At 44.1% G+C, this 144,179-nt stretch overlaps 3 protein-coding genes across 10 annotated transcripts; all 3 read left to right on the top strand.

Annotated features, from left to right (window-relative positions):
• Positions 1-7,387: 7,387 nt before the first annotated feature.
• MFSD5 (major facilitator superfamily domain containing 5) lies at positions 7,388-15,411 on the top strand. Its single transcript, XM_056560422.1, has 2 exons — positions 7,388-7,514; positions 12,150-15,411. The coding sequence occupies exon 2, from the start codon at positions 12,185-12,187 to the stop codon at positions 13,541-13,543; it is 1,359 nt and encodes a 452-aa protein (XP_056416397.1). The 5' UTR covers positions 7,388-7,514; positions 12,150-12,184; the 3' UTR covers positions 13,544-15,411.
• Positions 15,412-43,053: 27,642 nt separating this feature from the next.
• ESPL1 (extra spindle pole bodies like 1, separase) lies at positions 43,054-103,849 on the top strand. 8 transcript variants are annotated; one of them, XM_056555284.1, is made up of 31 exons: positions 43,054-43,311; positions 44,496-44,595; positions 48,189-49,268; positions 49,700-49,804; positions 51,238-51,358; positions 51,482-51,618; positions 55,833-56,026; positions 57,146-57,388; positions 59,491-59,635; positions 60,299-60,452; positions 60,548-60,687; positions 61,013-61,147; positions 71,424-71,543; positions 71,684-71,855; positions 72,827-72,955; positions 73,075-73,231; positions 73,733-73,842; positions 73,988-74,973; positions 75,113-75,491; positions 76,296-76,466; positions 76,694-76,907; positions 77,881-78,056; positions 78,131-78,258; positions 85,180-85,302; positions 85,567-85,722; positions 86,832-87,002; positions 90,035-90,139; positions 90,415-90,530; positions 96,320-96,403; positions 96,493-96,657; positions 103,075-103,849. In XM_056555284.1, the coding sequence occupies exons 2-31, from the start codon at positions 44,515-44,517 to the stop codon at positions 103,274-103,276; spliced, it is 6,399 nt and encodes a 2,132-aa protein (XP_056411259.1). In that variant the 5' UTR covers positions 43,054-43,311; positions 44,496-44,514; the 3' UTR covers positions 103,277-103,849. The 8 variants fall into 8 exon arrangements, with proteins under 8 accessions (XP_056411259.1, XP_056411265.1, XP_056411260.1 ...); XM_056555285.1 differs by lacking the exon at positions 43,054-43,311 and adding an exon at positions 43,343-43,410; XM_056555288.1 differs by lacking the exon at positions 43,054-43,311 and adding an exon at positions 43,381-43,403.
• Positions 103,850-124,307: 20,458 nt separating this feature from the next.
• On the top strand, positions 124,308-139,939 carry PFDN5 (prefoldin subunit 5). Its single transcript, XM_056555294.1, has 6 exons — positions 124,308-124,465; positions 131,930-132,032; positions 132,123-132,154; positions 133,288-133,362; positions 134,768-134,873; positions 139,615-139,939. Exons 1-6 carry the CDS (start codon positions 124,394-124,396, stop codon positions 139,683-139,685), a joined length of 459 nt encoding a protein of 152 aa, XP_056411269.1. The 5' UTR covers positions 124,308-124,393; the 3' UTR covers positions 139,686-139,939.
• The last annotated feature ends 4,240 nt before the right edge of the window (positions 139,940-144,179 follow it).

Here is a 144,179-nt window from a genome sequence, read left to right as displayed (position 1 = left end):
TGCACTGCAAGTAAATGTGTACTACATGCTTAAATGAGCATAGAGAATACATGAAATGCTTTATGAAAACATACTACTGCAGTGAATAACTAAAGCATTGCACAAGAAGAGGCTCCTCTGAAACTATTATTCATTTCACAATCTATAATGCTCGCTCACCTTAAATATACAGGTTACATACAAGTTATCCAATAGACCTGTCAGACTCTTAGTACCCAGTAATACGGTGCTATAGGTTTAGAACACCCCCATATGACCCTGACAGCTGATGTGTCAATCACATCAACACTATATCTGTATTGAGTTCAAAAAGAATGTTGACCCATTAGTGTACATACCCAGATGTTTCAATGATTTCACTTAACTGGTATCTGAATAAGACAAAAGAAGTGTCAAAAAGCTCACTTTAGCCTGAAAACTAAACAAGTAATCCCATACATAAGGGCTGTCACTCATCCATGACTCCCAGATTAAAAGAACAGAAGTGTGTTGATCTTTTGGGGTATCAGTATAATAGAGGCAGCTTTAATACTTGCCTCGGGGACTCAAGGATGGGGTACAGCAGCTGTTCTGGTCTCAGCTCCTGGAGCAGTGTTTCCCAACTAGGGTGCCTCCAGCTATTGCAAAACTACAACTCCTAGCATGCCCGGACAGCCAAAGGCTGTCCGGGCATGCTGGGAGTTGTAGTTTTGCAACAGCTGGAGGCACCCTGGTTGGGAAACACTGGCCTGGAGAGACAAAAAGACTATGATCACATAATCACTGGATCAACAGAGATCAAAACTAAAACAGTGTGATGTATTAAAGGGGTATTCCAGGATTAGTATTTTTTTTTATTTGACTATGCTACTGTACAGGGGCTGTAAAGTTAGTGTAGTTCATAATATAGTGTCTGTACCTGTGTGTGACGGTTTTCTCACAATTCTTCTGTGATTTTCACTCCAATATTTATTCTTACCAGCATACAAAATGAGCGTTGACTCGGATTTTTCCCAGGTTGCAATGCGGCCGAGACGTGACATCACTAGTCAGCTGATGACAGGAAGCCTGTCTGCTTCAATGGGTGGAGCGATCGCTTGGTGGGAGAGAGATCAATCTGCAACTAATGCAACAGCTGTAGGCACCCTGATTGAAAACCACAGGTCTTTTGAATGGATGCAGCTCATTTACGTTTCAATGGGTGCGGTGGCTGATGTGTGGGAGGGAGGAAAATGGAATTATGGGATTTGTAGTAAAAAAAAGAAAGAAAAAAAAAGGAAACTGAAACAGGAAATACCAGTTCACAAAAAGCTAGCCACAGTGTTATGGTAATCTCACAACATAGTCATTTACACCCAAGACAAGCGCAGATCCTTCCTAAGCATGTCCATTACTGCCTGTCAGGTACGTACTAAAATCACCTTATGGTGGAGAAATTTAAATGGGTAAATTGACTTTGTAAGTTTTTATGGCCATAGTTTTGTCTCTCCTCTACTAATTCATGATGAGTGGCATAACTACAGGAGGGTACACTCCCAAAACACCTTCTGATGCAATGTGTAATCTTACATTGTGTGTCACCTGTTAGCATAACACTCTTTTTGCTATGCACACCCTTGAGCTTATTCAGATGCTTCCTGGCACATTCAAACTTAATAGCCTAGCAGACTTCCTTATGGGTCATTTAATAAGGAAATTTCAATTGATAGGAAAGCATGTAACCCTACTTTTTAGATTGTGTCTTTAAAGGGGTACTTTACTGCTGCCAGAAAGTTAAACAGATTTGTAAATCACTTATATAAAAAAAATCTTAATCCTTCCAGTACTTTTTAGGGGTTGTATACTAAAGAGAAAACCAAAAAAGAAATGCATTTCCTCTGATGTCATAACCACAGTGCTCTCTGCTGACCTCTGCTGTCCATTTTAGGAACTGTCCAGAGCAGCATATGTTTGCTATGGGGATTTTCCCCTACTCTGGACAGTTCCTAAAATGGACAGCAGAGGTCAGCAGAGAGCACTGTGGTCATGACATCAGAGGAAATGCATTTCTTTTTTGGATTTCTCTTTAGTATACAGCCCCTAAAAAGTACTGGAAGGATTAAGATTTTATAATAGAAGTGATTTACAAATCTATTTAACTTTCTGGCACCAGTTGATTTAAAAAAAAAAATTTCCACTGGAGTACCCCTTTAAACACAGTTACCTCTGCACTGCCCTGATAATGTTGATGCCTTCCATTTGCTCAAAAGCATAAACTTTGGTCTCTTGCTGGACTGGCAGGAGACCAAACTCAGGAAGTGCGGTCTGGCCATAGGCAGTGAATAGCACTTGCTCTCTCCCTGCGTATGAAACGGAGCGCTTTTATCTGCCACTACTAAACACATACATTCACAAAATGATCCTCTGTCAAAAACATTTATCGCTCATGATCACTAGGATGGGGGACCCTGGTCCCCCCAGCAGCAAGAAGGAGTATGAAAGGAGTAGCAGAACACTATGAGTACCATGTGCTATATGAACTTTATAGAAGTGGTGGAAACAGCTGATCTCTGAAGGGCTCCAGTACTAAACTAACGCTGGGGCCCCTCACCATAGGGATCATCAGAGGTCCCAGAAGTTTAAATCATATCAGGTCTATGGGTCTTCTGTCAATTCTGTATATCGCTTGCTTTATTGTGCAGACAATAAATATACACAAATGACAGTACAATGTTTATCAAGGAAAGGTAAGTAAAATCCCAAAAATCTATACAAATTATGCCATGATGAAATATTTTCTTTTTTAACTAAATAAATTTGAAGGGGTTTCTCTGGGCTAATATGACCTATCCTCAAAAAAAAAAAAACATTTAAATGGAAATAAAAAAACAAACTAAAACATACTTATTATATGCTTCCACACTTAGGCTTCTTTCACACTGCCGCTAGCACATGGAAGTGTGACGGCCGTTGGGGGAGCCTGGGGGAATAGAGGGAGAAAAATTACTACTTGCGCTGTCTTTTTCTCCTGCTATTCCCGTCAAAAAACAACAGCGCCCTACAGCCCCCATAATAGTAAATGGGAGCCATCGGCACCCGTTGTTGCCCGTTGCTCCCTGTCACTAGATCGAACGTTAAAGTCACACAAAAAAAGGATACTAACGGTCGTTCTCGACAGGGAGCAACGGGAGTGTGAAAGGGGCCTTATCTTCACCCGTAAAGCTATTAATCCTATTGGTAGTTAATTGTTTGCTAGCAGCGGGGCCCAGCAAAGAATAAGCAGCAGTGACATTATGAAGCTTCGACAATGCTCCAAGTCAGCTGGAAACGGAAGATACCGAAGAAAATAGCGGGAGAAACAGAGGATGGAATGGGATCAGGTAAGTATCAGTATCACTTAGGTGGGTCTTGTAGTCTGCCTCCCTCCTCCCATAGGCTGTGAGTCGGCCTAATGCTGCCGAAATTGCCCACTGGCCCTGTTTTGATTATCATGCACAGGTAGGTTTAGTGTTAGGTCCCGCGCCACTTGAGAAACCTTGGCGTTGGTGTGCGGGCTCTGGTATGTCCTTCATATAAGGATATGTTGGCGAATGTCTCAATGTTAACATCAGTGTTGAGGGATAGCCAATGTATTGTTTACATCTACCACAGTAGTGCACCTAAATTTCTGTATTATTCTAATTGTTACACATCCACACCGTCTATCTGGTGTAGGATTCTATTGTAGCACTTGTAGTCCACTGCAGGCATCCTCCATTGTATGCATTTTATGTTGGGGATTGTGCCTATAGCAACAGACTACAAGGGCAGGATCTGCTCCCCCAGTATAAATGCACAATTGTACAACTGCATTTGGGGTTGAGCACCTCCAGCCATTTGAGACCACGTTTTCAGTGTTGCTTTAAGTATCAGTGTCACCTGCACTACCTGTCTGTACGGACAGGTTAGTGCAGGTGAAACTGATGACAGATTTCCTTTGAAAAAAAAAAAAGGCCCGCCAGATTATTTAAATGTGCTGAATGTTCGCTTGTGTTTTTTTTTGTTCGGACATTCCGAACATTTTCAGCCGTGTGAAAACACCCTTGGACTAGGTTCAAACTGCGGAATCTCCAGGCAGAATATTTCCGCCCGGAGATTCCAAGTGCAGCATACTGCAATCTTCAATAGACTGCAATGTGTTCTGTGAGTATTTCCTCCTGAAGAATGAGCAACGCTATTTTTCAGGCAGAAATTTTCAAGCAGATTTTCCATTCACAAATTCCACTTAACAATTTCAGAAGTGTTAATTTGTGAATGGAAACTATTCACTATACTGTACATTTTAGTAAGCGGAATTTCTGCCTGCAATTTCAAAGCAGAATTGCAGGCGGAAATTCCGTAGTGTGAACCTAGCCTAAGGCTTATGTAAGCATTGTGGTCAACCAAGATCATCCCTTTGTTGCAGCTGTTCACTCTATGGCAGGACACCTTCAGCAGAGCAATGGACCATGCCAGAAGGATTGTACAGACATAGATTGGTTCCAGGAGCATTTTTCTTGCTTTCCCGCCCTTCACTGTCCACAGATCTTAACAACATTTCTTTTTTGCATTTTTATTTTCCCGTTCTCTGCGTTTTTATCTCCTCACAAGCTGAGCACACTTCATACACCTCGACTGCAACCAGGGCGCATCTGTACGCAGTCCATGTGTATGAAAAGTGCTCAGCTTGTGAGAAGGGAAAAAAGCAGAGGAAGGGAAAAAGAAAGGAAAAATGTAAAAAAAAAAATAAATCAGGGTCATTAAGGAGTTAATGGAGTAATCCAGCATTCGAAAAACATGGTTTCTGGAAGAAGGCAACAATAAAAAACAGTGTGAACTTGTCTTCAAAAACGATTATATTTCCCCCATAAAAAAAAAGCCCCAACCATATACATATACAGTAAAACATCTCCAAAATAACACCTCTTTAAGTAGACCACCCCTTGATCCCAACCGGGTGTCATGTGATGGATTTTCAGTCCACTATACATTACGCATAGTGATCCATTTCTTTAAGACCAAAACCATAGAAGACCTCTTTTCAATGCTGTATTGGGTGGTCTTCTCAAAGAGGTTTCATGGTAATTATTTATAGCGGAGAGGATGAGGTCATTCTAGATTATGTATGTGGATTATATGTGGGGACCACTGGCCCCATCAAGGTCTACATCAGTTTAAGGCCCCTTTCACACTATAAATTCATCTGTTTAAAAGACCCGTTATAATGTTCCCTTATGAAAACCCTTAACGACGCAGGACGTATATTTACGTCCTGCGCCGGCTCCCGCGATATGCCGCGGTGTCCCCGTGTCATATCGGATCGGTCCCGGCGGCCATCAATGGCCGGGACCCGCGGCTAATATAGGACATCACCGATCGCGGTGACCCTGTATTAACCCTTCAGATGTGTAAATCAAAGCTGACCGCCGCATCTGAAGTGAAAGTATCAGAGCTGCTCAGTCGGGCTGTTCGGGACCGCCGCGGTGAAATCGTGGCGTCTCGATCAACTTACAGGACACCGGGAGGGCCCTTACCTGCCTCCTCGGTGTCCGATCGACGAATGACTGCTCCATGCTTGAGATCCAGGCAGGAGCAGTCAAGCGTCGATAACACTGATCACAGGCGTGTTAATACACGCCTGTGATCTGTGTAAAAGATCAGTGTAAAAAAGTATGTGTTAAAAAGTAAAAAAAAAAAGTGTTAATAAAGGTCATTTAATAAAAGTTTGAATCACCCCCCTTTTCCCATGAAAAAAATAAAACAGTGTAAAAAAAATAAATAAACATATGTGGTATCGACGCGTGCTTAAATGTCCGAACTATAAAAATATATAATTAATTAAACCACACGGTCAATGGCGTACGCGCAAAAAAAAATCCCAAAAAGCGTATTTTTGGTCACTTTTTATACCATTAAAAAATGAATAAAAAGTGATCAAAAAGTCCGATCAAAACAAAAATGGTACCGATAAAAACTTCAGATCACGGCGCAAAAAATGAGCCCTCATACCGCCCTGTACGTGGAAAAATAAAAAAGTTATAGGGGTCAGAAGATGACATTTTTAAACGCATACATTTTCCTGCATGCAGTTATGATTTTTTCCAGAAGTCCGACAAAATCAAACCTATATAAGTAGGGTATCATTTTAATTGTATGGACCTACAGAATAATGATAAGGTGTCATTTTTACCAAAATATGCACTGCGTAGAAACAGAAGCCCCCAAAAGTTACAAAATGGCGTTTTTTCTTCGATTTTGTCACACAATGATTTCTTTTTCCATTTCGCCGTGAATTTTTGGGTAAAATGACTAATGTCACTGGAAAGTAGAATTGGCGACGCAAAAAATAAGCCATAATATGGATATTTAGGTGGAAAATTGAAAGGGTTATGATTTTTAAAAGGTAAGGAGGAAAAAACAAAAGTGCAAAAACTGAAAAACCCTGGTCCTTAAGGGGTTAAAATCGTCTGTTACAGAATCCCATACGTCCGTTACAAAATCCCATTATAGTCTATGGGATTTTTACATTATCCGTTTTAACCCGTCATAGCCCATTATTAATAACGGATGTTATTTTGTGACAGGAGAAAGAACAGAAGAAATAGTCACAAAGTAACGTCCGTTATTAATAATGGGCTATGACGGGTTAAAACGGGTAATGTAAAAATCCCATAGACTATTATGGGATTTTGTAACGGCCGATTAATGGACGTTTTTAATGGTTTTATTAATGGGTCATTAAAACAGATCTTTAAAACTGACATTTCTAAAGTGTGAAAGCGGCCTAAGAATAGTGATGGTGACAGAAACATCCCCCAGAGGAGACAGGAGGCTTTCCCGCTAATTTACCATTTTTCGACACTGGGAAGCTGGTCACATGACTTCCAGCTATGAGGTCCCTGTACACTGAGAGAAAGTTCAAAGTTCGTGCTCCCACAAGGATTGTCACCTACTGTTCCAAACAGCTGAAGGATTAATATGGCAGTGGTTAGAGCAGTGTTTCCCAACCAGTGTGCCTCCAGCTGTTGCAAAACCCACTAAAGCCCGGACTTTTCTTCATTACACCCGGCATGCTGGGAGTTATGGTTTTGCAGCACATGGCCAGGAGATACATTACACTCTAACCCGGTGTTTCCCAGCCAGTGTGCCTCCAGCTGTTGCAAAACTACAACTCACAGCATGCCCGGACAGCCGTTGCATGTTGGGAGTTGTAGTTTTGCAACAGCTGGAGGCACACTGATTGGAAGCCACTTCTCTTACCGCTGCCATATAAGCCCCTTAGCTGTTTGGGGCAGGAGGTGACAATCTTAACGGGAGCTTTGAATCTTCGCTCACTCATACAGGGACCGTATAAGTCATGTGACCATCTTCCGTGCCGTGTGACGTCTCTGACGTGAAGCATCACGTGACGGCAGGGCGCTGCTCCCCTGGAGTCCGTATCCTCCCGGAAGCGGAAGTGCGGCTTCCGGCAGCGATGAGTGTGACGGACGGCGCAGAAGGGGACCACCGGCGACGGAGGCGGTAGTGGCGGACGGAGGGTCGGTATCTCTGAATGAAAGAGTCCGGCCATACGTTTCTAGCCCTTTTATGTATTGTCCCGTGTACTGGCTGTGGACCTTGGTTTGTCCCTCAGACGTGTGGTCCCTTGTAGTATGTGGACCCCTCCTGGGTTGGGAAATGATATTACATATCCGGGTACAGCTGGGGTCAAATCTGTTGTTGTGCTCTGCCAGTGGACAAACCAGCGCTGGAGGGGATGGGGCACTGAACTGTGGATCCCATTGACTTTATTAAAGGGGTACTCCAGAGTTTAAAAACAAGTGTTTTTCTTTGGGCGTGGGGATCCCATTGACTTAATTATAAGGGCACACCAGGGTTTAGAAACGTAAGGGTCTGATCATGGGGATCTCCATGATGTCCAGAACATGCTCCATGCATTTTCTGTGCCCCTATACACAGTGCAGTAGAAGATTGGGGGCCCCTTACTGAAGATCCCAGGGGGATACATTTTTAAATGTTAGAATACCCCTTAAATGGGCACTGTCAGATACAAAAACTTTTTATATGTTGTACATCTTGGAAAAACATAAACCTTTCTAACTTCATAACAAAATTTTATTTCCTTTTTATAGAAATCATGGTTTATAAAATAATGGCTTTGCCTAAGCTGAAGCACAGGCATGGACAAAGTCCAGTAAGTGAGGGTGGGCTTGCACTCCTCTGTACTCTCTCCTGTCTGATAGGACTCCTCTGTGCTCTCTCCTGTCTGATAGCACTCCTCTGTGCTCTCTCCTGTCAGCACTCATCTGTGCTCTCTCCTGTCAGCACTCCTCTGTGCTCTCTCCTGTCTGATAGCACTCCTCTGTGCTCTCTCCTGTCTGATAGCACTCCTCTGTGCTCTCTCCTGTCTGATAGCACTCCTCTGTGCTCTCTCCTGTCTGATAGCACTCCTCTGTGCTCTCTCCTGTCTGATAGCACTCCTCTGTGCTCTCTCCTGTCTGATAGCACTCCTCTGTGCTCTCTCCTGTCTGATAGCACTCCTCTGTGCTCTCTCCTGTCTGATAGCACTCATCTGTGCTCTCTCCTGTCTGATAGTACTCATCTGTGCTCTCTCCTGTGTTAGTACTCCTCTGTCCTCTCTCCTGTCTGATAGCACTCCTCTGTGCTCTCTCCTGTCTGATAGCACTCATCTATGTTCTCTCCTGTCTGATAGCACTCCTCTGTGCTCTCTCCTGTCTGATAGCACTCATCTGTGTTCTCTCCTGTCTGATAGCACTCCTCTGTGCTCTCTCCTGTCTGATAGCACTCCTCTGTGCTCTCTCCTGTCTGATAGCACTCCTCTGTGCTCTCTCCTGTCTGATAGCACTCCTCTGTGCTCTCTCCTGTCTGATAGCACTCCTCTGTGCTCTCTCCTGTCTGATAGCACTCCTCTGTGCTCTCTCCTGTCTGATAGCACTCCTCTGTGCTCTCTCCTGTCTGATAGCACTCCTCTGTGCTCTCTCCTGTCTGATAGCACTCCTCTGTGCTCTCTCCTGTCTGATAGCACTCCTCTGTGCTCTCTCCTGTCTGATCAGACAACACAGAGGGCTAGCCCACCCTCACTTACTGGACTTTGTCCATGCCTGTGCTTCAGCTTGGACAAAGCCATGATTTTATTAAACCATGATTTCTATAAAAAGAAAATACAATGTTCTTATGAAGTATGTTAAAAAGGTTAATGTTTTGTCAAGATGTACAACATATAAAAAGTTTTTGTATCTGACAGTGCCCATTTAAGGTCCTTTGGGTTTCCAACATGGTGTGTGGCGTTTCATCGGACAAAAAAGTGCAGCATGCTGTTCTAGTTTGTTAGGTAATTTGAACGGAACCTGTAACAGTTGCAGCAGACAAATGTGTGAACATGACCTAAGACTGGGCACTAATCATTGGCTGTTCACATTAGACTTTGTCAGTGTATTGTGCTGCAGTCCTGGTAGCTTTATTTTTTTTTTAGAGAAGTATCATGTTAAATAAAATCCCCTAATATCTGAAAGGTTCAACCTCTACGGGCCGCATGTATCAGGTGCTCAGTAAGCTGAAAACAGTCAAGCTGACCCTCTTACAGTTTGTGTAATTCCGTCTGATGTTACCAGGGCTTTTGTAATATGTGTAGGACCACAAGCTATTTTCTGCTCATAACTCCCAAGTTATAGAAACAGTATAGCTTGCAGTGTTAGGCTGGATTCACACTACGTTTTTGCCATACTGTTTTCAATCCGTTTTTTTAAAGAAAACCGTATGGCAAAAAAACGGATGGAACAGTATGGAAAAAAGTAAACCGTATGCATTTTTAAACAGTATAGTGTTTTTAAAAGTGCATACAGTTCCGTCAGTTTTTATAAAAAAAAAAAAAAAAACATACGTTTTTGAAAATTTTGTCCATTTTTAATGGGAGGGGTCTTGGGTGGGGACTTTAGGATTCAAATGCGCATGTGCAAATTAAAAACGTATACGTTTTTCCCGTATGGAACCGTATACAGGTGCGTTTCCCATTGACGTCCATGTTAAAAAAAAAAACGTATGCGGTTGCAGTACGGTTTTTAAACCGGAGTCAAAACCGTGGTTGACCACGATTTTGTCTTCGGTTTAAAAACCGTACTGCAACCGCATACGTTTTTTTTAACATGGACGTCAAAGGATAACGCACATGTATATGGTTCCATACGGGAAAAACGTATACGTTTTTACTTTGCACATGCGCATTTGAATCCTAAAGTCCCCACCCAAGACCCCTCCCATTAAAAATGGACAAAATTTTCAAAAACGTATATATATTTTTTTTTTTATAAAAACTGACGGAACTGTATGCACTTTTAAAAACACTATACTGTTTAAAAATGCATACGGTTTACTTTTTTCCATACTGTTCTATCCGTTTTTTTGCCATACGGTTTTCTTTAGAAAAACGGATTGAAAACAGTATGGCAAAAACGTAGTGTGAACCCAGCCTTATGCGGTTTACACAGCTCCCATTAGATTTGGTGGAAGTTACATAAATGCTGTTCAAAATAAAGCTGCCTAAACAGTTTGTCCCACTACAAGTAGGCTGAAGGGTCTTCATTCTTGAGAAACATGCAGATTGCGTCTCTAGGACCCACTTCTCACATATTTATGCCATACCCCAAGGCTTGACGTGGTGACTAAGAATATCATGGTGGCGCCAAGGGTTTTGTCAGCCGACTACATTTCTGCACTGATCCTCGCTTTCTGCCTTCGGTCGGCACTTCAGTGTTCCAGGAGCAGCGGACGTCAGGTGACTGTCACAGCTAATCAGCGGTCTCCGTGGTGGCACTCCCTACTCAGGAGTACAGAGTGTTACAGTGGGACTGTTGATTGGCTGCTGCTATCACATGACGCTGGTGTGCTATCTAAAGACATCTGATGCTGAACAAGGCAGAATGGGGGATCAGGTATGGAACGGAGGTAAGTAAACCAGGTGTTTTTTGTTTGTTTTTTCATGAGACATCTGACTGTTTAACACATGTTGGACCTATGGATGGAGGGTTTAACATTAATTTTATATACAATTGATCACCAAGCTGATCACTAGAATCCTAAGCTTACAATCCAATATGTGCAAAACAAAATAAAACGTAACTTTTATTAAAATGCCTCTAGCAGATGAAAAACCTCAAACTCTGGTCTCTTTGGTATGTTTGAAAACATTGGTATGTGTCCGAATGTGCATCCTGCATGCACTAATATTACCTATCTTGGAGCAGTGTGGTGGCATCCACACTTACTCTATTGCACACTTTGCCCAAAGGAATGTTAATTAAAATCCTAAATCATAACCCTACCCCCAGGATGCATGTCTTGACACATACCAATGAGACCAATGGGCTGAGGTTTTTTATTTGCAAGAGGCACTTTGATAAGTTAGGTTTTATTTTCCACATAATGGATGGTAAATTTAGGGTTCTTATGATCACCTAAATCAATTGTTTATAAAACTTATGATTGTGACAGACATGGGGGAGATGAGGAAACACTATTAACTGACACAGAGATGATGGGACAATAATGACTGTGACATGGGAAGAGATGAGGGGGACACTAATGACTGATCATATGTCACATTGTATGACCTGCAATAGCCTCGCTCCTAACATTTTTTTGTTGGCTCCTAGATTCTTATCTAATTTGTCAAGCCCTGTCATACCGTGTGGACATTTTTTAGGGTTACCACTTCTCAGGGTATCAGTGAGGAGATCCAAGCTCACTTATCATTGGGACCTTACTGCCCCACAATCTAGAGATTGGGCCTCTGAATTTAGCAGCAATGCGCATACTCAACCACTTCTCCATTCATTTCCTATGGGAACCCTGAAGATAGCAAAGAGATATATCTTCTGCGCTTCCCTAGACAATGAATGGAGTGTAAGTTCAGTCTGTGTAGTTCTGCTTCATTCAGTGGTCTGTTTGGGAAGCCTGTTCTCAGGATTGCAGAGGGGTCCCAAGAGTCAGAACCCCTTCAGTCAGAACTGAACCTTTTAACCTCTTTACCCATGTCCACCACTTTTAGTCATAATCCTGTATTTTATTGATTAACTGTAAATAGCAAACAGTGTCTCACATTTTATTCATGCCAAGTATAAATCTGTTTAATAAGTTGCTCTTTTCTCTTTCTTTAGCTTCTTCTCTCAGAATGCCATTTCGATGATACAGTATGTTGGTCACAGCGTATTTGGTCCTCGTTGGCCTTTTGGCTCTGTGGGCAGTGTTGGAGTTCTCAGCTTGCCATTCAAAGCCTTCACCCACCAGCAACGCGTTGGGCAACCCTGCTTTTCGACTCTTTCAACATAGCTTTTTCAGAGCTTATTTCCCAGTGTTGGCTGCAGACTGGCTGCAAGGTCCCTATCTGTACAAACTGTACCAGCATTACCATTTTCTAGAGGGACAGATTGCTATTATATATGTGTTTGGGTTTGGAGCAACTGTGCTATCAGGTCTGGTGAGCGCTCCCCTGACTGGACGTCTTGGTCGACGGAAATCATGTATACTTTTTTCCCTCCTCCTCGCAGGATGTTACCTGTGCAAACTGTCACAAGACTACTTTGTGCTCCTCACCGGGCGTGTTCTGGGTGGATTCTCAAGCTCCTTGCTATTTTCCTCCTTTGAATCTTGGTATGCTCACGAACATGCTGAACATCATGATTTCCCTGCAGAATGGCTCCCTCACACCTTCTCTCAAGTTGCTACCTGGAATGGTGCCATTGCGATTGTTGCAGGAATTACTGCAAATGCCTGTGCAGAGTGGCTAGGATTGGGACCAGCTTCACCCTCTGTGCTAGCTGTGCCACTGCTTGGTCTGTCTTTAGCCCTAGTGACACGGGACTGGGACGAGAATCGTGGACAGAGCAGCAGCATTACCCGAAGTTGTGGTGATGGTCTGAGATGTCTTCTGAGAGACCGCCGTGTATTGCTTTTAGGTGCCATACAGGCATTATTTGAGAGTGTGGTTTACATCTTCATCTTCCTCTGGACTCCTGTACTAGATCCTCATAATACTCCACTTGGAATTGCATTCTCTGGCTTTATGGCAGCAAGTGCAACAGGTTCATCTCTTTACCGACTTGCAACTTCAAAGAAGTATCACCTGCAACCCATGCACATTCTCTGCCTGTCTGTGCTCATGGTTTTCTTCTCCCTCTTTATGCTTACCTTCTCTACAGTGCCAGGCCAGGAGCGACCAACTGAGTCTTTCCTTGCCTTTCTCCTCATCGAACTAGCGTGTGGGCTCTATTTCCCGGCAATGAATTTTCTGAGACGTCGACTGATTCCAGAAAAGGAACAAACTGGGGTAATGAACTGGTTCAGAGTTCCTCTGAACCTCATTGCAGGACTGGGGCTTCTTGTGCTTCATGACAGTGACTATCAGAGTGGTACTAGAAATATGTTCAGTTTGTGTGCTGTCACAATGCTGCTCGCACTTCTCAGTGTCGTTGGCCTTTTCTCAATGGTGAGGAACGACTCTGATTTACGGATGCCAAGTTCTGAGACTGAGCCCAGTGGATCTGAGCTTTAAATTTGCTGTGAGTTTAGACTGTGCTCTAGAACGCAACCAAGGCTGAAAAGGGTGCAAAATCTGAATTTAGACTTCTATATAGATTGGGGCACATTAAACCAGTTCTATAATGGTGGACATTTTTCAGCTGTCAGGAGCAGAAGGTTTGTTACTTAGGATGGGTTCCAGGCAGTGACACTGCAGTATCATAGACTTTTGTTACAAGATACATTAAAATCTGTGCTGAGAGCAACAATTGTAATGTGTCAGCAGCTCTTGCTCTGTCTCTTTTACATAAAATGTAAATGCTGTACATTTGGGTTTCGGGGGTGATCTTAATATCAATGTATTGATAGAGATGTTTAAAGAAAGGGCATAACACTCATATTGTGCATATTTTATTGCAGATCTTCTTTTCCTGTCATTAATAAATGAGACATATTTTTTAGGGAGAGAGACAAAGCGCTGCATTACTTTACTGTTTTCTAGGTAAATAGTTACTTTCCCAATATAATGCATAATATGTTACAATATAGTGCAACCTAGGGGACATTTTGGGAGATCTACCAAAACCTGTGCAGAGAAAAAAGTGGTGCAGTTACCCATAGCAACAAATCCGATTGTTTCCTTTTTTTCAGATGCATTTTTTTTATAAATAAAACTCTCACTGGTTGCTATGTGCAACTGCTCCACTTTTTGTGTGGGTGCTTAAAAGTTTTTGTTCCAAGGGTTTAATAAATGAAACTATCAGCAGGGAGGGAATAATAGTTATTTGCAGGTTACGTAAACAGTCATCATTTACCTGTTAAATTCCACTATGCTAAGTTTTACCGTCTCCCTCCAGTCTTAAAGTGTTAATGTCACTTGTAAAATGTCAAAAGTTTAGATTACAGTGGTCTTAAAACCTGTCTTGAGAATAATAGCTGAGTTAAGTGTGTGCACATTACTCCCTGGCTATTAATCGACTTTCTCACTACATAAGTCAGAGGAGTAAAAAAGTCGAATTGGGCATCTGGCCAGGTACAGAGGTCTCAGTACTCAAACCTGATGGGATCTAAGCTTTTGACCTGACTAGACAACATGTCAGTAGTTTTTACAATTGACACAAATACTTTAAAGGAATTCTGTAGTGCAAATTAACATCCCCCTATTCAAAGGATACCTGGGTGGGGGGAGGGGACAGGGCGGCTGCCACATCATGCTGGGGACGGACACGCCCCCCTTCCTGCCGACTGCTGGGGACCTGTACAGGAGATTTCGGGGGTCACAGTGGTCAGACCCCCTGCTATCTATAACTTATTAGGGGCCAAGTTATTCTGCACTACAGTATTCCTTTAATGCAAGGGTGGGCCATGTACTTACATTCATGACAAGTAGAGATGAGCGAACTTACAGTAATTCGATTCGTCACAAACTTCTCGGCTCGGCAGTTGCTGACTTTAGCCTGCATAAATTAGTTCAGCTTTCAGGTGCTCCGGTGGCTGGAAAAGGTGGATACAGTCCGAGCAGAGAGTCTGCAGCCCTCCGGAGCACCTGAAAGCTGAACTAATTCATGCAGGATAAAGTCAGCAACTGCCAAGTTCGTGACAAATTGAATCACTGTAAGTTCGCTCATTTCTAATGACAAGCATCCCCTTTAGATAACTCAAAGAGGATCTGGAACTACCTAAAAATGACCATGAAATTACACTTCTGGATTATTTTGTCCACTTGGTATTGCCGTTCTTGTCAGCGGCATGTCTGCATTGGTTGCATTTTGTTAGGACCACCCCCGAAATGAAATAACCTGGATGTCAATGTATTAATAAATATCTAGGAGAAAAAACATGGCAGCTAATGTAGAGGTTTAAAGGGGTACTCCGGTGGGGGAAAAAAACATTTCAAATCAACTGGCTCCAGAAAGTTAAACATATTTGTAAATTACTTTTATTTAAAAATCTTAATCCTTCCAGTACTTATCAGCTGCTGTATACTACAGAGAAATTTGTGAAGTTCTTTCCAGTCTGACCACAGTGCTCTCTGCTGACACCTTTGCTTCTAATCTGGACAGTTCCTGACATGGACAGAGGTGTCAGCAGAGAGCACTGTGGTCAGATTGGAAAGAAATGCACAATTTTCTCTGTAGTATACAGCAGCTAATAAGTACTGGAAGGGTTAAGATTTTTTAAATAAAAGTAATTTACAAATCTGTATAACTTTCTGGCACCAATTGATTTGAAAACATTTGTTTCCACTTGTTTTCACCGGAGGTCCCCTTTAAAGGAAATCTGTCATCAGTATCACCCGCACTAACCTGTCATACAGGCTTGTAGTGCAGGTGATACTGATCAAAATGATACTTACAATGTCCTGAATGGCTCAGCCGTTGCGCCGTTATCGCTGTTTTTCTTTTCATGGAAATGAGGTCCCTCAGGCATGGGCCGTGCTAGGACCGGAGCTCCGCGCACCCCACATGATCTGCCGGGTCGGCGCTCTTCCCGGCTCGTCAATATAAACAGCCTTCCTCCCTGCTCTTGCGGCAGGTTTTTGCTACGTTACATGCGCAGCTTCCATAGTACACCTGAAAGCGGCGTCAGTTTCAGGCTGAAACTGATGCCGCTTCTGGGTGTACTGTGAAAACCGTGGCAAAACCTGCCGCGAGAGCAGGGAAGGGAGGCTGTGCATATAGATGAGCCGGGAAGAGCGCCCGCCCGGCAGAAGATCATGTGGGGTCCCCGGAGCGCCGGTCCTAGCTCCACCCATGCCCCAGGGACCTCATTTACATAAAAAGATAAGTGATAACGGCTGAGCCATTCAGGACATTAAGTATCATTTTGATCGGTATCACCTGCACTACAAGCCTGTATGACAGGTTAGTGCAGGTGATACTGATGACAGATTTACCTTAAAAAAAAAAAAGATGCTCTAGAATAAATTCATAGGGAATAAAATTGTTTACGAACATGGACATGTCAAGTCGTCTTTAACCTCTTAATGACCAAGACCATTTTCACCTTAAGGACCAGGCCAATTTTATTTTTGCGTTTTCGTTTTTTCCTCCTCGCCTTCTAAAATCCATAACTTTTATTTTTCCATCTACAGACCCATATTAGGGCTTGTTTTTTGCGTGACCAATTGTACTCTCATTTTACCATAAAATGTACGGCAAACCCAAAAAATAAAAGAATTTAGGGAGGAAATATAAATGAAAACCAAAATTTTGCACATTTTGGAGTTTTTTTTTCACACTGTACACTTTACGGTAAAAATGACGTGTGTTCTTTATTCTGTGGGTCAATACGATTAAAATGATACCCATGGCTAGATACTTTTATATTTTTGTACCGCTTAAAAAAAATCTAAAACTTTTTGTACAAAATCAGTAATCTAAAATCGCCCTATTTTGACCACCTATTACTTTTTCATTTTTCCGTATATAGGGCGGTATGAGGGCTCATTTTTTGCGCCGTCATCTGTACTTTTTTTTTTTTTTAGATACCACATTTGCATATATAAAACTTAGATCATTTTAAATTTTTTTTTTTTTAATGTGACAAAAAGCAGCATTTTTGGACTTTTTAAATTTTTTACGTTTACGCCATTCACCGTACGGGATCGTTAACATTATATTTTGATTGTTCGGACATTTACGCACGCGGCGATACCAAATATGTTTTATTTAAAAAAATGTTTACGCTTTTTGGGGGTAAAATGGGAAAAACTGACAATTTTTATTGGGGGAGGGGATTTTTAACTTTTTTTTTACTTTTACATTTTTCAACTTTTTTTTTTTTACACTTTTTATGTCCCCATAGAGGACTATCTATAGCAATCCTTTGATTGCTAATACTGTGCAGTGCTATGTATAGGACACAGCACTGCTCAGTATTATCGGTGATCTTCTGCTCTGGTCTGCTCGATCGCAGACCAGAGCAGAAGAACCCGGGAGACGGCCGGAGCTAGGTGAGGGGACCTCCGGCTGTCATGCTGGATGATCGGATCCCCACGGCAGCGCTGCGGGCGATCCGATCATCCAATCAAAATGCCGCAGATGCCATGCCGTAATTGAGTAAATGTGAGCATGACAGATTGGCAACAAAGGTGAAACTCAACCTTTCTGACATATCCTGTGGATATGTTATAATATTTAAGATGTGAAACCCCTTTAAGGCAAGGATTCCACTGATGTTTTTGCGCTGCGTTTTTTTAGACTTAAAAATGCCAGGATGCAGTAGGGAAGGAAAACAATTTAACTACATTTTTATAAATTTTTAATAAAATGTGTGTGTTCTCTATTTTTTACATTTTTTTTAGGTAGTACTAGTTCCAGCATGGAACACACTGTTCCATGATGGGAGTAGTAGTACCTTTACAGATGGCCCCGGATGTTACTCCTGACACCCGACGCGATCTTCCATAATATAGAAGATGTGGAGCAGCTCTATACAGCTCTCGCATCTCTGCTTTGTACTCCGGCCAGTGATATGAATAGAACATCACTCATTCATATTTTCCGCCCAGAGTGGGGATTGGCCGGATGGTTGCAGCCAATCACAGTTCTCAGAGGGAAATATGAATGAGTGATGTTCTATTCACTTCACCGGCCGGAATACAGTGCAGAGTTGCGCGGAGCACAGGAGAAAATCGCTCCGCATCTCTGCAATAGATAGGACGATCGCATCGGGTGTCAGGAGTGACACCTGCTGTGATCTGTCCTTAACTGCAGGTACTACTCCTCCCAACATAGAGCACACTCTGCCCCTTGCTGGGAGTTGTAGTACCTGCATTAATAGGCAGATTGCAGAGAGTGTAACTCCTCCTGTATAATGCTGCTCTTCTATGGTCCCCTGCACTGATGTATAAATACACCTATTCATATTTCCCACAGAGTGCTGTGATTGGCTGGAACCATCTGGCCAATCACAGCTCTCTGCAGGAAATATGAATAGGTGTATTTTATACGTCAGTGCAGGGGACCATAGAAGAGCGGCCGCTGCATCTATACATTATACAGGAGGATCGCAACAGGCTTGGGTGATCTGTCAATTAGTACAGGTACTGCTACTCCCATCATGGAACAGTGTGTTCCATGCTGTGAGTAGTACTACCTAAAAAAAAATAAAAAAATAAAAAAAAAGTGAAACGCACACACCCTACATTTTTATTATTGTTGGCTACATTTTTAGGTCCCTGCCCGCACACACAAATTGGTCCCTGTTTAAAAATTAATAAAAATGTTGTCATAAAAAATATACATTTTGTTCAATACTTTTTTTTTCCATCACTACTGTATCTTTTTTATTTTATTTTTAATGGTACCCTACGAAATTTTAATAAAAATGGTATCGCCATCACTTTTTTTGATCGCTGAAGTCCAAAAAAGAATAAAAACCGCCGGCAAAAACGCCAAAGTTAAAACCAACACAGCGTTTTTCTTTGCGTTTTTGCTCTCCCATAGACTTCTATGGGAGGAAAACATCACGATTTCTGTGCAAAAACGCTATACTAGGTTTTGTTGGGCGTTTTGAAAAACCAGCCCAAAATTGCTGAAAAACGCCAAAAGGATAAAAAATAAAAATAAATGAAAAACTCCAAGTGGATCTGGTGTTTTGCAGTTTACTTTTGACTGGCAGCTTTTCGCTGAAAAAACGCAGTGCAGCAAAATGGGCGTTTTTGCTAAAAAAAAAAATCCTCAGTGGTATTCCAGCCTAATAAATGCTAAAGCTGTCGGTATAATCCTTTTCTATGATCAAGCATTGATAGTCCAGCACACAACTTCTGAATATGTAGAATTTTGAAGACCAGGAGTAGTAGGCTCTTAGGGTACATTCTAGGGATCGACCGATGATCGGTGGAGGTTAGGGCCGATAACTTATATTCCGATATTCCAGTATAAGTTATCGGCTATTTATCCCCCCCAGAACACCGCTGCAGATCATTGATTTAAAGCGGGCGCTTTAAATCAATGCACTGCAGTGGCTTTTGCGGTGCCATAGACCGCCACCTACTACTCTCCCCCTGCCTGTCCGGGGGTCCTGAGTCCTGCCACCGCTCCCCCCACCACCGCACCACTCCGCGCCCCCTTCCGCCGCGTCGCACCCCCCACTCTACATCTGGCTTCCTCCTGAGCTGTCACTGTGCGCACTGACGGTGACGTCGCGCACGTCACTCGTCATTGCGCACAGTGTAACGCAGGACGCAGCAGGAGCCAGAAGTAGCATGGGCCCGGGAACAGGTAATAATAAAACCGGGGGGGGGGGGGGGTTGGGGCATTGTCGGCTTATCGGCAAGGTAATTGCCAATACCGATAATGCCTAAAATCGTCATTATTGCCCGATAATATCGGCCAAACCGATCTGTCGATCCCTAGTACATTCACACATACATAATCTGTGATGTGAAGCACAGCAAGAAATCCGCCCCATAAAAATGCAGCGTGAAATCCGCAGCATGTTCATGTGAATGTACCCTTAAGTATAATAAAATATAAAGTTTCTTTAAGGCTGTTGACATACACAACTAATCCACTGTTGTATGTTATGTTTCTAAATGAATGGTTTGATGCTTGTTTGTTAAAGGGGTTATTCAGAATGTCTGGTCATGTGATGAATTCTGGGATCAGGCGCTGATGTCTGCTGCATAAACTGGGTGTAGCCAGAAGAACACATGTTGCAGTCTATGAGCAGAATGCCATTCATCACTGTTTGCACTGTAATCAGCAGCACATCTGACTGCAGGATAAAGAGTATCACACTAAAAGGCTGTTATTTTATTGGGTTAAGCAATATCCTGGATATGCCTCTGTTTGCAGAAAGAGTCTTTTTCTTATTTCCTCCATCTGTTTGTCCGTTTAACCCCTTAACGACCATGGACGTGTATCGAGCCCACGCCATGTCGGCCGGCCCCCAGCTGACTCTTGTAGCTGAGGGCCGGCGTTAATAGCCAACATGCGGCGACAGTGGCGTCTGAAGATACTTATAACTTCTCTCTGGTTGTCCGGTGGGGTGGATCACAGAGCACACAGATCAATGTGAACCACTTTGATCTGTATTAGGAATCTAATGATTCCTCCTAAAAGATCCCTAAGGGGACTAAAAGTGTAAAAATAAAGAAATAAATAAATAAAATAAAAAAAAGTTTACAAACACACATTAACCCCTTCCTTATTAAAAGTTCAAATTACCCTCCTTTTCCCAAATTCCATATAAAAATATATAAACATACTAAAAATAAACATGTGGTATCGCCACGTGCGTAAATGTCCAAAATATAAAAATATAAGGTTAATTAAACTGCACGGTCAATGGCGTACATGTAAAAAAAAATTCCAAAGTCTGAAATTGCATATTTTTGGTCACTTTGCATACCCTAAAAAATGTCATAAAAAGTGATCAAAAAGTCAGATAAAAACAATCATTGTACCGATAAAAACTTCAGATCGTTGCGCAAAAAATCATACCACCCTGTAAACCAAAAAATAAAAAAGTTATAGGGGTCAGAGGAGGACAATTTTAAACATACTAATTTTGGTGCATGTTGTTATAATTTTTTTAAAGTAGTAAAATAAAGGAAAACCTATATAAATTGGGTATCCTTGTAACTACATGGACCTACAGAATAAATATATGGTGTCATTTTTACTGAAAAGTGCACTATGTAGAATCAGAAGCTCCCAAAAGTTACAAAATGGCATTTTTTTTCCAATTTTGCCTCACAAATATTTTTTTTCTGGGGTTTGCCGTAAATTTTATGGTGAAATGATTGATGTCATTACAAAGTACAACTGGTGGCACAAAAAATAAGCCCTCATATGAGTTTGTAGGTGCCAAATTAAAAACATTATGATTTTTAGAAGCTAATGAGGAAAAAATTTTTGTGGAAAAACCCGTGGTCCTTAATGGGTTAAAGACTAGGCACTAGAGAATTGTACTCTACTTAATTGAGTATATACTCTATACTCAGTAGAGTGTAATTGCTTTTTAGGTAAGGAAGGTAAAGTGATGTTGGTTGTTCAAAGTTACTCTCCCCTGGAGCAGCGCATCACGACCTATGCCAGAAGCAGGGGTCACCATGCCCTCATCATATATCTCCTCTATAGTAGAGCCCAAGAGGAACAGCCGTCCCATAGAGATATATGGCAGGGAGTCGTGATACGCCGATCCAGGGGCCGGAGCTCCATACAGGAGGTAGCGGAGATACATTTTTTTTTTAATGACATATCTCCTTTACCCCTTTAAGGACCCTGGGAATACCTGTATGCCCGTGGGAATTCCGGTCAGACAGGGACCGAGATTCCAGCTGAAATCATTCTGCAGGCACCTCGTACAAACCCCTGGGGGGTCCTGAGGCTCAATTCAGATCGGCGATTTGCGGTGATTCCAGGTCAAGCGGTGATTCCGGGTCAATCGGTGACCCGGAAAAAAAGGGTGATAAGTGCCATCCGAGACGGCACCTATCACCCTTTAGCAGCAGTGAGGTGGCGACGAATCAGGACTCCTGCTATGGGGGTGTCCCTAATGACACCCGCTCCGCCCCTATTCCGGAGGGTGAGAGTGGATGCCGGGAGTCCTCACCTAGACCTGGGGCCCCTGATCCCTGGCAGCGGGATCGGGGCCCCAGGAGCGGAGACAGTGGAAGCGTCAGGCAGGATCCGGCAGAGCAGCAGAAGGAGGTAAGGTCGTGGCGTAAAGTCGTGCCTCCTGCTGTTTCCTAGCAACAGCTCCCAGCATGCACAAAAGGGCATGCTGGGAGTTGTTATGCAACAGCAGAAGGCACAACTACAACTCCCAGCATGCCCTTTGGTAGTTTGTGCATGCTTGGAGTTGTAGTTATGCAAGTGTGCCTCTGACAGCCAAAGGGCATGCTGGAAGTTGTAGTAGCTGTGGCATAACTACATGTCCCAGCATGCACTTTGGCTGTCACTACAAGCTGAGAGCTGTAGTTTTTGCAACAGCTTAAGGCACACTAGTTGCGAAACACTGAGTTTGTTACCTAACTCACTGTTTTGCAACCAGTGTGCCTCCAGCTGTTGCATAACTACAACCCCCAGCATGCACGAACAGCCAAAGGGCACGCTGAAAGTTGTAGTTTTGCAACAGCTAAAGGTTTGCCCCCCCCCCCCCCTCCAAAGTGAATGTACAGGGTACATTCACACTGGCAGGGATTTACAGTGAGTTTCTCGCTGCAAGTTTGTGATGCAGCCAATTTTCCACTGACGCTCAAACTCTCAGCAGGAAACTCGCTGTGAACCCCCGCCTGTGTGAATGTACCCTAAAAACACTACACTACACAAAATAAAATGTAAAACACTACATATACCCCTACACAGTCCCATTCCACCAACTCCCCAATAAAATGAAAAACATCTGGTACAGCACTTTCCAAAATGGAGCCTCCAGCTGTTGAAAAACAACAACTCCCAGTATTGTCGGACAGCCATTGACTGTCCTGGCTTGCTGGTGAGTTTTGTAACAGCTGGAGGCACCCCGTTTGGGAAACACTGCCGTAGGGTAGTTTTAGCATCGGAGGCAAGTGTCATTCCGGGTCCGTCCCTATGCAAATCCCTAATTTAGGCCTCAAATGCACATGGTGGAGCCCTTTCGTATTTCAAGGCAACAGTTTTGGGCCACATATGGGGTATCTCCATACTCTGGAGAAATTGCCTAACAAATTTTTGTGGGCTTTTTCTCATTTTACCCATTATGAAAAGGTAAAGTTGGGGGTCTACTCCAGCATGTTATTGGAAAAAATTCAATTTTTTACACTAACATGCTGATGTTGCCCATACTTTTCATTTTCACAAGAGGTAAAAGGAAAATTTGTAACACAATTTATGTGGACGTAAAATGCTCTGTGGACGCACAACAAGGCTCAGGAGTGACAGCGCACCATGTACATTTGAGGTGATTTGCAAAGGGGTGGTTGATTGTTACAGCAGTTCTGACATAAAAACACCCACATGTGACTCCATTTTGTAAACTACACCCCTCATGGTATGTAACAAAGGGGTATATTGAGCCTTAACACCGCACAGACGTTTGAAGAATTTTCGTTAAAGTTGGACGTGAAAATGAAATTTTTTTTTTTTTTACATTAAAATGCTGGTGTTATCCCAATTTTTTTATTTTCACAAGGGCTAATAGAAAAATAAAACCCCCAAAATTTGTAACACCATTTCTTCTGAGTATATAAATACCCCATGTGTGGACGTAAAGTGCTCTGCTGGCGCACTACAGGGCTTTTGGAGAGAGAATTTGGCTGGAATTGTAGGCCATGTGCGTTTACAAAGCCCCTATGGTGCCAGAACACTGGACCCCCCCCCCCCACACACACACACACACACACGTGACCCCATTTTGGAAACTAAAACCCTCAAGGAATGTAATAAGGGGTGCAGTGAGCATTTACGCCCTACTGGTGTCTGACAGATTTTTTGAGCAGTAGTCCATGAAAATGAAAAATTACATTTTTCATTTGCACAGCCCACTGTTCCAAAAGTATGTAAAACGCCAGTGTGGTGTAAATGTTCACTGCACCCCTTATTACATTCCGTGAGGGGTGTAGTTTCCGAAATAGGGTCATATGTGGGGGGTTCCACTGTTCTGGCACCATGGGGGCTTTGTAAATGCACATGGCCCCAGACCTCCATTCCAAACAAATTCTCTCTCTAAAAGCCCAATGGTGCGCCTTCTCTTCTGAGCATTGTAGTGTGCCCACAGAGCATTTAACATCCACATATGGGGTATTTCCATACTCAGAAGAAATGGGGTTACAAATTTCGGGGGGCATTTTCTCCTATTACCTCTTGTAAAAATGGTACATTTGGGGGGAAAAAATGCATTTTAGTGAAAAAACATTTTTTCAATTTACAGATCCGGATTAACGCAAAGTTGTCAAACACCTGTGGGGGTGTTAAGGCTCACTGTACCCCTTGTTACGTGCCTTGAGGGGTGTAGTTTCCAAAATAGTTTGCTGTGTGGGATTTTTTTGCTGTTATGGCACCAAAGGGGCTTCCTAAATGTGACATGCCCCCAAAAATCATTTCAACAAAATTCACTCTCCAAAATCCCATTGTCGCTTCTGAGCCCTCTAGTGCACCCACAGAGCACTTTACGTTCACATATGAGGTATGTCCTCACTCGATAGAAATTGGGTTACACATTTTCGTGGGCTTTTCCACCTTTTACCCCTAGGTCTACAAGAACATGTTAGTGTAAAAAATGGAGAATTAGAATTTTCTCCTTCACTTTGCTGCTATTCCTGTGAAACACCTAAAGGGTTAACAAACTTTCTGAATGTCATTTTGTATACTTTAAAGGGGGGCAGTTTTTATAATGGGGTCATTTATGGGGTATTTCTAATATGAAGTCCCTTCAAATCCGCTTCAAAACTGAACTGGCCCTGAAAAATTCCAATTTAGAAAATTCTGTGAAAAATTGGAAAATTGCTTCTGAACTTTGAAGCCCTCTGATGTCTTCCAGAAGTAAAAACTTGTCAACTTTATGATGCAAACGTAAAGTAGACATATTGTATATGTGAATCAATATAACATTTATTTGGTATGTCCATTTTTCTTATAAGCAGAGAGTTTCAAAGTTTAAAAAATGCAACATTTTCAAATTTTTCATCAAATGATGCAAGAATCAACAAAAATTTTCCACTAACATAAAGTAGAATGTGTCATGAAAAAACGATCTCTGGATCAGAATGAAAAGTAAAGACATCCCAGAGTTATTAATGCTTAAAATGGCAGTGGTCAGAAATGCAAAAAAATGCTCTGGACCTTAAGGTGAAAATGGTCTGGGTCCTTAAGGGGTTAAAGAGTACTTGTCACTAAATAAAACTCTTAAAATAGTGTTCCTTGCGTAATTAGCAGACATTTTCCCATTGCTTTTCCTTGCTTTTAAAATTATCAACATAAATGTTTAAAATTTAATAGAAAAAACGGCCACTAGGTGGCTCTGTTCTGTTCCCTGCCACAATTAATACAGTGAGTTTGGTCTCCTCCTGGCTTGGCAGGAGTCCAAACTCAGGAAATGCTTCTCTGCATAGAGCCTCACTAAAAGCTGCACAGAGCCTCACTGAAAGCTGCAAAGAGCCTCCCTGAAACATGCACAAAGCCTCACTGAAAGCTGCACATAGCCTGAGGTTTTCTATTCATCACAGCACTGTAACGATGTGAGGGCGGAAGTGGTCCCCCAGCAGGCTTCAGTGATGTCATGCCTGCTGGGAAATGCCCACTTACTCCTGCTGGGAGATTGCACTATGTGAGCAAGAATAAAGGTATGATACAGAGCTTTTTTTTTATTTTTTATTTTTTTTCTTCTCTCAAGTTCGTTATTATAAAATTTTTCACAAGTGAGCCAGGCATTCCCTGTACATACAGTCAATGAACAATTATAAGTAAACAACATAGGTGAATAACCTACTAAACAAACAGAAAAGAAAGTCTGTCCTCAGCCATATCTCAAAGATAAGTACATTATGTAAGTATAACAATAAAGCACAATGGTGATTAAAATTTCTTGCCTATGGCTATACGTAAATAGCATCAAAAAATATAAATGAAGCCAGAGTATGTGTGCGAAGCTAGTAGGGGGGGGGGGGGGTGGAGTTGATACACTTAAGGAGTGATATTTATCAAGGTACGTTGGAGTACTGCAATGTAGTGCTGGACGATATGACCAAAAATGAGTATCACGGTATTTCACAGTATTTTTTTTTTTTTTTACATTGAGACTTGCATTGAGGTGGCGTAGCGGAACTAAATGGGCTTTTGGAACTAAATGATCTGAACACTGGGGCAGTGGAGTACCCTTTTAAATTGATGTAGCAAACAACCCTACAGCCTCCAGCTGTTGCAAAACTACAACTCCCAGCATGTTGGACTTTATAGTAGTGTTTAGTATAGGTCAGTGTTTCCCAACTAGGGGTGCCTCCAGCTGTTGCAAAACTACTACTCCCAGCATGCCCGGACAGCCGTTGGCTGTCCGGGCATGCTGGGAGTTGTAGTTTTGCAACAGCTGGAGGGCCTACTGTAGGTATAGTATATTATACAGACCCCTGTCCATCCCAAAACCCTGACTCACCTTCCCAGTTGCTGCAGGGACCATCCGGGGAGGGTGGTCCGGGCCATCCATCCTTCCTGTAGTGTCCGGCGGCATTCCGGGTGGAGAGTGAACTGGTCCGGGCTGTCCTTCTTCTCTGGGGGTCCTCTTCTCCACTACGGGCAGGCTCCAGCCTAGTAACGCTGCACCTGACGTAACAGCGTAGCGGCGTCTATGCAGCGTACTAGGCCGGAGCCTGCCCCTACAGGAAGCATGGATGGGCCGGACCACCCCCATTACGGGTAAGTTACATTTTTTTTATTGACTCGGATGGTGGGGGGAGGGGCCCGACCGGTATAGCGGTATGGGCAAAAATCCATACCGTGGGAGAAAAAAAAAACGGTATCCGGTTCATACCGGTATTCCGCCCAGCACTACTGCGATGTCAACCATGGAGTCCACTTGTTCAAGAAAGTCTGGTGAGTGGCATTACCGAGGAAAATTACTTTTTCATAGGAGCAAGTGAGATTTATAGCAGCCATTACTTCTAGAACATCTGGGATGTTAGGGGATTTCCAATGTCTCAACAAAATTGTTTTCGCTGTTGCACAGATAATGCAGATCAGGCCTCTAAATTTCAGTGGGAGTTGGTCTATGCCTATAAAGAGAAGTACAAAATGTGTGGTCCAATCGAGAAAGCAGGGTAAAATGTTCATAAGGAGTCTTCTACATTTAGCTTGGTAGTCATGTATCAAAGGGCAATTCCAGAGTATGTGAAGTACAGTACCCCTGCACCCACATCTTCGCCAGCAACGATTGGATATTGAGGGGCATATAAGGGCCAATCTATCTGGTGTGTAGTACCACCTCAATGTGGTCTTCACTACTGCCTCAACGTGGGAAGTGCATTTTAGATATCGATAGGACATTTTGAAAGCGGTTGTCCATTCGTCTGTAGTAAAAGTCTTCTCAAGGTCTGCCTCCCAACTACGTAGGGAGTGGAATTTGTGAAAATGTGCTTTGTGTTGGAGTTTATTGTATAATACTTTTAAACCCTTGTTCACGCTAGATACATGCAGTAGAGCTACTTGATCCCTAATTGGAGATCTTTATAGAAGTCAGATGACGTCAGAATGGCGTGCGTGTCGCAAATAGTTTGGAATGGCTTAAAACCACTAGAATCTAGAAGGTCCTCTATTTTGGAAACACCCTGGGCTATCCAGTAGCTAAAGTCAGTGTTAGGAAGCAGTGCTTGCATAAGGTTAATTGCATCTGCAATTTGGTGGAATCTAGATCATGCAGTCAAGGAGGCTGACACTACAGGGCCCATGTCCTTAGGTGTAGTTAAGTTCCAAAATGGCAATTGTAATAAGTCTTGCAGGAAAAATGGCCTTGTCATAGTCCCTTCTAAATGAATCCAAGGAGTAGAGTCATCTAGTCGAAACTAACCCTTCAGAGCCGACACCAAAGTCGATAAGTAGTAAAATTTTAAGTCAGGCAAGGCTAGTCCTCCCACTTTTCTGTCTCTAGTAAGGCTGAAACGGGCAATTCTAGGTCTGCCACTAGCCCAAATAAAGTTGGTAAGCATGCTTTTGGCTTGAGTGAAAAATTTGTCTGGGAGCCATATTGGCAGGATGCGAAATAGGTATAAGAACTTGGGTAATAAAAGCATTTTAAACGTAAATATTCTCCCTGTCCAAGATATGTTGTGTTTTGTTAGGCGAGCCATTTCCGTCTGTATATTAGATAGAACGGGAATGTAGTTCAATTTGTACAGGTGAGTATGGGACTGGGTCAGGGTCGTACATAGATATTTAATACTCTGTGTTTGCCAATCAAAAGGATAAGTGCTTTTAAGGTGGAGACTATTTGGACTGGGATGTTTATGGGGAGGGCTTGAGTTTTAGAAGAGTTTAGATGGTAATATGAAAGTGTACTGAATTGTGTGATAAGTTCCATCACCGCTCTTAACGAGCATTCCGGATTTGTGAGTGACAAAAACACATCATCCGCATATAGAGATATGGTATATGGTTTGCCCCACCGATTTCTACACCTGTGATTCGACAGTCTTCTCTCACAGCTTGAGCAAGGGGCTCCATAGCAAGGATAAATCTGAGAGGAGACGGGCACCCCTGTCTCATGCCATTGGTGAGGGCGAATTCAGGAGAGAGCCTCTCCCTATTTCCCAGGGTTTTTAGGTGGAAATAGAGAGAGTTTCCTGCATGGGGCAGCCCTTTTTAGGGTGAGTAACACTTGCCAAGAAGGGAATTAATAGGGCAAGAGTAGGGCCTTACAGGGGAAGTTTTTTCCCCCACCTGCTACAATGGACAATAGGTTGTTCCCTTGTACCTTTTCAAGGAAAGTGTTACTCGTCTAAAAAAGGGTGGCCCCAAACAGGAACCAATCCCCATTTCCACCTAAAAACCTTGGGAAATGGCAGTGTTTGTAGGTGGAAATAGGGATTGGTTCCTGTGTCGGGCCGCCCTTTTTAAGACAAGTAACACTTTCCTTGAAAAGGTGGAAGGGAACAACGTATTGTCCATTGTAACAGGTGGGGGTAAAAACTTCCCCTGTAAGGCCCTACTCTTGCCCTATTAATTCCCTTCTTGGCAAGTGTTACTCATCCTAAAAAGGGCTTCTCCATGCAGGAAACTCTCTCTATTTCCACCTAAAAACCCTGGGAAATGGCAGTGTTTTTTTAGGTGGAAATAGGGAGAGGTTCCTGTGTGGGGCCACCCTTTTTAGGGTGAGTAACACTTGCCAAGAAGGGAATTAAAGGGGTATTCCAGGCAAAAACTTTTTTTTATATATCAACTGGCTCCGGAAAGTTAAACAGATTTGTAAATTACTTATTATTACTATTATTATTACTTAATCCTTCCAATAGTTATTAGCTTCTGAAGTTTTCTGTCTACCTGCTCAATGATGATGTCACATCCCGGGAGCTGTGCATGATGGGAAAATATCCCCATAGGAGCTGCACAGCTCCTGGGATGTGAGTCATCAGAAAGCAGTTAGACAGAAAACAGCAACTCAACTTCAGAAGCTAATAACTATTGGAAGGATTAAGATTTTTTAATAGAAGTAATTTACAAATCTGTTTAACTTTCCGGAGCCAGATGATATATAAAAAAAAGTTTTTGCCTGGAATACCCCTTTAATAATGCGAGAGTAGGGCCTTACAGGGGAAGTTTTTACCCCCATCAGTTACAATGGACCATACGTTGTTCCCTTCCACCTTTTAGAGGTCTTTGCATCACATCAATACTTGGTGTAGCACATGGTGTTTTTTGCACACCTTTCCTTTTGTTTGATAAAAAAAAAAATTTGGGTACATATACTTTATTTTTATCCTAAGAATATTATTAAAAGTTACGTTTTACGTAATGCATATGCTCAATACTTATTTGTGGTCTGATGCGGAGGAATGTCTGTAACTGGGGAGCAGCACCTTAAATATGTTTAGCACTATCCATATTTGTGAAGGGTTGGTGTGGCACCATAGTTAATCTACTCTGATGCATCTGTCATTGGTGGCTGGAAATTCTGGCTGATCCATGCCTGATTGATCTTCACAAAGGTCAGTCTCTCCACATTTTTCATGGACAGACAAGTTCTCCTTGGGGTTACTATGGCCCTGCCGCACCAAACACCCGCTCTGATGGCACACTACTGGCCGGGCAGGACAGCTTTTCCAGGGAAAACTCTGCTAGTTGCGCCCACAAATCAAGTTTGGCTGCCCAGAAATCCAGCGGATCTTCAATGTTTGTTGGCATGGTCATGTCAAGGTATGCCACCACCTGCTGGTTCAGGTCCTGCTCCAGGTCTACCTGCTGATGACGAGTTGCTTCACTTTATGGGTGAAGAAAGCTACTCATCAGCGACTGTAGACTCAGGTTGCTGCTGATGGAGCTGGTAATGCTCCTGCCACCCCACCCCTCCCCAGCAGCCATGGCAGTGGAAGGTGAGCACAGAGGTCCCCCCGAGTCAGACCTGCGAGAGGATGGCAGTGGAAGGTGAGCGCAGAGGGCCCCCCCGAGTCAGACCTGCGAGAGGATGGACGATGGCGTAAATAGGCATCTGCCAAATGACTACGTAGGAGGTCTCTGTAGTAGGTCAGTTTGTCCTCCCTCTCAGTGGGTGTAAAAAATGCCCCCATTTTGTGCTGGTAGAGAGGGTCCAATAAGGTGGAGAGCCAGAAGTCATCCCGCTGCCAAATGGTGACAATTTGGTGGTCACTACGCAAGCAAGTGAGCATGCATCGTGCCATTTGTGCAAGTGACTCGGAGGGACTCCCTGCCTCTGTCTCCTCTGCATACTGCCACAGTGTGTCTGGGGCCTCTGTCTCGCCTTCCTTATAACCCTCTAGCTACTCCTGTCAGATGATTAGAAAAACCGCCCATGTCGCGAAACCTAAACTGTGCTCCAAAGCCCTTAAGACTTTAACAGGAACAAAATGGTACACCACTTAGATGTATGCAAGTGTCACACTTAATAGAGGACAATATGCTTTTAGTGCTCTGCTCACCCTAACTGGCTGGCTACTAGTAGCTTTTCAGTTGTTGTACACACCATTGATGCAGCACACAGTCGCTGTGTACTACACCCAAAATTGCACTTTCTCTCTCAATCTCACTCCCTTCCCTATCAGTGCATCTAGGCTGGATTTGGGCTTGAGGTGAATCACTGCTGTAAAAAAGCTTTTTTGTGCAACACACTGCTCTCAGTCCCTCTCTGCAATAGAATGCTGATGTGACTGGGAGGTGAATCGCTGCTGTAATAATGCTTTTCTGTGCAACACACACTGCTGTCTGTCCCTCTCTCTCTCTGCAATTAAAGGCTGAAGTGACTGACCGCAAGATGGCTGCCGATTGTATAGGGCTGTGACATCACAGGGGTCATCATCCTGCCGACCCTGGTTCCCACCTTCCCAGGATTCCTTGCCCCATGTCCTCACACATGGATTCGCCACTTTAGATGCCCTGGAGCTTGGACCGCACTAAATGGAGTTTATTGAAGTGATTTGCTCGATTGAATCACGGCGATATTCGCAATCATTGTGAATCGAGTTGTTCTTGAAATTTTTAACAAATTTGGATTCGTCAGATTCGATTCGCTCATCCCTAGCTGTGACTGCTGAAGTTTAGTCTGTGCACAGACACAGAAGTGCAGGATTCCCCCCTCTGTGTGCATTGTATGGTAAACACCATAGACATTAGGCTCTGAGAGAACTTAAAATTATAGATGAAGCCTACAGAGCAGAAATCTGCAAAAATATCATATAAAAGTTATATAATGGCCAGAAATAGTGCTGCTGCTGCTCATGTAAACACAGAGCTACTTATTCAGAAAAGTCAGCTGACACAACAGGTACACTTTAAAGGAAAACGGTCACCGGTTCACCCTCACTATAACCCGATACACCGGGTTATAGTGCGGGTAAACAGGAGACCGATGCGTGGTCTCGGACTGCTATACCTACCTGCAGTCCGGAACCCCGATCCTCCAAAGGTCCCCCTTCTTCCTGCGCTCACTTTCGCACTGAGGCGGTCCCGCCGGCTAGATTTAAATATTCATAAGCATCGGCGCATCACTGGTCACGTGAGCGCTCAGTAGGCACGATAAAGTAATGTATTGCAATGATTGCAACTGTTTCTCTAGTTCATCATCCGAGGCTTTATTGGTTATATCTGGTTCCAAGAGAGAGAGAGAGAGGAGCCACATACCGTCTCACAATGTTTCTCTTATTGTTTTTTATTTGACGCAAACTTGGACAAATTATGATTAAAGACATATCTGATGACAATATTTTAGACAAACGGACGTCCTCCTGCCCCCTCACTACAGACTGGACAGAGATGGTTTTTAGCTAGATCAGAACTCAAGTAACCTAAAGTGAAGAGATGAAGAGAGATATGAGCCCCAGGTGAAATATGACAACCACTTAGTCTCATTGCTCTTACACTGTAATTGCCATATCGGCCACATGGTACACAATTGCAACATGTACAAATGCTCATGCACACTACGGTATCAAGTCAGCACTAGGATGGCTGGGAAAAGCGCCATCTTAATAGATTGCCATGCATTTCAAAGCTAATTCCGCCAAAAGAATGAACATGTTCATTCTATCTGTGGAGTCTGAGGGTCCAGAATGTCTGCCCTGGAAATTCCGTAGTGTGGATGGTGCAGTAAAATCCCTTTGAGAAAGAGGCTGCACCGTACTTTCCAAGCATAATTCCACTCAGAAAATATACACATATAAGAAAAAGGATGGAGTCATTTACAAAAGGTATATTCACATATATAAATCTTTATTAAATACTTAATTCAAAAATGGGAAGGATTCCACCCAGAGGGGGGGAGAAAACAATAGGTGTCACTCAGGCTGCAATAATAAGTCTATGCAAAAATCATATTAACACAAGTAGATTGCTAAGTATACTGTAAGGCTAATTCACAATGTTGTGAGGGCGCATTGCAAACAAAATTGACAGTATAAGGCAACAGACATAACACATTACCACAGAGTAACAAGACAGGCACCGGAGCAGCACCACCCCAACACCGACGTTTCAGCAAATGCCTTTGTCACCCCTCAACAAAGGCATTTGCCGAAACGCCTTATTTATTGGGTGATAACAAAGTAGTCGTACCTTTACTTGACAGTTTATACATATAGGGGGAGATTTATCAAAACCTGTGCAGAGGAAAAGCTGCCCAGTTGCCCATAGCAACCAATCAGATCGCTTCTTTCAATTTTCACAGGCCTTCCTAAAAATGAAAGAAGTGATCTGATAGGTTGCTATGGGCAACTGGGCAGCTTTTCCTCTGCACTGGTTTTGATAAATCTCCCCCATACACCCTAAACATCTGAAATATATTTTATAGTGTGAATGTGTAGCAACTCCAAGTTGTATAGAGCGATATAAGGGCACAATAGAGGTATATGTGGGGTCCTGCTTCTTATGCCCTGTTCATACTACAGAGATTTCACTTGCAGCATAAGTGCTGGTTCCAGACCATTTCAGAACAGCCACGAGGAGCCACGGAGGGAATTCTTTGCCTAATTTCCTCAATGTGAACGTACCCTTATAGAGAAAATTCTCAGATTTAGTGAGGAGCCCACAAAAAAAATATCACATTCTCCATTAGAGTCTGTATTTTGAATGGATATATATTATAGTAATAGTCTAAGGTTTTAACCACTTAAGGACCCAGGGCGTACCTGTACGTCCTGAGTCCGCTCCCGTTCTATATAACGCGGGGCCAACGGTCGGGACCCCTGGCTAATAGTGCGCGGCACTGATCGCGGTGCCGCACGCTATTAACCCTTCAGACGTGGCGTTCAGAGTTGATCGCTGGGTCTAAAGTCAAACTAAACTAATACCGGTTAGCTCAGGGGGCTGTTCGGGACCGCCGCGGTGAAATCATGGAATCCCGAACAGCTGTAGGACACGAGGAGGGTCCCCTTACCTGCTTCCTGGTGTCCGATCGCCGAATGACTGCTCAGTGCCTGAGATCCAGGCATGAGCAGTCAAGCGGCAGAATCATCGATCAATGGTTACCTATGAGAAACCCCTATGGGAGCTATAACATTGCAAAAAAAAAAAAAGTTAAGAAGATCATTTAACCCCTTCCCTAATAAAAGTTTGAATCACCCCCCTTTTCCCATAAAAAAAAAAAAAAATGTAAATAAAAATAAACATGTGGTATCGTCGTGTGCGGAAATGTCCGAATTATAAAAATATATAGTTAATTAAACCCTCTGGAGGAGGGTGATATCTAGTAACTAGAGTGGAGCGGGAGATTCATTTCTTCCCCACCAAAAAATGTTGGAGGAGGAAGAGGCGTTGGGAGAGCCACCAAGAAATGTGTGTTAATACAACCTTAGGGTAGGGTCACATGTGCCGTATGTTTCTGCATATTTTCTGCAGCTTATTTTGCTATCCATTGACTTGGGTAGGAAAATATGCAGCAGCAAATTATGGCACGTGTCAACCTACCCTCGAGAATTGTCTGGGCCAGTGTTTTTTTGGAAAATGTTGAAGTTTTCATGGCACTTAATTGTTAAATTTTTTGAGCCAAAGGCAAAAGTGGAATAATAAAAAATGATAAAAATACAGAAGGACTTACACTTTTTCTGGGTTTAATTCTGCAGTGTTAGTCTTAGTTTTTATTTATTTAAAAAAAAAATGTATTTAAGCCCTCCCCCTTAACCTCTTCAGGACATAGGGCGTATGGATACGCCCTGCATCCCGAGTCCTTAAGGACCGAGGGCGTATCCATACGCCCGTGGGAATTCCGGCCCCCACCGCTAGCCAGTTGGGGACCGGAGCCGGATGCCTGCTGAAATCATTCAGCAGGCATCCCGGCATATCGCCCAGGGGGGTCATTATGCCCCCCCATGTCGGCGATCGCCGCAGATCGCTGGACAATTCAGTCCAGCGATCTGCGGCGATTCCGGGTCAATCGGGTCTCCAGTGACCTGATGACCCGGAATTACTGGCTGTTCGGGGCCGTCTCTGACGGCCCCGAACAGCCAGAGCCTGCAGGGGTGAGGTGGCACTGGTGCCACCTCACGATCGCCCTGATTCGTCGGCCGGATTACCGGCCGACCAATCAGGGCGCCTGCTGCGGGTGTCACTCCTGCACCCGCTCCGCCCCTCTTCTGGAGGACGTGAGCGGGTGCGGGACGTGCACCCCGGGTGCTGGGGACCCCGATCCCCGGCGTTAATGTTGGGATCGGGGCCCCAGGAGCAGCGGCGGCGGCGAGACTGACCTGCAGCGTCTGGATCGTTGGAGGTGAGTGACAGCCTCCTGCTGTTGCTTAGCAACAGCTCCCAGCATGCAAAAAGGGCATGCTGGGAGCTGTAGTTATGCAACAGCAGGAGGCAGACCACCACAACTCCCAGCATTCCCTTATGGGCATGCTGGGACTTATGGTTTTGCAACAGCTGGAGGCACATTCTTTCTATGGAAAAGTGTACCTTCAGCTGTTGTATAACTACAACTCCCAGCTTGCACAAACAGCTAAAGTGCATGCTGGGAGTTGTAGTGGTGCATCTGCTGGTTGCATAACTACAACTCCCAGCATGCCCGTTGGCTGTCGGTGACTGCTGAGAGTTGTAGTTTTGCAACAGCTGAAGGCACACTGGTTGTGAAACTCAGAGTTTTTTTTTACCTAACTCAGTGTTTCACGACCGGTGTGCCTCCAGCTGTTGCAAACTACAACTCTCAGCAGTCACCGTACACCATGCACCGTACATGCTGGGAGTTGTAGTTTTGCAACAGCTGGAGGCACACTGGTTGTGAAACACTGAGTTAGGTCACAAACTCATTGATACATAACCAGTGTGCCTACAGTTGTTGCAAAACTGCAACTCTCAGCAGTCACCGACAGCCAACGGGCATGCTGGGAGTTGTAGTTATGCAACAGCTGGATGTCCGCCCCCCCCAATGTGAACGTACAGGGTACACTCACATGGGCGGAGGATTACAGTAAGTATCTGGCTGCAAATTTGAGCTGCCGCAAACTTTCTGCTGCAGCTCAAATTGCCAGCGAGAAACTACTGAGAACCCCCGCCCGTGCGACTGTACCCTAAAAACACTACACTACACTAACAAAAAATAAAATTAAAATTAAAAAACACTACATATACACATACCCCTACACAGCCCCCCCCTCCCCTCCCCAATAAAAATGAAAAACGTCTGGTACGCCACTGTTTCCAGAACGGAGCCTCCAGCTGTTGCAAAACAACTCCCAGTATTGTCGGACAGCCGTTGACTGTCCAGGCATGCTGGGAGTTTTGCAACAGCTGGAGGCACCCTGTTTGGGAATCACTGGCGTAGAATACCCCTATGTCCACCCCTATGAAAGTCCCTAATTTAGGCCTCAAATGCGCATGGCGCTCTCACTTTGGAGCCCTGTCGTATTTCAAGGCAACAGTTTAGGGTCACATATGGGGTATCGCCGTACTCGGGAGAAATTGTGTTACAAATTTGGGGGGTATTTTCTGCTTTTACCCTTTTTAAAAATGTAAAATTTTTGGGAAAACAAGCATTTTAGGTAAAAAAAAAAATTTTTTTTTACATATGCAAAAGTCGTGAAACACGTGTGGGGTATAAAGGTTCACTTAACCCCTTGTTACGTTCCCCGAGGGGTCTAGTTTCCAAAATGGTATGCCATGTGTTTTTTTTTTTTTGCTGTCCTGGCACCATAGGGGCTTCCTAAATGCGGCATGCCCACAGAGCAAAATTTGCTTTCAAAAAGCCAAATGTGACTCCTTCTCTTCCGAGACCTGTAGTGCGCCAGCAGAGCACCTTTCACCCCCATATGGGGTGTTTTCTGAATCGGGAGAAATTGGGCTTCAAATTTTTAGGGGTATTTTCTGCTATTACCCTTTTTAAAAATAAAAAAAATTTGGGAAAACAAGCATTTTAGGTAAAAATTTTTATTTTTTTTTTAACATTTGCAAAAGTCGTGAAACACCTGTGGGGTATTAAGGTTCACTCTATCCCATGTTACATTCCCCGAGGGGTCTAGTTTCCAAAATGGTATGCCATGTGGGGTTTTTTTTTGCTGTTCTGGCACCATAAGGGCTTCCTAAAGGTAACATGCCCCCCAAAAACCATTTCAGAAAAACGTACTCTCCAAAATCCCCTTGTCGCTCCTTCCCTTCTGAGCCCTCTACTGCGCCCGCCGAACACTTTACATAGACATATGAGGTATGTGCTTACTCGAGAGAAATTGGGCTACAAACACAAGTAAAAATTTTGTCCTTTTACCCCTTGTAAAAATTCTAAAATTGGGTCTACAAGAACATGTAAGTGTAAAAAATGAAGATTGTGAATTTTCTCCTTCACTTTGCTGCTATTCGTGTGAAACACCTAAAGGGTTAAAATGCTGACTGAATGTCATTTTGAATACTTTGGGGGGGGTGTAGTTTTTATAATGGGGTCATTTATGGGGTATTTCTAATATGAAGACCCTTCAAATTCACTTCAAACCTGAACTGGTCCCTGAAAAATACTGAGTTTGAAAATTTTGTGAAAAATCGGAAAATTGCTGCTGACCTTTGAAGCCCTCTGGTGTCTTCCAAAAGTAAAAACACGTCAATTTTATGATGCAAACATAAAGTAGACATATTGTATATGTGAACCAAAAAAAATGTATTCGTAATATCCATTTTCCTTACAAGCAGAGAGCTTCAAAGTTAGAAAAATGCAAAATTTTTCATCAAATTTACGGATTTTTCACCAAGAAAGGATGCAAGTATCGACAAAAATTTACCACTATGTTAAAGTAGAATATGTCACGAAAAAACAATCTCGGAATCAGAATGATAACTAAAAGCATTTCAGAGTTATTAATGTTTAAAGTGACAGTGGTCAGATGTGCAAAAAACGCTCCGGTCCTTAAGGCCAAAATTGGCTCCGTCCTGAAGGGGTTAAAGGGAACCTCTAAAGCCATTGCCTAATTTAACTAACCATAGCAGAGAGGGTTGAACAACATAGATAATCATACCTTGATTTGAAACAAGGTGTCCATCAACAGATGAATACACTTATGTAAAGCCTTCATTCCTTTTCAGTCCTTTGATTTCATTGACAGACCATTTTAGCGCAAACATGGGTGATGCTGGTCAGCAAAGGGGCTGTCAAGGAGGTGCAGGGCTAAGATAGTGGAGGATAGAGATGGCACTTGCCATGTAAAACCTTTAGAGCAGCCACTAAAAAAAAAAATTGTGCCTAATCTTAAATCCAGATATACATCTATAAATATACTTAAAAACTGTATATTCTTTACAAGTAGCAGCAACAACTCTTATTTCACAAAAGACAGGAGTACACCCTTGTCCAGAACGTCTTGATTTGTAATGAGATAGGAGCCAGATCCTCCATGGAATGTACATAGCACTCTATTGGCAGCCTGTCAACCAGTAGTCTAACCACTAGGAAACGATTTAATAACAGTCATAATTTATTCCAAATAATTGGATTATCCACAAAATAACTTTGATCCTTGTCCAGATTTGGAAAAGCAATTGTGGATGTGGAATTTGAGATACATAGGTTAGATGAGTAATCCACAAAGATCGAATTAATATTGAAAGGGACCACTTATAACCTTGAATGATACCAGCGAGAACATGAAAAGGCAATTCAATAACTTTTTTATTTGTCTAGGAATTTCTTATTTTTATTTCCATACCCAACGTCTACCATGTTCAGAAATAAACCTATTTAAATGATTTATACAAATGTAATTTCAGGTTGTACCACTTTATTAAAAATGCCTTTGTTATTAAACTAGAAGTCACAGAAAACAACAAAAAGTGGAACTGGATAAGTGCAATAAACTATTAGGGGTATTGTATACTTTTGGCTGCCTCTGCCCTAAGGGTTTTCATTTTACCTTTTATATTGTAAAACTAAAGTCTTGTTCTAGACAAGGGGTGGGGAAGTTTCAGGATGTAGCATCATTTGGTCTGGCCCACCCGTGGTGCTGCAGAACACACAAGTTGGCATTTCAGTGGGGAAGATGTTGACAAAATGGGTTAGGACGCCTGTGGCTTAGGATGTGAAGTCTCTAGGACTTCCAGTGGCCACTAGAGATAGGCAGCATCTCTTTCTCTAGGACAAGCACAATGAGTGCTGTCATTACGCTTATCCTGGCCTCTAGTGGCTACCTAAAAGCAGGATACGATTGTGATGGCTGCAGGGGTGTTACGCCGAGCGCTCCGGGTCCCCGCTCCTCCCTGGAGTGCTCGCAGCTTCCTCGCATTTGCAGCGCCCCGGTCAGACCTGCTGACCGGGTGCGCTGCAATATCCCTCTCAGCCGGGATGCGATTTGCGATGCGGGAGGCGCCCGCTCGCGATGCGCATCCCGGCTCCCGTACCTGACTCGTTCCCCGTCTGTCTTGTCCCGGCGCGCGCGGCCCCGCTCCTTAGGGCGCGCGCGCGCCGGGTCTCTGCAATTTAAAGGGCCACTGCGCCACTGATTGGCGCAGCAGGCTTAATCAGTGTGTTCACCTGTGCACTCCCTACTTATACCTCACTTCCCCTGCACTCCCTCGCCGGATCTTGTTGCCATTGTGCCAGTGAAAGCGTTTCCTTGTGTGTTCCTAGCCTGTGTTCCAGACCTCCTGCCGTTGCCCCTGACTACGATCCTTGCTGCCTGGCCTGACCTTCTGCTACGTCCGACCTTGCTCTTGTTTACTCCCTTGTACCGTGCCTATCTTCAGCAGTCAGAGAGGTTGAGCCGTTGCTGGTGGATACGACCTGGTTGCTACCGCCGCTGCAAGACCATCCCGCTTTGCGGCGGGCTCTGGTGAATACCAGTAGCAACTTAGAACCGGTCCACCAACACGGTCCACGCCAATCCCTCTCTGGCACAGAGGATCCACCTCCTGCCAGCCGAATCGTGACAAGGAGGAGCCCAGAAGGTAAGTATGTTTTTGTAGTTTCTTAAGGGGGTCCTGCATACTGGGGCACATTACCTTCAAAGGGTCCTATACAGGGAGAGGAGTCAACTTCCTAGAGGGGCAAGTTTCCTCCAGGTGTCTGACCGACTCAAACCTGGAAAAGCAGCATTATGAATCCCAACTAACATCACACACCTCACCAAAGAGAAGCAGCTCCAGTCATGACATTACAGGGAGTTAATTGAATATATGACCAAATCTAGTAGGTTCATTTTTAAGTTGAAAATTTTATATGGCCCATGAATACTCCAATGAATATCCAAATGCCCTACTGCAGAAAAAAGATTCCCCACATCTGGTATAGACCACTCTTTGTTAGAGATGTATAATGTGAAAGCTTGTAAAGATCCACACAATAAGGTGCTGGCTGCATCGTCAGAAGTTGCAGTAAAGTCACAGGATTACCCAAACAGGACCGCGGTAGTTTTTTATTTTGCTATGGTCCCAACTTGATTGGAAGACTTGAAGTGGATTTCTGACTTTTAACATGACAAGTCAACAGACAAACCAGCAGAAAGGGAAATTATGATTCCGCTGTATAGCACCACGTCTGTAATACTGGCTCAGATTTACAATTCACAATTCACAATAAATATTTCTGCCAAAAACTATCTTACTTGACTTGCATCACATTTATTATGAGTTTTAGACATTTGTGGCCTTAATGTGCCAAAAGATTGGCACACAAATGGATGGTCTAAACTTAGACTAGACAGTCTTCATAAATGTCAGATTTATCAATCAGCCTTGTGCAAAAAGTTGTGTTGCACTTGCCAAATTTACAACAATTTTTGCTAGCAAGCCTTTTTTTAACCCCTTCCCGCTATAGGACGTATGCATATGTCCCAGCACCCAACACGTTCGCGCGATGGGACATTTGCATACGTCATAACGATCTCCGGCACTGCCGCGGGCAGCGCAGGAGATTGGAGGTGGGACCCGGCTGTCAATCACAGCCGGAGTCCCGCCGGAGCTGCGATTGCGCCGGTCCCGGCAGCATTAACCCCGTAGATGCTGTGATCAATCCTGATCACGGCATCAATGGTGTTGACAGAGGGAGCGCTCTCCCCCTGTTCACCAATGGCGGCGCACAAATACAATCGCGGGTCGCCGTTGGTTGCTATGGCAGCAGGAGGTCAGGTCATGACCTCCTGTCTGCCTGCTACGGAAGCCTGTGAGATCCAGCCACAGGCTGGATCGCACAGGCTGTGCTGTGTGCAGCTGATCGGGTCATACTGTGCTGCAGTACAAATGTATTGCAGCTTAGTATAACCTGTGAAAAGTGTAAAAAATTAAATAAAAAGTTCTTCAATAAAAGTATGAAGTGTAAAAAAATTTTATAAAAATGCCCATTTCCCAATAAAGGCCCTATATTATCACCAAAAAGATCAAAAACATAAATCATATACATAATTGGTATTGCCACGTCTCTTAATGACATGTACTATAAAACTATAATGTAAATTATCCCGCACAGTGAACGCCGTAAAAAAAAACATAAAAAAGCGCAAAATTCGCCAATTTTGGTACAAATAGCGGAATAAAAATGTTCAAAGGGTAGCACATTTAAAAAAAAAAATGATACCAATAAAAAGTACAGCTCATCCTGCCAAAAATAAGCCCTTAATGCCGTCGGAAGAAAAATAAAAAAGTTAAGGCTGTTGGAAAATGAATGGCAGAAAAATAATTTTGCTCAGAAAAGAAAAAAGAACATAGAAAGCTATATAAAATGGGTATCGCCATAATCATACTGACCCACATAATAAATATAACATCACTTTTACCGCACAGTGTACACCATAAAAATAAAAAAAACGCCACAAAATTTCCAGTTTTTCACAAAAAAATGCTGCATGTATCAACAAAAATGCACCACTTATATAAAGTACAATATGTCACGAAAAAACAATCTCAGAATCGCTCTGCTCTGAAAAAGCGCTCTAAAGTTATTACCATTTAAAGAGATACATGTCAAAAATAAAAGAGCCTGGACATTCAGGTAAAGATTGGGTCCGTCCTTAAGGGGTTAAGGACAGTTCCTGTGGTCAATTTCTTTAAAATCACAAAACAAACCCCACTCAGGATGTGTTCACACATTAAGGCTCATAGACGCAGCTTTTGAATCCAAAACCAAGAATTTGTTTAAAAAAAAAAATAATCTAAAGGGCTGGTTGACACTGTGGACATTACGCTGCGGAATTCCACTTGCAGCAGTTGTCTTCAATAAGACTCTGCTGCTCTGTGCACACTGTTGAATTTCCACAGTGGAATTCCGGAATTGACATCTGCCTATGAACGTGTTCTTTCTTTGGGCAGAATTCCGCTGGACTACAGTGCGGTCTATAAGACGGCACTCGTGCCCAGAATCCTATTGCCAATGATTTGGAGGATCCTGCTGAAAACGTGATGCCACGGGCTGAATGTTTTGCAGTGTAAATGAGCCCATAATAGTCTTTTCTTTATGCCTGCGCTTTCATTTACAATTTATTCCCGGCTTTGACTTCAGAAATTGCATGAAACAATCTGATAGCCTTTGACATGTCAGGGTCTGAGTGCTGAGACCCCCACAATTTCTAGATATCTGTAGCTAAACCCTAACCCAGTGTTTCCCAACCAGGGCACCTCCAGCTGTTGCAAAACTACAACTCCCAGCATGCCCAGACAGGTGAAGGTTGTAGTTTTGCAACAGCTGGAGGCACCCTGGTTGGGAAACACTGCCCTGACCATTTCAAACGTGAGATGACAGTAATGCTTGAAATCATAATAAGGTGGCAGCCACCATTGTATGACTGGCGGGGTACCAACTAGTGGGCGCCCCTGGGGTCAATTTGGGGGAGATTTATCAAAACCTGTCCAGAGAAAAAGTTGCTGAGTTGCCCATAGCAACCAGATCACTTCTTTCATTTTTTTAAAAGGCCTCTGAAAAATGAAGGAAGCGATCTGATTGGTTGCTATGGACAACTAAGTAACTTATCCTCTGGACAGGTTTTGATAAATCTCCCCCACTGTACTCGAAGCAAAGTCCACAGCATAGTGCACAAGTGCTATGACACCTCCTCATATCCAAGAGCAGTACACTGGCTACGGGCAAAGTCCTACGTTCTCAGACTACAACTCCCGGCATGCCCCGGGGTGGGTCGCACAAGATGACGCGCAGCCCAGGAGTCCCGCTGGTTGGCTGTGGAGGGAGATTTGAAAATACTGCAGGCGGGACCCGGGGACGGAAATCAACACAGACTAGAGTGGAGCGGAGCCTGCGGACCGGAGACCGGTATGGATGTAGTCAGGCTGGACACGGGTGTAGTCGCCATGTTGTGCGGTTAATAGCAGCCGCTGCTCGGTGTGATCGCTGTGTAACTGTCGGTGCGGGGTGTGTGATGTATAGACATGGGGTGTATGATGGAGTCTACCCACTGACAGGGAGCCCCGGAACTATAGGGGATATTATATGGCCGCCTCTAGTGTGGGGGACACGTGCAGTTATGTTACCCAGCAACCAGATATCTTCGGGGGTCTAAGACTGCATGGAGTTCAGCTTGAACAGTATGACATTCTGCCATGTGAAAAAAATGTGGTGTCATTTACAAAAAACCCTGCTCCCATTGAATTCAGTGGGGAACAAGGAACCATGCCAAAATGTGCCCAGCAGTCAGACCCCACTACTTGACCACTGACCCTCTTGCCACCAATTGGCTTGTTGCTGTCCTTCATCCACTGATCAGCTTGTTGTCACACACCCCCACCCAGCAATCCAACAATCAGCTGATTTTGTTTTTGTGGCTGTCCTTCATCGCCGCCGCCCCCCCTTCCTGTCCTTCATGTTCCTTCATCCACCAATCAGTTTGTTGTCATGCACCCCCCCCCCTCTAATCCAACAATCAGCTGGATTGCTGCTATCCTTTGTCTCCTCCTCCATCCACTATCAGCTTGTTGTTGTCTGTTGTCCCCAATCCGACAATCAACCCCCCCCTCCCCAAGCCCAATCCACCGATAAGCTTGTTGCTGTCTGTCCTTGCCCCATCCACCAATTGGCTTGTTGCTGTCCATCGATCATCTTATTGTCTATCACCCCCCCACCCCCCCCAATCCAACAATCGGCTTGTTGAGATCTGTGCCCTCCACCAATCGGCTTGTTGCTGTCTGTCATTGCCCCATCCACCCATTGGCTTGTTGCTGTCCTTCATTGCCCCATCCACCCATTGGCTTGTTGCTGTCCGTCATTGCCCCATCCATCCATTGGCTTGTTGCTCTCCTCGTCCCCTCCCCATCAATCGGTATGTGGCTGTCCTTCATCCCACCATCAATAGCCTTGTTGCTGTCAGTCTTCCCCCACCTCCATAGATCAACTTGTTTTCCACCTTCCTGTGTTGTGTGTGTGTGTGTGTGTTGTGTGTGTGTGTGTGTGTGTGTGTGTGTGTTTTCTCTTTAACCTGCTTTGCTTCCTTCCCCCTACAGATACATACTCTGAGGATAGATGAAGGCCTTTAAAGCAGCAGACTTTATAAAGCTGACCTCATCACTAGAGGGGGCGGTAAAACTGCAAACAGAACTACAGGTAAAGATTCAGGAGACTTAGTGGAATGTCTTCTATCCTACTAAGCCAAGTGTTCTCAAGCTGTGAGGGTCCCCCAGTTGGTGGTAAGTGCGGCTGGCACGGTGGTTATGACAGAAGTGGTCATGTAATGCCACAGACTATTTTAATTCCTATCCTGTATCTATTGGTCACACCTTTCTCACCATCATCTTCTACTTGGTAAGGGGCCACTGGAGAAGAATATTGTAGAGTCCTGGCTGTTACTGAACTACAAGAAAACTGCACAGAAAGCATTAAAGAGGGGTTTCCAAGCTATCCCCTATTCACAGGATAGATGGCTGGGACCACCAAGGATCATGAGAAAGAGGTCCCCTCAGTGAATGGAGAAGCAGCATGCATATGTGTCTTCTGCACTATTCTCTCCATGGGACTTCCGAAAATAGCCATGTTCAGCGCTAAGTAATGTTTGGAACTTGCATAGAGACTGGGGGAGATTCATTAAAACCTGTCCAGAGGAAAATTGGCCGAGTTGTCCATAGCAACCAATCAGATCGCTTCTTTCATTTTTAACAAGACCTCTGCAAAATGAAAGAAACAATCTGATTGGTTGCTATGGGAAACTCAGCATCTTTTCTTCTGGACAGGTTTTGATAAATCTCCCCCAATGAATGTTCCCATCCTGCAGGTAGGGCATAACTTTTATTCTTGGCCCAACTTCTTAAAAGTTACCTTTTAACTTTTATACAACTTCTGACATGTCTGTAGACTGTGTGTTTGCCTTTAAAAGCAAAGCTGGGCAGAAGCAAAGGAACACATTGCTCAGCCGAGGGCTTCTATCCTTTCATTCTTACAATTGGTGGGAGTGTGCCTCAGCAGATTAACTCTTAAGATCACAGCTTCTGACATATCCCTGACAAAATGTTTAGGTACACTTTAAAAGCTGGCAATATGTGCCAAAACTTCCTCTATGTACATCAGATTGTTGGTGCATGTAGACGTTTGCTACTGCTGGGCTGGATTACTTTTTTATTTTCTTACCTATGTTCTTATTGTCAGTCACTTAACCCCTTAACGACACAGGATGTAAATGTATGTCCTGGTGAGGTGGTACATAATACACCTGGACGTACATTTACGTTCTGTCCATGACCGCGAGCATTGGATTGATGCTCGGGTCATGCGCGGCAGGTATCAGCAGCCAGGGACCCGCCGGTAACGGCGCACATCAGCGATTGCGCTGATGTGTCCCATTAACCCCTCAGATGCCGTGATCAATAAAGATCACGGCTGTGCTGTCACTAAAATGAATGATCGGATCACCAGCAGCGCTGCCGCGGGGATCCAATCATCCAGCATGGCGGCCGGTGGTCCCCTCACCTGCCTCCGGCTGTCTCCAGGGGTCTTCTGCTCTGGTCTGAGATCGAGTAGAGCAGAGCAGAAGATAGCCGATAATACTGATCAGTGCTATGCCCTATGCATAGCACTGTTCAGTATCTGCAATCAAGTGATTGCTGTAGATTGTCCCCCTATGGGGATTATTAAAGGGGTATTCCGGGCAAAAACATTTTATCCCCTATCCAAAGAGTAGGGGATAAGATGTCTGATCGCGGGGGGCCCACCACTGGGACTCCCCACGATCTCCCTGCAGCACCCGCATTCTATGCGAGAGCTGCGTCTCAAGTTTCCGCCCCCCCCTCCATTCATGTCTATGGGAGGGGGTGTGATGGCCGTCATGCCCCCTTCCATAGACATGAATGGAGGGGGCGTGGTATGACGTCATATCCCAGAAACCCGGAGGTTTCCGAAACTGGAGACGCAGCACCGCATAGAAAGCGGGTGCTGCAGGGAGATCGCGGGGAGTCCCAGCGGCTGGCCTCCCGTGATCAGGCATCTTATCCCCTATCCTTTGGATAGGGGCTAAAATGTTTTTGCCCGGAATACCCCTTTAAAGTGTAAAAATAAAAGTAAAAAGTTTTTTTTTTTTTTTAATCCCCTCCAATAAAAATGTAAATTGTCCCGTTTTTCCCATTTTACCCCCCAAAAGTAAAAAAATAAAACAAAACAAAAAAAAATTCAAAAAGTCTAAAAAAGGAACAACAAAATTCATGAACATATTTGGTATCGCCGCGTGCGTAAATATCCAATCTATTAAAATATAATGTTAATGATCCGGTATGGTGAACGGCCTGAACGTTAAAAAAAAAAAAAAAAAAAAAAAGGCCAAAAGTGCTGCTTGTTTGTAACATTTTATTTGAAAAAAATTGATTAAAAAACTTATTAAAAGTTTTATATATGCAAATGTTGTATCAATAATAAGTACACATCACGGCGGAAAAAATGAGCCATCATACCGCCGCTTATACGGAAAAATGAAAAATGTATACGTCAGCAAAATAGAGGGATTTTAAACATACCAATTTTTTTTTTTAAAGTGGTACAATAATAAAGTATGTAATCATGGATATCAATTTAATCGTATTGACCAACAGAATAAAGAAAACTTAATTTTTACCGTAAATTGTACAGCGAGAAAACGAAACTGTCCAAAATTTGCCACATTGCGGTTTTCTTTTGAATTTCCCCACACATAGTATTTTTTTTGGTTGCGCCATACATTTTATGCTAAAATGGATGATGTCATTACAAAAGACAACTGGTCACACAAAAAACAAGCCTTCATAGTCATTTGTGGATGAAAATATAAGAATTAAGATTTTTTGAAGGCAAGGAGAAAAAAACTAAAACGTAAAAATAAAATTTGCTGAGTCCTTAAAGGGGTACTCCGCCCCTGGCATCTTATCCCCTATCCAAAGGATAGGGGATAAGATGTCAGATCGCCGCAGTCCCGCTGCTGGGGACCCCGGGGATCGCCGCTGCGGCACCCCGCCATCATTACTGCGCAGAGCGAGTTCGCTCTGTGCGTAATGTCGGGCGATACAGGGGCCAGAGCAGCGTGATATCATGGCTCCGCCCCTCATGACATCACTGCCCGTCCCCTTAATGCAAGTCTATGGCAGGGGGCGTGACAACCTCCACGCCCCTCCCATAGACTTGTATTGACGGGGGCGGGCCGTGACATCACAAGGGGCGGAGCCATTACATAACTATGCTCCGGCCCCTGTATTGCCCGTCATTACGTGCAGAGCGATCTCGCTCTGCGCAGTAATGATGGCGGGGTGCTGCAGCGGCGATTCCCGGGGTCCCCAGCAGCGGGACCCCGGCGATCTGACATCTTATCCCCTATCCTTTGGATAGGGGATAAGATGTCTAGGGGCGGAGTACCCCTTTAAGGCCAAAGTGGGCTGAAACCTTAAGGGGTTAAAAATGATAACTTGCCACTTTTATCCACTAGGCTTGATCGTAAGGGTTAATACACCAAGATTTTGAAATGTCTGTGAGTGAACATCACTTGTACTCATCTGGATGGAGCTTTCTGCTTAAACAACCCAGCTCAGATACAATGGATTTTCTCGGTTGGAGACTACTACCGCTTGATTCTTCTGCTTGTGCTCCTCTCACTTATATTACTGTTATACATCCTATTTCTTTTCTATCTTGGCCCCTCTTCTTTATATGTAGACTGTGATACTGATATAAAATGTTTTGCCTTTCAGTCATGTATGACAGATGTTCCCTGCGAGCCCTCACGTCCAGACCAGCTATCAGATCAGCGCTTTGTCTGTGATCGTCTGTTGCGGGCCTGTAACCACTGGGCTGCAGATTCCACCTGCAATGGAACGCATCTACAAAGCTTGGTGCCCTTGGTGGAGTTGGCCAGTCAGGGCTTCTGCGTGTCAAGCCCCCAGCGAACACCTTTCTATTTGGAGAAGATATTATTTCACCTTCTGAAAAATGTCTCTGTTCATGAAGCTTCGTATCAGGCCTGCAGTCAGCTCTCAGATCTCCTTTATTCCTACCTCAACCAGAGCCCTTCAGAGCAACAAAATGGCGGTGACTTTGTAGCACTATGTAAAAGTAGCTTTCAGTGTTTGTGGAAGGTGGCAGGAGAGCGTGAGCCAAAGCAGAGCGCCAGCCCTTCTAACCGAGAGACTCTATGTCTTAGGTTATATGCGCTGCGGTTCCTCATGTTGGTGGAAATGTCTAGTTCACATGCGGACTCTCCCATTACAATATCTCGGCATGCCAAATATGCAACGTTGGTCTTTGAAGCCTCAGGAAAACCTTGCAGCCAAAATGACGCCTGTTTCCTTAGTGAACGTTTTGAGGATCTGTTGATTAAATCTTTAAAGAAACAAGAAAAATTAACCCATCCGTGGGCTTGTTCACTGGTGGATTTGACATTAGAGAGGATTCGTGTGCTTTGTAAAAGTAGCTGCTTCCAGCAGGCCAAGGAGGTCATCCAGCAAGCAGTTACACGCCTGAATGAGTCTGATGGGTGCTGCCGGTCTGCTCTAACGCTTTTAAGCTTTGTCATAGACATTCATGAGTGGAAGAAGTCATTAGAGATTAAGAAGTGTTTGATGCAGATGGCAGAGACTGTTGATGGGGTCTCCTCCCATGGTGATGGATGGCAGTGCCAGGCCCTCAGTGACTGCTGTCAGTTCACAGTTTCATGTTTGGATGGCCGACTCAAGCAGGCTTCAGATACTGTTAATAAGGGAGCAGATGTCGTTCTCAGTCTGGCCAAGTTTCTTGAGGCACATTTCAAACTTTTGGAGAAACAAATTTCTTTGGTATGTACTTTAATCCCGGTGAGGGTAGTGAGCCAATAGGCTTATACTGACTATATATGCAACTTAATCAGAGGACCATAGTTTGTTTCCAGGGTAACTCTTTGTAGTCTGATCTGCAGTTGAACTACCTTCCTTTCTGTGTTTGGTAGGTTAATAGGGGACAGATAAAGTATGACTTAGATTAAACTACACAGATTCTTCTTATAGTCAGTACCTTGAAGCCTTTAAATGGATCAAACTCTGGGATCCCAACAGATCACACAAGACATCCCATGTGTAAAATGGTAGAAAAATTCTATTTGAAAATGAAATTCCTAAGTTTCCAATAACATGCTGTCCATCAATTTGAGTAGATCACCTGCATTCTCAGTACCACGATAGAGATAGAGATATTATTATGGATGTTTTTTATTGTATATATTTTCCTCCAGGTTCCTAAAGATGGGTCGCGCCAACTTCGATCCTTAAAACAGCAGCAGTTTTCTGGCCTCCAGCAATTCACCAATGTTGTCTGCTCATTTCTCCAAAACTCCAAGGTACCAGAAGGGAGGTTGATATTGGATATAACTTTTATGCTGAGGATTGTATTTTGGTGCAAGCTATTGTGTGCCCTGCCATGTGATACACAGGAGTTTGTTGGTGCTATTAATGGAAATTACAGTTTAGTTTGTTACACTTGCACATAGTAGAGTTCTGCATGGACTATATATTTCATTGGGAGCTGTTCTCTTCCTGAATGACAGCCTATATAAGAGCAGGCAAGATAAGTTGGTGCAGTTTGGAGCATAAGCTTATGGTGTAATGGTAGAATTCTGAAACTAATTGAATTATAGAATCCTAATATAAATTCAGGAGAACCCCCATGGTCTGTTTTTGGTCTGTAATACGAATGCCCAGAAGTGCCCTTTTCATGGCTCTTCGAAACTGGCCTTAAGGGGTTGACCTATCAGTGACAACACAGGTTAAAGTGTGGCACAGGGAGAACAGCTGAGCACCCTTAGGCAGTCATTTAGCAGCAACCGCTGTTTTAGCTGAGGGAGGCAGTGACCAGGCACTTTCCTGGCAGTGGCTACTGCAGGAGAAATGTAAGATTACATGGCAGCCTTTGGGGGATATTTATCAAAACCTGTCCAAAGGAAAAGTTGCTGAGTTGCCCATAGCAACCAATCAGATCACTTCTTTCAATTATGAAAAGGCCTCTGAAAAATGAAAGAAGCAATCTGATTGGCTGTTATGGGCAACTCAGCAACTTTTCCTCTGGACAGGTTTTGATAAATCTCCCCCACTGAGCTGAATTGTCAACGTTAAGGATGGCTGTAATCCACCAGAATGGGAACTCTGCACGGCTTTGTTCTGGCTCATATAGTCCCAAGCAGGACCATGTACTCTATTAAAGGGGTTGTCCAGGAATAGGGGAAAAATAAGTAATAATCACCTTCCCTAATCCTACACAACTACCCTTCCAACAGCTACTACTCCTCACTCTTTAGCCCTTTTTCCTAGTTCTTGTTATACGTTGTCCCTGCAGGAGCGGCCTGGTTTAGCCGATCACAGGTCAACAGCGTGTCACTCCTCCATGAGTGATTGAATAAGTGGGCACGTCTTGTGTGGTCAACATGTCACTGGAACCAGGAAGAAGCAGAATATGATCAGACAGGGGCACCAGCCAATGTTTCATTTTAAACAATGGGATTTAATTGTTATTATTCACATGTATGTTTTGAGGCCATGGAGTTCCGCCTTTAAAAGCAGTTCTGTGAATATTCCTGTGCTGTTTCAGGTTCGTGTGTTTTTACCTATATACAGTTTTGTTTTTGCTTTGATAATGCAGCGTTTCTACTAGTACGTGTGAACCGATCTGGTATTTTGAGGGATGCTTTAGACTAAATTATGGAAGGTCTATCTATACTGAGATATGTAATAGAACCGGAAACCTGAACCTTACGTGATGAAGTTGTTTTCTTTGAAGGATATGAAAAATGAAGAATTGCAGTCACTGCTAGGAGCCTGCAAAGCTGCAGTGTCCAGAATGCTGATCTCTATGCAGGGTCTTTCTGCTCCAGATTCCACTGAATTCTTAAATATAGCTGGTATGTTGCTAACTTTCTTTTTTCCAATGTCTTTACCCAGTTACATTTCATGCCTAGTCTCATTATTTTGCTAACTACTGATTCTTTTATTATTGGTAAAATAATGTTTGTCTCTTTCCACAGCGTCCTGCGTACATAACATGGCTTATTGGTTCTATAACCAGAGGAAATATAAGGAAGCCTCCGAGCTGGTGTCTCCATTTTGTGAGAGACTTGCGGCAGCAGGGCCTGAGGGTGAACCTGAGCTGGCTGTGGAAAGGGTAAACTTTCTTCTAACAGTTTAAAGCAATGTACAAAGTAGGCCTGAAGAGCACAAGCACATATAGAGCTTCTCACACCTATAACATACGTTATGATAAACCTGTGCAGCCTTGTCTGTGCTATTCTTTCTGTTGGTTTTCCTGAAAATATTGACACTGACTGCAGCAAATTTGGCCTCCCTTTTTGTCTCCATCTTTTCCTGTCTTGCCTGTAGCCAAAATATAACAAGGTTTTAAATGCCAAGATATTACTGTTACATACAAGTTATGGCACCCCCTTTCTTTTTCTATTTTTATCACATAGGTGCCAATTGCCCCATACCAGGGGGAAAAATTCCTTCCTGACTCCAAATATGGCAGATATCAAAATAAATCCTTAGATCAACATTCTGTCCCCATAACTATAGTATGAATAACCTGTAATATTATATTTTGCGACAAAAGCATCCAGGCCCCCCTCTAACAACATCATGTGGCAGAGTGTTCCATAGTCTCACTGCTCTTAAAGTTAAGAATCCCTGTTTGTGATAATGGGGAAACCTTCTTTTTTCTAAATACAGAGGGTTCCTGCTTGTCCTGGTTACTGGCCAAGGTTCAGAAAAGTCTCTGTACTGTCCATTCATCTATTTGTACATTGTGATCAAATGGCCCTAAGACGCCTTTTCTCCGAACTAAATAACCCCAACCTTGTTAACCTGTCTTGGTCCTGTAATCCTCCTATACCAGTCATAATCTTTGTCGCCCTCCTCTGCAACCTCTCCTGTTCAGTCATGTCCTTCTTATAAACAGGTGCCCAAAATTAGACACAATACTCATTGTGGTCTGACTAGTAATTTATATACAGGTAAAGCTATCTCCTTGTCACAAGCCTCTATGCCTCTTGATAAATCCCATGAATTTGTTAGCCTAAGCAGCAGCTGCCTGGCACTGATCACTAAAGTTGAGTTTACTGTCCACATGCACCGTTTCGGTAGTAGTTTTTTACTCAGTATTTTTTTTTATTTAGCACATAATGGTACATTTTGTTTTAGTGTCCCATGTGCATAACCTTACATTTATGCACTTAAACTTCATTTTCAATGTCTGTGCCCAAGCCTCCAGCTTCCCCAGATCCCTCTGTAATTTTATGTTATCCTCCTCTGTGGTGATCACTTTACTCAGTTTAGTATCATCTGCAAATATTAAAATTCTACTCTGTAATCCCTCTACATCAGTGACCCAAGCCCAGTCCTCCAGGACCACAAACGTTGTAACATTTTTTTCAGTTACTCTGTAGGACTAGAACAAGAAAAATGCAAATCCTGGACGGATGGTGGACCTTAAGGACTGGGTTGGGGAACTCTGTGCTACAAGGTCATTAATAAACAAACATATTGGGGGAAAAAAAAGTGGACCATGTTGCCAGTTGCTAACCCAATTACATAAATTCTCCCCAAGCCCCCTGGAAACAATGTAGAAAAGTCCGCTCTGCTGTTCACATAATCCGTCACCTATGACCACTTTATCTAGACAAGTAAGGGGAACACCTCAGTAAATTTAAAGAGCATCTGTCACTATTTTTAATGAGTACCTGTCACCAAACTAGACTTTTAATATATTGTTCCTTATGTTATTATAAGAACTTTGCTGTTTACTTGCTGTTAAAATTCTCAACCTTTTATAGGTTTTTAGTGTGATTGAAAAAACAGCCACTAGGTGGCTCTGTTCTGTTCCCTGCGAAAGTCAGTTAGTTTGGTCTCCTCCCGGGCTGGCGAGGCACACCTCTTGCAGGCTTCAGTGACGTTGCGCTTGCTGGGGAACACCCACTTTCTCCTGCTGGGAGCTCACACGATGTGAGCAAGGGGAAAGGTATGATACACAGCTTTTTAAAGCTCTGGAAAAATGTTTAAGGAAAGGAGGGGTGTTAGAAGTAGTTAGGGAATATAATCTGAGTTAGTTTAGAAAATATGGTTTGATGACAGGTACTCTATAAGGTGGAATCGGTTTTGCTGAAATGGAGTGTAATGGGAGGAACCTAATGAGCGGATGATTCCATGCGTACGGTATATTTATCGCTGAATGAATCTGACAGCTGAAGCCTCAGTGATGGCTTTGACTGTTGCATAGAAGGGAACAGGAAGACACATGAGAGTAATCTGATAAATTATGAACTCTATAGGCAGAACCCTTATCAGCGTTTTATAAGTAGTCCTCTTGGATAAGATACACAGATGAAATTCACAGGCATTGGTGTCACATGTCAATATTTTCATAGTGCAGATATATTGATATCGTTCAAAGAACTAAGTTGGTTTAAGAAATTTAAGCAATGTATTACTATGCAAATTTGTAAAGAAAGTTTTCCCTAAAAATAGAAAAAAAAACATTACCATTAAAAATTTAAATTTTAATTTATCATTTTTAAAACAAAAGAAGCGTTTACTCTTCTACTTTGCTCCCTTGTAGCCTCCGGTATCAGTGCCTGGTCTTAGCCGCCACAGCACTTCGGGAAGCTGTAGACGTCACATAACTCACTGGATCAGGACATCCCTGTGGCCAGTGATTGGCTGAGCGAAGATGTAACGTGGCGTCTGGGGCTCCATGAACTGCTGTGAGACCGGAAGCCGATACCGGAGACTACAAGGGAGGTGAGTAAAGCTCTTTTTTTTATTTATTTTTTTTATTTAAGTAGCCTGGGCACATTGGTTAAATAAAATTTTTCAGTGGATATCCCATTTTAAGTAACTTTGCAGGATAAACGTGTGTGTGTGTGTGTGTGTGTGTATACATATTTGACATTTTGCACAATTTCTAATTTTTAGTTGCCCCTTAGCTAGTGCATAGAGCATAACCTCTATGGTATCCCCTATACACTGCACAAACAGAATAGGAGCTCCAGCTGTGTCTCTATACACACACTAGGAAGTAACAGCAACATGGAGGGCATTATAGAGCAGTAATCAGCACTCTGAGCTGGATTAGACCTAATACTTACAATTAGCTCTTGTGTAGTCTCTCATTCAGTATATGTCTCCTTTGTCTGCCTCTGCTCTCAGAACTCCCCCTCCCATCTCACTCCTCACCTCTTCTCTCTGTAGACTTTTATGGTCACCATGTAGTGAGATCTTAGCGAGCTGCTAAGTCCATATTATAAACACAGGATGGAATTAAGCATTTTTTAAATATGTATTTATATAATAAATAAAAGTTTGGTGGGGTTGGGGGGTGAAGAGGGAAAAAAGCTTTATAAGCGTAAAAAGCATTTTTCTCCGGCGACATATGCATTTTCTGTTTCAATCATTTTTATTGAGAAGTATATGTCAAATAAAGATACAAATATACAGAGTATCACGAGTGAAGCAAATCCTGGAGCGCACATCAAGCTTCAGGGACGATAACATAGCAAGCAGAACAAAACAACAATAAATGGAAAGAACATGGGTGGTGTTAGGGTAACAAAGATTTTTAAGCGACGATAAACGTCCTACAATCCAGGTAGATATAAGAACAAATATTCAGAAAACCTGACTGCCTATGTAATTGGGGAGGGGGAACCACATGTATGAATAATAGCTAGGTCCACCTTTATCAAGAGCTAGACACATAAGGATGGAGTGTGATCATAGCCAAGAGGGTGTAACAGGAGAAAAGGGAGAGAGGGGAGGTAATGGAGAAGAAAGGTAAAGATGGGGAAGCCAGAGCAAAAAGATGAGGGCAAGGCTGTGCCGGTCAACAATATGTAATAGTGGTGTCACGGGCGAGATATTTAGAGGATGCCCAAAAATGCCATCTGGTTTGAAGTTTAGAAAACTTACCGTTGCTCAGTGCAATTATATGTTCATACAGGTGTGTAGTATTCACTTTTTTAATTACCAGATCAAGTGAGGGGGCATCAGGTGTTAGGTGAGGGAGTTTTTTGCGCTTATACAAATGATACAGGCCAGGTCTCAAGTTTTCGGACATATGTTTTCCATGTCCATAAACAACAGTGCCATCTGGGGAGATATTGTTATAGAGAGCGACACAACTTCTCTCAGCAGAGCTTCGCACAAAGCCCAGAATCTGTGGATAACAGGACATTTCCAAAGAATATACAAAAAGTACCCCATCTACCACAATTTATATTTCAGATTTTCATACATCCACTTGTACTAGTGATTTATGCAAAGCTAAATAAAACTTTCCCTATATAAAGGAATGTTCCATAAAAAAATGTAATTTTTCTCTATTCACAGGTTCACCGTTGCTTTAAGCTGCATGTGGAGAGTTGCAGGAAGGCTGGGCATACTGCCCTTGGTCTGGCAGCTGTGACTCTTTGGTTGTGGGCTTTGCGCTCTCAAGTCTCTCAGCAAATGGCTGAACCAGTTGCGCAATGGGTCAGGCTTAAAATTGATGGCGCAAGGAATGGAGATGAAGATCTGCGTCTGCAGTGAGTGAAATGATAAAGCAATTTAGACATTGGGGCACATATAAGAAGCAACATGTGCCAGAATTCAAACACACGTTGCACCAAAAAGTAGAGCACATGGCAAATTTATTATAAGGTTTAGATACTGTGCACCTTGGGGTTGCCACTCCCTCTTGCATTTTCAGCTTTCCGGATAGCTCCTGACTGTCTGCAACTGCAGTAGGTGAGTGGAAAAACCAAAAACAGACGAAATGGGGTAGTTATGCTATATGTGTAACTCTTTTTGACTTTATTGGCTTGCGCAAACAGCATAGCCCCACAAGCTACACTGTTTATTAAACTCTGGGACTTATGTAAACCACGTAGCTCACAGAGCTGTGCCATGTGCATAACTGGGAGTTACTATAGGAGGTGGCAGCGCACAGAGGGGAGTGACTAACTGGTGAAGAACCTGAGCTGTACTGGGTTCTGGCAGATAAGAGGGAGGACTCAGTGGGCTCCAAAACCGAATGTGCATATCCTAAACTGACATCTCAGCACTGAAGGGGCCAATTAAAGGGGGTAGTCCAGTAAAAAAAAACAACAACAAAAGAAACCTATCCCCATTCACAGCCCGGCACCCAGACTTTCTCAGAGGAGCACATGCTACAAGACGGCATGCGCTTCATTAATTTCTACGGGAGCTTTGGAGATGCTGGAGTACAGTCTCTCAGCGCTTCCATAGAAATGAATAGAGCTTGTGCCGTCTTTAGTACCCACTCCTCTCCGAGAGCTGGGGCGCCGGGCCAGAGATCGCTAGGGGAGAAGTTTTTTTTATTTTTTTTATTATTATTATTATTTTTTTTTTCCCCACCCTTTTAACTGAGGGGTATGTATGGATTCAGGGTCAAAGCCCTGTACACTGAAGCTTTTACTTCACAGCATACAAACTTGTCAAGGGCATGAAAAAAAGTTGCTAGTAGTAGTAAAATTTCAATAATTTACAGCAATAAAAAAATACAGCGGCTGTAACAGACCAAGCAAAAAATGTTTCGCAAATTGGTGCAAGTTTCTCATACCGTTTCCTTTTCATTTTTGGCTTATGTAACTTTTTAACTACACACAAATTTAAAACAACTTTGATTTTATCCTAATTCACAGTACTCTGAAGGATGGACTTGCCAGTAATCCTATGGACCCTGAACTGATGGTTTCTCTCCTGTCAGAAGAGCTGAAAGGATATAAATCTGTCTATGGGGACACTGGACAGGAACGTTACAATACAATCTGTGACCTCCTTGAACTTTGTGCTGAAGACAGCAGCTTCTCCCATCATCGTCCAGTCTTCCTTCTTGATCTTGCTCAAGTTCTGTGTTACCATGACTACTCCGGACAGACTGAATGGTAAACAATCATTTGAAGTAATATCCATTATAATGTTCACTCTTGCTTGTGTTCTACATTTTAGCTGCAAACACTGCTGTAACATTGCCGAGGTCATTTAATCAATGTGCCCCTGCTGTTCACTGGTGGTCACTGTCTTTGCAAACAGCAGCAACCTTGTCTGCACCAATGACTACAGCAACTTTTTTTTCTACTCCAGCATGTTCTTTTTCTATAATCTTATCTAGCAGTGAGAAGCAAAGACTGGCCTATGCCTATAAGTAGGGATGTCCCGATACTAGTATCGGTATCGGGGCCGATACTATCCATTTGCATGGTATCGGGGACTCGTTTAATGTCTCCGATACCATGTCCGATGCCTGCTGCTGTCAAAACGGAGGGGCCCTGCTGCTGTCTAAACGGGTGGGGGGTGACCCAGTTTCTACAGCTGCTCACCATGTGTACATCGGTCTCACCGCCAATGCAAATTCCCTGTTCTGCCCAATGGAGGAGAGAAATCTTGGCTCATACTACAGCAGCCGCCTCCATTGTACACAACAAGGAACCTACACATGAGCACAAGTAAGCAGAGCCAGAAACCGGGTCACCCTGCTGTCAGATTCCCTTTAAAATATAAGTACTTGTACTTGGTATCAGTGAGTACTAGAATTAAAGTATCGGTACTTGTACTCGTCTTAAAAATTAAAATGGTATTGGGACATCCCTACCTATAAGGATATATACTTGGACTTTACTGTTCTGTCATTTTCTTTAACCTCTTGAGGATGCAGCAATTTCTCATTTTTTGCTTTATGGTTTTTTTCTCCTCACTTTTTTTTATTGCAATAACTCTTTGAATTTCTCGAGCACTTCATTGGGGGACACAGGGCCATGGGTATATGCTGCTTGCCGCTAGGAGGCTGACACTAGGCAAAAAACTAAAGAAAGTCTGCTCCTTCCAGCAGGATATACCCGCCTCCTGGCTCTGAGCAACTCAGTTTTAGCTGTGTCAGCTGGAGGCAGACAGAGGTCTGGAGCTCTCCCGACCTGGTCTTATAATTTAATTAAAAAAAAAAAAAATTTCCCCTAGTTTCAGGTAAAGTTATTGTTTTTTTTTCTTTTTTTCTTTCATTTGTTGTTTTCTCGTTCGAGTGTGGGGTGACTGGAGCATGGTGCTGCCTCATCTCACCCCCCCCCCCCACCTGCGAGCTTGGGGCACGGTGCATTGCTGGATGGGCCGTTAACCCCTTCTCCCAGCAACCGGCGGCAGGTGGGTGTACCTATGGTCCGGGTCCCCCCACTTGCCCCTGTTTGCCAGCTGGCTTAAGGTAGGTGGCCCTAGCTGGTCGAAGACTTTGTTGGTAAGTATGCTCCCTGTGGGTGAGTATGCCTGCCCCCCCCCCTCCTTCTGGACCTCTGCTCCTGGAGCCAGAGTCCCTCTTTCCCTGGGTGGGGGGCTTCGTTCCTGGGCTTCTGCAGGCGCAGACAGGGACCTCCTTCTACCTGGCTTCTTAGGTGTTAATCGCTCTCACTCACACACCCTCTGTGCTGCACAGCAATATCCTTCCCCTGGGCATGAGGATTGGGTTCTCTTTTCCTTTCCCTTCTCCTCCTACAGTGGACCTTCCTATGTCGCGGCTGTCTAAATCCACTGCCCTGCCGCTGGCTGATTCAGCCTATTTTAAAGATCCCTCTGATAAGCTCATTGAGATTCTGGCGAAATTCGTTTTTGAGGCGGCAGGTTCATCTTTAGCACCAGCCTTTGCCTCTACTTTGGTATCTAAGGCCTTTTTGGTTTGGGCCAGTCAGTTGCGTCAGGGGATTTTAGCGGGCGCATCCCTTGGCGATTTGTCAGATCTAGCTCAGTTTCACAATGTTTTTATTGAATTTTATTGTGTATCTGACATGTACGCTTTAAGCAGCTCTAGTGATTGTAGAACATAAGAGCCATACTTTCTGTATGGTCCCAGTGTTGCAAGACAATAGCTCTAACAAAATATGCTGTTCTGCCAGGTCTGTGTACTTTAATGGCGGGGAAGTGAATTTGTGATGTAGACCACGAATTTTCCAAAGCTTTTCATGAGATGCAAAATGATGTCTTATCTTTTTTCCTCTCTCCCCAGTACTGCTTTAGATGCTGTGCAGGATTGCCTCAGACTTCTTGATTCTGCTTCACAAGTTTCAGAAAACCAGGAGCGTTTGCTGGATATAAAAGCCCAAGCACTTCTGTGGCAGTATATCTGCACTCTTGAAGCTAATATGCGTGAGGTAAGTGAAGCTGTCCAAGTTCTAGCTCAGCGTTTGCCCCAAGATTGTGACAGTAAGGCATGTGGCTAGTGTTCAATATAAAAATGTGAGAGAGGCGTCTCGACCTTTAAACCTGAAGAGGGTTATCCACATGGGATGGAATTTTTGTGGATAACTATTGCAGCAAATATTCTGCAGGGAAATCCAAAGACAAAGTTATGTGATTTGCTGCTGTGGAATTTCCTGCAAAATGAGGAAAATCAGTAGTTTTAAAAATCACATTAAATGACTTTTCATTATAGATTGTGCAGTGAGTCTCTACACGGTTTCCACAACTGAATGGACATACTGGGCTTTTGATCAAAACTTCCTGGTGGAAAAGTTCTGCAGCATGTGAATGAAATTTGTAGCTCGGCACAAACTGAAGGGACTCTTGTCCATCTCTGGACTCCCTGCTCATGTATAGTATACACTGCTGTGCACTTCACATTTGCTGGGCCGAGTGCCAGTGCAGCCAGCAAATTTACACTGCACAGGAGTAGTCAGCAGTATCACAGCTCACGTTACAGAACCCATAGGGGGCCCAATACTTTTCTTGCCCTGGTTGCTGGCAACCCCTGCTATGCCACAGGCTATAGTGTAATGGTCCTCTTTTCCTCAAATTTAATGCTGCTCAATTTATAGGGTTTTGAGGAGCAACAAAGGAAAGAAAAGTTGGACACCCAGCGTCAGTGGACTGGTATAGAATACGAACCCAATGACCTCAACTATGAAGACAAACTTCATGATGACCAGTCTGCTAGGGATGGCATCTGTTTCACACTGGCTGGGGAAGCAGGTAAGAAATAAATTTGATGGTTTCATTAAACTATAAATATCTGTATTTTTGTAATGGATGATCTTGCTCTTAATTTATTTTTTTTTCCTTAATAGGACCCATGAAAGGCCTGGAAGAAGCTCTGGAGCTGTGGAAAAATCTTCTTTCAGGCTCTGAAGCTCCATCCCTCAATTGTAGTGAGCAGACGGTGTTCTCACTGCATTTACTGGGATCTATCTTTCGACTTATGGGAAAGGTGAACCAAATTTCTTTTCATACATAATATAATATATAATTTTATTTATTTATTTATTTTAAGCTGTGTTCATGTACTCCGAATAGGCTTGGAATTTCAAATGCATCTCTTCTGAAAATAAGTTACTTGTATCCTGTAATATCAGGATTTTCTATTTTTTGCCATCATGGATTGTTCTTCATAAATCGTGCAATGTCCCACTATAACAGTCATTGTTTGTAAAAACGTATTCATGCAACTTGATAAGTGTAAGATAACTGACCACAACAACTCCCTGCCAGCTGTATATTGGAGACTGATAACCTAATTTTCCTTATGTTCTTAGCCTCTGCAGGCCATACAGAGCTTTCTGCTAGTGAGACATCTGTGCACTTTCCTTGGTGATCACATCCGGGTGGCTGGTGCTTTGTGTCATTTAACAAAACTTCTGTTCCATCTGGAGAGTCCTAAGTATGCAAAGGTAAGTCTTCCTTTTTAATGAACACTCGTAACTATGGGGGTGTACAAGGCTGATCTTTTGTGACTATATGAACAAGTCTGGTCATTACACTGGTGGTTAGTATTCTAAAGCTCTCTATTCTAATTTTATGACTTTTTGTTTGAATATTATCCCCTTCCCTCTTTATACATTTTTGCACTTATGATTTTTAGAAGGTGAGAAGGAAAAAAAAAAAAAAACACTTTAAATTTTCCACAAAAAAATATATATGAGGGCTTGTTTTTTGCACCAACAATTAATACCATTAATAATTTCACTACAAAATCTACGGTGAAACCAGAAAAAAAATCATTTGTGGGGCAAAATTGAAGGGCTTCCGTTTCTATGCAGTGCTGTTTTTGGTAAAAATTGCACCTTATATTTGTTCTGTAAGTCCATACAATCGCAGATACCCAATTTATATAGGTTTGATTTTGTTTTACTGCTAAAAAAAAAACTATTATAACTACATGCCCCAGAATTAATACGTTGAAAAATTTCCTCTTCTGACCCTTATAACTTTTTTATTTATCCGTAAAAGGGGCGGTATGAGGGCTTATACATGTACGCAATTGACCGCATGGTTTAATTAACAATATATTTTTACAGTTTCGACATTTACGCATTTGACAATACCACATATATGTATTTTTATTTACGCAGTTTTTTTTTTTTTTTTTTATTGGAAAAGGGGGTGATTCAAACTTTTAGGGATTTTATTAAATCAAATTTTTCTCAGTCGCTCTTCATTGGGGACACCTTACTGATGGGTATATGCTTTTGCCACTCGGAGGCGCTGACACTAGAAAGAAAAAAACGTCGGCTCCTATCTGGCAGGATATACCCACCCACTGGAAGTGAGGTAATCACTTTTTAGCTAGTGTCAGCAGGAGGCAAGACACAGGTCTGGGAGCTCCCCAGACCTGGTCTTTTTTTATTATTTTCTAGTAAGGGCTGTTTAGTTAGGGTCCTCCCTTCCTGCACAGGAATTATGGGGTTCATATGTTCCCGTGTGTTTTATGGGTCTTGGACCGATCTTTAATGGGGTCTGGGCTCTCACTGTAAGCCTCTCCTGTCTGTTATGTCCAGGGTAGCCGCCGGCTTTTGCGGCAGCTCCTTGTACTTATTGCACCACAGTCATGGCTTCAGCTCCTCTGGCGCTGTGCTGGCCGTCAGGAGTCATAATGGCAGGTAGCTCCGCCCCCCTTCTTCCCGAGTTTAGAGCGGGAACCTGGAGTTCAACTGTAGGGAGACTCTTCCTGCTAGGGCGGTTTCAGAGCGCCAATAGGAGAGGATCTGTGCCTTTCCTTGCAGAGCTTAGCTCCACCCCTCTTCTCCCCGTAGCGAGCTCTCCAGTCTGGCCCGCTGCAGGGGTTTTTATTTCTCCCAGGGATGTCAGAGGCTTTATCGTCCTGACTCCTTGGTTCGGGGCCATAGTCTTCTAGCCGGCGGGCACCGCTGCTCTCCCGCCCGGTCGGAGACTCAGAGCTTTGCTCCACCCCCGTCCTTCCTCCTTCAGAGCGGGACCAGTCTCTCTCCTCTCCCGCAGCCTTTCTGGTGAGTGGAAGGCATAGCTCCACCATCCTTTCCCTCACAGGTGCCGGCGAGCATGCTGCTGACAGGGTCTCGGTATAGATCTCCGTCTCCCCTTTCATTAGTAAGTGGGGTTCTATTCCCCACCCCGGCTGGTTGCGCTTTTGGAGGTGGGGGAGTGGGCATAGCCCCACCTTCCTCCCCCCCCCCCCCCCCTCCCTCCCAGGAGGTGGAAAGCACAGTCAAATAAATAAATGAAAATCAAATAAATAAATAAAGTGAATCTTTTTTGCTGGTCCTAAGGCCATTTAGTGGTGCTTGGCGCCCTCTTGTGGCCTATAATTAGATTGTGCCTTCTTCTTTTCCATGCACCCTTGTGACCTCTGGGGACACAAAATTGCAGCCTTAGCCTGTGCTATCTATCGCTTCCGGCCTATTGACTAAGATCAAGTACGGTGTGGGTTCTTATTAAGGATCGACCGATATTGATTTTTTAGAGCCGATACCGATAACCTGTGAACTTTCAGGCCGATAGCCGAAAACTTATTCCGATATTCCGTGCATTTTAATTTCCCTCCACCGCCAAATATCCTTGGTAAAATGAGGGTGCGTGCGTGTGTGCGCAGGTATACCCTGATAAACTGTTTCTGGCCCCACACAAGCCACTGCAGATCAATGATTTAAAGCGGGTCGCTTTAAATCAATGAACTGCAGCAGCTTTTGCGGGGCCAGAGACCGCCGCCCGCTTCTCTCCCCCTGCCTGTCCTGAGTCCAACCACCGGCACTGCCCTGTGGCAGCTTTTGCGGGGCCAGAGACCGCCGCCACCACCTGCTCCTCTCCCACTGCGTGTCCTGAGTCCAACCACCGCTGCTGCCTCCCACCTGCCTAGAGACCACCACCGCCACCCGCTTCTCTCCCCCTGCCGGTCCAGAGTCCAACCACCGCAGAATGCCTCCCCTCTGGCCATAGACCGCCGCCGCTTCCCCATTGCTTCCCCAATCCCCGGTTTTATAATTACCTGTTCCTGGGAGAGGGGAGAGAAGCGGGCGACGGCGGTGGTCTCTGGCCCCGCAAAAGCCGCTGCAGTTCATCGATTTAAAGCGCGCACACATTATCGGCAAGGTTACTGCCAGTACCGATAACTTTTATAACCGATAATAAGTCGATCTCTAGTTCTTATCAATTTAATATCTGATACTTCCCATATCCGGGGACCATATAGTACATCGATTTTTTTTTAGTACGTGGGCCGATGTGGAAGCTTGCTTCCGTCGCCCCATGCATTGACCCTCTTTGGTGGTATCTTTCGGTACCATACACCAAAAAAAATTATCTGTTGGGCCCCTTTTTTTCTGGGTATACGGGGGCCCCCCTTCCTGTCTCCATCACCTTGTATGGGTCCAGATATGACACACTGCAGTGTGTCAGTGGAGGGGAGGTATGCCTCTGGCATTCCTGCTTTCGCCAGGTTTCTCACTCTGTTGGATACATAAGTGACTCGCTGTGGCAGGTCATGCCAGGTATTCATGATTCCTTGGAAGTATACCAGGGTTACGGTAAAGTCTGTTTCTCCTCTACCACCGGTTGCCAGGACATGTTTGCCGTGTCTGCAGGTGTTCTTGACGTGTACATTATTCCCTCCTCCACAGGATGCCACATCCGTGGCTGCTGTCCCGGATCCCCATGTCCAGTGCCCATGGATTGCACCTGCTCTCACTTTGCCAGACAGTAGTGTCACATGTCACTCATCTCACAAAAACTGTGTGGATTTCTGTACCCCACTATCAGTGCGAGGCAACCGCCGGAGTGCACCGTTGTCTACTTGGACCCATACCAGTAAGCCAGACAGTGATCTGCATGGGTTTTCTCTGCCGCCTGTCGTTTCTCCAAGGGCTGAAGTGTCTATGGCTGCAGTTCCGGTACCGCATTGCTAGTGCACGGTGTCCGGTGAAGGGATCTGGCGTGTCCTGTGGACCCTATGCTGGGTGAAGGGGATACCATCCACTGCTCCTAAGCTTCCCCCGATCTCCCAGGGTGACTGGGATTCTATTCATGGTTTCTCGGCTTCACTGCTTTTCCACATGCATCAAGGGGCCCAGTTATTGCTATCTGACTGTGTCCTCTTATCACCAGCGCACTCGTTACACCAGACCGTTGTCTCCACAGTGTCCTCTGCTGTCGGTCTCCCATTTCTGGGCTGCCGCGTGCAACTGTCTGAGGGTTCCTGCAGGCAAGGGTCTGCTTTCAGTCAGCCAGTCTTCGTCTGCAGGGTCTCCTACTCCACTGGGTCGCCCATAAGTTTGTTCGCACTCCTGTGTGCCCCACTCTGTGGGAGGTTTCAAAGAAGTGTTCCTGTGTACTCAAGATTCCTCCACCTGTCAGCCGAACGGCTGTCTCTGTAGTTTCCTGCTACATCTGGTCAAATACCATACACTTACCAGTGTGTGGTGGAAGTTCTGGTAACCCACTGCTTGGGTGTCGTTCTGAGTGGGTCTCCCCATGCGCCACATGCTTATTCGTGGGGTTTCCTAATTTACAAGGTCCCTCTCCACATGCCTGCCGCCCTCATGGCTCAAGGCTAGCAGCCCACTTTTGGTGTGTGGTTCTTGATGCGGGACCCGGTGTGACCATGGTCGCTATGCCAGGTAGCCAGACTGTGTCTGCATGACTTTTGAATCCACCAGGTCACCTCCCCCATTCCTGCCGCTTCCGTGGCCGCAGTCCGGTGTCTCCTTCCATGGAAAGTTCAACAAATTGTGCCTATGGGTTCAGGGGACCTCTTCTGGGTCTGCCTTTTTCCTGCCCCACATGCATCCCTTATCTCTTGCATCTGCGACTGCAGTCAAGGGGTGTAGCACCATTAGGAACTTGGGTGTGGGCGTGTTCTGCAGGTTCCATACAGCGGCACTCTCTGTTCCCCCTTCCTAGGAGTGCCACGTTGGTCTGCTAGGGACATGGTGGTGACACACCATTGGGTGCTGTGTGTTTTCCATTCTGCCAGACTGGTATGTCTGCGGTTTCCTTTTGTGTCTGCAGTTTGGTTCCCCTCTCCTTTTCGGGAGGTAAACATGTCTGTGTCCCTACGTATGCTAGGTCCTCTGCACATGTAGAGTCCGCTCTCCCTTCTGCTCGGTGTGGTGTGCCTCGGGCCTTCCTGTGGTCTTGTTCGGCAGTCCTGCAACGGTTGAGCACCTCTGTTCTGGCAGGGGGCATGTTGAGGAGACAGTTCAGGCCCCCCTCTGCCTCCAGGTAGCTTCCTGGTTTCCTGTGCAGGGTGGCTCAGGCGTATTCATCTGTTGCCTTTGACACGTCTAGGATGGCTCAGTTGGCACCCATCTGGTCCAGGGTTTCGCCCTGTTGGGGCGTTCCTCTCAACGCTGTTGGTTGCTGTGTGCGTGTGTTTCTTACTCTCATTTGTAGCCATGGCTTGGTTCCTTGCCCAGGATTCCAATCCCTTCATATCTCTGTATGTTGTCGTAGGGTTCCTGGGGGACTACGTCTACCCATTATTTTGTCCTGTTGCCATAAGCCGGCATTTCCCTGCTTCGACAGTGCCTGGCGCACTTGTCAATTCCCCCTCCACAGGGGGTACAGGGATCAGGGGCTGGCGTGGTCGGTGCCAGGCTTTTTTCCTCTTGACCACCCCTTGTTTTTCCCCTCTGCTAGGGGGACTATTTCGCTGAGCGCTATCTTCTGCTTAGATGGAGCTCTCTCTCTCCTCCTGTTTTTTTGGTTCTCTACTGCTGCTTCTGCAGCCTTGGCACTCTCCTCTGTTGGAGGAGTTTCCCCACTCATGTATGGCTCAGGGTCAGCCAGTCTAGCCACTGCCTGTTGTTTGGGTCCTGCCGTTGCTCTCCTCATCCCTTGACGCAATCTCCCTGGGATTTCTCCTTGACGGTGTCGATTGTGGTGTCAGTTTCGCACAGTCTCCTAGAGTGACCTCTCTGTGTCTCTGCTGGGTTCACTTTTGTTTTTTTCCCTCTGTTCCGTCCTGACGGGATGTTGCCCTCTCCCGGGATAGTTCTGGCCTGGCTGGCTTCTTAGTCGACCTTTTTTCTTGTCTCTCTTTATGGACCGTAGACTTAGTCTCTGCATACGGCGGTCCCTTTCCTTGGTGTCCTAGCCCATCTCCAGGGATGGGGGATCTTCCAGGAGCTTAGTTTATGGGCCTCGGTTGTCTCTGGCCTGGGGTCTTGCCCGCGGGCATTACAGACGAGTGGGTTCGGTCTCTGACTGTGTTTCCCTTTTTTCTAGTGGTTGTTATTCCCACCCTAGGGGACTGCTTTGGTACGTCCCATCAGTAAGGTGTCCCCCAATGAAGAGCAACCGAGAAAAGGAGATTTTTTTTTTTTTTGTGCTTACAATAAAATCTCTTTCTTGTAGCCTTCATTGGGGGACACCGCACCAACCCATATCTTCCTTTTTTTTTGTCCGGAAGAACTTTTAAGGGTCATTTTCTGGGATTCTTTTGCGGTGTCCTTTGGACTTTTGTCTTGGTTGGCTTCTCCTACTGCTTTGTGACAAAACTGATTACCTTCCAGTGGGTGGGTATATCCTGCCAGGGAGGAGACTACTTTTTTCTTTCTAGTGTCAGCGCCTCCTAGTGGCATGAGCATATACCCATTTGGTACGGAACGCACAAAAAATCTCCTTATTGACACTTTTTTTTTTCTTTTCTTTTTGCAGTGTTCTAGCCCTTATCGGGGACTATAACATTGCACACACTCATTTCTCACACTGATCACTGCCCTGCAATAGCATGGCATTGATCAGTGTTATCGCTGCTCAACTGCTCCTGCCAGCATCTCAAGCACAGAGCTGTCATTTGACGATCGGACAACGAGGAGGCAGATAAGGGCCCTCCTGGTGTCCTGTAAGCTGTCCGGGACGCCGCGATTTCACCGTGGCGGTTCCGAACAGGGTCCTGGTTGCCTATAGCATACCGAGTATGATGCACGCTCACCTGCTGAGAGCACATCATACCTTGGGAGATGCAGATGGACGTTAATGAACATCCATTTGCGGCAAGAGGTTAACCTACTTTTCATCACTTGGAGTGATTTTTTGGGTAGCCAGGATATGCCCGAAAACCACACAGATGAACTGGTCAGCACTTTTGTCAAATTGATAATGGCCACATGCTTAACCCCTTAAGGACCAGGCCATTTTACACCTTAAGGACCGGAGCGTTTTTTGCAATTCTGACCACTGTCACTTTAAACATTAATAACTCTGGGATGCTTTTAGTTATCATTCTGATTCTGAGATTGTTTTTTCGTGACATATTCTACTTAAACTTAGTGGTAAAATTTTATGGTAACTTGCATCCTTTCTTGGTGAAAAATCCCAAAATTTGATGAAAAAAATGAAAATTTTGCATTTTTGTAACTTTGAAGCTCTCTGCTTGTAAGGGAAATGGATATTCAAAATAAAACATTTTTGGGTTCACATATACAATATGTCTACTTTATGTTTGCATCATAAAATTTGAGTTTTTACTTTTGGAAGACACCAGAGGGCTTCAAAGTTCAGCAGCAATTTGGAAATTTTTCACAAAATTTTCAAACTCGCTATTTTTCATGGACCAGTTCAGGTTTGAAGTGGATTTGAAGGGTCTTCATATTAGAAATACCCCATAAATGACCCCATTATAAAAACTACACCCCCCAAAGTATTCAAAATGACATTCAATAAGTGTATTAACCCTTTAGGTGTTTCACAGGAATAGCAGAAAAGTGAAGGAGAAAATTCACAATCTTAATTTTTTACACTCGCATGTTCTTGTAGACCCAATTTTTGAATTTTTGCAATTGGTAGAAAGGAGAAAATTTTTACTTGTATTTGAAACCCAATTTCTCTCGAGTAAGCACATACCTCATATGTCTATGTTAATTGTTCAGCGGGCGCAGTAGAGGGCTCAGAAGGGAAGGAGCGACAAATGGTTTTTGGGGGGCATGTCACCTTTAGGAAGCCCCTATGGTGCCAGCACAGCAAAAAAAAAAACACATGGCATACCATTTTGGAAACTAGACCCCTCGGGGAACGTAACAAGGGGTAAAGTGAACCTTAATACCCCACAGGTGATTCACGACTTTTGCATATGTAAAAAATAAAATAAAATGTGTTACCTAAAATGCTTGGTTTCCCAAAATTTTTACATTTTTAAAAAGGGTAATAGCAGAAAATACCCCCCAAAATTTGAAGCCCAATTTCTTCCGATTCAGAAAACACCCCATATGGGGGTGAAAAGTGCTCTGCTAGCGCACTACAGGTCTCAGAAGAGAAGGAGTCACATTTGGCTTTTTGAAAGCAAATTTTGCTCTGGGGGCATGCCGCATTTAGGAAGCCCCTATGGTGCCAGAACCGCAAAAAAAAAAACACATGGCATACCATTTTGGAAACTAGACCCCTCGGGGAACGTAACAAGGGGTAATGTGAACCTTAATACCCCACAGGTGATTCACAACTTTTGCATATGTAAAAAAAAAAAATTTTTTTACCTAAAATGCTTGGTTTCCCAAAAATTTTACATTTTTAAAAAGGGTAATAGCAGAAAATACCCCCCAAAATTTGTAACACAATTTCTCCCGAGTACGGCGATACCCCGTATGTGGCCCTAAACTGTTGCCTTGAAATACGACAGGGCTCCAAAGTGAGAGCGCCATGCGCATTTGAGGCCTAAATTAGGGACTTGCATAGGGGTGGACATAGGGGTATTCTACGCCAGTGATTCCCAAACAGGGTGCCTCCAGCTGTTGTAAAAGTCCCAGCATGCCTGGACAGTCAGTGGCTGTCTTGTAATACTGGGAGTAGTTGTTTTGCAACAGCTGGAGGCTCCGTTTTGGAAACAGTGGTGTACCAGACATTTTTCATTTTTATTGGGGAGGGGGGCTGTGTAGGGGAATGTGTATATGTAGTGTTTTTTACTTTTTATTTTATTTTGTGTTAGTGTAGTGTAGTGTTTTTAGGGTACAGTCGCACGGGCGGGGGGGGGTTCACAGTAGTTTCTCGCTGGCAGTTTGAGCTGCGGCAGAAAATTTGATGCAGCTCAAACTTGCAGCCGGATACATACTGTAATCCTCCGCCCATGTGAGTGTACCCTGTACGTTCACAATGGGGGGGGGGGACATCTAGCTGTTGCAAAACTACAACTCCCAGCATGTACGGTCTATCAGTGCATGCTGGGAGTTGTAGTTTTGAATCAGCTGGAGGCACACTGGTTGTGAAACACAGAGTTTGGCAACAAACTCAGTGTTTTGCAACCAGTGTGCCTTCAGCTGTTGCAAAAGCTACAACCCCCAGCATGTACGGACAGCAGAAGGGCATGCTGGGTGTTGTAGTTATGCAACAGCAGGAGGCATACTACTTTGGCTGGGGATGCTGGGGATTGTAGTTATGCAACAGCTGGAGACACACTGGTTTGCTACTTAACTCAGTGTGCCTTCAGCTGTTGCAAAACTACAACTCTCAGCAGTCACCGACAGCCAACGGGCATGCTGGGAGTTGTAGTTATGCAACCACCAGATGCACCACTACAACTCCCAGCATGCACTTTAGCTGTTTGTGCAAGCTGGGAGTTGTAGTTACACAACAGCTGAAGGTACACTTTTCCATAGAAAGAATGTGCCTCCAGCTGTTGCAAAACCATAAGTCCCAGCATGCCCATAAGGGAATGCTGGGAGTTGTGGTGGTCTGCCTCCTCCTGTTGCATAACTACAGCTCCCAGCATGCCCTTTTTGCATGCTGGGAGCTGTTGCTAAGCAACAGCAGGAGGCTGTCACTCACCACCTGCTGCTGCTGATCGACGCTGCAGGTCAGTCCCGCCGTCGCCGCTCCTGGGGCCCCGATTCCAACATTAACGCTGGGGATCGGGGTCCCCAGCACCCGGGGTCATCTTCCCGCACCCGCTCACGTCCTCCGGAAGAGGGGCGGAGCGGGTGCGGGAGTGACACCCGCAGCAGACGCCCTGATTGGTCGGCCGGTAAGCCGGCCGACGAATCAGGGCGATCGTGAGGTGGCACCAGTGCCACCTCACCCCTGCAGGCTCTGGCTGTTCGGGGCCGTCAGACGGCCCCGAACAGCCAGTAATTCCGGGTCACCGGAGACCAGTCCAGCGATCTGCGGCCATCGCCGACATGGGGGGGCATAATGACCCCCCTGGGCGATATGCCGCGATGCCTGCTGAACGATTTCAGCAGGCATCCGGCTCCCCTCCGGCTAGCGGCGGGGGGGCCGGGAATGGACAGGACGTACTCCTACGTCCTCGGTCTTTAAGGACTCGGAAACGGGGGGGTAGAAGTACGTCCATTGTCCTTAAGGGGTTAAGGGGGAGCACTAATGACTAATTTAAAAAAAATCTATTGCCAATCCTTTTTAAGCCAGTTAACCTACAACTATGTATTGATTGTGAAACAAAAATCTGGGGGGATCCTATACACAGGGGCAAACCACCTGCAGACTGGCCAATGCAAACCTAGAAAAGTAGTTGTGAGTAGCAACATCATCGATCCCAGCAAACATGTTCTTCCTCCTGCCATTATATTAAGAGGAAGTAAAAAAAATTAGCCAGTGATATTTGGTCAAACGTTTTCATTAGTTGATGCTTTTGTATGGCCCGGAAATTATTTTATAAATATCCAAATGGCCATCAAGAGAAAACGGTTCCCCATCCCCTGGTACAAGGCTTTGTAATTTGTGTTCTCTGTATTTGTTGTATCTTCTCAGGTCACCCTTCAGGAGGCAAAAGAAGCTTTACTGCGTGCTGACACTACTTCTGAGATCTACATGTTGACTGACTGTTACTGTCAGCTGCTGCAGAGTCATCTCTACAGAGTTACAAACCAGGTACTACATTAGTGATTACCATCCACCGTACAAATATCAAGCAGAGGTAGTCATCACATATTAACTTTATGTATTTTCATATAACTCGACTGTGCTAAAAAGGCATTTATTAAACCTTGATGTTCCTTGCTGCATTGTAGGTTGAGAAAGGAGTACAAGTTCTTGTAAATCTTCTTCAACATCCATCTCTGCAAAAGCCTTCCAAAGCTTGGTACCTACTAAAAGCTCAAATTTTGCAAGAGCTGTCAATGTTTCTTAGGCTTCCGGCTTCAGTCCTGCTTCCGGATCTCTACAAGCAGCTCTGTTCCCATGGTAATGTGAATTACTGCTGAGTTGCATGTGTAATAGTTTGTAGTCAATAATCGATTTCATTTTAAGGTTGTGTTTACACGAGTGGATTTAGTTTCAAGCTTAAAAGGGGCAGGCTTTTCACGGGCTGTCCGCAGCAGATTTTCAGCAGTGGCATTTCCGCTGTTTAACATCCACCACAGGCTCCATTGACTTAAAGGGGTATTCTGGGCAAAAACATCTTATCCCCTATCCAAATGATAGGGGATAAGATGTCTGATCGCGGGGGACCCCCTGCGATCTCCCCGCAGCACCCTCATTCTATGCGGGGCTGCGTCCCAGATTTCGGAAACCTCCGGGTTTCCGGGACTGGGGAGGTGACGCCACGCCCCCTCCATTCAACATCTATGGGAAGGGGCATGAGAGCCATCACGCCCCCTCCAATAGACATGAATGGAGGGGGCGTGGCGTGACGTCACGTCCCGGAAACCGGAGGTTACCGAAACTGGAGACGCAGCCCCCACATAGAATGCGGGTACTGCAGGGAGATCGTGGCCCCCCCCCCCCCCCCCCCCCCACGATCAGACATCTTATCCCCTATCCTCTGTATAGGTGATAAGATGTTTTTGCCTGGAATACCCCTTTAAGTGGGGTCTGTGGCAGATTTTCTGATGCTGAAAATCTGCTGCAGACAGCCCACCCCTTTCGAACTAACGCTGTGAGTTTGAAACAAAATCCTCTTGTGTAAACGCACCCTAAAAGTTCACATTGTGGCACAGAGGACAGGATAGTTTAACTGAAGACATCTGCCAGGTGTTCAGTCCTATGTAAATAGAGAATTCATTGTATAGTGAAAAGATCTGCAGGATTTAAAAGGGGGCAGTAGAGATGCGTTGGTCAGACTGACAAAATGGCATATCAGAAAAGTCATTATTTGTAGGAAGTTACTTGGTTATGTAATGTCTTATTGTTTTCTCTTTATTTTATATTTACAGGAAGGCATAACCCAGAAACTGCCCTAACAGAAGCCCACAAGTTGCTTAGAAGCATTGTTCTTCTTTTACTTGGAAATGATGTTCTGTCCACTCCTAAGGCAACATCTGATGCACGTTTTGTGGACAATGGTATAATAAATGTTTTCTTTGTTGGTTTTGGTTATTATGGACATGGTTAAAGAATGGAGTAGAGTTGGTCCCATTTTCTTTTTTCTTTTTCTTTTTTCTTTTTTTTATCATCTGATTAGGTGAAAACCTCCTCCAAAAGTGGCAGGTACTTGCTGATCTGCTGACTTGCTCCCAGGATCTTATCAGCACCTTGAGCCGTCTTGGTAGTGTTTCAGAGGCTAAGTCTTTTTGCCTGGAGGGACTAAGATTAGCTAAAAGTCTTCATAGCATGCGACAGTAAGTAATCTCCCCCTGCATACCCTTGTACAACCACAAGCTTGGTGTCAATAGTACATTCTTTCCTGTTCCATAGGGAAGGGAATCTGTCACTAGGTTTATGCTGCCCTGTCAGATGGCCGTAGAAAGTAGTAAAACATAAGCTGATTGGCGGCTGTCTGCTTATACAAAGCGGCCGGGGACAAGATTTTTCCCATGGGCGAAAAGAGAGGCATCTTGTGAATATTGAGGACCAATAAGCATGCACTCACACACTGTAATTTTAGCAGTGTTTTTTAGCTGTAAAACCGTTTATACAGTTAAACAAATTGAATAAAAGGCAGCCGAAAGAACAGTGTGTGAACATGGCCTGTAATCTGCTTCACTGTCACTAGTTTAAACCAATTGACAGTCTTCTGGTCTTCATTAATTCGTAGTCTAAGGGAACATTGCTTTTTGGCTTTAAGCAAGATTTATATTTCTTTCTTAGTAGACTACTAATTTTCATTGATGTGTTTGTAGCTGTGCAGACTTCTTGGTGAGGAAAGCAGAACTAGAGACTTTACGCTCTGAGACTCAACAATGTGAGGATGATCTTCAATATGTGGTGTTCCTTATGGAGTCTTGTACAGGTAATTTAGCCTTTACCAATGTAAACTGTTTTGTTTTGTGTACACGTTTCTTTGGGAGCAGTAGCATGGTCGCACTGCTATGTTTTAAGCAGGCTTTGTGTCACATTTGTAATTTAATCCAATTCAATCGGTCTCTTTCTGTTAGATTTCTCTGCAAAATCTCAACAAAAGGAAGTAAAGATAAAACTTTCTAAAGGGAAGCAGTCAACTAAAAAGGGAAAGGCTCCTGAGTTTACACCTAGCCCTCCAACAGATGACTTCTTGAAGGGTGTTAAGTTCTCATTTGTGGAAACCAGAGACTTGCCCAAACATCCAGAATCGCCCACGATTGCACGTTCATGTGTGAAGAGCCCGCCTCAGTTTGTGTCACATACAGTGGAGTGCACGTGCCCTTTATGTTCTGATCTCGTTCTTGCTCTGTTGTGCACAAGGTGGCAGATTGCTCAAGCAGAGAATGACCCCCAGAGCCGAATCTTATTACGATCAGCTCTGAAGCGCTGTCAGTCCATAACCCTCCGCTTCTCTAGATTTTTGAATGAGCTCCTCTATACAAAGGATGGAGGTCTGGGAATTGCTGATGAGCTCATAGCTCGGGTGTACCAGGATATAGTGTCCATGAGTCCTCCTCCTAATCTTCCTGAGGGAATGTTAGAAGATGGTTTACACTTTGTTTCTTCTCGTCCAGCGACTCTCCCCAAGCACTGGAGAGCGAGTCTTTTATACGTAAAAGCGTTGGACTCTATCTACAAGCTGGCAACAAAACATGGTGGATGCATTGCAGATCTCTTTATGCAAGTTTGGGGCTGGAAACCACAACAAGAAGAAAAGAAAAGTGCCAGTCTCAAGAGCAACGTCACTGGTTCTAATGCACTTACCAATAAAAGGAAAGGATCTCACAGGATTTCAGTAGATCTTGATATATTTTCTCAGGAGGAATCTGATTCCTCTCTCACATCTGTGCTTACCAAGGCTCAAACACCTCTGCGAAAAGACCGTCTGGCATCTCAAACCAAGCCAGTTATATCAACAGTTACCAAAAAGAGTTCTGTCACAGTCTATAATGAAGAGTTTCCCCAGCCGGAATTGGAACCAAGGGCTCCAAGAAGACGCAAGACTAGAACCGTGATCAAGGTGAGTGGATAAATGCCCATCTCTAATAAAGTGTCATATTTCTTATAACAATACAGACTGTATATGGGGTGTCAAGGATTAGTAATAGGATTGGCCATTCTGAATCAATTTTTTTTTTCATTTTTTGCACCCTTTAAAGGTTGATTTCAGTGATAGTGATATGGAAATGCCAGATGACACTGACAATGACCCAACTTGGAATAATAAAAAGCCAAGTGAGCGTGCAAAGCCTGGGACCCGGGGAAGAGTAAGCAGTAAGAGCTGTGTAGTGCCAGCTGCTTCAGAGTCTGAAGAGGAGGATTTAACCACAAAGGGACGGGCCAGGAAAGGAAGAGGAACCACAAAAAAGGCCCCAAAAGAGAGCAGCTCTCCTGGCATGCAAAGGCGCCATCCACAAGGGAAGATGGATATTGCTCCTGTGGAAGTTTTGCGATCAATAGAGGAAGAGCCAGAGTTGTTAGATCTCAGTATTGATGAACTGCGTGCGTCTGATACAGAAGATCCCAAACCATCAAGAGGTAAATTGTTAGTTATTACCTAAATGGTCATTAGTCCTGTCTCTTTATTTAAAGTTAAATGAGCAGTCATTTGCAAAAACCTTTTATATAATGTAGATAATGACATTAGATGTATATTTGTAATATATGTTTTAAATGTGTATATTTTTGGGTGAACAAAAACTGTCTCCTCCCTGCAGCTATTGCCTGTGTGTCTCTGTGCATAGACAAAATACAGGAATTGCGGGTGGGAGACAAGCAGGGCTCTGTGCAGGCTCCTAGCTTGTCAATTAGCCTGCTGTGTGAGCCGGGGGCATGTCATATAGCCTCAGTGTACAGAGCCTTGCTTGTTTGTAATTTTACTTGTGGAGAGAGTAAAGGCTGTCCTTAAAGGGGGGACTCCCGCGATCAGGCATCTTATCCCCTATCCTTTGGATAGGGGATTAGATGTGTAAGCACCGGAGTACCCCTTTAAATTGATCAAAGAGCTGTATCTATTCTTTTACCATGTTGTATATTACTAAGCTGTTGATGTGTTTTAATACTGTGTACACATAGTTTTAGTAATGAAGATGACCGATATCTTGTCTATAAGAATAACGATCCAGTGCTCTGGACCATATTGTTACTAACACTGGCAGGAAAATCAGGGGGGGGAAATTATTGAACAACGTACCTGACCATTACATAAGGCTATTTATATAGAAATATGGCCACCATACATGAAGCAATAGATTATAAAAGCTCCTCTGGTTTTTAGGAATGTCTCATCTTTTATGAGAATTTGCAAAATGATTAAATATCCTACAAACCTATTTCACCTAGGTTACAGGGGACAAAAATCCTCCAGAAAAGAGAAGGTGGCAGAGTGTGAAATTCTCAGAAGAGATATTGGAGGGGATCTGCAGAGCTGGACATCTGGAACAAGACAGCGGGAAACTGATACAAACATTTTTAGCTTTTCTGGCCTTTCTTCTTCTCTACCAGATACATTCAGTAAGTAAATGACTGGAAATGTAAATTATTAAAAAATGTTAAACTAGAGCTGGCCTGACTCATGAGTCCAGCCTGCATACTATTAGATTTTATACTTTCTCATGTATTGGGGAGTAATATTTAAATCAAATATTCCTTTATAGCTTCCAAAAGTATCTTATGTAATGGCCACATTCTTCTCTTTTTATGAATGTTTTATTTGCTTGCTTTCTTATTGCTTTCACCAGGTATCTCTGATCTGAACTCTATCTCTACTCTTCTCTATGAGGCGTTGGAATCTGTAGCCCATTTTCCTCCATGTGCCTTATACTCCAGATTATGCCGACTTCTTGCTCTATGCTCTGGAGGACAAGACCCATATATGACTGCACTTCTAGTTAGCGAATCTGTGTCCATCACTTTAAGACATCAGTTACTCAGTGATATTCATCGAAAGCTAAGGTAAGAGATGTGTTCGTATATAGATTAAATGCACCTTCGGATACCTACTGCTATTAAGGGGTAAGATTTCCTTACATGGGGTAAAATTGAGGTATTAAAAGACATCTGCAGTGCAATATAACTTATCCTCTGTCCAGGAGATCACGAGGGGGCCCCAGCACTCGGACCCCCCGTGATCTCCTGGAAGAGGCCGCGGCAGTCTGCAAGAAGTGCAGTGATGTCCCCAGCAGAAAGCTGTGGCAGACACGCCCCATCCATGTTTCTCTTTGGGATACATCGAGGGAGCGTGTCGGCCACCACGTCATGTGGGGACGGAACGCCCCATTTTCAGCATACTGCTGTGGCCCCTTTCTGGAGATTGCGGGGGGGGGGGGCAAGCGCTCGGACGCCCCCCCCCCCCCCCCCCCCCCGCGATCTATAACTTATGCCCTAGCATTTGGATAGGGGATAATTTATATGGCACTACAGATGTCCTTTAATGATGTAGGGAAAAAACTGGTGTATTACACTAGTAATATGCATGTATGTGCCCATGTTTAGTCCTTAAATGGAACCGGTCATCACATTCAAGGTGCGGTGCCTGAATCGCAAGTCATAAGAGTGGTCCCCTGTGGCTTCTGCCTTCTGGCCTTGAAAAATGGATCTCTCCTTAACCCAGACAGGAAGGGATGTATCAACCAAGGTCTGTGGAGCATGAAGAAGCTGTCGGGGACCTCCCTGATGATGCTTGGTTCAGGGACCTTAAAGTGATTTTATTTGATAAAAAAGACTAGTCCCCAGAAACAGTTCTTCTTGTGTGCTGCAGTTCTTCCCCATGTAAGGTTATAAAACTGAGCTGCAATACCGCTCACCTCCTTTGGACAAGAGTGGTGATATTTCTGACAGAAAGCAGTAATGTTCTAATTTTGTACAACAGTGCAATATAAATGTGTGCCTATGGTATTTAACCAAAGATGTTTTCTTAATCTCTTAGGAAACTGAAGAAGGAGCGTGTAGGTGGTTTGACTGACAAGCTACAAAGTCTGTCCCTGGATGATCACAAGGACTCCAGGGTTCACTATCTCTCACATCTTGAGACTCTCTTCCAGTTTCCAAAACAGTCCCTACAAGTGCATTCATTTAAAGAGCAGATCCAACAGATCCCAGCAAGTATGTGTCTTACTGAGCAATATTTGTGTTCTGAGTATTGTTATATCCATGGACTAAGCTCTGGTATTTTACAGATACAGCAGTGTGTATACTGACCTTAGCAGACTCCCAGACTAGAAACCCTGGAGATACACTACTACTTAGTAGGCTGGAACGGGGAAATGCACCTGTTACAGTACAAATACCTACAGCGCATCTGAAGGTAAATCACATTGTATTATCCTGATGGTCTCGATGGGGATGATATCAGGTAGGATGTATGAAAACTTCCAGTATGGCTGTCAGAAGTTAGTACAAGACTAGAACTCTCTAACAAAAAACATGTAATCCTGTTAATAAAACATAACCTTTTAATTAAATACATTTAAAAAAAAAAAATTAATGTCCTGCTAAGCATGACTAAATCCAAATTAGAAAAAAATTGTGGAGAAAGACAACAAATATTGTCTGAGGATGGAGTGCAACCTTTTAAACTCACCCTACCCCCTCTCCTCTCCTTGCCTCTTGGGGTTACTACCACAATAAGGGAGACCCCAACCACAATGACTAGGTAAATAAATATGAGGAGAACAGCACAAATAGACCATATCAGTCATCCTAACATATTTCTCCTTTCTCAGTCTCTCTTCATTGGTGGACACAGAGACCATGGGTATATGCTCTTGCCACTAGGAATTCAATCGGTCTGGCTTCAAGGAGAATGCCGGCTCCACGTGGTGCAGGATACAAAAGGAATCTGATAAAATAGTTAATTTATTTCCCAAGATGCAACGTGTTTCGATGCAGGAAAGCAGCTTCATCAGGCATAAAAGGGAATGGGTATTTTATAGGAGTGGTAGTTTGTTACGTCAGTACAAGGAAGGGAGAGGGAACATTTGGAGTAAGTAATGTGATATAACAAATACAGGAGAATGATATCAAAAGGGCTGCGAATACATTACCTCTTGATGCGCTTACCATTGTTGTGTATGACGCTACACAACCACATCTGGTGAGCTGCTGTCTTATTTCACTTTTATACTGATTATCTCTCTTCTATCACACCAAGAAGCACTCTCCTTTTTCTTCCCTTGCCACTAGGAGGTGCTGACACTAGGAAAAAAAGTAGTCTCCTCCCTGGCAGGATAAACCCGCCCACTGGAAGTGAGGTAATCCGTTTAGCTAGTGTCAGTAGGAGGCAAGACTAGGAGCTCAGTAGGAGGCAAGACAGCAAGGTCTAGGAGCTCCTCAAACCTGGTCTTTTCTTACTATTTTCTAGTAAGGGCTGTTTAGTTAGCTTTTTTTTCCCTCCCTTTTGTTTCTCATTTTCAGGTGGGGGTTCAGGAGCATGGCGCTACCTGTTCCCCCATATGTGACAAAGGGGCACCGACATAGAGTATGTACTGTTAACCCCTTCTTGCCAACGGCAAGCGCCTGGAGGTTGTAACCTGGCTCCGGATCCCCCACTGCCCCTGCTGGTCTGCTATCTTGGCCTGGTATGATGCAGTGTGACCTTAAGCTGTTTGAAGCCATCTGGGTGAGTATATGAAGACCGTGGGCCCTCCACCTGCCTGCCAGTGGACTCACAGTTACGGTAGCGGCTCCCTGTGCTTTTTGCAGCGGCTCCCTGTGCTTTCTGCGGCCGCTAATTTTCTTTACTTCAGCTGGTTGGATCACCTCTGGTGCTTCCAGGCCAGCAGGACCCATAATGGGGGCAGGTAGCTCCGATAGCACCACTTTCACCCCTATCGCCCCCCCCCCTTGGCCTAGGAGCGGCAAGTGCTGGCTAGTGTAGCTGTGTGGCGACTTGCTGGTGGTGCTTGTCGAAGCCTGCGGATTCTTTCCGCAGCTGCGAACAACACCCCCTCCCCTCTACTCCAGCAGTGACGAGCATCGCTTTCCTGGAGGGTGAGCCCTTTCCCCAGGGTGACTCACAGGACACCCGCAGTTCCTCTCTTCTCCTGTCCTGACGGGCAAGGGGTTAATGGCAGGAATTTGCGGGGCACCCTGCTCAGGTTCATAAAAAAAAAAAAAGTCTTCCTCTGGTCTCTTTGACTGTAAAATGCCCTCTGGCTGCTGTTAATGGTATTGTGTTTTCTGTGGCTCCTTCTGTGGCAGCTCATAGCCATTACAGTTTTTTTTTTTGCCCGTAATATCTGTCTTTATCAGATTACTATCTGCTGGGTCCTTTTCAGGGACTGTATATGGGGTACGCCTTTTTTTTCCAGATAGCGCTATCTGTACAATGTTTTTTTTCCCTATGCCTTTGCCATACCTAATTCTGCAGAGTTCTCGCTGTGTGAGGGAGCATATGCAAACCGCAGTGGCAAGCAGTTACGCGGTCCCTGGAGATACCGGGGGTTACATTCCATGCCTGGTTTCCCTTACACTGCGTACCATGCCATGTTTACTGTGCCCACGGCCGGTCCTAGTCCCTCCCTATCTGGGCACGGCTCCGGTGCCCTTACAGGGCTTTTGCGTTCCTAGCGGACGCCTAGGGCCTTTTAGGGCCTCTGACGGTCATCCATCAGAGGAGGGTTCTTGGCGTGTGTATAAATTATGATTCCCTCCTCCACAGGTCACTGATCTCATGTCTGCCGCATCAGCGGTTGACATTCTGGTACCCCTCGGCCAGTGCAAGGTGTCCGACGGAGTGACCTGTTGCATACTATGGACCCATACCAGTAAGCCAGACAGTGGTCTGCGTGGTTCCTCCGCTACCTGTCATTTCTCACATGCCTGATGTCTCTGAGGCTGAAGTTCCAGTACCCCACTACCAGTATACGGTGTCCGAAGAAGTGTCCTATTGACCCTATACAGGGCGACGGGGATACCATCCATGGCTCCTCAGCCTCCCCCCCGATCTCCCAGGGTGGCGGGGATTCTATCCATGGCTCCTAGGCCTCCCCATCCTCCCACCTGTGACAAAGGGGACAAAGTGATCGTCGATATGACTGTTGTTCCTTTTTGCCAGCACCTGGAGGTGTACTCATTCAGTCAGGCTGTTTGCACGGTTTCCAACGCAGTCGGTCTCCCATCCCTTGGCTGGCACGTGCATGGCTGGGGTTTCCCGTACCTCACTGCTGGTGGGAGAAATCTGGAAAGGGGGTACCCTGCAGGTACACGGGACTGACATCAGTCAGATTTTCTCCTGCTTGAGGGTCACCCATCATATCGGCCGTACTCCAGTACCCCACTTTTGGTGGGAAGGTTCACAGAAGTGACTCTGTGCGTTCAGAAACCCTATACCAGTCAACCAGGCAGTGGTCTGCGTGGTTTACTACTACGACTACTACGTCGGGTCATCTACCATACACTTCCCACACCTTTGTAGAAGTTTAGGTATCCCACTGCCAAGGTGTAGTTCTGAGCGAGGGACCCCATGTTGATCCATGGGCCTTTCACAATGTACCACGTAGTGGTTCGCAGGGTTCCCTACTTTCGGTACCTCTCCACAGACCTGCTGCTATCACTGATAAGGGCTGGTAAGCCACTTTCAGTGTGTGGTTCTGAGGACGGGACTGGTGTGTCCATGGTGCCTATGCCAATTAGCCAGACTGTCTGCATGTTTTTTTTGTTTTTTTTTATCCACCAGGTCACCTTCCTCATTCCTGCCGCTCCAGTGGCAAACGTCCGGTGACTCACTTTCAGTGTGAAGTTCCGAAGAAGTGGCTCTATGGATTCATTGGACCTTTCTACTGGTAAGTCAGACTGTTTCTGCATATTTCCTGCACCTCATTCGGCCTTCATCTCTTTAGTCTGGGACTGCAGTTCTGGTGTGTAGCGCCTTAAGAGATGGGGTGTGGGAGTTTCCTGCAGGTTCTATGGACCTCGCAGCAGCACTCTTGATTCCCCTTTCTAACAGCGTAATGTTAGTCTTCTCAGGGCATTGTTGTGGCAAGCCGTTGAGTGCTGAGACTAGTTTCCATGATTCTGGACATTTGGATGACTGTGGTTCCCTTCGCGATGACAGTCTTGGTACCCCTCTACTATCATGAGGTACCAATGTCTGTGTCCCTACATATGCTATGGACAGGGTGTAGAGCCTTCCACCCCTCCTTTTCGGTGGGGTGTACCTCAGGCCTTAATGTGTAATTGTTTCCACAGGTCTGTGGCGGTTGAGCACCTCTGTTCGGGTATGGGGCCTTCTGGGGCGGCGACCTTTTCTGCAGCCCCCCCCCCCCCCCCAAATCATGCTTCCAGGTATCTTCCTGGGTTCCTGTACGGGGTGGCGCAGACGTCTGCTCTGTTGCCTTATTCATCGGCCAGGATGGCTCCATGACTGCACCATCTGCCCCCCTTTTTTTCGCAGGGTCCAAGGTTTCGCTCCAATGGGATGTTTCCTCCCATGTAGGTTGCTACGTGCTCTTCTTACTTGCATTCGTAGTTATGTGTTTGTATCTCCCAGCTCCAGTGTCCAGGATTCAAATCCCTCTGGGAACACAACATGGCTCCTCCGTGCCTCGCTGTGTTTTCGCAGGATCCCTGGGGGCTACGTCCAACCAGTACTTTCATCCGTTACCGTAGGGTGGCAATTCCTTGCTCCTACAGTACATGGCGCTCTTGGGAAATTCCCTTTCACAGGGGGCTACACTGCCACTTTGATCTTTTGGAGTAACCTTCTTGTGCCCAGAGCCTGGGAGTCCCAGCTGGGTCCCCTTTTGCTTTTCCCTCCTTTTCTGTCCTGACGAGACGTTTCTAGGAGTGCTCTGGTTCGCTCTGACTGCTGGGTCCAAGACCAATTAATCCTTGTTTTGGACTCTCTCCTAGACTGCTGTGGTGTACCTTATTTTCTGGGTCGGTCCTCCTAGTCCTTTGGGCCTTCGTGATGATTGCGGTCCCTGGCACGTGTAGTGCCCCTGCCCAGGCTTCCCCCTGATTCCATTGTGGGGCGGTCATTCTGTATCGCTCTTCTTCTTGTCCCGACAGAGCAGTATGTTTCCCGGAGCGTTTCGCGGTTGTTGGTTTTGCTCCCCCTAAAGTTGGGGCACCCTCCCGGTGTCTTGAGTCTCCAGCTCCATGTTGCTGTTCCGGTTTTCTGGGTTACTCCTTGCTTTCCTTTTCCCCCTTTTGGAGTCCATTTAGTCCGGGGTTGGACGGCAAGTCTGTCTACCGGGTTGTTCCAGTCAGGCCATTTTTCGGCTGCAGCATGGCTGTGGTTTCTTCCCGCTGTTCAGCCTGTGTGGTGTCCTCTCAGACTCCGCTCTTCTCCCCGGGTGCTCACACTGTGCCCCTGGGACAGTGTTTTTTGGTGCCTACAGTTTTTTGGTTCGGATCTTCTGCACTATGCCTCTCCAGAGACTGTTCCCATTTCTTTTTCCAGTGGTTTCTGCTCTTCACCTTGACTGACTCGCCTTCGGCTCTCCCTGGCGTTTTCTTGCCAGGTTCTCTGGTTTCGGTTGGTCCTCTGTATGGGGTTCTCTTGTCATTCCCTTTTTGTTCCCAACCGGGCTCTCCCTCTGTCTGGTTCTGTGTTTCTTGGAGTTGACTTCCTACCTCTTTCCAGGTTGGTTCGGCCCATCGGGTCTCTGCATCACCCCTTCTTGTCTCTCTCTGCGGCCTGTTGTTGTTTTAGAGTCTCTAAGGACGGTCCCTTCCTTGGCGTCCTAGTCAATCTCCTGAGCCGGACGCTCAGTTCCAGGCCTCGGTTGCCTTTTAGCCCAGGGTCTCGTCCGTGAGTCTTACGGCCGGCTGGGGTACAGTCTCCGGACTGTGTTGTTCTCCCCACCCCAGGGACTGCTTTGGTACATCCCATGGTCTTTGTGTCCCCCAATGAAGAGCAAGAAAAGGAGAATTTTTTGTACTCACCATAAAATCTTTCTCGTAGCCTTCATTGGGGGACATAGCACCCACCCATGTCTTCATTCTTGTCCAGATAGTCTTTTCCTGTTGAGTGTTTCTCCTGGATTCCTTTCTATGGTCTTTCGGACTTGTCTCTTGGTTGGCTTCTCCTATTACTTTGTGACAAAACTGATTTACCTCACTTCCAGTGGGCGGGTATATCCTGCCAGAGAGGAGCAGACTTTTTTTTCCTAGCGTCACCGCCTCCTAGCGGCAAGAGCATATACCCATTGTCTCTGTAGCCCCCAATGAAAGCTACGAGAGAGATTTTACGGTGAGTCCAAAAACTCCTTGTATCCTGAAGAACCCAATTTCTTCAGGAAACAAACACTCATTTAATAAATTAATACTTTATAATGGTGTTAATGCAAAAGATTAAAGCATATTAAAAATAATCATGAAAACGTGTGATACAGTAAGCAATGAAATGGTCCAGGTAGCACGACTGAATTAAGACACATATAGTATGTGTTTGCCCTGTATTGCCAACAGAAATGGCATCTAAAATTCAGATGACATACTCTTTATAAAGATAGTTACCACAATTTGTTCAATATAAGAGTTCACATGCAGGCTGCCATAGAAACAGCACTAAGTGGACCACAAACATTCCACATGCAATGCAAAGAATACTGGCAAATAATACAACCGTATAGCTCCCATATAAAGAAAGCTACTACTTTTGAGGCTTTTCATAATCTGTAAACTTTTATCATACAATAAGTCACAACACTACTGATATAACGGTAATGTCATAATTAACAAACTTTGTATAGGGATACATTAACATCCTCCAAAATGCTGCTCGATTGGGACTAGATGTCATGTGGTCACATGTCAGATATTCTATGGTGCTCTAAATACACTATGGGCCACGGTCAGGGTTTGCAAACCTGTCTCTTTATCTTTTAAATGACATCAGAGTAAGGAGGGACAGTCACCGTTATTGGGCTAGATACCCCCAGAGGCAGGGAAAGAGGGTGGGTGAGTTTAGGGTTGCATTTCCTCATCTCGGCTGATACTGGTTGTCCTTTTTGCCCCCGTTTTTTTTTTTTGTATTGGAATTTAGTCATGAATTACGTGCTAGATCAAGACTTTGGTGCCTTCGGCCTTATACCACAATAGACACCATGTGGTTATGGCTGCAACATTTATATGCAAAATGAGTCGCAGCTGAGATCATGTGGTCTCCCTTTGCTAATTGAGGTTGTAGAATGTTAGAGATTGACATGTCAGTTCATTGACTTTTATTTATCTACCCCCTATGTATAATACTAGTACTGTAATCCTGTTTTATCAATAGATTCCTTTAAGTTCAGCACTTCAAGAGTTTGACGATATTCAGAAAGAGCAGAAAACTGTCAACAACCTGACTGACAAAAAGAAATGGTGGGAAGGACGCACCAATCTGGACAGCCGGATGAAGGTACACACCTCTTTTTAGCTGTTTATTGTAGACTCCATTTTTAAAACATGAGAAGAATCCAAGACTGTTTCCATTTTTTCTCAATATATATTGCTCAACTCTGCATGTGTTTTTTTTGAATGGTTAAGCCAACAGGTTGTAAAAAGTAGTCCTCTGGTTTTAATGCATCGCCTCTTTGTTATAGAACAGTATAGTAACTTGCATAGATCATGTATGTAGAAATAATCTTTGTTCTGACATTTGTTCTGCTTCTCTTACATGTAGGCTTTAATACAGTCCTTAGACGAACAGGTGCTAGGATGCTGGAAGAGTCTGCTGTCTCCACCCTGTTCTATGTCAGCATTAGAGGAAGAAGCTAAAGGACTCTCTAAGGCGCTCTTACTATGTGGCTGGAGGAGGACAGACACTGCACTTCTGAAGGTCATTTCTGGTTAAAACAATGTGAAATAGACGACAACATTTTGGATATGGTCCTTTTAAACCTCCACCTGTCAGTTATTAGTTATCCAAGGAAAGAGATTGAATATGGTTAAAGGATACCTGTTATTTCTATATATTTGGGACATATCAGGGGTTCGTGTGCAGAGATCGCTAAAACAAAGGGACACAAAAGCACTCAACTTCCATACTGTCCTCTTTTGTTTCTCGTAGTTTCTACACCTCGTGCTCTTTTTCATGGAGAGTAGAAACTAATAGACAGGGCACTCAACAGAGCACTTCTGTCATTTCATTTAGCAATCGTGGGGGTCTCGGCACCTGGACACACCACTCACCAAAACCTCTTTTTACATGTAACTGTATCACAGAAGCTTGTTTTACAGGGTACCCATAGCTTAAACAGTGACGGGGTCTTTCTGCAGAAAACATTTAAACAGTACAGATAGTAGATTATAAAAGGGTGGGTTTTGGACCTTTTTGATATACATAGTTAATCATTTTGGAGATATTTGTTTGCTGTTGGTGAATGTGGAACTTTTTACATGCACATGCTGAAAATCCCTGTATACAGTAGTTGGTCCTACTTTCAGGTTAGAAGTGGATATCATTGTATCCAGTCTAGACAGTCATCTGTAAGAAGCAGATCAACAGCTGCCTAAATCCCTCTGCTCGTTTTGTTAAAAAGTATCTTTCTAATAATCAAAGCATTGGCTAGACTAGACTTGGTTGTATTTACTTGTTAATGGGAAATTCTGGCCTGTTTGCCCCAACTCCTCTCCAACAGCACTCCTGTAGTGTCCGGAGCTTTTGCAGAACATATTAGTAAGTAATTTGTCCTGGGATAATAGTTTTATTTAAAAACTATCTACTGATACTGGAATGCCCCTTAACTAGCTTCTGTATGTAGGGATTTGCATCCTGTCGATATAAACAGTGTACTTATTATCTGTCAGCACACATTCTCTTGAAAATTACCGTAAGTTGTACTTATACATTTACAGTTCTCAAGCTTTACTTACATAAAACTATTTTAGGACATTCATGTGTAGCACAAAGTGTTGGTGAACTATGGTCATTCCTTTTGTTTGCAGGCAATTCTAGGAGGCTGCCACCATTTAACCCCACAACACATCCATTCCTTGGTCCAAGGATTCTGTACCTCAAAGATGGAACAAGCGGTGGAGCTGCTTCAGAAAACTGTGGATACCGTGAAATTGAAAACAGAAAATACTGAAGGACATCTAGTTCTAATATTGGACAAGGTGAGCGGTGACACAACTTTGCTTTCCCCATTAAAGGAAATCTGTCATCAGCATCACCCGCACTAAGCCTGTAACACAGGCTTGTAGTGTGGGTGATGCTGATTAAAACGCTATGTACCTTATTAAAAACCGAGCAGTGGATGTTTAGAAATCTTTATATTTACTTACCTGTCAATCACAGGCTTGGGGCTCAGTTACGTCAGCGGTACTCTGGACTCGGAAGCGGGACTCGGCCGGCCATTGATGTAAAGTTTCCTGTGATCTAAAGTTTTTACAAGTGCGCATGTGCGGGTTTACGCTAGCGTTAACCCGCGCATGCGCACTTGTAAAAGCTTTAGATCACAGGAAACTTTACATCAATGGCCGGCCGAGTCCCGCTGACGTAACTGAGCCCCAAGCCTGTGATTGACAGGTAAGTAAATATAAAGATTTCTAAACATCCACTGCTCGGTTTTTAATAAGGTACATAGCGTTTTAATCAGCATCACCCGCACTACAAGCCTGTGTAACAGGCTTAGTGCGGGTGATTCTGATGACAGATTTCCTTTAAAGCAGACCTGTCGGCAGGAAATCTGAGAGAAACGAAGTACCAGTCACCAGATTTTTGGGCAAATGGGGGGGCAGTCCCAGTCCCCAGATAAGTTCAGCCCATGCCCCCTTAATCCAGTGGTAAGTCCAACACATACGTAAATGTACATTGCTGGGGTTCTCGGTCCAAGCTGGCTCCTACCAGCAGCACTCGGGACCTCATGGATAGTGGCGGACACTTTAGCATAAGTGATATGGTTGGCGGAAGAACCCCCAGTGTAAAGATTTATCAGAACAGTGATATTAATCTTGGGACTAGGGTTATTCCATGCTTTTTTTGTATACCTCAAATGGTAACCCGTCTGGGCCTGAAACCTTTAGCCGTGGGACTTCTTTAACCACTTTCCATACCTCTTTCTTTGAACACAATGGGGGAGATTTATCAAAACCTGTGCATAGCAAAAGTTGCCCATAGCAACCAATCGGTGATCTTATTGGTTGCTATGGGCAACGGGTCAACTTTTACTATGCACAGGTTTTGATAAATATTCCCAAATGTTTTGAAAGCATAACTTTCTGGCAGCAAAATATCTGTTTAAAGGTAGGGTCACACGTATCATATACGCTGCATATTTATTTTGACAGCAACTCTTGAAAAGATATCCAGTGGAATTATTTTTTTTTTGTATCCATTGTACCTGGGCTGCAAAACAATACAATAAGCTAACTCTCCTTCCGCCGCTCCCCCGATGTGCCGATATAGCTCTTCTGGGTCCGGTGGTCTTCCGCATCTGACATGTCACACTGAGCGCAGTGTCATGTAACGGGCTCAGGCAGCAGGGACAAGGCGGAGCCAAGGCCCGTTACATGACACTGCGTTCAGTGTATTACCGGACGAGGGTGGACATCGCTGCAGGAGGCGATAAACTGATTGCAGCGTGAATTGTCGGGCTCCAAGATGCAGAAGAAGACTAGGCCCAGAAGACCTATATAGACATTGGGGTAATGTTTTTTGTTTTTGTTTTTTTGCAGCCCAGGCACAATGAATAAATAAAAAATCTGCCTGATATCATCTTTAAGTTTAACTCCTGTTCTGAGTAACTTGATAATTTATCTTTGTGCTTACTGGAGCTTCAGTTTACTGATACAAAGCTGTAAATCTCATAAATTTGATTAAATGATAAATAACGGCTTTCAACTTTCCCCCACTCAAATTTGATCGCCGCGTCTAAAGTTAATAAAAAGCATTCCCAGCAACTCAGCCAGGCTCATCAAAGCTATCAAAAAGTCTGATCAAAACAAAAATGGTACAGATAAAAACTTCAGATCACAACACAAAAAATTAGCCCTCATGCATCCCTGTATGCAGGATCTTGGCTGCAGCACCCCACTTTCATTACTGCAAACTAGGTCTGTACGTAATGACGGGCAATACAGGGGCAGGAGCGTCGTGACATCACGGCTCTGCTCCTCGTGATGACACGGCACTCCCCCTTAATGCAAGTCTATGGGAGGGGGCGTGACGGCCGCCGTGCCCCCTCCCATAGACTTATATTGAGGGGGAGGGCCGTGACGTCGCGAGGGGGCGTAGCCGTGACGTCACGATGCTCCGGCCCCTGTATTGCCCGTCATTACGCACAGAGAGAGTTTGCTCTGTGCAGTAATGACAGCGGGGTGCTGCAGATGAGATCCCGGGGCTCCCCAGCAGCGGGACCCCCGTGATCTGACATCTTATTCCCTATCCTTTGGATAGGGGATAAGATGTCTTGGGGAGGAGTACCTCTTTAAATGGGCGCTGTCAGATACAAAAACTTTTGATAATGTTGTAAAGCATGCAAAACCAATGGGTTTTGCAATTGCTTTCATTTGGCTTTTTCAATATGAAATACTGAAAATTTTCTGTCAAACTGCCCCCCCCCCCCCCCCTTACCTGCTTGGACACATACTAGTCCTGCTGTGTCCATGCATCATCACCTATGTCATGGGCACACTTCCTTGATTGACGGCTGTGAGCGCAGGGCTCATAGCTGGAGGAAAAATCCTCACACTGTCAGCTTGTGTCCCGCTACTGTCGGTGAGGACAAGCTGGGAGTTGTAGTTTTGCTAATGCTAGGGGAGATGTGAGCAGACAGCATACTGAGGGAGGGGGCGGAGACCTGCACAGTGAGGCCACGCCCCCTCCCTTTGAGAAGAATTCAGACTAGTCAGCTAAATTAAGTGTAATAAATAAAGATGCTAGACACACAAAAATTACATGTACATGGTCGGGATTAGGTACTGAGTGATATATTTAAAAAAAAAATAATTGTTGGATCTGACTGGTGTGCTTTAAGGGGTTAAAGGGGTTGTCAACTGAATTTTTTATTTTATTTATTATTATTTTTCAACTGTTTGTCCTGCCTAATAATAAAACATTTTACTCTCCTCCTTCGCTCCCTTGTATCACAAGGCTACAAGGAAATACTTTATTTCTGTTAAACTTTTGACATGTTACCCTCCAACAGCATCTTCAGAAGTTGCCTTGGGAAAGTATGGCTTGTCTGCTAACCAGATCAGTGACTCGCCTTCCATCTCTGCATTTTCTACTCAACTATGGTCTGCTAAAAAAGGTACATAGCTGCTGTGTTCATTCCTGTTAAGATTGAATAGATTTTAAAGTATGCAAATCTGGCAGTGCGTCCTGGTATCACCCACATTGACAGCACCTTCAGAACACAATGTCTTCAGCTTGTCATGTCCGTCTTCAGCCGCACTTCTGTTTATAGGCGCCACAAATATGTTCTAGCAATAAAATGAAGTTGGCATTGTTGTCTTTTGATGAGGGATGGTGGGTTTTGGTAAGGCGCCTTTGTTTCTGGTTTAGATGTCTTTGTTTTTCTTGCAGCACCAGCCTCAGAGCACCCTTGTTCATGGGGTTGATCCTAAGAAAACCTTTTATGTCCTTAATCCTCACTCCAACCTACCTGGCACAGAGGAGCGTTTCAGAGATTGGTTCAAAAAGTAAGTTTTTGGCTGCTGTTTCACCCCTGTGACTAATTTACCACAATCTATTACCAAACTGCTTATATTAAGAAGGCATTTCAGTTATGTGAAATCTCTTTTCTCGGTCGCTCTTCATTGGGGGACACAGACACCATGGGTATATGCTCTTGCCTCTATGAGGCACTGACACTAGGAAAAAAAGTCGGCTCCTCCCTGGCAGGATATACCCGCCCACTGGAAGTGAGGTAATCCGTTTTAGCTAGTGTCAGTAGGAGGCAAGACACAGGTCTGGGAGCTCCTCAGACCTGGTCTCTTTTTTTTTTTTGTTATTTTCTAGTAAGGGTTGTATATGAAGACCGCGGGTGAGAATTTCATCCACAGGTCTGCGACGGTTGAGCACCTCTTTTCCGTCATGGGGCCTGCCGTGGTGACAGCCTGTTCTACAGCACCATCTGTCCCCCTTTTTTTCCCCGCAGGGTCCAAGGTTTCACCCCAATGGGGAGTTTCCTCCCAACGCTGTAGGTTGCTGCGTGTGCTTCTTACTTGCATTCGTAGTCATGTCTTTTGATCTTCCCAGCTCCAGTGTACAGGATTCAGATCCCTCTGGTGACACAACATGGCTCCTCCGTACCACGGTGTTTTCGCAGGGTTCCTGGGGGCTACGTCCACCCAGTACTTTGATCCGTTACCGTAGGGTGGCATTTCCTCGCTCCTACAGTACATGGTGCTCTTGGGAAATTCCCTTCCAACAGGAGGTACAGGGATCAGGAAGCTTGGCGCGGTCAGTGCCTGAGTTTCATCTCCACCTCCCCTTGTTTTCTCCTCCACTAGGGGGACTATTTCACTGAGCACTTCTGCCAAGATGGAGCCATCTCGCGCTTCCCCCTATATGGGTGGGGTACCTAGCTGGGCCTTTGTTTTTTTTCTGGGAGCGATCAGAAGTGCTTTCCGCTGGCTCTGCTTGAGTGCTTACTGCTCACTGTTGCAGCCTGGCCCTCCTCCTGTTTCTGGTTGTCTCCTGCTGTTCATGCAGCTAGGGCATTTTCCTTGTAGGAGGGGGTTTATGCAATCTTGTATAGCTCAGCGACAGCTAGCCTGCCATTGCTCTCTTCCTTCCTTGGCGCAATATCCCAGGAATCGTGTGCTCATCCTTCCCAGTGTCAGTGACGCTACACTGCCACTCCGATCTTTTGGAGTAACCTTCTTGTGCCCAGAGCCTGGGAGTCCCAACTGGATTCCCTTTTGCCTTTCCCTACATTTCCATCCTGACGAGACATTGCTGAGAGTGCTCTGGTTGGCTCCGACCGCTGGGTCCAAGACCAATTAATCATTGTTTTGGGCTCTCTCCTAGACTGCCTTGGTGTACCTTATTTCCTGGGTGGGTCCTCCTGGTCCTTTGTGATGATTGCGGTCTCTGGTATGTGTAGTGCCCCTGTCCAGGCTTCTCTGCGATCCCATTGTGGATCAATCTTTTTGCACCTCTCTTCTTGTCACGACAAACCAGAATGTCTCCCGGAGCGTTCCATGTTGCTTTTCCGGGTACCCGGGTTAATCCTTACTTTCGGTTTCCTCATTCGGGGTCTATATACTCCGGGGTTGGACGGCAAGCCTGTCTAACGGGTTGTTCCAGTTGGGCCATTTTTTTGGCTGCAACATGGCTGTGGTTTCTTCCGGCTCTTCAGCCTGTATGTTGTCCTCTGAGTCCGCTCTTCTCCCTGGGTGCTCACACTGTGCTCCTGGGACAGTGGGTTTTGGCGCCTACAGCTTTTTGGTTCGGATCTTCTGCACCATGCCTCTCTGGAGACGGTTCCAGTCTCTCTCTTCCAGACGTTTCTGGTCTTCACCTTGACTGGTTCGCCTCCGGCTCTCCCTGGCATTTTCTCGCCAGGTTCTCTGGTTTCGGTTGATCCTCTGTATGGGGTTCTCTTGTGTTTCCCTTTTTTGTTCCCAACCGGGTTCTCCTTCTGTCTGGTTCTGTGCTTCTTGGAGTTGGTTTCCTACCTCCTTCCAGGTTGGTTCAGCCCATCGGTTCTCCGCATCGCCCCTTCTTATCTCTTTCTGTGGCCTGTTGGTTTAGAGTCTCTAAGGACTATCCCTTCCTTGGTGTCCTAGTCCATCTCCATGGACAGTGGGAAGTGTCGGACGCTCAGTTCCAGGCCTTGGTTGCCTTTTAACCCAGGATCTCCTGCTTGAGTCTTACGGCCGGCTGGGGTTCAGTCTTTGGACTGACTCCCTTCTTCCAACACCAGGGACTGCTTTAGTATGTCCCATAGTCTGTGTCCCCCAGTGAAGAGCGACTGAGAAAAGGAGATTTTTTAAAAAAAAATTTTTTTTTTTTTTTTTTTGCTCGCCGTAAAATCTTTCTTGTAGCGTTCATTGGGGGACACAGCACTCATTTCTTTCTTTTCCGGATAGCCTTTTCTGGTTCTTTGTGTTTCTCCGGGATTCCTTTCTAGGGTCCTTCAGACTTGTCTCTTGGTTGGATTTTCCTACTGCTTTGTGTCAAAACTGATTTCCTCCCTTCCAGTGGGCGGGTATATCCTGCCAGGGAGGAACTGACTTTTTCCTAGTGTCAGCGCCTCCTAGTGGCAAGAGCATAAACCCATGGTCTCTGTGTCCCCCAATGAAGGCTACGAGAGAGATTTTATGGTGAGTAGAAAAAAAATCTCCTTTTCACATGATATCCAGCACCGGCTCTGGCCTGTTACAAGGCATCCTCACACTAAGTCATTCTATTAGGAAATGTTTTAAACAAAGTATGTCGGATGCCATAAAAACTGAGCTAAACTTAACCCATTATTACACACTGGTGTAAATATACAGCACCAGCAGCTTTACAAAGCAGTGCAGTCACCAGTGGGGATTCTATAAAACTCTTAGTTTTCTAAGTCTTCTAAGCCCTGGGATTCCCCAATCAATGAAAATTTTTGGTTGTTTTTATCCATTTTTTTATTTTTTTTGCCTTGGGTACCTCTGATTTTAACAAATGGCAACAAAATAAAAAAAATTGTCAAATGTAATCAGGGCATAAGTGGCTACAAAATGATGTAAAGATATATATTATTTCTTACTTTTTTTAATAGTAGCTTTTCAAAGGGGTTGTCGGGCAACGAAAAAGAAATAAAAGATTGACTGTGAGCTATTTATTTTTTTATTTTTTTTTGTATTTCCGCAATGCAAAGCTATTCTAGTCCTGCTGAACCCAATAGCGACTACTGTGTGGACCAGAAGTTGTGCTCTTAATGCATCTTTATGAAGGTTATATTGAGCATGTAAAAATGTAAGGGAGAGATCCATAGAAAAGTCACTTCCAGTCCACAAATAGTACAGTATAATGCTGGTCATGTGGACGAGCAGCAGGTCTGTAATTGTATTAAATTGTGGAAAGCCACATAGTAGGAGCTATAGACACCTTTTTGTGTCCTTTTTTTTATGAATAATTTTGCTTCTGCAGCTTCTATAAATCACTACACATCCCAAGCTGCAGAATTTCTGTTAGGTTAGTTTTCACATATGGTGTCAATCACCTAATATGTGGAATTTGTCCTCTCATAGACCTCTGTCTGTCTTGGGAAATGCTAGCAGAATGCTTGGGTGTATAGGGAGAGGTATAAGCAGTAGAAAGAGAGAAGTACTCATGCCGCTGTACAGAACACTGGTGAGACCTCACTTGAAGTATTGTGCGCAGTACTGGAGACCATATCTCCAGAAGGATATAGATATATAGATCTAGAGAGAGTTCAGAGAAGATACTAAACTAGTACATGGATTGCAGGATAAACCTTACCAGGAAAGGTTAAAGGACCTTAACATGTATAGCTTGGAAGAAAGAAGAGACAGAGGGGATATGATAGAGACTTTTAAATACATAAAGGGAATCAACATGGTGAAGGAGGAGAGTATATTTAAAAGAAATACTACCACTAGGGGACATAGTTTTAAACCTTTGCCCTCTAATTTAACTTACATGAGGAAGTATTACTTCCTGAGAGAGTAGTGGATGCATGGAATAGCTTTCCTGCAGAAGTGGTAGCTGCAAATACAGTTAAGGAGTTTAAGCATGTATGGGTAGGCATAAGGCTATCTGTGGTGTCCCAGTACCAGAGTGCATCCTGTCAGGTAAACACTGCTTCAGGTGCCTACGATAGGCCCTGCTGCTCAAGTGATGCTGCGCTATTCATTGTAATATTTATTCTGTTAAATTTACTTTATGTTCCACTGTATCCTTAAGGAATAGTCAGGATATCTGTAAGGAGGTATGAGGCAGAGTACCCATGTGACCCTGATTGCCCAGTGGGAACCCACAAATCGCCCTGTATATAGTGTAGGGGGAGAGGAGCTATTCAGTTTAGTTGAGCTCTAGTTCAGAGTTCAGTTTCTGCTGTGTGCAGAGCTCTGTGTGAGCTGCAGTGTGAAAAGAAGTCAGAAGAAGTGTGAGGTGATTCCAAGGGAAGCCTAAATAAAATCTCTTATCAAAGCAACCCTACAATTCTGCGAGTGCTCCCTGCACAGGATTTGGTGAGTTCATACCCTGGTGGTTCCAGTAAATTGGACCTTAGCAGAACCCTAGTACGTGTGGGATATCTCCAAATCTCAAGTCCGTCATATCTAATAGCAAGTCAATTCAAGTCGGTGCAAAGTCCCAGCAAGGCCACAGGATTCCCACGGGTTACACTGCATCCCCTCCTACTCTGCTCTGTACTGCGAGTATTGTACCATCTGCTCCCCCCCCCCCCCCAAATTAATGATCAGCCCAGCGGGGCACTACTCACAAATGTCACGTTCAAGCACTGCCCTCCTCCTCTTTGTTGGGGGACGCTGGCACTGGAACTCGCTGTACGCCAGCGAACGGCTGTCAGGGCATGCTGGGAGTTGTAGTTTTGCAAAAGCTGGACCACTGGTGTCTGCTGTATCCCTATGCCCGGGCTGCAAAACAGAAAGAAAATAAACTTTAAACTCCCCTACTGTCGGGGCCACACGCTGGGAACTGGAACGCTGGGCAGCCGTCAGCCTATCACCGGCCGGAGCAATGTCCCGCCCCTGCCAGTGATAGGCTAAGCCCACTGTCATGTAAGAAGCCGGCCAGAGCTTCTTACATGACAGTGGGCTCAGCCTATCACTTGTAGGGGCGGGACATCGCTCCGGCCGGTGATAGGCTGACGGCTGCCCAGCGTTCCAGTCCCCAGCGTGTGGCCCCGACAGTAGGGGAGTTTAAAGTTTATTTTCTTTCTGTTTTGCAGCCCGGGCATAGGGATACAGCGGACACCAGTGGTCTCCAACCTGCGGTCCTCCAGCTATTGCAAAACTACAACCCCCAGCATGCATGGACAGCCGTTGGCTGTCCGGGCATGCTGGGAGTTGTAGTTTTGCAACAGCTGGAAGTCCGCAGCTTGGAGACCACTGGTGTACAGTGAGTTCCAGCGCCAGCGTCCCCCAACAAAGAGGAGGAGGGCAGTGCTTGAACGTGACATCTGTGAGTAGTGCCCCTCTGGGCTGATCATTAATTGGGGGGGGCGGAGGGAGCAGAACTGCGCTGGCAGGTCACATAGGATTAGTTCCCCCGATGTGGGGTCAGCGCTGCGCTAGGCTGATAATACATTCCCGAGGGGGAGGGGCCCAACCGGTATTGCGGTATGGGGGAAAATTCATGTCGTGCAGCCCAATAAATTCGGTATTCGGTATGAACCGGTATACCGCCCAGCCCTAGTTGACACTAAAAAATAAATAAAGCCCAAATAATTGTCAATTAAGAAGAAAATAAATTGGAATATTAGTGCACTATTACGTGTGTTTTTATTGTTTTGCAGTGAACCCGGATGGAAGGGAGTGATCAAATCTGCTCCAAAATCTGATGAGCTCCAGTCTGCCCTGACTAATCAGGATCTCTATATGTAAGTATATGATATTGTAGCATGCTTTGTATTACGTTTGATAGTAATGAGAACAGACAATTCCTTGAGTCCATATGTCCTCTCTACAGATATGTGGGGCATGGAGCTGGTGTGCACTTCTTGGATGCTCAGACCCTACAGCGATTAGACTGTAATGCAGTAGCATTACTGTTTGGATGTAGCAGCGCTGCCTTGGCAGTTCGGGGAGAACTGGAAGGAGCAGGCATAGTTTTGAAATACTTAATGGCTGGATGGTAAGTCTATTGTCTGTGAACTTCTAAATAAGTATACCGTAGTATGTGTGTAGTTGTACCCTTATAAAGTACACAGTTCTGGGTCCAGAGGCCATCTGACACTTATTCCCTATCTTGTGGATAGGAAACAAGTTTTTAGGTGCTGGAATACTCCTTTAAGGCAATAGTCTAGCAGTTTTTTGTTTTTATTTCATTATTGAATTATTATTTTAAAGGAACCCTAAATCTACAAAATTATTTAGAAATAGTTAATCCCATAATATAATCCGCCATATATGATGTACCAATGCATTAGGATAGTTGGGTGTCCCAACCATGTTGAGCCCTGCCTTTTTGCCATTTTTTTTTTCCTGTACGAAAGAGAGAAACAATAGTTCTGCACACATGAGAGGTGCCACTTAGGTTTCTTAAACACTGTGTTTAAGGCTCTGTTACAAATGGACGTTAATGGCTTATTTTTTTTTTTTTTTTTTTACCTACTTTGGCTGACATTAACGACCGTTATTGTAACGGAGCCTAACTGGAGTTATAACGGGCAAAGAGAATCCCATTCACTTCAATGGAGTTCCTCTAACGTCTGTTATAACTCCCGTTATTGCGGCCGAAGATAGTGGGAGAAAAAGGCGTGCCATGCGCAAATTCCTTGCTTATTCTTGTTTATTATATCGCCTCCAGGGATGTGGAAATGTAATAAAAATAAAAAAAAACTGTTGTCTACGGGACTTAAACTAACCAAAATCGTCCCTCATGACGATTCACATGTCCGGGCCAATTTTCGCTTTTACACTCTCGTTTTTTCCTCCTCGTCCTATAATAGCCATAACTAACTACTATGATACCTTTTAATTGTTTTATAACATATGCTCCGAAACCCCCCAAAAATATTGAAGTAAAATTGAAATGGTAAAAGATAGTTTTGCAAATTTGGTGGCTTTCTTTTCTACACCATTTACTTTGTGGTTAAGCTAACATGTTATTTTGATTCTTTAGGCTTTTTCAAAAAAAATTTAATTGCCATTTTCTGACCCCAGTAGCTTTTTTTTTCCGCATACCAGGCTGTATGAGGGCTCATTTTTGTGCCATAATGTTTTTTTGTATTGGTACCATTTTGGTATTGATCGGACTTTTTAATCGCTTTTAACTTTTTTTCTGGGATATTATAAAAATTGCAATTCTGTATTTTTGTTTATTTTTATTTTTTTACATTTATGTCATTTACCGATTACAGATACATAATGTGATATTTTAATAGTTTGTACAATTACGCACTCAGCGATACCGAATATGTTTACTTTTATCATGTTTACTTGGTTTTATATAGGAAAAGGGGGTGATTTGAACTTTTAATATGGCAGGGGTTAAAGGAGATGTCCGACGCAGAGTTTTTCCATTCCGTTCTGCCCGGGCTGCAAAAAAGACAAAACAAACTTTCACTTACCCCCATATGTTCTCCTGGAGCGCCGCAACAGTCGGTCAGCCGGGCTGTTTAATTCCTACTTCCTTTAGCCCGGTATGTCACACGGCACTTCAGCCTATCAAAGGCTGAAGCGGGACATTGCTGCGGCCGGTGATAGGCTGAAGCGCCGTGTGACGTACCGGGCTAAAGGAAGTAGGAAGTATACAGCCCGGCCGACCGATCAGCTGTTGCGGAGGTCCAGGAGAACATATGGGGGTAAGTGAAAGTTTGTTTTGTGTTTTTTTGCAGCCCGGGCAGGATGGAATAGAAAAAGTCTGCACCGGACATCTCCTTTAATGTGTGTCTTTTAATAAAACTTTATTTTTTTATATTTTTTTACACTTTATTAGTCCCTCAGGGGACTTTTAGGTGGCATCATTAGATTCCTCATACAGATCAATAGAGTTCTATTGAACTCCATTGATCTGTGTGCTCTGCAATCCATTGATAGAGCTTTGTCCAGTCAGGCTCTATCAATGACAGAGCCATAAACACCAGGGAAGCAGAGGTAAGCCCTCCAGTTACCTCTATAGTGGATCGCCTGGACATGGCCTCAGCCGCCCTTATGCAAATAACTAATTTAGGCCTCAAATGCGCATGGCGCTCTCACTTTGGAGCCCTGCCGTATTTCAAGGCAACAGTTTAGGGCCACATATGGGGTATTTCTGTACTCGGGAGACATTGAGTTACTTATTTTGTGGAGATTTTTCTCCTTTTATCACTTCTGAAAGTGAAAAAAATTTACTACACCAAGACGTCTGTTTAAAAACTTTATTTTTTTTATACACTTACATGCTGGGTTTTTCCTTTTTATTTTTCATTTTCACAAGAGGTAAAAGGGGAAAAGCCCCAAAATTTTAACTCCATTTCTCCCGAGTACGGAAATACCCCCTAAAGTGCCCCGCGGGTGGACAACAGGGCTCAGGGGTGAGAGTGCACTATGTACATTAAATTGGGGATTTGCACAGGGGTGGCTGATCGTATCAGAGGTTTTAACATTAATGCTAAAAGCAACAAACCCACATGTGACCATTTACACCCCACAGGTGTCTGAAAACTTTTTGAAACAGTGGTTCGTGAAAATTAAAAATGTTATTTTTCTTTTGCACAGCCCACTGTTCCAAAAATCTGTCTAATGCCAGTGGGGTTCAAATGCTCACTGCAACCCTTATTACATTCCCTGAGGGGTGTAGTTTCCAAAATGTGGTCACATTTGGGGGGTCTTTGTAAACGCACATGGCTCCCGACTTCAATTCCAGCCAAATTCTCTCTCCAAAAGCTCAATGGCGCTCATTCTCCTTTGAGCTCCTAGTGCGCCCCTCAAAGCACTTTACGTCCACGTATGAGGTATTTCCATACTCAGAAGAAATGGGGTTACAAATTTTGGGGGGCTCCTTTTCTCCTATTACCCCTTATAAAAAAAAGAAAAATAATGGGTAACACCAGCATTTTAGTTAAAAATAAAAATTTTATTTTTCATTTTCATGTCCAACTTTGACGAAAATTTGTCAAACACCTGTGGGGTGTTAAGGCTCACTATACCCCTTGTTACGTTCCGTGAGGGGTGTCGTTTACAAAATGGGTCACACGTTGGTACTTATTTTTTTTGCGTTTGTCAAAATTGGGAAATTGCTGCAAAACTTTGAAGCCCTCTGTCTCCAAAAAGTAAAAACATATCAACTTTACGCTTTCAATATAAAGTAGACATATTGTATATGTGAATCAATATATAATTTATATGAAATGTCCACTTTCCTTACATGCAGAGAGCTTCAAAGTTAGAAAAATTTTCTACTTTTTCATGAAATTTTAGAACTATGTCACACTATTGACCAAAATTTACCACTATCTTAAAGTAAAATATGTCAAGAAAAAACAATCTCTGAATCAAATCCATAAGTAAAATCATCCCAGAGTTATTAAGGTATAAAGTGAAGGTGATCAGATTTCCAAAAAAATGGGTCATAATGGGCTATGTCCTTTAATGACGCAGGATGTATATTTACGTCCTGCGCTGGCTCCCACGATATAATGCGGGGTCATGCGGTTAACCCGCGTAATATCTGGTCGGTCCCAGCGGCCATCAACGGCCGGGACCCGCGGCTAATACCAGATATCACCGATCGCGGTGATGCCTGGTATTAACCCTTCAGACGCGGTGATCAAAGTTGACCGCCGCATCTGAAGTGGAAACCAAACGCATCCCGCCAGCTCAGTCGGGATGTTCGAGACCGCCGCCGTGTCCCAAGCAGCTTGCAGGAGGCGAGGAGGATCTCTACCTGCCTCCTGCGTGTCCGATTGCCGAATGACTGCTCCGTGTCTGAGATCCAGGCAGGAGCAGTCAAGCAGAGATAACACTGATCAATGCCATGGTAATGCATGGCAGTGATCAGTGTAGGAAATCAGTGTGTGCAGTGTAGGCTATAACATTGCAAAAAAAGTGTTAATAAATGTGATTTAACCCCTTCCCTAATAAAAGTCAGAATATTCCCCCTTTTTCCCATAAAAAAAAAAGTTAATAAATATAAACATATGTGGTATCACCGCGTGTGTAAATGTCCGAACTATAAAAATATATAGTTAATTAAACCGCACGGTCAATGGCGCACACGTAAAAAAAAATTCCAAAGTCCACTTTTTATAGCATTAAAATATGAATAAAGAGTGATCAAAAAGTCCAATCAAAACAAAAATGGTACCGGATCACGGCACAAAAAATGAGCCCTCATACCGCCCCATATGCGGAAAAATAAAGTTATAGGGGTCAGAAGATGACATTTTTAAATGTATACATTTTCCTGCATGTAGTTATGATTTTTTCCAGACGTACGACAAAATCAAACCTATATAAGTAGGGGATCATTTTAATCGTATGGACCTACAGAATAAAGAGAAGGTGTCATTTTTACAGAAAAGTGCGCTGCGTAGAAAGGAATGCCCCGAAAATTTAAAAAAAAAGGCATTTTTTGTTGTTTTTTTTTCTTATATTTTGTTGCACATTTTTGGGTAAAATGATTAATGTCACTGCAAAGTAGAATTGGTGATGCAAAAAAAAAAGCCATAATATGGATTTTTAGGTAGAAAATTGAAAGGGTTATGATTTTTAAGGAAAAAATGAAAATGTAAAAACTGAAAAACACTGCATCCTTAAGGGGTTATAAATAAGCTCTGTTTTTCTATTCCTGGGTAACCCCTTTTAGGAAAGATACTTAATTCCACAGAACTCGAGTGCAGCAATCCGTTTTATCCAGCGCACGCGTGTAGATGGCATCCCTGCTTAATTGACTGTCACAAATTCCTATATCCAAATCTTTCACCTGTGCACAATTTGTATGCACAGCGCAGGAACAAGATTTGGAAACTGGGGTCCAGTGCAGGAAGCGGAGTCCTGTCTGTGAATCAAGCAGTGATAGAGATAGGAGGGGATCGAGGAGGTGACCAGCCCTCAGCACTTCAGAGGCTTGGGAACATCTCTTTGACACCAGAGAATTAAAGGAAATCTGTAACTACATTCACCCACATTAAACAGCAGTACTGGCTGATAGAGCGGGTGACACTGATTAAAACGATACCTTGTGTGTCCAGATCTGTCCTTGCGTTCCGGAGACATCTTTATTTTAGTGAATATGCAAAAGTCTGGGGCATGGGCGGAGCTACGATCCCATCCTCTGGCACAGTGACGTCAGCGCTCGGCCCCGCTTATTAATATTCACTTTGTTCCCTGCTCTGTCTTAGTGCCTACTGCACAATGCAAAACTACAACTCCCAGCATGCCCAGACAGCCAGGCATGATGGGAGTTGTAGTTTTGCATTGTGCAGAAGGCACTAAGACAACAGTGAATGAAGGGAATATTAATAAACCGGGCCGAGCGCTGAACAGCGGTGACGTCACTGTGCCAGAGGATGGGATCGTAGCTCCGCCCATGCCCCAGACTGCTCATTTGCATATTCACTAAAATAAAGAGGTCTCCGGAACGCAACGACTGATCTGGACACAAAAGGTATCATTTTGATCATTGTCACCCGCACTACCAGCCAGTACTGCTGTTTAATGTGGGTGAATGTAGTTATTAAAGAAGTCTCATGCCAGTATGTACAGGAAAAACGTGGATCGGGGATGAGTTTTAGATCATGGGGGTCCGAGCGCTATGGCCCCCCGTGATAGTATGTATGACAAAGTGACGTGTCACGACCCCCGCCCCCTCCATATATCTCTATGGGAGAGCTGAAGATTGCCAAACGGCTCCGTACAGACGAGCACAGGGTCCTCAGCACTTGGACCCCCCCGGGATCTAAAACTTATCCCCTATCCTGTAGATAGGGGATAAGTTTTTCCTGTACATACCGGCATTAGATTTCTCCTTTTAAGGCATTTTCTCCACTATGGAAGCACAGACTGATAAGGCAAAGTAGACACATTGTACCTTTATTATAACCTTTAATATAATTGTCAGCTGACAGATTCACTTTAAGGGTGCGTTCACACTGAGTAATTCAAGAGGAATTTACTCGAGTAATTTCTCATGAATTCTCCGCTCTAAATTAATGCACATCTCCTCTGCCCATTGACTTTAATGTTTTTTCCGCTGTCCTGCTCACACTGTGGAAATTCTGCTAGCAGAATTCCGACGCTGAATTCCGTTCCGCTTGAAGAAAGAACATGTTCATTCTTCAAGCAGAATCCGCGAGCAGAAATCAACGGTAAAAAAAAATTCCGCCTGACATAGTTTTTGCGCGGAAATGGCTGAAAAACCCTTCACTTCTTTCTCCCCCATTTCCGCGCGAAAATAACATTCTTTTTTCCGCCCGTAAATTTTTCGGAGTAAATTCCTCATTATTTACTCCGTGTGAACGCACCCTAACTTTTAGGTCTTGACCAATGGTAACATTTGAGGTAAAGATAAGCTGCTTGCTTATTCAGTTGTATGTTTTTAAATTTTTTTTTAATTTTTTTTAAACAGCCCCCTGGTGGTCGGAAACTTGTGGGACGTCACAGACAGAGAGATTGACCGCTACACTGTGGCATTCCTGCAAGGATGGTTGAAGGCCGGGGCTGGCGCTTCACTTCTGAAATACTTATCCGAATCCCGCCAGGCTCCCAAGCTAAAGTACATTATTGGTGCAGCTCCTGTGGCTTATGGTTTACCTGTGGCCTTGCAATGAAATGCGCGCAGCCTTATGTAGCATTCCGTGCACTGTATAGAAAGCTGTTTATAGTAGTGAAGTCTAACAAGCAATGTAAATTCTATTGTCATATCTACAAAATTATAACTAGCATTTTCCTTATTTAAACTGCTAGGAAATCTATTGTGGCATCCACACAGGTCTAACCTGCCGGATAATGTCTGCTGGTTTTATGTAGTGTTCTATTATAACAGAAGTGAATGTTCTCTCATTCCTGGTCCATGAAGTGTATAGTTAGGTTTTTGTATTTATTACGGATTTGAAAAAAATACACTATTTTTGCAGTCTCAATGGGCTGTTTTATATATTGAAACATATTTATGTGCTTACATTTTAGAGATGAAAGTTTAAGAAAATATTTCTAATGCATGAGCGTGTCCAGGGAAATATAAAAACTTGCATAATAAAGATCTTGTCTTTTTGTTTTTCTTAGGGTACGTTCACACCACGCAGATTTGATGCTCAGGATCTTCTGCTGCGCATTTCAGTGTAAACTAAATGATTGAGCACCGCTTCTAATCTGCAGTTACAAATCCTGCGCATCAAATCTGCATAGTATACTGCAGTGGTCTTCAACCTGCGGACCTCCAGATGTTGCAAAACTACAACTCCCAGCATGCCCGGACAGCCAACGGCTGTCCGGGCATGCTGGGAGTTGTAGTTTTGCAACATCTGGAGGTCCGCAGGTTGAAGACCACTGGTATACTGTATGTATGAACGTACCCTTAAAATTGTGTATCACTTCTGTATTTGGTTCACAAATATTTCTGTTCTGTTGCTCACTCATTCTGACATCCACTGCTCACTCACCATGCTGTGCTGGGTCTCCTCATTTGAAAACTGCAGGCTGCTCTCTAAAAACCCCTCTTCTGTTTTCATGCTGCACATGTTACAGAGAGGAGGATTATCACATAATTACATAATGTCCACCTCTTATGCATATATCTGTGTATTTTTATTTCATGTTATATATCAAAAACTTTCAGTGAAGAAATGCAGAAGAGCGATACAGGTCTGTCTTCAGTGAAGCTCAGAGATTCACTGAGTCTCTGCAGTCTGATAGACAGGACAGGAGTGGGCGCAGAGAAGTGCTAGTCCCATTCACCTTTACAGGATTTTGTCCCGGCCTGTGCTTCAGCTAGGACAAAGATGATGTTGCAGCTGGACAGAATTATGTTCTGGATGGTATGGGGACCCCTAGTGATCTTTTTTCATAAGCCATGATTTCTATAAGACTTTGCGGGAGATTTATCAAATCCTGTGCAGAGAAAGACCAATCGGAAAGTCTTCTTTCATTTTCCAGAGACCTTTCCAAAAATGAAAGAAGCAATCTGGTTGCTATGGGCAACTGGGCAATTTTTCCTCTGCACAGGTTTTGATAAATCTCCCCCATTATTATTATTTTTTTTTTTGTATATTAGAAAGCCTTACACCTAAAACCTAAGTTTCTACTTTGGGTGTTTTTGTGCATTTTTCCCCTCAAAAAACACCAAAACGGCCCCCATGACGTTTTTTCATTGAAAAAACGCTGCGGCCAGATGTTAGCTGTATCAATGAGAAATGGCAAAATTATTTTTCCACTTTGTGTTTTTCAGTTTGGCTTTTTTTTTTTTTTTAAATGCTTTTGGCGTTTTTTCACACTCTTTAAGCTCCTTGGCGGTTTTGCAAAGTCGCAGCATGTTGAGCCTATGGCGTTTTCCCCTAAATTTGTGCCGTTTTTCTCCCATAGAAGTCTATAGGAGTAAAAAAACGCCATGTGGGTTTTAAAGGAAAACTGTCAGCTTTCTTCCCCCGCACTAACCAGCAGTACTGGCACTGAGAAGAGGGAGGGGGAGGAATATTGATGAGCTGGGTGGCGCTGCGGCCGGCACTGACGTCAGAGTGCCAGTTAGCACCTCATTTGAATATATAGAAGATTAAGGCCAAACGGCGCAGCGGATCCGGGCACGGTAAAGATCAAACTGATCAGCGTCCCCCGCACTACCAGCCAGTACTGCTGGTTAGTGCAGGAGGGACAAAGCTGACAGTTTTCCTTTAACTTTGGTGTTTTTGTGATGGAGATACCTTTTTATTAAAATTTCATAGGTTACCATTAAAAAATTTTTTAAAGATACAGTAGTGATGAAGAAAATTGTATCTAACGAAATTTCTTTTTTATAAAAAAAAAATGTTAGTAATTTTTAAAACAGGGATCAATTTCTGTGTGTGGGTAGGGCACTAAAAAATGTAGCAGACGATAATAAAAATGTAGTGTCTGTGTGTTTCACTTTTTAGGTAGTACTACTTCTCCCAGCATGGAGCACACTGTTCCATGCTGGGAGTAGGATTACCTGTACTAATGGACAGATCTCTTCGGTATAATGTATAGATGCAGCGGACACTCTTCTATGGTTCCCTGCACTGCCGTATATACTAGAGTATAAGCCGAGTTTTTCAGCACGATTTTTCGTGCTGAAAACGCCCCCCCCACGGCTTAGATTTGAGTGAACTCTCCACCTGTCAATCCCTTCATCAGTGGTCTTCAACCTGCGAACCTCCAGATGTTGCAAAACTACAACTCCCAGCATGCTGGGTGTTGTAGTTTTGAAACCTCTGGAGGTCCGCAGGTTGAAGACCACTGCGGCCTTCGTCATCATCCAGCCCCCCAGTGAAAATGGACAGCCTGCAACGACTAATCATCCCCACCGGATGGTCCCTGCAGCATAGATGGCCCGGACCAGCTCGCCCTAACTTCCCGCTGAGGGGAGGTGAGTACAAAACAAAAGGAGGGGGGGGGGGGGCTGGATAATGATGAAGACTGCAGTGGTCTTCAACCTGCGGACATGCTGGGAGTTGTAGTTTTGCAACATCTGGAGGTTCGCAGGTTGAAGACCACTGATGAAGGGATTGACAGGCGGTGATGATGAAGGGGGGGGGATGATGATGATGATGATGATGATGATGATGATGATGATGATGATGATGATGAAGGGTGCCTGGATGATTACGTGGGGGGGGGGGGGATGCATTTCCCACCCTAGGCTTATAGTCGAGTCAATAACTTCCTGGGTTCTTTGGGGTAAAATTAGGGGCCTCGGCTTATATTCGGGTCGGCTTATACTCGAGTATATACGGTATACACCTATTCATATTTCCCGCAGAGAGCTGTGATTGGCCAGATGGTTCCAACCAATCACAACTCTGCGGAAAATATGAATAGGTGTATATATACGTCAGTGCAGGGGACCATAGAAGAGTGGCTGGCCACATCTATATATTATACAGGAGGAGCACAGCGGGTGTCAGGAGTGACATCCACTGTGATCTGTCCTTAACTGCATGTACTCCCATGCTGGGAGCTGTAGTACCTGCATTAATAGACAGATCGCAACAGGTGTCAGAAGTTACACCCGCTGCGATCTGTCTATTCATGCAGGTACTACAGCTCCCAGCATGGAGCAGAGCGTGCTCCATGTTGGGAGTAATAGTACCTGCAGTAAAGGACAGATCACAACGTGTATCACTCCTGACACCCGATGTGATCTTCCTAGCTATTGCAGAGATGTGGAGTGGCTGTATACATCGCTCGCATCTCCGCACTATACTCCGGCCACTCACTCGTTCATATTTCCCTCTAAGAGCTGTGATTGGCTGCAACCATCTGGCCAATCCCCACTCTGGGCGGAAAATATGAATGAGTGATGTTCTATTCATATCACTGGCCGAAGTACAGAGCAGAGATGCGAGCGCTGTATAGAGCCACTCTGCATCTCTGCTATACTATGGGCGATCGTATCGGGTGTCAGGAGTCACACCCAGGGTGATAGGTCTATTAATACATGTACTACTACTCCCATCATGGAACAGTCTGTTCCATGCTGGGAGTAGTAGTATTACCTAAAAAAAAAAAAATTTTAAAGAGAAGTGAATATAAATTTTAATTTAATATATTTTCCCATCACTACTGCATCCTTGCCTTTTTTTTTTTTCCTTTTTTTTTTTTTTTTTTTGGTACCCAACACATTTTGAAAAAAGTCAAAGGGGCCAAAAATGCAATTTCCACTCAAAGGCAAAAAACGCCTGAAGAAAGGCAAGAAAAAAAATGCCACACAGGAAAATGCTGTGGTGTTTTTTTTTTTCTGGCTTTTTTTGGGCCACACAAAAAAAAGTAGAAACTTAGCCTTACACATATAAAATGTTTTTGAATCAGACAGTGCCCCTTTAAGCTTTGCTGCACCTAGTCCTAGATTATCCGCCTGCAACAGAAAATGTGTTACAGTGAAATACTTTATACTTTTAGAAACATACATTAAAGTATGGCTTTAGAGCTATATAATCCCTGCAAAAATTAGATTTCTGCTTATTTTTTTTTTTAAACATGAAATATAAGGGTAACAAAGCAAAGACAAGGTATTAAACAAGTCTATAACAGATGTCAAAAACATAGACCTGTATTTACAACTGAATCTAGGTTGTTCAAAAGGCAACCATATGGGGATATCTATTATGTCTTCCATGTTTTGGCTGTCTATTCATTTTTGTTCTTGGTTTTCTTCTTCTGATGAGATTGGTTCCTGGTACAATGGACTGAGACAGTACTAAAAAACACCATTAGGGTTTACATTTTCTTGTGTAAAATGTTAAGGAATTGCCATTGTGTAATATCAGTAAGGGTGGACTTGTACCACATTTTTGGCCATTTCAGTTTGCCAAATTCTAAGACATTACTGTCTCTTCCAGTAAAATGTATACATTAAAACTTCAGTTTTAATATATCCAATTATAAACAACACCTCAAACTTGGTGATCAGATATGGTCAGAGAATAACCCCTTCCCATATGTTAAAAAGAACTGGATAGAAGCTGATGCTAGAACTTAATCCATTACAGTAGAATCTCCCAATAGTGGACACTCACGGGGAATAAAAAAGTGTCCGCTATTGAGAGATTGGGAAAAAGGCTCAAAAACCTTTTCTAAATGTCTGAATACTTTACTGTACTCACTCCAGAGTGTAATTACCTATAAAACGGAATATTACAGTAGAATCTCCCAGTTCTGTTAAATTACCCCTTATCCTTCCCTCATATAATTTCATCCCCATTTATTCCCCCTGTGCCTTGTGTCAAATTATCCCCTTACCCCCCCCCCGTGCCACATAATTTCCCTCTTGATCCCTCTGTGCTATTTCATTCCCCCCCCCCCCCCCCCGTGCCATTTCATTCCCCCTTTATTATCCTCTGTGTAAATTCATCACCGCTCTCTTTATGATGTGACGCAGGGGAATAAAAGGGGGAAGAAATGGCTCGGGGTGGTAAAGAGGGGGTGATGAATTTGCACAAAGGGTAGTAAAGGGGGGAATGAAATAGCACAGGGGGGATCAAGAGGAAATTATGTGGCACATGGGATAATAAAGGGGGGGGATAAAGTGGCTCGGGAGGATCAGGGAAGGAGGGGGGGTGGGTGAATGATGTGGCTGGTGGATGTGCAGAAGCAGGAGATCACTGTTTAAACAGTGGTCTTCTGATTCTGTGCTGGGGGTGCAGCGGGGGCCTGGGCACCTTACTTTGTTAGTGGCTGTACCCCCTGACGGCGACCCTGTGTACAAGGTAGGGCTGGCACATAAGCCTGGTTGTCCTCTATTGGGGGGGTGTCCATGCCCGTTATTGGGAGTGTCCCCTATTCGTAGGGTGCAAATACATTAGGACTTATGGAACTTTGCTGGGGAATTAAAAACTGTCCACTATTGGGAGGTGTCCACTAAGGGAGATTTTACTGTACCTGTACTTTGGGTCTGCTCTCATTCATCTGGCATACAAATCGTTCCCCTGTCCAACACATATACCTTTTGTTTCCCTCCAATGTTGGACACCAAGTCTATGGCGTGCCGGAGGCATCGCGGGCTACCACTGCATTGAGTTTCTAACATTCAGCTTTTGCCTCTGGTGCTACATCTGTGCTGCAAGTAGTTGGAACTTTAGGGGAGGGTTCAATTTCTGTACCGGAAGTACAGTAGCCCACATTCCCTCAGGAGAATACAGACCTCCTGTACTACCCTAAAGTAAAGACATCCCTGTACAGTAATGTCTGTCCCACACAGACAAAAGTGCATATTTCTTTCCACGGCACGCCAAATATGTTTTCTTGTGGTCGGTTGAGATGATTAAATCAATAGATTCACAATTAGGTCTTTCACATTAAAGGGGTATTCCAGGCAAAACCTTTTTTTATATATATATATCAACTGGCACCGGAAAGTTAAACAGATTTGTAAATTACTTCTATTAAAAAATCTTAATCCTTCCAATAGTTATTAGCTTCTGAAGTTTTCTGTCTAACTGCTCAATGATTATGTCACGTCCCGGGAGCGGTGCATGATGGGAAAATATCCCCATAGGAGCTGCACAGCTCCCGGGACGTGAGTCATCAGAGAGCAGTTAGACAGAAAACAGCAACTTAAATTCAGAAGCTAATAACTATTGGAAGGATTAAGATTTTTTAATAGAAGTAATTTACAAATCTGTTTAACTTTCTGGAGCCAGTTGATATATTAAAAAAAAGTTTTGGCCTGGAATAAGCCTTTAACATTGTGTGTGGTTCAGGGTCTGCTAGGCTTTGGCTTTTAGCAATAGAAACTCATCTAATGTCCACATTACATGTGGCTACTGTCCCCACAGCCCCTACAATACTGTGCCTAATGCCTGCCCTCCAGTTACTCTCCTCTATGCATGAGGCGCCCCCCACCATTACTGTGCCTCCTTCCTTTCTAAGTACCCCCACCCCCAAGATGATTACACTTGCAAGCAGGCTGCCCCACTCTTAATTATGGAGGCACACTGCTGGTGCTGCTCTGTTTTCATTCAGGACATCAATATATGGCTTGATGCAGAGTCCCTACACTCTACCCACCAACCAACGTCACATACCTGTTGGGCTGACAAATCCTGACCCTATGGTGTCTGGTGGTCCATAATTATTTATTTGGAGAATGTGTGGAACAGAATACCTTAAGAGCTGCTAGGTTGTGACAGAACAATCAGTCAAGTTTTCACCAAACCAGAGGGTGTCATCCGATGCAGTCTCTACACCCCCGCACCCTTCTTTACAATGCCACTGCCCAGAACTGTTCTGGTTTATTACCCTTCAGTGCAAATGTAAAAATCTTTTCCGATGCACAAGGGAGGTGGCAACCTGCATACCCAGCATCCTGGTCCCATCCCCTCTGCTCTTACATGCCCGCTCACTCCATGATTATTTGGGAGGTGGACAGGCATATTGGAGCAAAGCGGATGGAGACTTGATACAGGAAACGCTGTATGCCGGCTAATAACGGCACTATCTGCCAACCATGGAGCCGGGTAAGTACCTGATGGTTTACAATGTCAACAACACTATGAACTTTTTCTATTGGCTTCAGAGTGGGGAACAGGCTGTCAGTTTCCTTTCAACACTCAATGCTACTGGCAGTTTGGACCAAGAGGACACAAAACATTTTCCCTTGAGTACACAGCCTATTTTCATTTTTGCATTGGCATTTAACTCCTGTATTTATAAGACATAACTTTTTTTTTTTTTTTTTTTCAATCTACAGGCCCATATGAGGGCCGTCTTCAGTGCCTGGTACAGCAAATTGTGTTTTCTCTCTTCCCTGTGCTATGTGACCGAGACAATTATACTAAAGAACACACACAGATGGAAGACTTCGCTCAGCCACGAGTTTGGCCACCTAATAGTTTTGGGGATTGGTTTTGTTTTGAAAATCCAGTCTCTGAGTGCTTAACCCCTTAAGGACTCAGCCCATTTGGGCCTTAAGGACAATTACCTTATTTATCGGGGTATACCACGCACCGGCCTATAACACGCACCCTCATTTTACCAAGGATATTTGGGTAAAAAAAGTTTTTTTACCCAAATATCCATGGTAAAATAAGGGTGCGTGTGTGCGCGTGTATACCCCTATACATCCCCAGGAAAGGCAGGGGGAGAGAGGCCGTCGCTGCCCGCTTCTCTCCCCCTGCCTTTCCTGGGGTCTAGAGCGCTGCTGCCGGCCCTTCTCTCCCCCTGGCTATCGGCGCTGCTGCCCGTTCTGTCCCCCTGACTATCGGTACCGGCGCCCCATTGCCGGCGCCGATAGCCAGGGGGAGAGAAGCGGCGTCGACAGCCAGGGGGAGAGAAGGGGCAGCGGCACCCATTGTCGGCGCCGCTGCCCCGTTGCCTCCCCCCCCCATCCCCGGTGGCATAATTACCTGGGTCGGGTCCATGCTGCTGCAGGCCTCCGGCGTGCGTCCCCCTGCGTCGTTGCTATGCACGGCGCGGCGCACTGACGTCATGCACCGCGCCGTGCAGCGCATAGCAACGACGAAGGGGACGCACGCCGGAGGCCTGCAGCAGCGCGTACCCGACCCAGGTAATTATGCCACCGGGGATGGGGGGAGGCAACGGGGCAGCGGTGCCGGCAATGGGTGCCGCTGCCCCTTCTCTCCCCCTGGCTATCGGCGCCGGTACCGATAGTCAGGGGGACAGAACGGGCAGCAGCGCCGATAGCCAGGGGGTGAGAAGGGCCGGCAGCAGGGCTCTAGACCCCAGGGAAGGCAGGGGGAGAGAAGCGGGCAGCGACGGCCTCTCTCCCCCTGCCTTTCCTGGGGCAGTATCAGCGTATAACACGCACATAGACTTTAGGCTAAAAATTTTAGCCTAAAAAGTGCGTGTTATACGCCGATAAATACGGTATAATTTTTGAGTTTTCATTTTTTCCTCCTCGCCTTCAAAAACTCTTTTATATTTTCATCCACAGACTAGTATGAGGGCTTGTTTTTTGCGCCACCAGTTGTCCGTTGTAATGCCATCAGTCACTTTACCATAAAATGTATGGCGCAACCAAAAAAATACTATTATAAAAAAGAAAACCACAATTTTGCTAATTTTGGAAGGTTTTGTTTTCACGCCATACAATTTATGGTAAAAATGACGTGTTCTTTATTCTCTGGGTCAATACGATTAAAATGATACCCATGATAATATACTTTTCTATTACTGTTGTGCTTAAAAAAAATTGCAAACTTTTTAACCAAATTAGTACGTTTAAAATCGCCCTATCTTGAAGACCTATAACTTTTTAATTTTTCCGTATAAGCGGTGGTATGAGGGCTCATTTTTTACGCCGTGATCTGTACTTTTTATTGATTCCATATTTGCTTATATAGAACTTTTAATCCATTTTTTATTTTTTGGGGGAATAAAATGTTATAAAGCATCTATTTTGGACTTTGTTTTTATTTTTACGTTCACGCCATTCACCGTACGGTATCATTAACATTTTATTTTAATAGTTGGGTTATTTACGCACGCGGCGATACCAAATATGTATATAAAAACATTTTTAACACTTTTTGGGGCGTGAAATTGTGAAAATGGGACAATTTACAATTTTATTGGGGGAGGGGTTTTTCAAATTTTTTTCTTTATTTTTTTACTTTTATTTTTACACTTTAATAGTCCCCATAGGGGAGTATTTATAGCAATCACTCGATTGCTAATACTGTTCAGTGCTATGTATAGGACACAGCACTGATCAGCATTACTGGTCTGCGGGAAGGCAGCGGCGCCAGGTGAGGGGACCTCCGTCTGCCTTGCTGGATGATCGGATCACCACGGCAGTGCTGCGGGCGATCCGATCATCCATTCTAGTGACCGTGATGCTGCAGATGCCGTGATCTGTATTGATCTGAGGGGTTAATGGCGGACATCCGCGCGATCAGCAGCCGGGACCTGCCGCGCATGATCCAGGCATCGCTCCGATGCTCGCGGTTATGCTTAGGACTTAAATGTACAACCTCACCAGGACGTACATTTACGTCCTGCGTCGTTAAAGGGGTACTCCGGTGAAAAACTATATATATATATTTTTTTTATCAACTGGTGCCAGAAAGTTAAACAGATTTGTAAATTGAAAAAGGAAAATTGTAGGTGCAGCTCACGCCTATACACTTACCGAGGTGAAATGGGGTACACAATTATACCACGGTGTGTTAGAAATATCAATACAAAAAGAAATGGTTTCCCCCACCTCCAGGTTCGTGTTTATAATATTACAAAGATAATGCAATAAGACCGTGCTTCAATTATTCTATTATTTTATTAAAATTTTCCATGTAAATTTGAATTCCACTCTCACAGGGCCCTTGTGGGAGAAGAAATATATTTAAAGAGCCTCATGTTTTCAGCGTCTGACGTAGAAGTTCATGCGGACCATAGAGGTTAGAACTGGTAAGACCCAGACTTGGAAGCAGATAAGTCCTGGGAATGGATTGCTGAGGATATAGTCCAGAGTATGGATGTCCAAAATCTTGACAGTATAATTTTTTTAGCAATGAGTGGCATAAGTATCATAAATAACTGGACGCGTTTCAGGGTACTTGGTAATTTCTGACCCTTTCTTCAGTAATTTTTTGTATTTTAAAATATATCTTATTTGTATTTTAAATATATTTCTTCTCCCACAAGGGCCCTGTGAGAGTGGAATTCAAATTTTCATGGAAAATTTTAATAAAATAATAGAATAATTGAATATAAACACGAACATTGAGGTGGGGGAAACCATTTCTTTTTGTATTGAGATTTGTAAATTACTTCTATTTAAAAATCTTAATCCTTCAAGTACTTCTCAGCTGCTGTATACTCCACAGGAAGTTTTTTTCTTTTTGAATTTCTTTTCTGTCTGACCACAGTGCTCTCTGCTGACTATGCTCGGCAAAGTCTTATTAATGTCTTATGCCGAGTTTAATGTCTCAAAATGGCGTCCAGGGATTAGCCAACACCCAAACATTCCAAGAGGAGGGCTTATCGTAAATGCAATTGTAATGTATTCTTATAGACCTTTCCGAGAGGGGAGGGGCTTGTATGTCACATACTGTAGACAAAGAAATGTGTAATTAACATAGTAGGAGAATTTGTGAATGGTTTTAGTAAATGCTAAAGACACAATTTCATGGGATAAATTAGGTGTTTCATATTTGCAGTAAATATATTTGGTAAAAAATGTAAAAATTGCCAGAATAGTGGAAATTCTGTAGAATGCAATGTTTTAGTTGAATTAGGAATAGCAGAATATAATCTCTCAGCGAGGCTGCTTAAGAAGGCTATTGATAAGCTTCTGTGTGTGTTCGCAAATATATTTGTGTCACTACTGTTTTTGTTTGGTTGTAATTCTGGATCTCCAGAGATAAAATACAGTGATTGTGTTTAAACAGTAGGACTTTAGCTGTTGTTGGTTGGTGTTGGATTTTGGCTGCTATATACTAATCCTGATCTTGTGTCTTGATTATATCTGTTTATTATTTTGTAGTGTTCTCTATCTGTATTGCATTGTATATCACTGATCATTCTTTGGCTGGTTATTGGTTTTAACCCTTGTCTCTCCTTGCTTTTGACATGTTCCTAATCTGTACTGGTCTGTGGTTTGACTCTCCTATATTGTAGTTCAGGAATGGACTGGTGCTCAGTTGTTATTTACTGTCTGGGTATGGGACACGGCACATCTGTAGTGATTCAGGTACATGGTCAGGGGCTGCATTTTATCTGTCCCGTTTTCCTCAGAGTTCTGTGTTAGAGCGGCATTCATAGTTTGTTTTCTTTAGTTTTTCTTGTGTTCTTTCAATATGTCGTTTATCCCTTATGATAAAATATTAAGTTACCTTTTTATTTTGTGTAATTTTGCCTTGAAGAAATGTAAGGCTTCGTAGAACAAACTGTCCTGTCTGTCTGGGGTGCAGCATTGAGACATTGTTGTCTTATTGGGGTAAAATTCTGTTCTCGAGAAAGATTGATATAATTTCAGAACTGCATTTTGGTTTGTGGGAGGGGGAGTCCATTCACTGACTTGTAGCAGCTTGGTGGTTAACCCTCTCCTTTATCTGGGCTTCTTTCCAATCCAGTACACCCCTCCCTACACAGGATAAAGGACAATAAACTTGAATCCAAATACATTGCTCCCTGGTGGAGAATGTCTGGATTCAGAGGAGGGAGGGAGATGATGGGAGGGGGGTGGGGATGATTTTACAGAAACTCTGGCCCAGATTGATCAAACTGTGTAAGAGAAAAAGTGGAAAGATTTTCCCACAGCAACCAATCACAGTTCAGCTTTCATTTTACCAGAGCTCGTTAGCTGAGCTGTGATTGGTTACTGTGGGAAAATCACTCCACTTTTGCTCTCACACATTTTGATAAATCTGGGCCTCTCTGTATAAAGGGGAAAAAATGACTGTATAGTGGAGCTAATGCTACAGAAGACAGCATGGTTCTCACATGATTCACTATGGGGTATGCAGTTAAGTTACTCTACAGGGTGGGCCATTTATATGGATACACCTTAATAAAATGGGAATGGTTGGTGATATTAACTTCCTGTTTGTGGCCATTCAACTGGCCCACGACAACCAATCCACTTTCCAGGAAACTGTTCATCTAGGAATGCTCGGACCTGACACCCATAATGTGGTGGTGCACCATCTTGCTGGAAAAACTCAGGGAACGTGCCAGCTTCAGTGCATAAAGAGGGAAACACATCATCATGTAGGCCACTGGATATGCGAAATTGCTACATGATGATGTGCTTCCCTCTTTATGCACTGAAGCTGGCACGTTCCCTGAGTTTTTCCAGCAAGATGGTGCACCACCACATTATGGGTGTCAGGTCCGAGCATTCCTAGATGAACAGTTTCTTGGAAAGTGGATTGGTCGTCGTGGGCCAGTTGAATGGCCCCCAAGGTCTCCCGATCTGACCCCCTTAGACTTTTATCTTTGGGGTCATCTGAAGGCAATTGTCTATGCTGTGAAGATACGAGATGTGCAGCACCTGAAACTATGGATACTGGAAGCCTGTGTTAGCATTTCTCCTGTGGTGTATATAGTAGTATATAGCAGTGTGTACGGATACTGGAAGCCTGTGCTAGCATTTCTCCTGCAGTGTATATAGTAGTATATAGCAGTGTATACGGATACTGGAAGCCTGTGCTAGCATTTCTCCTGTGGTGTTGCTATCAGTGTGTGAAGATTCGGAGAAGAGGGTTGCATTGACAATCCAACACAATGGGCAGCACATTGAAGAAATTTTATAAGAGGTCAGAAACTTGTAAATAACTCATGAAAGAATAAAGTTACGTTAAAACCAAGCACATCATTGTTTTTCTTGTGAAATTCCCAATAGGTTTGATGTGTCACATGACCCTCTTCCTATTGAAAAAAACTAGAGTTGGATTCAAAATGGCTGCCATGGTCACCACCCATCTTGAAAGTCCCCCCCCCCCTCACAAATACTAATATGCCACAAAAAGGAAGTTAATATCACAAACCATTCCTATTTTATTAAGGTGTATCCATATAAATGGCCTACCCTGTACATTACACCTAGTAGTCAAAATGGAACCACTCCTACCTTATTGCCCAGGGCAAGAAGTAGAGTCGGTTGCACTAACTAGGGCCTACAGACGTGGCTGGGGTAAAACGGCTAACAGGCTTTTCTCACCTCTCCAGGCGAACCAATGAAAAATGCAGAGAGTTGGAGCACTCATGGAGGTGTTGCTAATGCCAGAGGAGATGGGAATTGTCAAAATTAGGGCCCATACCAAGGCCGGTACTCTAGAAGCCAAAGGTAATGAGTTGGCTGACACCACTGCAAAGGCGGTTGCCGCACTGCCATGGAAAGGGAAGGACAAGCCAGTCCTAGTGATATCTGCCAAAGACGTGGAGGTAAGCGTGTTAAAAACTCTTTCACAACCGGCAGATGTTGCTGTAAAGGATTCTTGGAAGAAATTAGGGGCAGAGGAGGAAAGACTGCATATGGGGGACTCCTGCAAAAGTCTGCCTGCCTAGAGCTCTGTTCTCAATGATGGCCCAAGTAATACATGGTAAAACACATTTGTCCAAAGGGGACATGCTGCAAGTCATAGACAAATCTTGGATAGCCTCTAGTATCTCCACCACAATAGTAGCTTTTCTTCAAGCCTGTATGACCTGTGCCCTACACAATGCAGGAAGGACTGTACCAGTCCCCCTGAAAGTATACCCAAAGCCACTCTATCCACTTTAGAGAGTCCAGGTAGATTACATAAGCTTTCCCCTTATTCCGGCTATGTGTGTGTCTTGGTGTGTGTTGATTTCCTTTCAGGCTGACCTGAGACCTACCCCATGGGGAGGATGTACTACAGCTACAACACTAGTATGGGAATCTGACCTCTTATGTGCAGGCCTTGTATAAGTGTCTGAAACAAACACATGGGCGAGTGTTTTCTTCCATTTCAGATCCAGTCTTGAAGGAACTCATAGTCTCCAGCCTGGTGATTGGGTGGTGATAAAGAAATACATCCGAAAATCTCTGGACCCCTGATTTGATAGCCCATACCAGGTGTTACTGACTAAACACTAACAGCGCTTCTGTAAAGCTAGAGGTAAAGGCTAATTGTATCCACGCCTGACACTGCAAGAAAGTGTTGGCTCCAGTGATAGAATGAGGATCTGCATTCATATCCTTTTCATGTTGTTTCTAATAGTCACAGGAACATGCAAAAACCTACACCAAGAAAGGGAAAGTGACAATAAGTTCCTCAAACACCATAAACTGCCAGGTCAAGAATTAAATGTGTCAGACTGCTGGATATGAACCCACTCCCCTGTATCAGCTTCCAGCATGCTGTATCTAGCAATCCCAGTACCCATAGAAGAAATATTAAGCTGGACAACTTGTTCTGACACTCTAGCTAATAATGAGACCCAATATGTAAGAAACCAGAACACCTCCCTGGGGATTCCAATAGTAGGGTGGGAAGAAGCCCCCTGGTGGCAGGGCAATTTGAGTGAAACTGATAATTACAGACACCAGAGATTGTATTTTAAAGGGGTACTCCACTGGAAAACTTTATTTTTTATTAACTGGTGCCAGAAAGTTAAACATATTTGTAAATTACTTCTATAAAAAAAAACTTAACTGCTATATGCTCCACAGGAAGTTCTTTTCTTTTTGAATTTCCTTTCTGTCTGACCACAGTGCTCTCTCTGACACCTCTGTCCATTTTAGAAACTGGCCAGAGCAGGATAGGTTTGCTATGGGGATTTGCTCCCACTCTGGATAGCTCCTACAATGGACAGAGGTGTCAGCAGAGAGCACTGTGGTCAGGCAGAAAGGAAATTCAAAAAGAAAAGAACTTCCTGTGCAGCAAATAGCAGGAAGGATTAAGATTTTTTAATAGAAGTAATTTACAAATATGTTTAACTTTCTGCCACCAGTTCATTAAAAGGGGGTACCTTGGTCCTTAGAAGTACCAAAGGAGTAACTGTATTGGGAAGATTCCAGAATAAGGGATATAAATAAGTTTTGATTGTACAGCAAGAGGTAAAAACTCCTTAAAACCTGACATCCTAGCAAGACATTTACATTCACTAAATTGGGAGTACAATGACCTGTTTCCTTCAGGAGATGAAACTACCTGTAGTGACGTTACAAACTATGTACCATGCAATGATCCTGTTGGTTGTTCCCCAGGAGACCCTATTACTAGGAACGTAGAGGTTGGTTACTGAGGACTGCTGGGACAGAAACCTACCTGGTGTTTTACAAATGACATAGCTGTATTGATTGACTTAGCCCAAAGACTTGTAAACCAACACTTTTCCTTCTGGAATCTGCCAGAAGGAACTTATTGGGTATGTGGGGACCATGGTTACCAGTGGGTGTAAATGGTACTTGTACCTTAGCCAGACTGACACCTGCTACTTGGATAAGTACATGACAATGACATAGACTTAAGGACTGTACCTGGACACATGTTGTATAAAGGAGCAAAAGACAATACCCCCAGAAAGAATGGTAGGTCACAGGTAGTACGAATGGGGGCTGCTAATAAAATTATTAGTTCTATTTTACTATACCCGATGGTAATGCAAACGTGGGGTGGTTGGTGGAAGCTACCAACTGTCTTGATGACCAAATCTTTGACATTCTAGACAACCTTAATACCACCATACTGGTGCAAAATCAGCTGATAGAAGTGACTAATCAACATACACTAGTGCTAGATTACCTGACAGCAGCTTAAGGGGGGTATGTGCCAAATTGTAGGACCAGCCTGCTGTCATTACATAGACACTGACGGAAATGTGAAAGCCCTTAGGACACAAAGACTAAGACAGAAGTATGAGGAACATAATAAAAAGGAACGAGATTCCGGGTAGAGTGAGACATTCTCATCACTAGACCCTGCGAACTAGTGAAAGGTTTGGGAGGGTGGTATTCAGGTATTATGCATGTTATGTTACAAATATTTTTGATACTGTCATGCATATACTCAGCTTTCAAGATATTTAACCTATGCTGCTCATATATGTGGAGATGACCAAAATATGACTTATGGAATAGAGAATGGATTCCCTCATTCCAGAGACTGAAATAATCAAAAATGAGTAAACAGAAAACACGGAAATTGGGGAACCTGGCAGGAGAAAAGAAGTGATAATTAGGGAAAGTCCAGCAGGGGTTGTTTAGAACCCCTGAAGTACCTGGAATCCATCATGTCTTCATGTTTTCAAAATTTTGTATGGAGAACTGTGCGTGAAGTCAGCTTTTTTTTTTTTTTTTAAAGTATTTATTTAGTTTTGCCCTTTAACTCCTTAAGGACCAGGCCATTTTACACCTTAGGACCTGGCCATTTTTTGCACATCTGACCACTGTCACTTTAAACATGAATAACTCTGGAATGCTTTTAGTTATCATTCTGATTTCGAGATTGTTTTTTCGTGACATATTCTACTTTAACATAGTGGTAAAATTTTGTGGTAACTTGCATCCTTTCTTGGTGAAAAATCCCCAAATTTGATGAAAAATTTGAAAATGTTGCAAGCTCTCTGCTTGTAAGGAAAATGGATATTCCAAATAATTTTTTTTTGATTCACATTAACAATATGTCCACTTTATGTTTGCATCATAAAATTGACGTGTTTTTACTTTTGGAAGACACCAGAGGGCTTCAAAGTTCAGCAGCAATTTTCCAATTTTTCACAAAATTTCCAAAATCACAATTTTTTAGGGACCAGTTCAGGTTTGAAGTGGATTTGAAGGGTCTTCATCTTAGAAATGACCCCATTGACCACAAATGACCCCATTATAAAAACTGCACCCCCCAAAGTATTCAAAATGACATTCAGTCAGCATTTTAACCCTTTAGGTGTTTCACAGGAATAGCAGCAAAGTGAAGGAGAAAATTCACAATCTTCATTTTTTACACTCGCATGTTCTTGTAGACCCAATTTTTGAATTTTTACAAGGGGTAAAAGGAGAAAATTTATACTTATATTTGTAGCCCAATTTCTCTCGACTAAGCACATACCTCATATGTCTATGTAAAGTGTTCGGCGGGCGCAGTAGAGGGCTCAGAAGGGAAGGAGCGACAAGGGGATTTTGGAGAGTACGTTTTTCAGAAATGGTTTTTGGGGGGCATGTTGCATTTAGGAAGCCCCTATGGTACCAGAACAGCAAAAAAAAAAAAAAAAAAAACAACATATGGCATACCATTTTGGAAACTAGACCCCTTGAGGAACGTAACAAGGAATAAAGTGAGCCTTAATACCCCACAGGTGTTTCACGACTTTTGCATATGTAAAAAAAAAATTTCACTAAAATGTGTGTTTCCCCCAAATTTCTAATTTTTGCAACGGTTAATAGCAGAAAATACCCCCCAAAATTTGTAACCCCATCTCTTCTGAGTATGGAGGTACCCCATAAGTTGACCTGAAGTGCACTACGGGCAAACTACAATGCTCAGAAGAGAAGGAGTCATATTTGGCTTTTTGAAAGCAAATTTTGCTCGGGGGCATGTCGCATTTAGGAAGCCCCTATGGTGCCAGAACAGCAAAAAATACCCACATGCCATACCATTTTGGAAACTAGACCCCTTGAGGAACGTAACAAGGAATAAAGTGAGCCTTAATACCCCACAGGGGTTTCACGACTTTTGCATTCGTTAAAAAAAAATTACCATTTTGGAAACTAGACCCCTTGAGGAACATAACAAGGGGTACAGTGAGCATTTACCCCCCACTGGTGTCTGTCAGATCTTTGGAACAGTGGGCTGTACAAAATTTTTAATTTGCACATCCCACTGTTCTAAAGATCTGTCAGACACCAGTGGGGTGTAAATTCTCACTGCACCCCTCATTACATTCCGTGAGGGGTGTAGTTTCCAAATTGGGGTCACATGTGGGCTTTTGTTTTTTTTTGCGTTTTCGAAACCGCTGTAATAATCAGCCAACCCTGTGCAAATCACCTCAAATGTACATGGTGCACTCTCCCTTCTGGGCCTTGTTGTGCGCCCCCAGAGCACTTTGCGCCCACATATGGGGTATCTCCGTAGTCGGGAGAAATTGCAATACAAATTTTGGGGGGCTTTTTTTTCCCTTTAACCTCTTGTCAACATCAAGTATGAGCCAGGGGGTCCAAACCTTGTCAAATTTCTTAGGGCACCTACGACTCACATACAATGCCTGGTACAACGGGACATATTTGTTAACCAGATTTAGCCACCTAGACAAAGGGGGAGGAGAGGTATCTTTCCAAGCCATCAACACCACCTTCCGAGCACAGAAGAGGAGGAAACGGATCAGCAGTGGAAGTCAGCTTGTTATACGTTTTCATATATTTTATATACTCCTTTTTCTATTTTATACTGCATCATGTATATCATCAGACATGTTGTCTATAAGTCGCCATCTTGTCTGTATTTTTTTCATTATGAACTTTAACCCCTAAAGGACGCAGCCCTTTTTCACCTTAAGGACTGAGCCCTTTTTCGCAATTATGACCACCGTCGCTTTACGAATTAATAACTCGAAAACGCTTTTACCGAATATTCTGATTCTGAGATTGTTTTTTCGTGACATATTCTACTTTATTTTGGTGGTAAATTTTCGGCGTTACTTGCATCCTTTTTTGGTGAAAAATTTTTCTAACTTTGAAGCTCTCTACTTGTAAGGAAAATGGATATTCACAATAAATTTTATTTTTATTCACAAACACAATATGTCCACTTTATGTTGGCATCATTAAATGGACATATTTTTGCTTTTTGAAAAAATTAGAGGGCTTCAAAATCGAGCAGCAATTTTCAAAAATGTCATGAAAATTGCTAAATCTGAAGGGACAGATGTTACAGAACTACAACTCCCAGCATGCCTGGGCAGTCTAGGCATGCTGAGAGTTGTAGTTTGGCAACATCTGGAGGGCTACTGTTTGGGCACCACTGGAAGAGTGGTCTCCAAACTGAGACCCTCCAGATGTTGCAAAACTACAACTCCCAGCATGCCCAGACAGCCTTTGGCTGTGAGTTGCAGTTTGGCCTTCCTAGTGGTTGCCACAGTAAAGATCACTTTACTTTCACTTTCATTTCCCCCCCACCGTAGTTTCCCTACCTGAGCCAGGATCCAGCAGTCTCCAGCGACGATCCGGGGTCCCCAGGCATCTTCTCCTTCAGGTACCGGCCTCCATCTTCTCCCCATGATCCCCACGACATCCAGGGGTGGGCAGAACGGGGGGTTGCCATGGCAACCCACTGTCCTGCCCTGCCTTTGGTCAGAATCAGTTCTGACCAATGGCAGGGGATAGGAGGAGATTGCAGCACTGCGACCTCGCTCCTATCCCTCAGGATGGTCAGGGCTGTCACTGACAGCTCCGATCATCCCTATTTTCCGGGTGATCGGGTCACCAGAGACCCGATCTGCCCGGAATAGCAGAAAATCGCATGTCTGAATTGACATGCGATTTTCTGCGATCGCCGACATGGGGGGGTCTCAGGACCCCCCTCGCCTATGTGCCGGGATGCCTGCTGATACGGTCATACCAGGCAGGAAGTTTTGTAGTCTTTTTATTTTCAGTGTGGTGTTGTCTCATTGACTTTCTGGCTCCTCTCTCCTGAAACAAGGCATCATCCACAGCTGTCTCAGGTGGCTTGGCTGAATCCCCCCCACCCCAAATGTGATGTCATCACTTCAAACCAGCCCCTTCAGTTTACATCACCTCATCTTCCTGTGATATATATATATATACACAGGGGTGTGGAAAAAAAAAAATACTTGTTCAAGGGACTAAAACGGAGCACAATCTACTTGTCCCTCATGATGATCCACTTGTCCTGATACATAAAATAGTTTTAACCAAAATAGTATGTAGAAAAGATCTATATTAATAGAAACGTAATAGGTAGACCAGTATGTAACCCCATTAGATGAATAGGGCCCGTGATAAGTCCGCCCCATTGATGGAATACTGCAGGTCAAAATAACATCCCCAATCCGAAAGATAGAGGATAAGTTATAGATCGCGGGGGTCCAACCGCTGAGACGCCAACGCCCCCCCAATATATCCTATAGAGATACATGAAGGGGGCATTTCAGCCGCCACATCATGCTGGGGACCCTCCCTTCATGCCGACTGCTGGGGCCCAGTACATGAGATCACAGGGGGTCCAAGCGGTCAGACTCCTCGCGGTCTATCACTTATTCCCTATGGCAGTGGTTTTCAACCTGCGGACCTCCAGATGTTGAAAAACTACAACTCCCAGCATGCCCGGCCATTGGCTGTCCGGGCATGCTGGGAGTTGTAGTTTTGAAACATCTGGAGGTCCGCAGGTTGAATACCACTGCCCTATGGGATAAGTGATAGAAAGCTGTCTGGGCAAGCTGGGAGTTGTAGTTTTGCAGCACACGACCAGGAATTAAATTACACACTAACCCAGTGTTTCCCAACCAGTGTGCCTCCAGTTGTTGAACTACAACTCCCAGCATGCCCAGACAGCCGAAGGCACGCTGGTTAGAAAACACTGTGGTAGAAGCTGTCATGGAGTTACTGGAGTAAGGGTGAACCCCAGTCTACCGTACAGTCACCACCTCTCTATGAGCTCTCATCCACATGTACCGCTATTCTAGGAGTAACACGGACGCATGCGCATTACGGCCCCAAGCTAAAGCGTTACCATAGAGAGCAACGCGGGCTCCAGAGCGGTCTCCAGGACCGGAAGTCCAGCAAGAGGCGCTCCAACCGTTACGTGAGCGCCGCAAGGAAGAGCCCTTCCTCCTCCAAGATGGCGCAGACTGTGAACATTACAGATCTGTCTCTGCAGCAGCTCGAGGGACTGAAGAGTCAGCTGGATCAGGTGAATGGCGCATGTCCGGTGGTGTGAGGACTCGGCATGGTGGTAGCTCCTCCAGCACGGGCGGCTTTCTCACCGTTGTATATCAGGAGCTCGCCGGCAGCTACACCCTGTCCAGCTTATACCCCAGAACAGTGACTCGCCTGACATGCTGGGAGATGTAGTTCTTCAGCAGCACCAGACCCACAGATTGCAGGAGGAGATCACGTGGTATGGGTGATGGGGTTATAGCTGTAGGATTGTCTTGAGCTGTCATCCCTGTACTTCCTTCACTGGCCAAAGGGGGTGCTGTGATTGCCCTGCCTATTACAGTAGAATCTCCCAATAGTGGACACTCATGGGGAATAAAAATGTGCCCCCTATTGGGGGGGGGGGAAAGGCTTAAAAATCTTCCTAAATGACAGAATACTATACTGTACTCACTTATCAAACACAATAAGAAGCAATATTACAGTATAATCACCCAGTGCTGTTTAATCATCACTTATCCCCTCCCTATCATTTCATTTCATTACTTTCTGCACCACATCTTTTACCCTTAATCCCCCATGTGCCATTTCATTCCCCCTTCATTACCCTCTGTGTAAATTCATCGCCCCCCTCTTTATGAAGTGCCACAAGGGGTTAAAGGGGGAAGAAAATGGCACAGGGGTGATGAATTTGTACAGAGGGTAGTGAAGGGGGAATTAAATAGCACAGGGGGGGGGGGGGATCAAGAGGAAATTATTTGGCACAGGGGGTAGTAAAGGGTGGATGATTTGACACAAGGGGAATAAAGTGACACGGGGGATGAATGATGTGGCCGGTGGATGTACAGAAGCAGCAGAGCACTGTTTATACATCGGTCTTCTGCCTCTCTGCAGGGGGTGCAGCAGGGGCCTGGGCCCCTTACTGGGGTATTGGCTGTACCTCCTGATTGCGGCCCTGTGTACAAGGTAGGGCCGGCACATAAGCCTGGTTGTCCCCAGTGGGAGTGTTTTGTGACCTTTTGGGTGTGTCCGCGTCTGCTATTGGGAATGTCCCCTATTTGGAGGGTGCAAATATATTAAGTCTTATGGGACTCTGTCGGGGAAGTAAAAACTGCCCGCTATAGGATGTGTCCGGTAAGGGAGATTTTACTGTACTCCGGTGGTCAGTGGGGCACAGTATAACTGCAAGTACAGCTCTCATACAATACATGGTGTTATTACTGTATTGCACTGTGCTGGAATTACCTCTGCCAGGGCCTAATAGTTCTTATAGTTATTGATGGCAGTGCCAACAGAGCCGCGTATAGCACATGGTAAAGTATGTGCACTGCCGTTCCACCGAAATATGAGCTCCAGGAGTGATCAGATTCCAGATCAGAGGTTTCCCGTAAGATGCCTTTGGCTGTCCTGGCATGTTGGGTGTTGTAGTTCTGCAACAGCTGGAGGCACCCTAGTTGGGAAACACTGTCCTTTTCACACCCACTGTCTGCTATATGGATATATGCGTGTATGTATGTATGTGTATGTATATATATATATATACACACACACACACACACACACACACACACACACACACACCTCTGAAGAAAGAAGCACAACCAAAGGGTGCAGCGGGTCCAATCGCAGCCCGGGTCACTTGCATCAGTAGTGATACACAGCAAAGTAAAGCGTCCCGCAGCGCTCCAAGGTAGTGAACAAAAAGGTTTATTTCCTCATGGTAGGATATGTTTCGACCATCATCACAGTCTTTTTCAAGCATACAAAGTAATACAAACCTCCCATATTATTTATATGTGGTACAATCGAAAAAACAATTTAGTGCTCATTAAATAAAATCTTGCAATAATTTGAATACACACATATGTACATATGAAATATAAAGAATGATCGGTGGTTTGCAGTGCACTGTAGTGTTCCATCGAGAAAAGTGCTCTATACAGTATATACATATTGACCAATGCTGGATACAGTGTTCACAATATAGACACTATGTCTAGCACCTGCACATTGTCTTGTATCCTACCATGGGGAAATAAACCTTTTTGTTTATTACCTTGGAGTGCTGTGAGACGCTTTACTTTGCTATATACATATTCCACATGTAATTCTACCTTTCTTAAAGGGGTATTCCAAGTTAAAATCTACAGGATAGGGGATAAGTGTCAGGTGGTAGGAGGTCCGACTGCTGGGACCTCCATGATCTCCATAACAGGGCCCTAGTTATTTAGGAATCGAGCGGCAAGTTAGGCTGCTTTCACACTATAAAAATTCATCCGTAACAAACGTCTGTCAGAAAAGCCATGTTAAATGGCCGTTTAACAATCCCATTCAAGTCTATGGGATTTTTTTATTATACGTTAAGACCCGTTATAGTCCGTCATGAATAACGGGTGTTAGTTGTGGCGGGAGAAATAACGGCACATGCGCAAATTTTTCTTCCGTCACAAGAAACGGATAAATTAACGGCCGTTATTTTTAACATTGAAGTCTATGACAAACAGATGAGCCTTTATGTAATCCGTTTGCACCTGCATTATAATATCCGTTATTACTTCTGAATATGCTCAGAAGAGGTGACATCAGGAGACTCCTGCAGTGCTGAGGGACTTCTACTACTCCCATCATGGAACAGACTTGTTTCCATGATTGGAGTAGTAATTCCCTGGCTGCGGGAGTCTGCTGGTGGCTGGGGATGCTACATTAGTATTTGTACTACTACCCCCATCATGGAACATACTCTGTTCAATGATGGGAGTTGTAGTACAGGGGCTGAGGGATTGATCACACCGGGTTTCACTTCTGACATCCGATCAGAAGTTATTAAGCAGGGGAGTGGGCGGCATGCTCTGCAACCCTGCGATGTACAGTGTGTTTTAATTTTTGAATTCCCCGCGGGGAGCCCTGAATGGCCGGTACTGAGGAGCCAATCTGGGCTCTCAGAGGGAGATTTAAAATTGAACATTGTGAATAGCAGGGGCTATATCTATATTAAAAGCTCTGTGGGGGCAAGATATATAGCCCCCCAGCACATTTATTATATTCCCCCCGCAGTGCATTAATAAATATATATCCCCCACCGGCGCATTAGTAAATATATATATCCCCCGCCAGCGCAAGTATAATGTACTCTCACAGTGCTGCCATCTATATACATGTCACCTCTGTGCTGTGAATGAAAAGCATTCTAGCAGTGGCTGATAGAAATACTGATAGTTGCTGATAGAAATACTTTTCATTAATGTGCCGGCAGGGGAAATATATTTATTAACCCCTTAAGGACTCAGCCCATTTTGGCCTTAAGGACTCAGACAATTTAATTTTCACGTTTTCATTTTTTCCTCCTCGCCTTCTAAAAATCATAACTTTTATATTTTCATCCACAGACTAGTATGAGGGCTTGTTTTTTGCGCGACCAGTTGTCCTTTGTAATGACATCACTCATTATATCATAAAATGTATGGCGCAACCAAAAAACACTATTTTTGTGGGGAAATTAAAACGAAAAACGCAATTTTGCTAATTTTGGAAGGTTTTGTTTTCACGCCGTACAATTTATGGTAAAAATTACGTGTGTTCTTTATTCTGAGGGTCAGTACGATTAAAATGATACCCATTATTACATTTATATTATTGTTGCGCTTAAAAAAAATCACAAACTTTTTAACCAAATTAGTACGTTTATAATCCCTTTATTTTGATGACCTATAACTTTTTTATTTTTCCGTATAAGTGGCGGTATGGGGGCTCATTTTTTGCGCCATGATCTGTACTTTTTTTTGATACCACATTTGCATATAAAAAACTTTTTATACATTTTTTTATAATTTTTTTTTTAATAAAATGTATTAAAAAAGTAGGAATTTTGGACTTTTTTTTTCCGTTCACGCCGTTCACCGTACGGGATCATTAACATTTTATTTTAATAGTTCGGACATTTACGCACGCGGCAATACCAAATATGTCTATAAAAAATGTTTTTTTACGCTTTTTGGGGGTAAAATAGGAAAAAACGGACGTTTTACTTTTTTATTGGGGGAGGGGATTTTTCACATTTTTTTTACTTTTACTTATACATTTTTTTACATTTTTTTTTACACTTGATTGCCATGATTGCTAATACTGATCTGTTCTATGTATAGGACATAGAACAGATCAGTGTTTTCGGTCATCTTCTGCTCTGGTCTGCTCGATCACAGACCAGAGCAGGAGACGCCGGGAGCCGGACGGAGGCAGGAGAGGGGACCTCCGTCCGGCGTTCTGAATGATCGGATCCCCGCAGCAGCGCTGCGGGCGATCCGATCGTTCATTTACATCGCGAACTGCCGCAGATGCCGGGATCTGTATTGATCCCGGCACCTGAGGGGTTAATGGCGGACGCCCGCGAGATCGCGGGCGTCGGCCATTGCCGGCGGGTCCCTGGCTGCGATCAGCAGCCGGGATCAGCCGCGCATGACACGGGCATCGCTCCGATACCCGCGGTTATGCACAGGACGTAAATGTACGTCCTGGTGCGTTAAGTACCACCTCACCAGGACGTACATTTACGTCCTGCGTCCTTAAGGGGTTAATGCACCGGTGGGGGGTATATCTTCATCAATGCGCTGCGGAGGGCATAATATAAAGGTGCTGGGCGGCTAGATATATAGGCTATATGTTGCCTCCCCACCCCCCTGCAGCGCTATATATCTTGCCCCCACAGCACTTTTAATATACATATGGCCCCCTGATACTCACAATGTAAATTTTTTTTATCTCCCGCTGGGAGCCCTGATTGGCTCCTTAGTACCAGCCACTCAGGGCTCCCCGCGGGGGATTCCAAAATGAAAGTTAAAACACACTGATACATCGGAGGGTTGCCAAGCTTGCCGCCCGCTCCCCTGCTTAATAACTTCAGATCGCATCGGGTCTCAGAAGTGAAACTCGGTGCAATCACTCCCTCAGCCCCTGTACTACAACCCCCATCATGGAACAGACTGTTCCATGATAGGGGTAGTAGTACAAACACTAATGTAACCTCCCCAGCTGTCTGCAGACTCCCGCAGCTGCGGAATTACTACTCCCATCATGGAAACAAGTCTGTTCCATGATGGGAGTAGTAGTAGTCCAGGCTGTGGGAGTCTGTAGGCAGAGGTGTTACGGCCATACGTGAGGGATGATATAACCGGTCTTAACGGATGAATATTTAATAATCCGTTAGCACCCGTTATTTCACATCCATTTTTACACAGAAAACGGACGTTTAATAACAGATGAATGCTCATAGTGTGAACCCAGCCTAACACATGCATGCCACCGCCCCTTACATTGTCTTTTGGAGCTGCTGAAGAGTGGTGTTCTGTACTAGTTTCACTTTGACAACTCCATAGACAATGAATAGAGCAGCGTTACACCCCTCGCCACTCCATTCATAACAAAGACTTTGGCTCCCTTCTGAAGATCGTAGGTGTTCCAGCAGTTAGACCTCCTACTATGTGACACTTATCCTCTATCCCAGCCGTTGGCTGTCCGGGCATGCTGGGAGTTGTAGTTTTACAACATCTGGAGGTCCGCAGGTTAAAGACCACTGCTCTATCCTGTGGATGAGTCTTTTGAGTTGGAATTCGTCTTTACCTGCCTCTGCAGAATAAATCACTCGGCTTCCCAGCGATATGAGCTGCTTAGGAGCCTTGAGTTGCAGGAGATTTTTTTATTTAAATTTTTTTTTTTACATTATTTAAGAGAAATTCTTCATTCATATGATTAAAGAACCAAATGATTTGTAGCAGCAAAATGCCACTGAAAAATGTAATTATAAATATTCATGTATTAAAAAAAAATCTCAGTGGCCAAGATTTATCAATGCTTGAAGCCAAAACTGTCTGGTTTTGCCCATAACATCCAACCACAGCTCAGCTTTCATATCCTACAAGCTCTGGTACAATGAAAGCTGAGCTGTGATCGGTTGTTATGAGATAAATCTGTCAAATCCATTGAAATTAAAGGGATACTCCGAAGGGAAAACATTTGAATCAACTGGTGCCAGAAAGTTAAACAGATTTGTAAATTACTTCTATTTGAAAATCTTAATCCTTCCAGTACTTATCAGCTGATGTATACTCTAGAGGAAGTTGCATAGTTTTTTTTTCCTGTTTGACCACAGTGCTCTCTGCCGCCACCTCTGTCTGTGTCAGGAACTGTCCAGAGCATAAGCAAATCCCCATAGTGAACCTCTCCTGCTCTGTACAGTTCCTAACATGGACAGAGGTGTCAGCAGAGAGCACTGTTGTCAGACTGGAAAGAACTACACAACTTCCTCTATAGTATACAGCATCTGATACTTCATGGTACTGGAAGGATTAAGATTTAAAAAAAAAAAAAAAAAAAATTACAAATATGTTTAACTTTCTGTCACCAGTTGTTTTAATTATTTTTTCATACATAGTATACATAGTCATATCATATTCGCCCTCCGGTATACATCACCATTCTGCCTGTATGCAAACATATCCCCCTAATGCAGGCTACTTATCTGATGTGAAAATAGACATTTTTTAACAAGAGGCTTTTTAAGATCAGCTGGGAACCCCTGCGGTCTCTCCTGCAGCACCCTGTGTCATCTGCTGCACTGATGACGGGCGATACAGGGGCCAAGGTTTCCTGATGTCACGGCCCCATCCCTTGGTGACCCCACCCCCTCAATACAAGTTTATGGGAGTGGGCGTGACAGTCGCCACGTCTCCTCCCATAGACTTGTTTTGAGGGAGCGAGCCGTGACGTCTCGAGGGGGCGGGGAGGGGGGGGCTTCGTCGCGTCACGATCCTCTGGACCCTGTGGTGCCAGTCATCAGGCACAGAGCGAAGTTCGCTCTGTGCAGCAGATAACAGGAGGTGCTGCAGGAGAGATCGAGGGGGTTCCCAGTGGCAGGTCCCTCGCAATCAGACATCTTATCCCCCCTATTCTTTGGATAAGGGATAAGATTCTAGGGGAAGAGTACCCCTTTAATTGGCTACAGTGGAGTAAGTCGGGTTTCCAGCATGGTGTCTGGCAATTTAACAGACAAGATAGCTCTGCGTGCAGCAATGTTCAGTGCAGATGTGAATATGGCCTACATCTGGGGTGATTAGACATGTGGAGCATTAGGGTGGCTTTGCTGTCCATAACTCTTCTATGATTGCTTAGTAAGGAGGTGTACACAGGCAGACACATGGTTGATGTCACATGGATCTGCCTTACTCCATTCTGCGCTGTCTGGACTCTAAAAATAGAGATGAGCAGAAGTTTAGGCTACAGCTTCCCCCTATGTCATATAACTTGTACTGCAGTAGTGAATGGAGCATTGCTGTAAGGCTATTGGTGAAAAACTCCACACCTAGAGCATGCTGTGTTTTGTGATAACCACCACTGATCCAAACAATGCACTAAGAAAAACGCATTGCACCCCTTTTTTAATATAATATCACTGTAAAGGGGGCGGGTGAGTAATTCTGAATTTCTTCTAACTTTTTTTACATTGTAGGAAGTGGAGTTCCTGTCCTCCTCCATTGCCCAGCTGAAAGTGGTGCAGACTAAGTATGTAGAGGCCAAGGAATGTCTTAGTGTGTTACATAAGAGCAATGAAGGTAAGTGACCAGCACACCATCTAGCCTTTTATTGGTTACATTGTTCCCTTCTAATGTCACTAACTTGCTATATATCTTTTTGCTGGACAGGGAAACAAGTGCTTGTTCCTCTGACAAGTTCTGTATCCTTTTGATTGTGGACTTGGAAAATGGGAGAATTTGAGTACCCCCCCCCCTTCCTCCTCCAACAGCCTCTTCGATTAATCCAAATAGGCATATTCTGGAATTTTTGGAAAATCAAATGCTAATGTAACATGAACATTTGTTTTCTAAATGTGAAGTGAAAAGGGAAGAAACTTTGTAGTCTTTATTAAAAATGTTTAAAGGGATTCTCCACCATAAGGTGATTTTAGTACGTACCTGGCAGACAGTAATGGACATGCTTAGGAAGTATCTGCGCTTGTCTTGGGGCTAAATAGCTATGTTGTGAGATTACCAGAACACTGTGGTTAGCTTTTTGTGAACTGGTATTTCCTGTTTGAATTTTCTTTTTTTGACTACAAATCCCACAATTCCATTTTCCTCCCTCCCACACATCAGCCACCCCACCCATTGAAACACAAATGAGCTGCATCCATTCAAAAGACCTGTGGTGTTCGATCAGGGTGCCTACAGCTGTTGCAATAGTTGCAGATTGATCTCTCTCCCACCAAGCGATCGCTCCACCCATTGAAGCAGACAGGCTCCCTGTCATCAGCTGACTAGTGATGTCAGGTCTCAGCAGCATTGCAACCTGGGAAAAATCTGACAAGTCATTTTGTATGCTGGTAAGAATAAATAGTGGGGTGAAAATCACAGAAGAATTGTGAGAAAACCGTCACACACAGGTACAGACACTATATTATGAACTACACTAACTTTACAGCCACTGTAGCATAGTCAAAAAAAAAAAAAAATCCTGGAATACCCCTTTAACCATTTAGCTCCTATCTGTCATACTTCCTGCTATGTCAGTGTAAAGGTTTCTATACACTTAAGTAAAACTTGGCAACATTATTCATGCTTGGTGTAAAAAGTGGCATCATTTTGCATGCCGAGTGAGTGGGACGGGGCCGCTCCCACACACCAAATTGACTAGCAGGCCTAAATTGCAGTGGAAATCTACACCAGCTCAGCACTGTTGTACATTTTTGAGGTACCAGTCAGTTTTTTTAAATGCCAGTCTTGGTAAATCCCCCCCCCCCCTAATGAGTATTAGGACCTTCCTACCGACAGATTGACACTGTATATATTTCTTAACTGTACCCTCCTGCAGATGTATGTGCCTGGTACACTCAGCGATGTATCCAATGTGCTAATAGATGTGGGGACTGGATATTATGTGGAGAAGGTAAGAGGTTTTCATTATCCACTAGCTGTAGATAGTTATGGCAGCCTGTGGATAGCCACCTGAGAATTTGTTATTGCAAAGAATATAGCAACTCTGTGCAATACTGAATAACTTGTTTGGCGCCTTCTAGACTATGATTTCTGTTCTGTGTATCTTCTTTTTCCCATCTGTTCTGCTTTCTATGTTAGCACCAAATAAACTGCCTTTTTATTAAGGATCGACCGATTATCAGTATGGCCGATATTATCGGCCGATAATCACTATTTTGGGCATTATCGGTATCGGCAATTACCTTGCCGATAATGCCCCGCACCGCGACCGCCCCACCGCACCGTGTCTCACCCCCCACCGTAGTGCTGGGCGGTATACCGGTATGAACCGGATATCGTTTTTTTGGTTCTCCCACGGTATGGATTTTTGCCCATACCGCTATATCGGTCAGGCCCCTCCCCCACCCTCCGAGTCAATAAAAAAAATTTAACTTACCCGTAATGGGGGTGGTCCGGCCCATCCATCCTTCCTGTAGTGTCCGGCGGCATTCCGGGTGGAGGGTGAACCGGTCCGGGCTGTCATTCTTCTCCGGGGGTCCTCTTCTCCACTCCGGGCAGGCTCCGGCCTAGTACGCTGCATAGACACCGCTACGCTGTGACGTCAGGTGCGTCGCTGCGCAGCAGCGTTACTAGGCCGGAGCCTGCCCGGAGTGGAGAAGAGGACCCCCGGAGAAGGAGGACAGCCCGGACCGGTTCACCCTCCACCCGGAATGCCGCCGGACACTACAGGAAGGATGGATGGCCCGGACCACCCTTCCCGGACGGTCCCTGCAGCAACTGGGAAGGTGAGTCAGGGTTCTGGGATGGACAGGGGTCTGTATAATATACTATACCTACAGTAGGCCCTCCAGCTGTTGCAAAACTACAACGCCCAGCATGCCCGGACAGCCAACGGCTGCTGGGAGTAGTAGTTTTGCAACAGCTGGAGGCACCCCTAGGCGCGGCAGGGGGAGCGGTGGCGGTGATAGGTCTCAGGACCCCCGGACAGGCAGGGGGAGAGAAGCGGGTGGCGGCGGCGGTCTATGGCACCGCAAAAGCCACTGCAGTGCATTGATTTAAAGCGCCCGCTTTAAATCAATGATCTGCAGCGGTGTCGCGGGGGGATAAATAGCCGATAACTTATACCGGAATATCGTTATAAGTTATTGGCTATCGGCCCTACCCTCCACTGAATATCGGTATCGGCCCTAAAAAAAACGATATCTGTCGATCCCTACTTTTTATGGTTTTAATTCAAACCTGGGCTAGTTTTGATTTCTAATCTTTCTGAAGGAAGGCGCTGTCCTCGTCCGTCTTTTTATCTTTTTTACTCATGCTTTCTATGTTTTCTTTGTCACATCTTAATCTCTGTCTAGACTGCGGATAATGCCAAAGATTTCTTCAAGAGGAAGATTGATTTCCTTACGAAGCAAATTGAGAAGATTCAGCCTGCGCTACAGGAAAAACACGCTATGAAACAAGGTGAGGCCATGTTTTATATTGCACTAGGGCAGTGGTCTCCAACCTGCGGACCTCCAGATGTTGCAAAACTACAACTCCCAGCATGCCCAGACAGCCAACGGCTGTCCGGGCATGCTGGGAGTTGTAGTTTTGCAACATCTGGAGGTCCGCAGGTTGGAAACCACTGCACTAGGGTAATGACGTATATATAAAGTTTGCAGATCAGGAATATGAACTGCAGGTAAACCTTTGCCCGTAAAGTCAGTGTATTAAATGTTTTATCTCTTTTTACCTAAGGGCATCTATATGATACATTAAAGGGGTATTCCAGGCAAAAACTTTTTTTATATATATCTACTGGCTCCGGAAAGTTAAACAGATTTGTAAATTACTTCTATTAAAAAAAATCTTAATCCTTCAAATAGTTATTAGCTTCTGAAGTTGAGTTGCTGTTTTCTGTCTAACTGCTTTCTGATGACTCGCGTCCCGGGAGCTGTGCAGTTCCTATGGGGATATTTTCCCATCATGCACAGCTCCCGGGACGTGACATCATTGAGCAGTTAGACAGAAAACTTCAGAAGCTAATAACTATTGAAAGGATTAAGATTTTTAAATAGAAGTAATTTACAAATCTGTTTAACTTTCCGGAGCCAGTTGATATATATAAAAAAAAATTTTGCCTGGAATACCCCTTTAAAGCTGGCTATCAAGCTGATCTTAGATTACCAAGTTTAACAGGGGGCCCTAAAATATATCTTCTGTCTGCAGTAAGGTCCCCTCTGCAGGCAGAAAAAATAGGGGAGATTTATGAAACCAGTGTTGATGAAAAGTTGACCAGTTGCCCATAGCAACCAATCAGATTGCTCCTTTCATTTTTCACAGGCTTTTTTAATAAATGAAAGAAGCGATCTGCTTGGTTGCTATGGGCAACTGGTCAACTTTTCTCTCCATAGGTTGTGATAAATCTCCCCTATTATTTCATAATTTAACCCCTTAAAGACTTAGGACGTACCTGTACGTCCTAAGCCCGCTCCCGGTGTTAAAAACGGGGTCACGCCGTGACCCCGCATCACACCAGGTCGGTCCCGGCTGCTAATCATAGCCGGGACCCTGGGCTAACAGCGCGCGGCATCGATCTTTGTGCCGCGCGCTGTTAACCCTTCAGACGCGGCGATCAAAGTTGACTGCCGCGTGTGAAAGTAAATGCTTCCCGGCAGCTCAGTCGGGCTGATTGGGACATCGCGATGTTCCGATCAGCTGGGACGCAGGCGAAGGTCTCCTTACCTGTGTCCGCGGCGTCCGATCAGGGTTTGATTGCTCCAAGCCTGAACTACAGGCTTGAGCAATCGAGCCCCTATCTGACTGATCCGTGCAGGGATCAGCATAGGAGATCAGTGTGTGCCGTGCTATAGCTCCCATATAGCTGAAAAAAAGTGAAAAAAAAAAGTTAAAGGTCATTTAACCCCTTCCCTAATAAAAGTTCAAATCACCCCCTTTTCCCATAAAAAAAAAAAAAAAAAAAAAAACCCTGTGTAAATAAAAATAAACATGTGGTATCGCCGCGTGCGTAAATGTCCGAACTATAAGGGAATGTTCACACTGAGGGTTTGGAGAGGAATTTCTGCGAGTAATTCTGCTTGTTTATTCCTCTCCAAATCATTCAGCAGTGAAAAACCCATAGCATGTAATGAAAATTCTGCTCCTTCACACTGAGGAATTTCCGCTAGCGGAATTCCGTCACTGAATTCCGTTCCTCATGAAGAATGTACATGTTCATTCTTCATGCGGAATTCGCGTCATAACTCTATAGAAGTCGATGAAAAAAACTTTTTTCAGGCCGCCACACTTCCGCGCGGAATTGCAGCGGAATTGCCACTGAAATTGCGCGGAATTCGCACAAAAAATAAATAAATTACAATGCCTTCTATGCTGCGCTGAACTCCGCACTGATTTCTGTGTGGAATCAGCGCTGAATTCCACGCCGAGTCCAAGCAGAAAAAAACTCATTTCTGAGCGGATTTGTTCGCCGCAAATTCCGCTCAGATATTTGTCAGTGTGAACGTACCCTAAAAATATATCATTAATTAAACCGCACGGTCAATGGCGTGCGGGCAAAAAAATTAAAAAGTCCAAAATAACGTATTTTTGGTCGCTTTTTATATCATGAAAAAATGAATAAAAGGCGATCAAAAAGTCCGATCAGTACAAAAATTATACCGCTAAAAACTTCAGATCACAGCGCAAAAAATAAGCCCTCATACCGCCCTGTACGTGGGAAAATAAAAAACGTTATAGGGGTCAGAAGATGACAATTTTAAACGTATAAATTTTCCTGCATGTAGTTATGATTTTTTCCAGAAGTGCGACAAAATCAAACCTATATAAGTAGGGTATCATTTTAACCGTATGGACCTACAGAATAATAAGGTGTCATTTTTACTGAAAAACTTACTGCGTAGAAACGGAAGCCCCCAAATTTACAAAATGGCGTTTTTTCTTCAATTTCGTCGCACAATGATTTTTTTTTTTCCATTTCGCTGTAGATTTTTGGGTAAAATGACTGATGTCACTGCAAAGTAGAATTGGTGGCGCAAAAAATAAGCCATCATATGGATTTGTAGGTGCAAAATTTAAAGGGGTATGATTTTTAAATGTGAGGAGGAAAAAACGAAAGTGCAAAAACCGAAAACCCCTCAGTCCTTAAGGGGTTAAAGAAAACTTGTCATAGCTATCTGAACCACAAGTCCTCATCCCACCCCTGATCTCTCACAATACAAGAACAAATCTATCAATCAAGGCTGGTGGGGCAATGCACCAGGGACCACCTCAATGACTTGTGGTTCAGGCAGCATGAAAGCCATGCTGTCCTATCTGAGGGCCATTTGTTACTTATATCTTTTCATGTGTGAAGGAAAGCAGAGAATTTGGAGCTGTGTATCAGAATAACAGAGCATTGGTGAAATGTATTGGCATATTTCTTTGCACTTTGTATAAAAAGTGGTTGTTCAGTGAAAATGTATCCTATGTGCCCAGACTGCATAATAAAGGAAAATTAATCTTTTACTCGCTTCCTTTGTATCTCCTGGTATTGGTGCTCAGTCTCAGCTGCTGCATCACTTCACAGAGCTGCAGATGCCAAGTCACATCTCTGCTAAGCTAATCAGTGACTTGCTGCGGCCAGTGATTGGCTTGTTTTGTTTTACAGCCTAGGCCTACAGGTTAACAAAAAAAATTTCCATTGGAAAACCCATAAAATAACTATTTAGTATGAACATGCAGATCTACATACTAGAGCAGTGGTTCTTAACCTGGGTTTGATCGAACCTCAGGGGTTCGGTGAGTCAGTCCCGAGGGTTCGGTGGGGGAGGTCGCAACAGGACAGGCCAACCAAGCAATTGCTTGGGGCCCCGAACAGAGCCGGTGTTTGCCTGTCCTGTAGCGACGGGGCAATTCCAACCATCACTATTAACTCCCTGCGGCCCCGCGTTTAGTTTAAAAATGCAGGCCCGCCGGGGCATCACTCACGTCCCGTGCATGCGCCCATGGAAACGAAGGTGCCGAGGATAGAGAAGGAGGAGGACGCGAGCTGGCCAGCTTGGTAAGTGACCAGCGGCACGTCATCTTCGGTGCTCCGACCACTGGTCCCGAGACCTACTGCTATAGCCGGAGCGGTGGTCGGATCACTGAAGTGGGCAGTACACAGGCATACAGCCTCCAGCCATACACTGTATATAGCTGGAGGCTGTATGTCTGTGGGGAAACACTGCCTACATCAGTGGTCTTCAACCTGTGGACCTCCAGATGTTGCAAAACTACAACTCCCAGCATGCCTAGACAGCCGTTGGCTGTCTGGGCATGCTGGGAGTTGTAGTTTTGCAACATATGGATGTCCGCAGGTTGAAGACCACTGGCCTACATAATGTGGGGGAACACTGCCTGTCTAATGTGGGGGGGAACATTGCCTGTGCCTAATGTGGGGGGGGGGGCACTGCCTGTGCCTAATGTGGGGGGGGGGGGGACACTGCCTGTGCCTAATGTGGGGGGGGGGGGAACACTGCCTGTGCCTAATGTGGGGGGGGGGGAACACTGCCTGTGCCTAATGTGGGGGGGGGAACACTGCCTGTGCCTAATGTGGGGGGGGGAACACTGCCTGTGCCTAATGTGGGGGGGGGGGGGGAACACTGCCTGTGCCTAATGTGGGGGGGAGAACACTGCCTGTGCCTAATGTGGGGGGAACACTGCCATTGTTGCGAAAATGACATGAGAGTGGCACTTGCCAAGGTAAAGCCGCGCATTTCTGAACTGGTCTCTGAAGACAACAGAAGTCACACTGATTTGCAGTAAATATTCATTATGTTTTTGTGTGAAAATCATGTTTTCATGGTTTTGTTCTTTGTTATTTAATGGTTTTGTTCATTTTGTGCACCTATGTATAAATATATACTTAAATATATACCTCCTATGTTTTGAGTTTGAAAAAATCATTTTATTTTTCCAATTAAGAATTAATTCCAGTTAATGCGCATATGAAACTGGTGGGGTTCAGTACCTCCAACAAGGTTAGGAACCACTGTATTAGACCCTTCCACATTATATGTGTGTGCATGCCTAGTCCCAATAATTTGGGGCTGAAAAAAAAATTTCCCTAGTGAGTACAGGGTGTGTCAGGGAAATAGTCACAAGGGTTAAGAATCTGTACTATTTCTGTGATGTCTTTTATGTGTAGTGCAGCCTTTAACCACCCTTACGTTTCTCTCCACAGCGGTCATGGAAATGATGAGTATAAAAATCCAGCAGTTGACATCAGCTCAAGCAGGGACTTCCAAGGCCTAGTCTACAGAGAACGCCCCCCCCCCCCCCCAAAGTTTCTCTTCACAGCAGATCCTACAACATCCTTCTGCCGTGAACCCTGGCCATTTCTGCCAATGCAGTAAACCCCTTCACTACAGCCGACACCAGCCGAGCGTCGCCTCAAAGACTGTGTGTGACAGTTCTACTGCTTCCTCAGCCAAGGGGTTAATTTATTCAGATTTTTTTTGTTTTATTCTTATTTTGTATTTGAAAGACATAAAGGCATCAAAACTGAATGAAGCGAATGATGTCTTTATTTGGGCTTCAGTGGTTCACCTTGACTGTTCAGCTTCTGTAAGATCGTAGATCTCCACGGTTTCCAGGAGGTACTTGTAGGTTTCTACAAGAATTAGTGGTAAAGATGTTTAGGAGGTAAAAGACGGCTAAATCATTACTCCAAATTAAATTACACCCACCTGCACCGAATGTGCAGTAACTTCTTTCCAAATTGGAACACCACATATGAGTCCTTTGTATGTGAAAATAATTTAGCTAGAGTTGGAGAATGTTTACACAGCAAATAGCCACCTGGTTTGTGCAGTGGAAACCACACTGATTTCCACAACTTAAAGGGGTACTCCAGCCCTAGACATCTTATCCCCTATCCAAAATATAGGGGATAATATGTCTGATTGCTGGGGACCCCCGCGATCTCCCTGCTGCACCCGGCATTCGTTTAGAGCATCTGGTGCAGCGCCGGAGGCTCGTGACATCACGGCCATGACCCCTCAATGCAAGTCTATGGGAGGGGGCGTGACAGCCGTCATGCCCCCTCCCATAGACTTGCATTGAGGGGGCATGGCTGTGATGTCACGAGCGGGGCGTGACGTGCACTGGATGTCAGGGATGCTGCAGCCAAGATCCTTTGGATAGGGGATAAGATGTCTAGGGGAGGAGTACCCCTTTAAGCCACACAGTGTTATTGTCTGAGACCCCCATTCCCATTGATCAAGTCCCAAAAAAGAAATTACGTCACTTCTGTTCTACGTGATATGCACTGAAGCAAAAGGTAATTTTTGGGAATTGACTAGACGCAACAGGCTAAGTGGTGGTGTTGTTTTTTTAAGTGTGGTGTGGGGTGGGAAATATACCTAAAGTACAGGTAAGTGGTAGCCATAAAGGAACTGCATCAGCCACAATACACCTTCAGGCCATAACTTAAAGGGGTTATCCAGGAAAAAAAACTTTTTTTTTATATATCAACTGGGCCCCAGAAAGTTAAACAGATTTGTAAATTACTTCTATTAAAAAATCTTTAATCCTTTCAGTACTTATGAGCTGATGAAGTTGAGTTGTTCTTTTCTGTCTAAGTGCTCTCTGATAACACGTGTCTTGGGAACCGCCCAGTTTAGAAGTAAATCCCCATAGCAAACCTTTTCTACTCTGTGCAGTTCCCGAGACAAGCAGAGATGTCAGCAGAGAGCACTGTTGCCAGACAGAAAACAACAACTCAACTTCAGCAGCTGATAATTATTGAAAGGATTAAGATTTTTTAATAGAAGTAATTTACAAATCTGTTTAACTTTCTGGAGCCAGTTGATATAAAAAAAGTTTTTTCCTGGAATACCCCTTTAACTTTTCGGGAATAATGACACCTTATCTTTATTCTGTAGGTCAATACGATTACAGGAGATCTGTAGTGCTCTGAACTTTATCCCCTATCCAAAGGATAGGGGATAAGTTTTTGATCGCGGGGGGTCCAAGCGCTGGGGCACCCCACGATCTCCTGTACGGGGCCGCGGCAATGTACAGGAAAGGGTGCGTTCCGTCCATGCATGGGATTCATGGAGGGGCGTGCCGGCTGCCGTGTCATGCGGGAACGGAACGCACCCTTTACTGTACATTGCCGCGGCCCCATACAGGAGATCGCGGGGGGCCCCAGTGCTCGGACCCCCGCGATCGAAAACCTATCCCCTATCTTTCGGATAGGGGATAAAGTTCAGAGCACTACAGATCTCCTTTAAAATGATACCCAATTTATATGGGTCTGATTTTTGTTTTACTTCTGTTACAAATTTTTGCGCAAAAAGTAAATTTTTTATGTTTTTCTTCTGACCCCTATAACTTTAAATTTTCAGTATACGGGGATGTGTGAGGGCTTATTTTTTGTGCCTGTGATTTCTAGTTTCTATTGATATCATTTTGTTTTGATGGAACTTTTGATCGCTTTTTATATATACAATTTTGTACTTCAGTATTTTTTTACATATAAGCCATTGACCGTGCAGTTTAATAAACATATATATTTTTTTAAGTTTGGACAATTAAGCACATGGCATAAACATACCACGTTTGTTTTATTTTTTTTACATTTTTTTTTATGGGAAAAGGGGGTGATTCAAACTTTTATCAGGGAAGGGTTAATTCACATTAACTTTTTTATATTTTTTTATTTTTTTTTACTTTTAGGCTGTTTACCTTTTTTTTTTTTTTTTTGGGGGGGAGGGGGAATTCTGTTGCATGCTGTTTTTTCAGCCAAAAAATGCTGCAGCCAGATGTTAGCTGTAAATAAATGAGAAATCACTATTCTTTTTCCACTTTGCGTTTTTCAGTTTGGCGTTTTTTTTTTTTTTTATCCTTTTGGCGTTTCGTAGGCTACCATTAAAAAAAAATATATTAAAGATACAGCAGTGATGGAAAAAATTATATTTACATTTTTTTTATCTTTATTATAACAATTTTTATTTTAAACAGGGATCAATTTATGTGGGCAGGCAGGGCACTATAAAAATTTAGCAGACAATAAGTGTAGTGTGTGTTTTCCCTTAATTTTTTTTTTTTTTTTTTTGCAGTACTACTACTCCCAGCATGAAACACACTGTTGACAGATCTCCCATGTCACTTCTGACACCCGTTGCGATCCTCCTGTATAATGTATAGATGCAGCCGGCCGCACTTCTATGGTCCCCTGCACTGATGTGTATATATACACCAATTCATATTTCCCACACAGAGCTGTGATTGGCCAGATGGTTCTAGCCAATGACAACTCTGTGCGGGAAATCTGAATAGGGTATATATACGTCAGTGCAGGGGACCATAGAATGGCAGCCGGCCGCATCTATACATTATACAGGAGGATCATAGCTGGTGTCAGGCGTGACACCTGTTCCGATCTGTCTATTAATGCAGGTACTACAACTCCCAGCATGGAGCAGTGTGCTCTCCATGTTGGGAACAGTAGTACCTTCAGTTAAGGACAGATCACAGCGGGTATCACTCCTGACACCAGCTGGGATCATTCTTCATCCCTGCTCCTTCCAAGGCACATAAAAACCCACATGCTCCAAGCTGCCACAGATCCCAGCCATTAACTATGACAACTGAGCCCTAATACAACTGTATGTGATGGGATTGCACCTTTATTGGTAAACCTAGCATTTTCGGCATATGTAAGTTGTGTCCTCCATGGAACGTATATGTCAACAACCTATTCAAATGGGATACATACAGACACAGGCCCTGCTGATTGTAATAGTCTTAATATTTTTAGCTAGTGACCATGCCTGGGTAATTTCCTGAACATATACGTGTTTTCACAATCACTTAAAAGCATGGTGTGCTGTGCGTATGTGTCTGGGTAAATGTATCCGGAAATGACCTGAGCAAAGTCCCTAGCTATAGAAACATACAAGGTGCAGGAGGAACCACAGCTCGCCTGTCTGCAGTTTATGGATCCGTGTACACTGGGGAAATATATTGAGGAATCCATTCCAAAGGGTCTGGCTGAGCACATATCAAACCACTTCTCTGGCGGCAGAAGACTGAATATGTTTCATCTTTGTTGGAAGTTCTACTACAGAGCTTCAGATGTGTGAACTAAGCTGCGGAATTCCCATTGAGATCAATAAGAGGCGTGCAAGCGGAATCTACGCAGAATTTCCGAGGAATAAACGGGGCCTCATGGGAGCTTCCAATGGATGGAGGTCTATAGAAAGCAGAGTAGTAATGGTAATAACATAGGGGGAGATTTATCAAAACCTGTGCAGAGGAAGAGTGGTGCAGTTGCCCATAGCAACCAATCAGATTGCTTCTTTCATTTTCCACAGGCCTCTGTGGAAAATAATTATTATTACCATTAAAAGTAGTAGCAGTCAGACGCCCGCGACCAGACATTTATCCCCTATCCTGTGGAGAGAGAATAAGACATGGGTGCTAGAATGTCCACATTGTGCTAAAATCAGTCCCTAGCTGACTAATTCAGTTCCATTAAAGTCAATGCGGCTCGTGCATTTGTATCCTTAGCATCTCATTTTGCTGATGTAGCACATTATAGTGCTAATGTGAACCAGACCTGATATGTATATCATGATAGCAGTAGTATATGGGCAGGGCTCAAGTCCTGCACTTTTTCCACAGCAGGAACACTGTTCCCATTAACAGCAGTACTGCAGGACCATCCCTTATGTGGAAGAGTTCCCACACTTTTTTTTTTCCAGGACTTGACCCCTGGATATGGGGAAAGCAGTAGTCTAA

The sequence above is a fragment of the Hyla sarda genome, chromosome 2 (assembly GCF_029499605.1).
Source record: "Hyla sarda isolate aHylSar1 chromosome 2, aHylSar1.hap1, whole genome shotgun sequence".
NCBI classification, from domain to species: domain Eukaryota; kingdom Metazoa; phylum Chordata; class Amphibia; order Anura; family Hylidae; genus Hyla; species Hyla sarda.
Note: the sequence above shows the minus strand (reverse complement) of the source record. Positions and strands in the feature narration are given on the sequence as shown.

Excerpts from the sequence above, each read along its gene's own strand:
- PFDN5 (XM_056555294.1), top strand. The coding sequence starts at position 124,394 with ATGGCGCAGACTGTGAACATTACAGATCTGTCTCTGCAGCAGCTCGAG. Across the intron at positions 132,155-133,287 it reads TTGTTCCTCTGACAAGTTCT|ATGTATGTGCCTGGTACACT; the intron begins GTATCCTTTTGA and ends ACCCTCCTGCAG. Across the intron at positions 134,874-139,614 it reads AAAACACGCTATGAAACAAG|CGGTCATGGAAATGATGAGT; the intron begins GTGAGGCCATGT and ends TTCTCTCCACAG.
- ESPL1 (XM_056555284.1), top strand. The coding sequence starts at position 44,515 with ATGAAGGCCTTTAAAGCAGCAGACTTTATAAAGCTGACCTCATCACTA. Across the intron at positions 44,596-48,188 it reads AACTGCAAACAGAACTACAG|TCATGTATGACAGATGTTCC; the intron begins GTAAAGATTCAG and ends TTTGCCTTTCAG. Across the intron at positions 78,259-85,179 it reads TACCTACAGCGCATCTGAAG|ATTCCTTTAAGTTCAGCACT; the intron begins GTAAATCACATT and ends TTTTATCAATAG.
- MFSD5 (XM_056560422.1), top strand. The coding sequence starts at position 12,185 with ATGTTGGTCACAGCGTATTTGGTCCTCGTTGGCCTTTTGGCTCTGTGG.